Source organism: Xyrauchen texanus, chromosome 21 (genome assembly GCF_025860055.1).
Source record: "Xyrauchen texanus isolate HMW12.3.18 chromosome 21, RBS_HiC_50CHRs, whole genome shotgun sequence".
NCBI classification, from domain to species: domain Eukaryota; kingdom Metazoa; phylum Chordata; class Actinopteri; order Cypriniformes; family Catostomidae; genus Xyrauchen; species Xyrauchen texanus.
Window position 1 is genome coordinate 11,436,867 of NC_068296.1, and position 116,143 is coordinate 11,553,009.

The 116,143-nt window shown below is 37.3% G+C and overlaps 4 protein-coding genes across 6 annotated transcripts in view; 3 read left to right on the forward strand and 1 right to left on the reverse strand.

Annotated features, from left to right (window-relative positions):
- The first annotated feature begins 27,497 nt into the window (after window positions 1–27,497).
- On the forward strand, window positions 27,498–90,479 carry LOC127661657 (protein phosphatase 1 regulatory subunit 37-like). Its single transcript, XM_052152470.1, has 13 exons — window positions 27,498–29,237; window positions 62,999–63,096; window positions 69,637–69,682; window positions 70,711–70,811; window positions 76,765–76,884; window positions 77,014–77,164; window positions 77,757–77,912; window positions 78,074–78,186; window positions 79,457–79,598; window positions 79,862–80,028; window positions 82,441–84,097; window positions 86,758–86,859; window positions 86,991–90,479. Exons 1-12 carry the CDS (start codon window positions 28,511–28,513, stop codon window positions 86,844–86,846), a joined length of 3,567 nt encoding a protein of 1,188 aa, XP_052008430.1. The 5' UTR covers window positions 27,498–28,510; the 3' UTR covers window positions 86,847–86,859; window positions 86,991–90,479.
- A 5,131-nt stretch (window positions 90,480–95,610) lies between these two features.
- LOC127661293 (uncharacterized) lies at window positions 95,611–98,358 on the forward strand. The gene is made up of 5 exons (XM_052151924.1): window positions 95,611–95,629; window positions 95,786–95,971; window positions 96,093–96,422; window positions 97,081–97,317; window positions 97,598–98,358. The coding sequence occupies exons 1-5, from the start codon at window positions 95,611–95,613 to the stop codon at window positions 98,356–98,358; spliced, it is 1,533 nt and encodes a 510-aa protein (XP_052007884.1).
- A 2,445-nt stretch (window positions 98,359–100,803) lies between these two features.
- On the forward strand, window positions 100,804–111,762 carry shkbp1 (SH3KBP1 binding protein 1). The gene is made up of 18 exons (XM_052152554.1): window positions 100,804–100,994; window positions 101,360–101,413; window positions 101,730–101,775; window positions 101,900–101,973; window positions 102,076–102,134; window positions 102,454–102,534; window positions 102,669–102,836; window positions 103,047–103,137; window positions 103,234–103,424; window positions 103,570–103,685; window positions 104,719–104,806; window positions 104,919–105,035; window positions 105,158–105,328; window positions 107,193–107,348; window positions 107,477–107,573; window positions 107,777–107,961; window positions 108,077–108,203; window positions 108,555–111,762. Exons 1-18 carry the CDS (start codon window positions 100,948–100,950, stop codon window positions 109,171–109,173), a joined length of 2,487 nt encoding a protein of 828 aa, XP_052008514.1. The 5' UTR covers window positions 100,804–100,947; the 3' UTR covers window positions 109,174–111,762.
- Window positions 111,763–111,950: 188 nt separating this feature from the next.
- LOC127661719 (estrogen-related receptor gamma-like) overlaps window positions 111,951–116,143 on the reverse strand; it is a 6,108-nt gene continuing 1,915 nt past the window's right edge. Inside the window, exons 3-7 of one of the 3 annotated variants that reach the window (XM_052152555.1) lie at window positions 114,712–114,828; window positions 114,438–114,548; window positions 114,146–114,307; window positions 113,688–113,957; window positions 111,951–112,716 (exon numbers count right to left, since the gene is read on the reverse strand). In XM_052152555.1, coding sequence (XP_052008515.1) covers window positions 112,472–112,716; window positions 113,688–113,957; window positions 114,146–114,307; window positions 114,438–114,548; window positions 114,712–114,828 — 905 coding nt within the window. In that variant the 3' untranslated portion in view covers window positions 111,951–112,471. Of the gene's footprint in view, window positions 113,129–113,687; window positions 113,958–114,145; window positions 114,308–114,437; window positions 114,549–114,711; window positions 114,829–116,143 lie in introns of all 3 variants that reach the window. The other 2 variants (XM_052152556.1, XM_052152557.1) reach the window with 2 other exon arrangements.

The window sequence follows — 116,143 nt, forward strand, 5'->3', positions numbered from 1 at the left end:
CTCAGGTGTGTGTTTGATTACACTAAAACGTTGCATATAGTAAAGATTGTTCCCTGATCAAGCATTTTCTAATCTTGAATTTGAGAGAGCTGTCGCAATATTTCAATGTGGCTACTGTATAACACTGGCTTCTCATTTCCCGCCAATGAAAGTGAGGGGGAGAGAATGGGAAAAGGAAGAGCAGTAGGCCAGAGTAAGACAGGAGTCAGATTTTCCAGTAAACTCTAGATTCAGAATATGGCTCTGAATATATTTGTTTTTATGGCAGGTAGGCAACATGTTCCTCTTTGGTATTTTGTCACATCCATAACATGGAATTATGGTCATGAAAGACACCAAAATAGTGTTCAATGAATAAAATGACTACCTGAGAAAAAATGTTTAGTTCATCGAATATGATAAATGATCACCAGGGGTAATATTATCAAAAAAAATAAAAAACCCATCCTTCCCTTCTCCCTCACCTCCTCTGTGTTCCCTACTTGTTTGTAGTCAGCTTTGGGTTTTCTACAAACTTTTTTCCCTTTTCCCATCCTTTCCAAGAGAAAAATCCCTCATTACATTCGCACATGTCCCCCTCCTCAAAAACATGGCCGCTAACAGGCAGATGAATGACTGCAGCCTATTACCTTGCTCAGTACATGATGCTCCTGAGAAGCATTAAAGTGCATTACATCCTTTCCAGAAAAGCCAGGAGAAAGACGAAAAGACAGAAGGAGGAAGGAGTTAAGAAAAAGAAGGCCTGGCAGAGAGATTAGATTAGCACTTTGAAACATCTGTGAATTCATCCAGCTCCATGTACAGCTTCCCAACAGATTACCCCTCCATCTCAAAATTCTTCAACCTCTTTCCCGGCTTCTGCCTCCTTCTCCTCCCTGCATTTTGTCCCAGATTTTTTTTGTCTGATCTGTTTTCCTCTCATTGAGGCTGTTTATTTCCCAAGTCTCTCCATCCGTCGTCGACCACTCTGAATTGTAAAACACATTAAGAAATGTCTAACCTCTGTAACCACATTGTTTTCAAAGGAAGAAAGCGGTTTGGAAACACATCTGAAATACGACACAGTATAAAAACTTGATATTCACACAAGACTTGAATTCACACTTCTGAACTCACACCAAAATTCTACAATGTATAATCAGAAGGGGGACCACAGTTGCTTTTGACTTTTTGAACCACAAAGACAATTCTCAGGCCACATACACACTGCAAGGTTTCGGGAGGTACAGTAACATTTTAATGAGGAATTGAATCCATAAATTAGTTTTCTGTGCATGCACAGTACGGATTAAAGGAGTAACTCCTGAAATTTTGATGATTGACGGATTAAAGGAGTTACTCCTGAAATTTTGATGATTGACAGTAATAACTACCTTGCTGAATAGCTGGTCACCAACATAAGTTGTTTGTTTTCTGGTATGCTGTTTTCTCCACCATTTTTTTTAACTAGCTTAATCAGCTAGACTACCTTGGTCAACCAGCTTCATCAGAAAGACCATGCTCGGATGCATTTCCCAAAACCATTGTTAGCCAAATAGAATGGCAAGTTCCATTGTTACAACATAGTTCAACATTTTGGTGTTGCCTGAAACCATAGTTCCAACAAACATTCACAAACAGTATCGCCAAGTTGTGTGGTTAGAACTAAAGTTCTTTACCTGTGGTTGGAAGCATAGTTTCTTCTTAGTCTGCTGTGTGCACATCTTTCACTTTGCTGAGGCTTCTATTTATTTATTGCATATATACACAGTGGCCAAAATTTTGGAATAATGTACTGATTTTGCTCTTATGGAAATAAAATTCAACTGATCACAATGTATAGTCAGAACATTCATCATTTAAAAAATGACTATTACAATATGAAAAAAAAAACTAAACTTAAACTATTTCAAAGAGTTCTCATCAAAAACTTCTCCATGTGCAGCAATGACAGCTTTGCAGATCCTTGGCATTCCAGCTGTCAGTTTGTCCTGATACTCAGGTGACATTTCACCCCACGCTTCCTGTAGCTCTTGCCATAGATGTGGCTGTCGGGCATTTCTGATGCACCTTACAGTCTAGCTGATCCCACAAAAGATCAATGGGGTTAAGATCCATAACACTCTGTGGAGCGGAGGGGGGCGGGGCCGGTCGGAATATCGCGCGCCCGGTCCCCAATCAGCCTGATGAGGCGCGCGAGGGATAAAGGCGGCCGGTGACGATTGTTGGGGAGAGAGAGAGAATTACGGACATGTCCGTCATGTGTGTTTGTTTGTGTTTTTGAGTTTCTCATTAAAATATAATTTGTGTTGACAAGCCGGTTCTCGCCTCCTCCTTGCCCATCCTTCAACTGTGTTACACACTCTTTTCCAATTATCTGTTTTCCAATGTCTGTGTTTCTTTGCCCATTCTAATCTTTTCTTTTTGTTTTTCTATTTCAAAAGTTGCTTTTTCTTTGCAATACTTCCCATAAGTCCTGCACCCCTGAGTCTTCTCTTTATTGTTGTACATGAAACTGGTGTTGAGCAGGTAGAATTCAATGAAGCTGTCAGCTGAGGTCATGTGAGGCGACATGTGTTTCTCAAACTAAAGAATCTGATGTACTTATCCTCGTGTTTAGTTGTACATATGGCTTTCCACATTTCTTTCTGTCCTTGTTAGAGCCAGTTGTCCTTTGTCTTTGAAGACACCTTTGTCTGAAATCTTCAGTTTTTTGTCATTTTCAAATATTGTATAGCCTTCATTCCTGAAAACAATGATTGACTGACGAGTTTCTAGAGAAAGCTGTTTTTTTTTTATTTTTACCTAATATTGACCGTAAGACATGTCTATTTCATACTGTGGCAGCTCAGAATCAAACACAAAGACAACGTCAAGCTTCATTTAATGAACAGCTTTCAACTATGTTTGATATAATGGTAAGTGATTTTCTAGTACCAAATGAGCTATTTAGCATGATTACTCAAGGATAATGTGTTGGGGTGATGGCTGCTAGAAATGGGGTCTGTCTAGATTTGATTAAAAATAACTTTTTTTCAAAAAGTGATGGTGCTGTTTTTACATCAGTAATGTCCTGACTATACTTTGTGATCAGCTGAATGCCACTTTGGTGAATTAAAGTGCCAATTTCCTTCCGAAACAACAATATTGGTACATTGTTCCAAACTTTTGGCCACCAGTGTATATTTTATTAGGTCAAGACTTTGACAGCGTCAAAGCACTTAAGAAAACAGCTTACTCCAGGGTTTTTCAAAAAGCAGCATTCTGAAATGTAATGTAAACACGAATGCAACCGTTTAAGGTATTAAAAGGCTGTTAAGTACTTTAACACACACGGTTTCTGTTGGAGGACATTAATCATGTGTCCATGTTAATGCATAAGCAAAGTTCTTAAATATTATAAAGTTCTTAAAGAGTGCGCATGTGTGTATGTGCTCATGTGCGTCGGGGAACGCCGGATTATTATGTTGAGCAGTGGTTCCCAACCCTGTCCCTGGAGGCCCCCCAACACTACCCATTTTGTATCCCTTATCTGACACACCCAGTTCAGGTCTTGGAGTCTCTACTAATGAGCTGATGAGTTGAATCAGGTGTGTTTGATTAGGGAGATATCCAAAATGTGTAGTTTTGGGGGGCTTCCAAGAACAGAGTTGGGAACCACTGATGTACAGGGAAACCCCACTATTGGAGCACAATTTATCTGTCACATTTACATTTTGTGTTTTCAGCAGCTTTCACACATTAAACAGCTTTCTGGAGTACATGTAAATGAGCTATTATCATTTACAGTAAATAAGCAGAAGATATTACTCCACGCCCTGCGTAATGTCATTAATGACAGCTTTATACTGTTGAACCAACGTAGTCCAGAAAATGGATGTGAGACATAGTTTCGTTTCGTCTAGTTAATTTCTCCAATGATGCATCAAACTATGGTGGTTAAGCAGTTAGTTAAGTAGTTGTACGGGTAGCACACCCCTGGTCAACCAGTCTCACCAACTATGATTACAATGTTTTGGTCTTGAAGCTTCAAACAAGAAACACCAATAGACATGCCAATAGATTAACCCATCTGGTGTTTGATATTATTGACTCTGTGTCCTAACTAAAGGAGACATGCAATAAAAGGTATCACTTTTATGCTAATCAGAGTTCTTGTTCTAAACACCCATGACAGCAACAAGCAACAGGACATTCTCTTGATCGCTTGATTTATATTTCTGCGGTGACCAAAATCCTGCTTCTCATAACTGTACATTAAACATAAAATATGTTATGATTGGCTGTAATTAAGCTGCATCGTGCAATTATATCGCTTTCCGCGTGGACAGGCAAATTGCTTGTTGCTGTAACTTTGCTGTATTTTAACATGTTGTGTCTGGTTAGAACACAGTGCAAAGAAATATTAGTGAGCGGAAACATGTTATTGTTAGAAACATTTTATTAATTCATCATCGACAGTAGCTTTCAGCATGCTCCATCAGATATGGGAGAAACTACAGTGTAGGGACACATACTAGTGTTCAAATTAAAGAATGTGTCGATACTAGGGATGTTATGGTTTTAAGGCTTTACAGTATACCACAGTTTTACAAACAGACAATTATCATACTTTTTACATTTTCAAATCTGTATTGTATGAATATAAAGGTCAGGATTTTTTTCTGAAATTACAAGATTTGTATTGAGTAACTCATTATGTTTCTAGGTGGACTACCTTTATGTGTGTGCCACATTCACAGCCAACACAGCACTGTTACAAATGCAAATTGTTTAACACTTAATTTATTTGCTGCACAACAGTGGGCCTACAATGCATTTACTGTCAAAAATTTGTCCTGTCAGTCGATTACATTTTTCAGTGGCGATTAATTGCAAAATTTATCCCAGATTTAGAAAGTGCTTAAATTTGACTCTCTCTATATATATATATAATTATTTTCTTGTCAAAATAATTGTATTTCCTTTTTAGGAAATAAAGCAAAATATATGTAATAATATAATGCTTTATTAATATTTTCCAAACAAAGCCTTCCACAGTATAAAGATAGAAATACACTAAAATAGAACCAATTCAAGTAACATTAAACATTTCCCAAAGGCTAAGTGAGAGGCTGACTAACTGAAATAACTAGTCCACCATAGGTTGCATATTCATTGTAATGGGCATTAAATCTCTTAAACTCTCCACATGAAAAGAGCTTGCAGACAAAAATGTCTCATTCTATGTTTTCGTGATAGTTAAGACTTGACGTGCTTCTGTAGTAATTAAATTGCACCTTAGAGAAGCTCCAAAGTACTTGCTTTCTTTCACAAGTCCCATCTGGGCTTGTTTTGGACATACAAATAGTGTCCTTTCCCATCACTTTTGTGTGTGTGTTTTGGTGTGTGCGTCATTAGAATGACTCAGTGCGGACACATCGCAAAGTTTCTGCCCTAGTCCCAGCAGTGTTTTTGCTTTATTAATGGTACATGCGTTAATTGCGATTAAGAAACCTTAACGCGTTTTTTTTTATTATTTAATTGCATGTGTGAATGCGTTAATTTTGACAGCTCTGAAAAAAAAATTTGGTGACTGAATCATACAATGAAAATCTGTTACACCCCTAGTCGACAAGTTCCTCTGTCTCTGTGATTTACTTGTGCCACACCATTAAAAAAGACACACATCTCAGATCTCATTAACTCATTTTTCAGTCCGGTTCTATACACACTATGCAGATTTAATGTTTTCGGGATTGAATTTGGTTGTAGAATGCAATTGTTCCTCCTGTTATTAAACAAACTCACTGTGTACTACACAGAATAAGTACTTAGAAGAGGAGTGACAACACTATTTAGCTGCAGTATATATGTGGCCTCAGATACCACATCTCTCAGGCCCAGTTGCTATAATATCATCACACATTAAATCAAGAGGGCAAGCACATTTAGGCTTTTGAACCAGAAATTCTGTTCCCTCAACTCTGGGTCGAGTCAGCTGTTGTCAACAGTTCCATCCCCATCCCAAGAGTTGCTGGAAATCAGAGAGGGAGCTTAGAGAAGTGATAATGTGCAGTGCTGTGATGAACATCCAGGAAAATCGGCACAGGGATTTGGAAATGTGCATTAGTATTTAAATGCCTGTTCCTCCCACACACAGCTCAGAACACTTCCTGGAGTGTGAGTGTGAAAGACAACATTATCCCATGCCCAGACACACATATACACTCACATTTACACAAACACACGAGTCCATGGGGTATGTCAACTTGGACAGGGGTTAGGGAGTCTATTCTCATAATCTCTATTTTTCCTATGTGAAATAGACTAGTATCTTGCATGCAAGTAAAAATAAAAAGCAGCGTGAGGTTGATTTACATCCCCACTAGACTCCTGCCGGCCCACTAGGCTTCATTATTCTTTCCCAAAGAGAGGTGCTGATCTGTGAAGTCCACAACAACCCAAATCAGCCTCTCTGTTTATAGAATCTGACATTGGCTAATACTGCATAACATTTCACTTCAGAGTCTCTTTACCCACTGGTTATTTAACAGCTTGCTTGTTTTGTCTCAAAGACCAATTATTTGGAAATACAGTGATTAGGGAAATTAAAGCACTGATTTACCAAGATCCAAATACCAATTTGCCAGCGTAATCTAACAAATTGTGTTTTTTTTTTTCATTGGCGTATTACAGGTGATTAACTAAGATTAAAAGTTAGGCTAGTCACACCACTATTCAAAGGGGGATTTTGTGTGCGTGTTAATTAAATCAAATGTTACCCATGGCAAGTTTGGACTGAACAGGTTGTCACAATAAATGTAATATAAATGTAAACAATTATATTCAAATGAAATGTGATTATTCAAGGAGCTAGTTAAAGAGACAAATAATCACATTAGATAGAAGAAGAAAAAAAACACCACAAAATGTCAATCTACAAAATGTCAATGCTGTGGATAAAATGAAAACAACAACTGAGGAGGTTAAGAATAGGCAAGACATCAGCTGTGTTGAAATTCATGGTGCGTTCAAATCATGTCAAACTACCCTATTTAGGAGTCAATACAAACAGTGAAGCATCCTTGTGATGTTATACTAAATAACAGCATTTTTGGAATGCCGCTTATCCAATCAGATTAGAGGACCGGAAAGAATTGTCGATTTTTATTTTATAAATAGAGAAATCAGCTTCAATTACTTCCTTCCACAACATTTTACACTGTCTAACATAATTTTAATTTCTGACTCACAGCCCATTATAATTTGCACAGCACTTTAAAGAACTTCGCTTAGCTCTTTCCAAAAAAGTGGCTATGTTCAAAGTATTTGACATTTAAAATCATACTACTGTGATGAGAAAATTTCAGTCAGAATGCTTTGGGCACTAAATCAAGGCATCGATCATATGCATTGCCTGGGTTGTTTTTTAAAAAAAATATTTTAGTTGTTTTTTTCTTCCCTGATGTCAGCAAAAAATTATGTTGTCAGTGGAAAACATTTGTGGGATTTATCTTTTATTCTGCTCAATTTATGCTTGAACATGGAAACACAGCACTGAACTTGTATGTGAATGACTCAAAACAACCTGACAGCAGAGAGGAAAGAAACAAATGCAGCCACAAACACAGGCCTTATACTGTACACGCAAACCTCAACATCCATGTGTGGTCCAACCTTTCTCAAACTATCTCATTCTGTTTAATGATAAGTAATGAGAGTCAAGCTCAATAAAATATTTTATTTTTTTTGCACGGATCAATGAGAATTTTGAGAGCATGGAATAGTAGTTCTGTAACTCTGTGTTCATGGTCACTCAAGAAATACATTTTTATTTAAAAAAGATTTTTTCACCTTTTTTCTTTTACTTTAATTCTCCTTCCTGTCCAGTAGGTGGCAATATGCACAAAGAATATGGATCACCCAAAAAAATTTTAATAAAATGTAAAAGTGAAAGTTATAGTAAAAAAGGACTAAAATATCGATATGGATTTAACCACTGGAGTCTTATGGATTACTTTTATGCTGCATTTGTGTCCTTTATGGAACTTCAAAATTTTGCTACCCATTCAACTGCATTGTGAGAACCTACAGAGCTCATATATTATTCTAAAATTCATCATTTGTGTTCTGCAGAAGAAAGAAAGTCATATACATCTGGAATGGCATGAGAGTAAAAGATGAGAGAATTTTCATTTTTGGGTGAACTAATCCTTTAATAAGTAATTGATGAAGCCAAAGAGTTACATTAAATTAATGTTTTTCCTGTCAATACCCAGATTGGTTGCAGGTTGACAAAGGTGCACCCCAAGCTAATCAGTCACCACAGTAGATCACTTTGTAAGTGCAAGAATGCACATCAAGTCTAATGGATCTGAGTTTATGTGGGTCTGGTAGGCGTTCTCTGGATATATTTCAAATCAAAGATGTAAAAAAGTCACTCAGTGGAACTCTAGGACTATAATGGGTCAGCCATGCATCAAATGAACTTCATAAAGAGCCTCCCCAGGTTGCAATGTGGCATTGGTTCAAAATAAAAAGCAATAAGTGTCACATGCTATAACTGTGCTGACATTGGAGCAGGTCAGCGGTGTCTGTAATAAAAGGTTATTACAGAGTTTTAATTTTACTTGGTGGATTTGTTTTGTATCACAGGAGAGGGATCTGGTGCTGACATATTACGTTTAACAGCTGCATAAAAATAAAACACGTAAAAGAAAAAATATATCACTTAACGTGCTCGATCTGAAAGGAAGTGACATCACCTAGAATTTCCTAAAAGAGGTCAGTATGGCTTGTGCAGTATTTCAATTCAATTTATATGGGAAACAGACCAAAATGTAAATATGTATTCATTGTAAATCTAGTTCTCAAGTCAAATATTGCACATTTAGACATGTCATGTCAGGTTTGATGTCAATGACATCTAACGTCATTGGTTCTCACGTGTTGCCTAACCAAATATAGTTGGTGTTAAATCTGTGTGACGTGTTTAAAGGCACTCTTTTTGGTTTGATTTGATTCATTTTGGAGCTGGACAGTATCCTTTCCCATTAACTTTCATTGTATGAAAAAGGTGACCAGGATATTCTTCAAAACTTCTCTTTTTGTGTTCCATGGAATGGAAGAAAGAAAATATTATGGGGTTGGAATGACATGAGGGTAAGTAATTGATGCCAAAAGTTAAATTTAAGGTAGAACTATTCTTGTAACGCATTGAAAATCTGGTTATTTTAAGCAAACCAAACCACGTCATATCTTGAGGAAACAAACCGCCAGAGTTTGATATTCCAATGTATGATTCAGACAGTGTCCAGGCAGCCTGACAGATTTGCAATGGAAGGCCTAAAGTCTCATAAGGTCAAGAGTTAGAAATTAGTAACTTCCTTTCTGTTTTTGGCCATGGTTATGGTACAATAAGATAAATGGCACAGCGTTCATTGCCAGAATGAGAAAACCAAACGTGCTAACATGTACTGGCCCAGCCCATGTCCCCATCCCACACACAGACACACTCACAACAACACAAAACCTCTGTATCACTGACTAACCTACATTTGAATCTGAAGTCCTCACGCTAACAGTAGACTCAGGTTGTTCTAAATGTTATTGTAAAATACACAAAACCCACTGTGCAAAAATAGATTAAAAGAATAATTTATATATAAAAATAAATCTGTCATCATTTACTCATTTTCATCTCATTTTAAACCTGTATGACTTTCTTTTTTTTCTGTTGAACATAAAAATGAGAAACTGGTTTTACTGGTTGTTTATTCCATTTAATTATAAAGAATGGGTACTAGAGCTTTCAAGTACGAAAAAGGCTGTAAAAACCTAATTGAATTCGTAAACTTGTGTCTCATATAATATGTCACGTTTAAATATGTTTTGTTGTAATGTTGTTTTTGAAGTCAAGTCTAGTCATTTTAGTTTGTTTTGTACTCACCTTTAGATAAACTGCACTTCATAAATAAGCTGCTCTTGAGTTCTCACTTCATCATCGTCTTCGTCTGCTCCTGTGTTCTGCCCGTTACTGCTAGCAATGTTACACAATATATTCTTTTTTGTTTCAATTTATAAGACAGCATTGTGTGAGCAACAGCCTGAAATTTAAGTCATTATTCACTCATAATCTTCCCCAACAGTGAGGTGTTAACCATTGTAAACAGAACATGAAGTCAGTGAGATGAACTTGAGAAACAGGTCAGTCCAATTTATGAACAAATTATTCAAGACAAGTTTTGTAAACCGGACCAACTGATTCATTGAAAAGATCAGACTCAAAAAATTATATCAAAACTTCTTTCATAAAGGAGAGCTCGGACGACTCAAATTTGGGTCTGTTCCTCACACAAAGCTATTGTATGGTTTAAGAAGACTATGAATATAGTGTAAAAGGCGTATTGACTACAATTAAGAGTTTTACTTTTGTATCCTTTTTGATGCTTGAAAGCTCCAACACAAGCTCCAACAACCAGTACATTTTTTAGCATATCTAATTGTGGGTTCTGCAGCAGAAAGATAGCCCTATACAGTAGCTTAAGAACAACAAGAGGGTAAGTAAATAATGGCAGAATTTCATATTTGGGTGAACTATTCCTATAATTACTATGGTTAACAGGGGACATTTAGCAAATATCACCAAACAACTCAAAATCTTTATCCTCACCCTAAAATCTCAAATCGTGCCAGACCACCTCAGAGAAGATCCAAACAATTACGCTGCCATGTGCATTAAGTCTAAAATACAAATAAACAGAACCACTGGTTTGGTCCACTCTCATGTGCTCAATTATATTCAGACTATCCCACTGGTAGAGCTATGTATTGCAGGGTCCAAGTTGTGTTTTATTTGGACTGCAATGCCCTCAGATTCATAAACTGTAGCATTATAATTGCAGTCAAGATGTCCAGTAAGTCTGACTTTTGTTAACCAGCACATGTGTTGATCTAGAATGAAATGGGAAATGGCTGCTCTGTGTTTAAGCCTCAGACACAGTCAAACTTCTGTCTACATCGTGAACTATATCTGTTGCTACATGGTTGTAGAAACACAGTGTGATGTGCCCGGGATACAGTGGCCAGGTGAAGCTTACGAAACCTGTTAAGAACATTGCTCAGGTCATATTTCTCCCCAAATTAAGCGAAAGAAATACGTTATTTTTTTCTTATTCTTTGATTTTGCATAAATAAAATTAAGCTTTTTGGGAATGAAGTGTGTAACTTTTTCGGTGTTAAAATACTTTCTCCTATCCCAGATTAATATGAAGAGACAACTATAAGTAAACCATGAATGTTATTCTGAGATGCGGTTTGGCGCAGTTTTGGTGGCATGAGGGGGACCTACACAATATTAGGCAGGTGGTTTTAATGTTTTGGTTGATCTATATATATATATATATATATATATATATATATTTTTTTATTATTATTATTATTTATTTTTTTTTTTCAATTTTCTTCATTTTTGATGAGATGGTCCCAAGGTAATTTTAGCTGTTCTATAAAGTCAGTATTCCTCAAGTTTGAAAATGTGTAACACAGGTGTACTCTGGGTGTACTTCACCGCATAACTCTGGACATGATTCACATGATAACAACAACCAGAAATTGTCCAAAAGCTTTTTGTCTTAATTTTGAACTGTATATGTATTGTTTAACAATAAAATGTTTTGCTTGTGCTATCTTTGGTTTAAAATTTTGTTCTCTAATGCACTAAGGCTTAAGTGTCCAACTACCATTTGGGGCCATTGTGTACACAGAAAAATCAAAAAAGGCAGAGGGCACAGTCTGACTAAAGTGTTATAAACTCTTTATGTTTCACGAGTCAGCCTTTTACTAGAGCGAAATCTGCAAACAGTAATTCAGACTTATTACAGGTGTTGTTAGATGACACATCTGACATATTAGTCAGAAAAAGAGGTTTAAACGCAAAATGAACCTCCCTCCAGGACCCCTTATTCTCTTGCTGATGTCAAAGCAAACAACAGATGTCATTGATGGAGTCCTGAACAAGCACAACTACTACAGTCAAGATAAAAAGTAATGTCGGTAATGAGAGTATTCTGATGGTGAGGGGCAAACTAACAGAGTGATGCAGACACCCGCCCTGCTCTCTATGTTTAAACGACTCTCTGGATGCACTTGTGCGCCAGGACACACAGCAACTCCATCCACTCTGCTTCCTACAGACCTTTCCCAGGGAAACCAGTGAGACTGCTGCAGGAAGCGCTCCCAAACTAATCTAGGATGGCAATTAATATTTCAAAGAAGCGGACAGAGGAGACGAAGGGTGTGGTGGGGTGAGACAACAGTCAAGGGTGAAACCTTGGGAAACATGGGTGTCTAGATGAATGAGAGAAAATAAGAAAAAGGGAAAGTGATGGAAATACTTTACACCGGTACACAAATGCACATGTTAATGTTTGGCAAATGCTTTGCAAGTGTCTTGTCCAGTTTAACAATAAAGTACTGTATTTTAAATTAAGTCAAATGTATTTTCAATGGTCAAAATTGCACTGTTAATAGACAAAAAATCTTGTATCCATGTATAAGCTGCACTCATAGCCTGACAAAGGTTGCATGTGGCAGGCATTAGGACCCAAGAGTCGCCAACTTCCTTTCAGATGCTCAGCATGTCAAGTTGTGTTCTGTGAAGACTACCTCAAAATCTATACAGCATGTCACATTGTATTTGGGCTTGTTTTAATCGGGAGCATCGGCTTTAAGCAGGGGCATAACTACAGGGAGGGGAGGGTGAGAGGGGGCCCTCGCAGTCAACCAAAAGGAAACATAAAAACAACCAAGGAGGGGACCTGACAGGTTCATTGCCACTGGCTTTAATTCATAGTTTAAATAATCGTTTTTCATATTTTGTTTTGATAAAAAAATGTAATCATAAAAAAACTGAAAACAAATAATCCACATCTGTTTATAACATGTGTAACTCTCTGAACTTGGCTGCACATACAAATTATTATAATTTAGTCTTTGAAAAATTCAACTGCATTAAAGCTTATTTATCTGAGATTTAATTTGTTACAATTAACAAAAGTCTCTTATTGAATGAGTACATACAAAATGAATGTTAAAAACCCTGTACTTGCCTCATTCACTAGAGTTAGCTTACTATACAGATTTATATTTTGAGCTGTCGGACCAGATTTGGTATGATATCGCAGGCTTACGTCATTCGTCCTTGCGTGGTTACATCATGTCTGTGAGTTCAGAAAAAAAGAACCGGCTACTGTGTCACATATGTGTCGGCTGGGGAAGAAATGGTGGTTCAGGACATCAGCAGAGGTTTTCTCTGTTTGGGGAATTTGTTTACTTGCTGTAAAGCTTGGATATGTTTTCTGATAGGGTTGTGGAAGCTTATTATGGTTGTCATGCATTAAAGAATCGAACATTGCTCATGTGTTTTCCGTTTTATGATGTCTATACCATGTCCATACTTATTATAATAAGTACATTTATAACACGCAAGTTTAAATTTGCTCACTATTTGTCAAGGATTGCATTGAAAGTCACCCTTTTTATTCATGTTGTTATAACTGCAAATTACTTTTAATGCATTTGAGTTATTCTTTATTAATTAACCCCTTTATAAACCCTTTACAAAGGGAAAATGAATTTGTAACCGAAATGTTCAACCCTTTTTCCTATGCGCTAAATGTCCAGTTCACTGACTAAATGATTTTAGGCGTGTAATGGAACAATATTTTGTGGTGATTTGAGGAGTGTGCGTGTCTGTCAGCACAATAATTTTATGGTGGACCGAATATTTATACTGGTTGCATAACATACATTGTATAGGCAAAATACTTGGACTAGGCTGCTTACAAATGCTTCTACTGTCTCTATGACGAATGTTTTTCCTGAATCTTGAAAGCCTGAGCAAATTTGTGTATAAGCATATGTGTTTTGGTGTGCAGTGTGCTTGATCGGCTGACATCAGTTATGTATAAATGATATAAATCAGTCACTTTGGACAACAAGTGGCAAGATCTTTCAGCTTCTAAAAAAAAAAAAAAAAAACTCAGTTGCCATTTACCTCCCATTATACTTCCATTATGTCACAAATTTCCAGGTAATACATGACAAGAAAAAATGTAGGATGGCACTTAATCGTAAAAACAAATGGGTGTTTCACACCAGACTGAATTCGAGTTTTCTAAAAAAGAGCCTAAATTGCTATTTGGGTATTAGCGGGGCTGGAATGGGAAGAGAAATCGGATTTGACATGGCAACTGGCCCAACTGTTGATAGGGGGTTTCAGCCATTTTGTGGTTCATTTTGCATAACGCGGCAGCAAATTTTTGATTATCGTGGCCCATTTGGCCCATTTTGCGGCCTACCCACCGGCCAGCTCGGTTCTCCAAATGGCCAGTCCGCCCCTGATCGGCCCCAAATGAGTTGGCCCACCAGGAAAGTATGCCAGATTACCAGTCCAGACCTGGATATTAGTTGTATATTAGGTATATATTAGAAATATTATCCATTAGCCTGCGTGACCTAAAGCCCTAAGTATACTTACATTTTGATATGATCACTCAGAATCTGCATACAGTTGAACGCGAGCCTGTCAAAATATGCTCCATATAACAGTGCGTGCATGCACAGGTGGTAGCCGCATGCACACTAGGACTGCCATGAAGCAACAGACTTCCTCTTCAGGAGATTAGACCGGTAAAGATGTCTTTATGTGCCTTCAAACTTGAATAACTCCATGCGCATTCTGCGTGTTAAAGACTCCCGGTTAGAAAAATAGGACTGTGTGCATTCTGTGCTTGCGCATTCTGTTGATTACGTGATTTGGTCCTGTACATGGACGCTTGGTATTCACGTCTGACCGAAGTATACTTTGGGCTTTAGTCACATCAGTGAAAAGGAAACTTGTTTCAGAGGAACAGCAAGTTATTACATTTTTACAAAATATTTTTTTTTATTGGAATAACATGCACAGTTGAATCATTCACAATGAGACCAGGAACATGCATTAAAGGAATAGTTCACCCAAAAATGAAAATTCTCTCATTATTCACTTAACCTGATGCACTCCCAGATGTGTATGACTGCCTTTCTTCAGCAGAACACAAGTTAAGATTTTTAGAAGAAGACAGAGCTCTGTCAGGTCCTTGTAATGGATGTAAATGGGTGCCAGCACTTTGACGGTCCAAATGTCACATTTAGGCAGCAATAAAGTAGTCCATGTGACTCCATTCGATGAATGAGTGTCTTCTGAAGCAAATCGATATGTTTGTGTAAAAAATAAATAGATAATTAAAATCGTATTAACTTTTAAATTGGTTCCTGCCAGCAGCTGACGTGAAGTGTGAGGTAAGCGTCAAGTCAGAACTTGTGAGAACTGACTTGTACTCTGTGTGTGTTTTTTTTTAGTAACTAACATTAACCAAGATAAATGCTGTAAAATATTGTTAATTGTTAGTTCATGATTGCTAATGCATTCTCCAATGTTAATGAACCTTATAGCGAGAGTGCATTTTCGACTGCAGGGAACACAATAAGCCAGGAGAGATCCCGACTTCTGCCAGAGAAGGCAAATATGGTGATCTTTCTTCAGAAGAACTGCTAAGAATTGTTAGTCCTTTTGCAGCCTACCTGCATGCCCCACCCATGTTGCTCTATACAACTGTATTTTCTTTTGCTGGAAAATATTGTTTATTTCATTTGTTTTACATTTCAGAAAATAAAGCAAAGTTAATTCTGTTCTTAGTTTGTTTTGAGTTTTTTGCAAACAAATAACATAAATAACCAATAAGAAAACAGTTAAAGTACCGGATCTAGAAGCAGTATCAGTGAGAGTAGTAATACCGTTAAAATGTTAATGATACCCATCCCTACACGCAAGAATTCAGAAGCGTCGCTTATTTACAACAGAAGAATGAACTTCTGCCATTTCAAACTGCATCAGATCTCTGGATGGAAGCGGCAATTTAAAGTTAAAAACATTTAACTTTAAATGGGAGTGGTGGTAGTGTAGTGGGCTAAAGCACATATCTGTTAATCAGAAGGTCACTATTCGAGCCCCACGGCCAACACCATTGTGTCCTTGAGCAAGTCACTTAACTCCAGGTTGCTCTGGGGGATTATCCCTGTAATAAGTGCACTGTAAGTTGCTTTGGATAAAAGCGTCTGCCAAATGCATAAATGTAAATGTAAAATTTTAATTATTGACTTGTTTCTTACATAAACCTATCAATTCGCTTCAGAAGGCATTATTGATCAACTGGAGCCACATGGATTACTTAATTCCTGCCTAAATATGACTTTTGGACCGTCAAAGTCCTGGCACCTGTGTACTTCCATTATCAGGACCTGACAGAGCTCTATCTTTTCTAAAAGTCTTAATTTGTGTTCTGCTGAAGAAAGAGAGTCCGACACATCTGGGATGGCATCAGGTTAAGTGAATAATGAGCGAATTGTCATTTTTGGGTGAACTCTTCCTTTAAGAATGTAAATAAGGTCAATCTTGATTTCATGTTGATTTCAACATCTTACTGTGGCGGTAATAAACCTCAGTACTCAAGGGGGCGATACTTTTAAATGTCTCTGCCATGACAGTAAACTGGATGTGTTATTATTCATGCAGCTATAGCTAGTAGCTTGTATTCAACCAAAATGCCATTGTCATCAGCAGGCTAACTGAGTATGGTGTCAAAGTAAAAGGTTCCTCAAGAAATATGTATGAATGAACTTGGTGTCGTCGATATTTCCTGTTCTTTCCAACAACAAAGGATTTGAACATGATGTAGTCGTAATAATCACTTCATAAATTAGGATAATTCCAATAGCACATGAAGGAAGCATTAGTCAGTGGTTATAAATAGTTTTTTGTTATTGAATCTGCCGTGCACGCACAAAAACGTCTTTGTTTACAATAAGCACAGCGCAGTGAGGTCACCTGACAATGCCAGAGAGTCAATGAATGAGTGCAATCACCATTTGTAGTCTAAATGAAACATGGTATGATTAAATCAATGATTCCAGGAGAAACTTCAGCATTGTCATCAGACTGTAATGCACTTATGACAGATGTCACTGATTTCAGCTCATGATATGTTGGCACCCAGCATTTTCCACTTTTCATTTGCATAAAGACGAGCATTTCTGAGCATTTTATTTATTTATGTTTTTTATCGAGAGCTGCGCGTACAGGATGCTCTGCAGTGCCAGGTGAAAGTATAAACTAGGCTTAAGATAAAAAGACGAAAATAGGAAAGGATTTTGGCCACATTGGTTCTTGTATGTACTGTCACAAATGTTATTTGAATATGTGAAAGTTAAAGAAATTTGAGAATGGGGCCTGCCCCACACTTTGTGAACCACTGGTTTAAGTGTAGATTTTGTAGTTACTGCAATTGTAACTCTCTAAATTTAAGATTTTAAGCATAGTTTAGTCAAACCTGTCTGTCATGTCAGATCATCATTGTGACCAGATTTGGTCAGTTTTAATCCACAGAATGTGTATTACTGAGTTTTGCCTTTGTGAAGCAGTATAGCACCCATTGCGAGAATGCAACGTGTATTTGGACCAAGTGTGTCACACAAGCCCTCAAAAGTGAAGCCAAAACGTCTCGATCGCCCCCCGGTGACTGGTCCTCGTATAGGTCATAAACTCTGCCTTCCCATGTTATTCAACGGGACGTGAGACCAACTAAACAATTAAATTACACTTCACTTCATCTTTTTTCCAAAGATAGTTTCTGTCATTTACTGTAGTTTCTATCACGTTGATGTAATTTCAAGTGTTTGTTTTCAAAATAAGTTTGTTTTTAGTTAGTTATTTGATGCTATAAAAACGGTGCTGTGACATCATGATTGACAGCTGTGATTGACAGGTTCTCCGAGTGAAGTAGTCACTGAAGCACCAACTGACTTTTTTCGGGATCTTCGGAGGACTGAGGAGATAAGAGCTTTAAATTTAATATCTAAATTTCTATAATTAATTGTTTCACACCGTCATAAGTAAAAAGTGCAGGGGCGTGTGCTTGCGATTGATTCAGCGAGAGTGAGGGCGGGGCCTTGATTTCGCGGCTTTACTTCCTGCTCACTACTGCGCAGTTCTGGTCCCGAAATCGCAACTGCGCAGACTCAAGTCCCAAGATGTCAGCGCCATATCGGGACACTGACGGCTTCAGTTCTCACCAATGGAAAAGAGCGAAGGGGCGTCGTCCATCTTTTTTTACAATCTATGATTTGGACGTTTTGCAGTCGGACAGATTTCAGAATTCAATGACACGCAAAATGCTGGAAATATTCACAAACTTGCAAACAATATGTTGCTGGCCAGAGAGTTGAGGCGGAGGAAGAGATAAAGACAGTGCTGATCCTAGCCGTTTGGGGGCCCTAAGCAACTTGCTTAGTTTGCCTAAAGGGAGGACTGGCTCTGGATAAAGACCATTTAATCACATGTTGCAGAGGAAATAGGGTCATGCAGCACAGGTAGAGTTCAAATGAAAGGAAAAGGAGAAGAATTTGGTCTCTAATGACATGGCAAAGGAAGAGAAATTGCACTGGTCATCAGTCCCTGCTCGCAGGTGCTTGGTTGCAGATCAAATAGGTGTATGGCTTTTATATATCTCCTCTGCTGCTTTCTTCTGGGTTTAAAGAAGAGAAGATTATGATTCAAAAACCTTACAAACATGTGGAAGTTATCAGAGCTCAGCCTGAGGACTGGCCTGTCCCTTCTTCATTCAACCCCGTCCTGTCCTGCGGCACAAGAAATGCTTGAGGCCACATTTAATGCTTGAGGGAAAAGGGGAGAAAAACGAAGATAAACAGAGAAAGGTGAGAGCAGATTGTGGTTTAATGCCTGTCCGCCATCTGAGTCCTTTAGTTCATTAATAAATGGCAGCAGGCAGCAGGCCAGAAGGTGCAACTGATGGGATAAGTGACAGGAAGAATGTAGGACTGGTGTTTGTATTTCCCTGTGCATGTGTCGAAAGATTGATTTGATTAATGTCTGTGTTGACTGACCTTTGTAATTATACAAAATACATACTCATGGGTACCGTTTGACAAATATCCTCCTTTGTGTATATATATACTGTATATACCCAGAGGAAAACACTGTTGCTTAGGGGTTGCTCTTTCATAGCTCAGGAGACTTAATGGAGTCAGTTAACATTCATTTAAATATAAACATTGTCTCCTCAAATTCCTTTCAAAATTTAGATAATTGTTGACATACAGTAGAGAATAGAGCAAACACAATTATGTAGATAGCAAAGTTCAGATAATTTGGTCTTGGAGGAAATGTTTGAGCTCAAATTGAAATATGTGTGTTTGATTGCAGACAAGACTTAAAAAAAACTCAATTTGCTCTCCATTCTATCTCACTGCTTTCTAGATGGACCAATAGTGATATAAAAAAGCTCTCATTTGTGATTTTTCATTCCTTTGGGAAGGGATAATCTTTTTCAAATAACTGGAATTCTTGCTCAATGTAATTATTTATTGATAATTTGCATTCAGTTTATTTACATTTACATTTGGCAGACGCCTTTATCCAAAGCAACTTACAGTGCACTTATTACAGGGACAATCCCCCCGGAGCAACCTGGAGTTAAGTGCCTTGCTCAAGGACACAATGGTGGTGGCTGTGGGGATCGGACCAGCAACCTTCTGATTACCAGTTATGTGCTTTAGCCCACTACACCACCACCACTCCAACATATATGTGCATCAGTATAAATACAGTCAACTTCCAAAACTTTTGCTTGTTTGTAAGAGGTGTCCTTTAGGACTGGAAAATATGAAACTCTTATATTATCTCTTATACTCTTAACTTTATATTTCACTCTCTCTCTCTCCCTCTCCTACTCTCACTAAGCATGTGTTTCAGTATGCAATACTCAATTTTACAGTAACAGAAATAAACATGGTCATTCATCTCCTTAAAGACAGCATAGATGAGAGAAGATGAGACATTAAATCTTCCTCTACTGCCGTTCTTCCTCATTCATCAGGGTAATTTTAGAATATCATATCAGTTGCCAATCGCTTGGGGAAATTAATCATATTGAAAGTCATTGCTGACAACTGCAAACTTTTTTAGTTATTTTGCTAATTCTCAGCCCTGGTTTAGGTCTTACCTGTGAAACAAGCAAAAGTCCCTAGACAAATGTGTAAATATTTTGGTTGATATGTAGCAGACATTTGCAAAATGAATTAAGGTGTTTTCCCAGCTGACATCATTTTACTGTAATGCTAGAAGTCATCAAGTCAACTGCAGTATAGTTAAAATTACCGTAATATCACACAGTGCTTCCATGTTCTTTTGAGCAGCAGCTTTTAATGGTTGATATGGGCAGTACTGCAGTTTTAATGATCTTTTAAGCATTATATAACATTTACATTTATGCATTTGGCAGACGCTTTTATCCAAAGCGACTTACAGTGCAATTATTACAGGGACAATCCCCCCGGAACAACCTGGAGTTAAGTGCCTTGCTCAAGGACACAATGGTGGTGGCTGTGGGGTTAGAACCTGTGACCTTCTGATTAACAGCCCTGTGCTTTAGCCACTACGCCACCACCACTCACATATAATGTAATAATGTGTGTTAATGTTAGTTAAAGTTTTATAAAGGGATACCTATGGTTTACAGTGAATAAATATATGTACATATGTTCTGTTTGAACTGTTTTGACTTGGTTCAACATGCCTGTATGATTATGTCAGACATGTAACAGGTTAATGAATATGTTTAATCTTCTAAAGTTCTAAAGCCTGAGAAATGTATATATATATATATATATATATATATATATATATATATATATATATATATATATATATATATATATATATATATACCCAGGGCCTTTTTGTGTGGAGTTTGCATGTTCTCCCAATGCTCCGGTTTCCCCACAGTCCAAAGGCATGCTGGTCAATTGAATTGGAAACTCTTAATTGTTCAAGGTGAGAGTGTGAATGTATGTATATATATATATATATATATATACATACATTCACACTCTCACCAGTTAGGTGAGGTTAAGTGAATCTGCATCAGCTTGCGTTTACATAAAACAACTCTTCGTGATTGCTTGTATTACTACTACTACTAATGCTTGAAAATAGCTTTAAATGGCTTTAAACTAACAACTTCAGCATTATGGCTAATCACAGACAAAACAGACTGAATAATTACACAATGGGTGCTGTTTAAAATGGCAGAGGACATTGCGGTTTCTATAGTGATCGACTCCTGCACACCGGCTACCGCGAAATAGGGAGAAAACCCCCGCATGGACACTATTTTTCAACTGAGAAAGCTGACAACATCTCTGCTTGGGTGTGGCAACAGATGATCGCACACACTCCATATCTCTCTCTCTCTTTCTCACTCTCACACCCATCCTTGTTTATCCAATAACTTGTTTGAAACAGCACAAGCCGTGATACTATTTCTGATGTGACATTTTTAACTTTTGATTTTACTAACGGAGGTTTGGACGCATCATTTGTTTTGAACCAGCAACGGCAGATTCTGATCCGTCATGTAAAAAAGTAGTTCCATGCACAAATGCATTTTTCACGACTGTACTCAGTTTTTCCTACTTTTAAAAAATGTACTTGTTCATTGAACTGTTGTATATAAGCAATATCACACTTGCAATCGTGCTATATGGCCACAAACAGCACTGCCGAGTCCCATAGGTAATCACAGCGGTGCTGATTTAGGGCCATATAGCACAATTGCAAGTGTGATATTGCTATATATATATATATATATATATATATATATATATATGTATATATATATACAGGGTTGGGGAGTAACGGAATACATGTAACAGGATTACGTATTTAAAATACAAAATATAAGTAACTATTCCACTACAGTTACATTCAAAAAGTATTATGATTACTGTAGAGATTCCTTTGCATTATATTGTCATTTGTTTAATTTATTATTTAGTCCTTTCAGATGGAAAATATATATACATATAAATGATGCGATGTAAAGTGCATTTGAACAGCGGTGAAAAACTTTCTTATGATGTTACATTCATACAAGCAGACAGAGAAGTAAGTTTGAAGTAAGTTTAGAGCAGAATAAATAGAAACAAACCTTATGTAAATGGTCAGCTTTACGCTAAGCTAAAATGCTATTTCTAGCCATTTTACATGCGTTACCAGACACAATTATATTTTTTTATCAAGACAATTCACGTTGGATCATAATTTCTTTTTTCTAGTAAGACCTTTGATATTAGGGCAAAAATCATATTCTTATAATCATTTTTGTATTATTTTCTTGTAAAAAATATCTAAAATTCCTTGTTTTAGAAACAACACTGCATAAGATATTTACGTTTTTCAGAGAATGTATTTTTAATATGTGTATTTTGTCTTACTGGACTGTACAGAGTTTTTTATAGTCAAAACAAGTAATAAAATCTACCAGTGCTGAAGAATTAGAATACAGACTTTTAAAGTAAATATATAAGTATAAGTATTTAGAATATGTTACTGACCTTGAGTAATCAGCATGTATTCTGTAATCTGTATTGGAATACATTTCAAAAGTGACCCTCCTATCCCTGTATATATATATATATATATATATATATATATATATATATATATATATATATATATATATATATATATATGCATATACATTTAGCTGGGACATTTATGGTTATTCCAGGGTTGCTTGTGCAGGAAATATCCCGCCCCTTTCTGAAATGGAAAATATGATTGGGCATCCAATTGTGTCTGAAATGAACATTCTGATTGGTGGATCAGCTTAGTCAGACTCTATGTTTTGCCCGTGCCATCAGTTGTAATAACCCGCGTTATTAGATTGAAAAATGTTATTGTAGCCTACATATGTATCATCTCTTATTTTAGGTGGGCAAGACTACACTTTTTTTATACCTTTAATTTGCGAAAGATGTTGATTCTCAGCACTTCATTGACCGAGGCCCCATTCTCACTCCCAAAAATGTGTGAAAAACATTAGCGATTAACTCTTGGATTTGGCTTATTTAGAAGATGAATTCTTTCCCTGGGACACAATGGTTTCTCCCTCAGCTTCTGCCTGACTGCTACATAAAGCAAATCACAGAGGGAGAAAAAAACGACCTGATATAGAGTAACAGTAAAATCCTCCAACTCACCACATTTGGAGATTTACAACTGGCTGGAGGAGATGTGGGACCCCCTGACAGCAGTGTGAGGCGGACAACGTGTGCAGTAAAAACACTCCTGTTACTGTGCACCTGCCTCCCACACGCGCACACACACACCTGATATTTGGTGTGTGTAACAGGTGGAAGGAGTAGTTCTGACTAATATAATTTGAGGCCACACCCCGAAAACCACCACGCTCTTCAAAGAGAGTCAGCACAAATATTAAGATTGAATCATCTCCTATGGTATCCCGTTTTTAGTTAACAAAACGATGAATGGGATAAACACATCTCAGAATGTGCCCAATACTCCTAGCATATATCAATGCCTTTGATATTTGAACTGAGGACATTTTGCAGCTTTTGGTCTAAAACCTCTGCAAGACCTATGACTTTCTTAGACCCCGAAGCAGATAAATCCCAACAATCCTAAAACTTATGTCAGTTAAATGGATCTCTCGAGAAGTGTACATGAGTAATGTCCTGACAAAAAAGGCAACCTCCCATATGTCAAGGATCATTGTTGGATCCGTTTTCAATTTGCGCAATGTGCAGAATAAATCAGATGCTATGGGAGACCTAATGCAGGCTTTAAAGAGTGCAGTCATGGTAACTTTACAGGAAGTTAGGAACAGGAAGTTACAGGAAATAAGGCATGTCCACACCTGCCAGTGGAAGAGCCCCGTTGAAGTCATCTCAGTAGGGTCAGTACAGGAACCACATTGGCCATAGTCTAAGGCCTAGTATACGCTTCGTTTTTTTTTCCTGCCTGTACGTCTCACGCACAGTAGAGTGCCCTAACCTTTCAAAACATACTCCATTGATGCATTCAAAGCATGACCCCTATGATTGCTTTGTCACACTCTTTAGTGCAGTCGATTGCAGGCACATGTGTGGACTATGCACACCGGCGTGAACTAGTGCGCACGATTTCCAAAATGCACGAGATGTAACGGCAAATGGAAGCAAAGCATACTTTTTCCTTTAGGCTTAAAATCAGTCTTTAGTTTTTCCCATGTTTGGTCTCAGTTTTGTTTCATGGTTGGGTGATGAAAAGGTGGAGAGGATACAGTTGGTTTTCCTCAAACTGTGGCAATGATAAGATTGGCAGCGACACAACCAGCCGTTAATAATTGCAGAGGAAACAGAGAGAGCCCAGAAATGACTTCAAAAAACAAGCTAATCGAGTGCCTTCAATTTGATGTTAAAATATTTACTTTCAGCCACCTGTGGGAGGTCTCTGTTTCCTGACTTTGCTCACTCTCACAACCAGAGCACTAAATTAAACTACTGTTAACTTCATTACAGCTAGAATCTTAAAATGCAAAAGTGTTCTGGTAATTGTTTCTGTCTTCTGCACAGATGAAAGGTCAAGACACACATTAGACAGGCCTGAATAATGAGAGCCATTTTAAAAATAAGTGAATGTAATGGTTTTGTAAGTAATGTCAGAATTTTAATAGAGGAATATAATGGGCCAAGGGTGTCTAGTGTTGTGATGTATAATGGTCTAAACTTGATTTGCCAGTTGTTATAGTCTTGACTTAAATTTACAGTGGGACATTTCAATAAGATTGACCATATTAGTCTATTAGAATGAGTTTGTGAGTCATGCAGGGGATAATTCTGATTTACTAAAACAAGGAGCATTTGGATTTCTGAACTGAAATCACTAGCTTAAAATAAAAATGTAACCTGTCAATATTTCTTTAAGATTTGTTTTATATTTTATATAGGTATATTTTTGGGGGAAAAGACTATTTAAAACAAGGTGAATCTGAGGATCAGCACTGGCTTAAGATGACATGTCTAGATATCAGGTATTCATATATTTTTTATGTTAATTTGGTTAATAGATTGAAAAAAAATAGTAATATTACTGTTGTTTTAGAAGTTAAAAGCTGATGCCATTCATAAGGGATTCATAAATTTAACTTTAACACAGTGGACACACTAGGAAGGCTGAAATTTTCGTTTTTTCTCTCCCAATGAAATGCTATAAAGAGTATATACCATCTTTTGTGTGCAGACCATTGTATAAATCATTAACCAAAACGGACCAATTGGATAAAAAAAAAAAAATAAAAAAAAAAAAAATAAAAAAAATAATTAGAATAAAATAAGAAACAAGAACTATAAGAGGAGAGAATGAATTAGAAAAAAAAAACATTGTCATTTTTAACTAAATTAATACAACTTTAAATACTTAGCCTTTAATGTTTTTAAATATTACTCAATTCAACTGGATGGAGTTTTTTATTACATTGAAATGTATTTATTTATTCTTGATGTAACTATTTATGATCATCATGTTATTTAATTGAACAACATATCACTTATTAGTAAAATATAATTCATATTTTGTGGTTGGAGTATATTTGGTCTAATTAACATGTTTTATATGTATGTATGTAAATATTATTTTCATATATTTGTATATTGTATATATTTGTAAGTATACATTTTTTTTGCTATTGATACAATATTGTTTGATTATTTCGAGATGTTGATTAAAATTCTGATTAGAATTAAGGTAATGGTGACCTCTAGTGGTGAGCTGGATGAACTTGATGCACACATGTATGTTGCGGTGGAAACAAACTCACCCCAATAATTGAAATTCTGTCATATGTAGCTCCAGGTTTGTGTATGATGTTTTCCCTTGCAAGACTGTAATTGTTTGAGGTTGATGTTGGCGATGATGTGCTATAGAAAGCACCAGTCAATTGTGCATCACTATAATTGCTGAAACTACATCAAAACTAGTCTAATACAAAGGTTAAAACGAACTGAGAAGGCTGAGCTATTTTACATAGCTCCTTGTTATAACAATAATATGCATATGTTATCCAAAGTCCTTAATGTGGATCTGTCACAAACATATAGCCAATTATAGGACAGATGTAGAATAAAGGGCACATGGCAAAAACACCCCACTGAAAGTCACAAAAATAACATATTTGAAATATGAGGGCAAAACAAATGAGTGCTTATCTAACAATTATCCAATATGACAGAGAGATGCCATTGGTTTCAAATGTATTCTAGCAGAGACTTTTGTATTTTTTAATTTATTTAATTTAATTGATTTCATACGTAAATTGAATTTAAATGGATAGTTCACCCAAAAATGAAAATTCTCTCATACTCATTCTCATGCCATCCCATATGTATGACTTTCGTTTTCTGCTGAACACAAACTATGATTTTTAGGAATAGGCCTATAACATCTTTGTAGTCCATACAATTTGAATGGTGAATGGTGGCCAGAACTTTGATGGTACAAAAAGCACATAAAAGCAGCATAGAAATAATCCATATGACTTTAGTTGTTAAATCCATGTTTTCAGAAGCGGTACGATCGGTGTTGGTGTGAAACAGATCAATACTGTGTGTAAGTCCTTTTTTTAACTATAACTTCTCCTCCCTGCCCATTAGGTGGCGATATGCACAAAGAGTGTGAATCACCACAAATGAAGGATGAGAAAAATAAAGTGGAGATTTATAGTAAAAAAGGACTTAAATATTTATCTGTTTCTCACCCACACCTACCATATCACTTCTTAAGATATGGCTTTAACGGCTGGAGTCATGTGGATTACTATTATGCTGCCTGTATATGCTTTTTGGACCTTCAAAGTTCTGGCCACCATTCACCATTCGAATTGTATGGACCTACAGAGCTGAAATATTCTTCAGCCGAAGAAAGTCATACACATCTTGGATGGCATGAGGGTGAGTAATTAATGAGAGAATTAAAAACATTTTGTGAACTATCTTCTTAAGTATTTTAAATAAATGGGCGGTATTGTGTGTTTGAAACAAACGCCCTCATAAATGCATGCATAATCATTCTCAAAATCAACTCCGTGGGGCAAAAATTAGTAGTGGGTAGTTGAATATATGAGAAATTTGCCATAAAAAGTGCAGCTAGCTTTTCTGTTGTAAAATAAAAAAAAAATTATTTCCATCTTCTTCATAAAACAAAACCCTCTTAAAACTCGAATGTGTACGAGTTTTAAAAATTCAGGATTTATATTTAGTCATTTGTTTATTTTCTTCAGTACAGTATGAAACGCGTCATAAACCATACAGCGTGACAGCTGTTTGGAAGTTCAAACGTCATCGCCGATCTGATTCGTCAAATTATTGATGCTAATTTAATATAAACCGCGGAAATCCCTGATATTTACGTTGCGGAACAAAAAAAAAACATAATCTTTAACCACAAAAAAAAGACATAAACGACTTTCTAAGTATCACTCAGGAAAAAAAGAAAAAAATGCTACACAGTTCAAGCGTTGAAAGTGCTGCAGCTGAAATATCCTGTGTGTATCCAATACGAGTTGATGACGTATGTCTGAACAGTCAACAGACAGTCGGTCCGGACTGAAGCTGCACCGGGTCCAATTTTTCCATATTTATTTATTTTATTTCTTCACGGTCTGTTCAACAGCATTCAAACAAGGCGGTCTGAATTGAGTGTTTACGGGGTGCGAACGAGGCCGTTTGTGGCGAGTTTTGAGGATAAGAACGCGCTCCGGAGTGTGACGCCTGTTTTTATTTGTGTTCAGAGCTACGATGCGTATATGACACACCGAAAGTTAAATTAAAGTATTTTTGGTCTTGACAGTTTAAAGACACGACTATATATTTAAACATGCTTTTGCACTTTATATCTTTATATCTAAGCGTCGGCTTTTTTAGTACTTTATATGTAAACGCACATGTGTTTGCGCTCGAGAGCAGGCCAGTGGTAAAATACCGATTATAATTATCATCATCATTTCAACACACCCGTCTGATGTCTTTATTTTGTGTGCTTTAAATATTCCTGTCAATTCTTTAACTTGTTCTTGATCTTGATAAGAGTAACAGTACTATCGATGGTGGACAGGGACCCTAAAGACACATTGTTTGCTATAATGTCAACATGATGCCCAGGTCAGATATTCTCTTTTAATGTGGCTAACACTGATTCAGTTTAACTTTAACTTTGTGACCGATGTTGCAGGAACCTACACCCTAAACTGCAGGACAGGATTGGACATAGAAACTAGAGTAGAGATTTCAAACGTAGGTGAGAGCTCTGATATAGACCTTAAAATAATGAAATTAATATTAAGTGAAGTGCGAGGGCAGTCACCAAACATTTAGGAAATATATGTTGATGCCATACAAAAAGCAGTGATTTCTGCTGTCATGTGAACTTTGTGTGTGTGATTCACTTGGCAAGGAGATATTGAACTGTTTCTCCCTGAGTTTCAAAGGATTAAACCGCAGTCTTGGTGGTTGAAGGAACTTACATTGAATTAAGTGTGTGACAGACAGTGGTGTGACAGACAGTGGTGTGCTCCAGCTCTCTGGAAATGAGAAAATGAATTGCGAGGAGCAAGCTGTAGATTTGTGCAATGCTATGACAAAACCCAATGTCGATGACAACACTACATCACACCCTGTGGATGAAATCTTTCCCCATGACAGTCTCATGCTGATGGATGGAGACCAGGGGGAAAGGGATGCTACTACAGAAGCTGCTGTCCTTGCGAGGTTAAAAGATGTCCATGCTAAGGATGAGGATATTCAGGTTTCCTCAGACATCATAGCACTGCATATTAAAAACAATGGATCCATTGCATCAGCTGCAGAGTCAGCAGTCCCTTTAAATGGTTCTAGCGCAGACCAGAAACAAAGTAAAAGCAATGTGAAGGTTGAGGAACCACCAGTGACCAAATGCACGGTTCGAGATGGGGGTGATGATGATGGTGAAATGGATATCGGTGTGGATTTAAGTCTGGATGAAAATGGCGTTTTGGAAATGGAGCCAGCGGTCCAGACGGCCACTGTAAGTGATGACAGTGCCTCAAGTTGCGATAAATCCCTAATCTTAGAAACGTTCACAGAACTGCATTCACGGAAACGGAAACCTTCAGAAGAAAGTAGCGATGACGTGCCTATGAGTACTCCTGGCATGGAGGATGGTTCTCCTGCTTCCACCCCAGGGGAGGGAGCTGGGATTAAGCACGGCTCAAAGAGGGTGACCTTTCCTTCGGACAAGGACATCGTCTCAGGTGCGGTTGAGCCAAAGGACCCTTGGAGACACGGTAAGTGGACCTTTACAGTTTTTCAGAGCTATTTTGTCAGCACCTTGAACCATCAAATATTAAGTTGCATACCGAATGCAGAGCTCATCTCCTGTGGCTTGTTTTGTGTCTTCACTTTAAAAGATTTGTGTAATTATACTCTGTGGTAAGACTATTTACTCCTGGCTGAGCTGAAGGCAAGGCTTTGAACAGGGGTTCTGTTACCTGTTACATTTGGAGAGCAGAGAGAAAGAGAGAGCATGAACAGCAGCAGGTTACTGAAAGACTCCCGTGATCCAGATGACATTTGATCCCCAAGTCCTGCAGGGTCATTCAATGCCTCCATAACAACACATTTCTACAGATATCTCTTACTATCCATCTGAGCCTGTGGCAACTGGATAGATAAAGGGAAACCTCTGTAACCCAGACAGTGTTGTGTAAACAGAAATTCTTAAAAATCAGCATCTCATAGACTGCTCATCTCATGCAAAATCAGTGACCCAACAAGCAACCAAGTATGTTATTCTGCTTGTTAGGCTGCAGTGTGTTCAGTCAAGATCAGATGTTTGTGAGCCAGTAGAAATATAACATCACATTCTTTGCGTTCTTCTAGGCCAAAGGTTTTGGCGTGTCTCAATATAGCCTGCAGGGAATGTCCATGCACACAGGTCGAGATGTTTCAAACAGTTAAAAAACAAAAGCGGCAAGGCACAATAAAAGCAACATTTTTCTGACAGTTTTGGTCTCACACTAATAGTGGTGTTTTAAAAGTTTCAACGTACAAATTTACCTCTTTGAAGTTGGCACCCCATATAATTAAATAATCACCAAAACTATTTCATTCGTCTTTGCTGATTTGTGCCGCAACAATTAATGTTTGTGCTGGTTTGGTGTTTGAGATATTAAGCATTCTTTTTTTGGGCTGTGTGATGTCACTCTCCACCCTATCTCGCTCAAATCGACCCAAACCGGAGCTGATCATTTGTGCTCTGTTTGTGTCATTAAAACAAATGTTGTAACTATATTTCCCTTCCTTATATATAGCAAAAATGTTTTCGGGAGTGGTGACGTCATTCTCCACCCCATGTTGTCTAAATCGCTCCAAACCAGTGTCAATCGTTTGTGCCGTTAAAATTAACACTATCTATTTCCATTCCTTAGAAATAACAAATATGTATTGGGGCATTCCCCACCCCTGCTCTAGGTCAAACGGTCATTGAGTTTAATAGATTTATAGGGATAATTGAATCTGTAAAAAAAGGACTGAATGTGTACTCCCAAAAACAAGTCTTGTGCTATATAAAGAATAACATTCTGAATGTTTTACAGTTTTTTTCATGTCTCGAGCTCAAATGGTCATTGAGTTTAATGGAATTAGAATATTACTAACATTTACACTTCTATATTTATTTGAAGACACATAGAATGTAAATTCCACAAACAGAGCCTTGTCACGAAAGGGATATTTTTAAGAAAATATATATCGTGTTTTTTTGTGATGTCATAATATCAAATGTTTAAATTGTTTAAATGATTTATAGGGCTAATAAAATTCATTTGGCTTTGTGCTAGGCAACGAAAACCTATTCATGCATGTCCAGTTTGGTTTGGCTTGAAAATCCACCACTCCACTATATGTGATTTGGATTTGAAGCTTGAAGTAAAAAAAAAAAACACAAAGTTCTGTAACCAAGCTTGAAGTTACTGCAATGATGAAACTGTCAATATTAAAAAATAAAAAACAATGACAGCAATGATAAGAAACATGCAAGCACAAATGAACGAGTCAGAAAATGAGTGCATTGGACGAGATGAGTTAAACGCATGACTGACCTCACAGATCAGGGAGATCATTTTGTTATTTCTTTGTAATGGAATTAGTTATATTGTTTCTTTCAAAAAGCACAAATCGAGCACAAACGAATTTCACTGGTTTGGATCGATTTGGACGACATGGGGTGGAAAGTGACGTCACAGTCCCGAATCATATTTGTTATTGCTAAGGAATGGAAATAGATAAAGTGCTCATTTTAACGGCACAAATCGAGCACAAACGAATGCCACCGGTTTGGAACGATTTGGACGACATGGGGTGGAGAGTGACGTCACTGTTCTGTAAAAAACGTTTTTTGTTATATTTAAAAAACGATCACAGTTACAGGGTTTTTTTCAACAGCACAAACGAATGACACTGGTTTGGAGCCATTTAGACAACATGGGGTGGAGAATGACGTCACTACTCCCGAAAATATTTTTGCTATATCTAAGGAAGGGAAATAGTTACAACGTTTGTTTTAACGGCACAAACCGAGCTCAAATGATCAGCACTGGTTTGGGTCAATTTGAGCGAGATGGGGTGGAGAGTGACGTCACACAGCCCAAAAAAGAATGTTTAATATCGGAAACACCAAACCAGCACAAATGTTAATTTTTGCAGCACAAACACAGCACAAATGAATTAAATAGTTTTGGTGATTATTAAATTATATGGGGTTCCAACTTCACGGATGTTTTTAGTCTGTGACCTCAAACACAAAGTTCTTCTGTGAATTTATTGACCTAAAGTTAGTTTTAAAGGATAGTTTTAATGTCCTGGGTTCAATACAAGTTCAGTATTTAATAGAGTCAGTCAATAAACAATAAAATAGACATAGTTTCAAAGTATCGCTACAAGATGTACACATTATTTACATCTGTCTGTATTGTAACATTTATGGACTGGCCCCATTCACTTCCATTGTAAGTACTTTACTGTAACCAAGTTTTTTTGTTTTTTTTTTAAATGAGGGACAAGTCAATCATTTGTATTAGCCTAATAATGCAATAAACACTGTCAATTGAGCTTAACTACCATTGAACAAAGAAAAGAAAAAAATTCACCACATTAGGGCCTTAAAACATTTCCATGTTTTTATCTCCCTAAAATATTGCTATTTCTTTTTATTATTGCTTTTAGAAATCATGTACATAACATTGAAAATATAGGAGTGTTTGCTTCAAGGTCAGCTGCCTTCTCAAAAAATGCCACCCTTTTTACCTTTAGATAAAGATTGTGAGTTGATGCCAGACTTAATACAAAGTCGGATGTCTTCAGTATTTGCAGGGACCCCCTTTTCAATGTTTTCTTATTTATTTTTTTTAACAAAAACTCGATCGACTCAGTCATTGCTCCTTTCCAAAGCCTCTTAAATGTATAAAAAAAAAAACGTGTTAGGGTTAATAAACTAAAATTGGGATAGTAGAAAACAGTCATTTGCCAGTCCTATATAGACCCCTGTTTTGTCTTTTGTCTGGCAGTCAAATGGACCTACTTCTGGAATATTTTGGGTGTAACACTTTATATTACTTTCAATAATAGTCATAGCATTATATGGTGCTTAACAGATCAGTAATTAATGTAACATTCAAATATGTGTAACTGTATAAATGTACGTTTATACAGACATTAAAGTAATAATGTTTATTAATTTTGTTAAAATTATTCTAAAGTATTGCCAATTTCGGTATAACCAATCTTCTTAGTATTCATTAAATAGCCTAATACGTTTTCTTGCAAAAGAGTGTTTGGAATTGCATTGGTTATACAGTTAGTTCAACTAGGATTAGTTAAACCAAAAAATGAAAATTGTTATTGTATCATTGTTATTCACCCTCATGCCATCCCAGGTGTGCATGACTTTCTTTCTTCAGCAGAACACAAATTAAGATTTTTAGGAGGATTTCTCAGCTTTATTTAGTCCATTCAATACAAGTGAATGGGTGCCAAAAATGGAACATGGTCAGCATAAAAGTAATCCATACGACCCCAGTGGTTGAATCAATGTCTTCAGAAGCGATTTGATCGGTTTGTAAATATTTTACAAAAAATTATCTTCCCTGCTCAGTCAGTCTCCACTTTCAATTTATTCTTGTGTTTTTGGTGTTTCACATTCTTCATGCATATGCCCCCTATTGGGCAGGGAGAACAATTTCTTGCAAAAATTGACTTAAATATTGATCTGTTTCTCATCCACACCTATCATATACATTTTGAAACTATGGATTTAACCAATGGAGTCTATTGATTACGTTTATGCTGCCTTTATGTGCTTTTTGGAGTGTAAAAAGTTGGCACCCTTTCACTTGATGTACAGACCTACAGAGTTTAAATATTCTTCTAAAAATCTTAATTTATGTTCTGCAGAAGAAAGTAATTCACATCTGGGATGGCATGGGTGTGAGTAAATGATGAGTGAATTTTCATTTTTGGGTGAAATAAAGGGGATCCCCCTTTAAGGGATCCAGGTCCAGCTATCACAGGTTATTTGTGGTAATAGCTTAATGTTTAAACATCTTATGAGCTAGAACGAAGGTTGCTGGTTAATTTCCAAGTATTAGTGAACCTGGAGAGTTCCAGTGAAATAAGCCAAGACATCAGAAAAAAATTGTGGACCTCCACAAGTCTGGTTCATCCTTGGGAGCAATTTCTAAATGCCTGAATGTGGTACGTTCATCTGACCAAACCATAGTATGCAAGTTGATACACCATGGGACCACGCAGCCATCATAATTCTTAGGAAGGAGGTGAATTCTGTCTCCCTGAGATTAATGTAGTTTTGTGTGAAAGGTGCAGATCAATCCCAGAACAACAGCAAAGGACATTATGAAGATACTGGAGGAAACAGGTAGACGTGTATCTATATCCACGAGTCCTATATTGACATAACCTGAAAGACTGCTCAGCAAGGAAGAAGCCACTGCTCCAAAACTTCCATAAAAAAGCCAGACTGCAAAGTGCACATGGGGACAAATATCTTTTTGGAGAAATGTCTTTGGTCTGATGAAACAAAAATGGAAATGACCTCAATCCGATAGAAAATTTGTGGGCAGAACTGAAAAAACGTGTGTGAACAAGGAGGCCTACAAACCTGACTCCGTTTCAGGAAGTAGGCTAGTTTAAATAACCTGCCTGTACTGTATGTTCTATAATTTCCTTATATTCTGAAGCTGAGCTTCCCACTTTTGTAGCTTGGTTTCCTACACCATTTCCTCTCACTTAGGGTTTTTGTATTAGGGAAACACTTCAGTGTGTGTGTGTTTATCTACTTCTATTCATGTGACTTCATGGGAGACCCAGGGGCAATGTTTTGAAACCAATTCAAGGTCCTAGTTCTAAGCCTGTTTTAGTTTATTTTACATGCACTTATAACACATTGTCAATGATTAGATTAGATTCAACTTTATTTTCATTGCGCAAAATACAAGTACAGAGCCAATGAAATGCAGTTAGCATCTAACCAGAAGTGCAAATAGCAATATGTATGTATGTATGTATGTATGTATGTATGTATGTATACAATGCTGATGGTATAAAGAATATATGAGCATATATTAAGAATAAATAAAAAATCATAATTTTATTTCTCAAGAAAATGTGGTTGATGCTGGCATATATTGTGTTGCTTTGCAGTTTGTAGGGTGTTGCTTGGTGATTTCAATTTTTTCTAGGTTGTTGGTTGCTTGTTTAATACTTGGGGTTAGGGTATTCTTTAAAAGTATAAAAATTAGCATTTGCAAGCACCACTTATGACATTGGCCTTATTTTAAGTTTGTGTATATACAGTACTGTTTGAAAGTTCATTTATGAAAATGTATTTTAATGTGGTTTTTCATCAACAGTTTGAGTTTCAATTTAAATGTAAACTTTAAATTTCTAAGTATTTGTATGTCACCCTTTTTCTTTAACTTCAGCATACACTCAACTTGTTGATACAGTTGAAGTCAGAAGTTTACATACACCTTAGCCAAATACATTTAAACTTGACTTTTTTCACATTTCTTGACATTTAATCGTAGAAAACATTTCCTTTCTTAGGTTTAAGAATGTGAAATGTCAGAATAATAGTTGAGAGAATTATTTATTTCAGCTTTTATTTATTTCATCACATTATCAGTGGGTCAGAAGTTTACATAATGTTTGTTAGTGTTTGGTATCATTGCCTTTAAATTGTTTATCTTTTGTCAAACATTTTGGGTAGCCTTCCACATGCTTCTCACAATATGTTGCTGGAATTTTGGCCCATTCCTCCAGACAGAACTTTTATAACCGAGTCAGATTTGTAGGCCTCCTTGCTCGCACATGCTTTTTATGTTCTGCATATTTTCTATTGGATTGAGGTCAGGGCTTTGTGATGGCCACTACAATAACTTTGGAGTTATGCTTGGGGTCATTGTCCATTTGGAAGACCCATTTGTAACCAAGCTTTTAAATTCCTGGCTGATGTGTTGAGATGTTGCTTCAATATATCCACATAATTTTCCTTCCTCATGATGCTATCTGTTTTGTGAAGTGCACCAGTCCCTCATGCAGCAAAGCACCCCAACAACAGATGCTGCCACCCCCATACTTCACGATTGGTATAATGTTCTTCGACTTGCAAGCCTCACCCTTTTTCCTCCAATAACGACCACATAATGATGGTCATTATGGCCAAACAGTTACATTTTTGTTTCATTGGACCAGTGGACATTCCTCCAAAAAGTAAGGTCTTTGTCCCATGTGTGCTTTCAAACTGTAGTCTGGCTTTTTTATGGTGGTTTTGGAGCTGTGGCTTCCTTAATGAGCAGCCTTTCAGGTTATGTTGATATAGGGTTCATTTTACTGTGGTTATAGATACTTATCTACCTGTTTCCTCCAGCATCTTAAGAAGGACCTTTGCTGTTGTTCTGGGATTGATTTGTACTTTTCGCACCAAACTATGTTCATCTCTAGGAGACAGAATGTGTCACCTTCCTGAGTGCTATGGTGGCTGCGTGGTCCCATGGTATTTATACTTGCATACTATTGTTGAACGTGGTACCTTCAGGCATTTAAAAATTGCTCCCAAGGATGTACCAGACTTGCAGAGGTCCTACATTTTTTTTTTTGTTCTGTGGGCTGATTTCTTTTGATTTTTTTCCATGATGTCAAGCAAAGGGGCACTGTGTTTGAAGGTAGGCCTTAAATTACATCCACAGGTACACCACCAATTCCAATTCAAAATCCTCGGTCTCTGGAGTCATTAAAAGACACTTACGTGCTCAAGCTGATCTCAATCTGAACCGAAAAAGCATGTGCGAGCAAGGAGGCCTACAAAGTTGACTCGGTTACAATAGTTCTGTCTGGAGGAATCGGCCAAAATTCCAGCAACTTATTGTGAGAAGCCTTTGGAAGGCTACCTAAAACGTTTGACCCAAGTTAAACAATTTAAAGGCAATGCTAACAAATACTAACAAATTGTATGTAAACTTCTGACCCACTGGGAATGAAATGAAATGAAATAAAAGCTGAAATAAATCATTCTCTCTACTATTATTCTGACATTTCACATTCATAAAATAGTGATCCTAACTGACCTAAGACAGGGAATGTCTTCTGTGATTAAATGTCAGGAATTGTGAAAAATGTATTTGGCTAAGGTGTATGTGAACTTCTGACTTCAACTGTGTGTGTGTGTGTGTGTGTGTGTGTGTGTGTGTGTGTGTGTGTTTCTTGCCTTAGCAAGAAACTGGAGATTTCCATTCATTGAACAGTTGGGCAGCATTGCACACATCTAATTTATTTGAAGCAGACAATATTTAAAATTCATCAGACATCAGCTGCTGTGACCAATACATTTTATCCCTGGTTTTGGATATTTCTAGACATTGCCCGTGGCTTCGGTAGAGTATATATATCTCTCACAGTTCTTTTCTAGCAGGTGATTAATCATTAACCAGGATCCCTGTCTAAATCATTAAGAAATCATCTGCCACATGACATGCTCTCCACAATCGTGATAGCCACTGTGCACATTTTAAGATTCCACTGAGATCACAATTTAGGAACTAAATGCAGTAGCGATGATTGTTTGTGGAAAAGGATAAACAGACTGAATTGGCTTTTACTTTTAAAATATTTTTTTTCTTTAAAAATTTGGTTTTGGTCTGCCACTGTGAAAACCTATTGTTTCCTAACCACATGCAATTAATCCTTTGAATTTAATCTGGTCTCCGTAAGAAAAACTTGGGTATTTGGTTAGTCTATTTGCTTTTCATAGTGATAGTTTCATCCAGGTCCTCTTTGCTGTGCTTTTATTTACACAGAAAGTTTATGGCAGGATTGTGGGTGTGTTAGTCTCGTAACACAAACACACACTGTCCCCCATGACCATGGCACTGCTGCGTGAATGACTTTGAGGTCAGCTGGCATGAGGTTGTGTAAAGACCTATTTTTTGAAAGTATCACTCAGATGTTATGGCCCCATGTTGTCTCTGAGGTTATAGCAAAGCTCTCCATTGTGTTTGCTGTTGACCCCCAAGGCCTCGTACGCAAATTCCTACAGTGGACTCTTTGAAATGTTCAATTTCTATACCCCGGGGGGCTTGATTCTGTCTGCTGTTGGGTTGCCACAGTGTACAGTGTTACCGGTTTTACTCCGTACGAGGGAAAACACCGGTGTGAAATTTTATAGCGGGTAAAAGGGGGAAACATTATGAATGGAACTTCCAATGTCAATACAATAGCCTAACAAATAGAGCAGCCTTAAATAAAGAATAGTTGCCTAATGAAGAGTTTGCAGCCCATGATAAATGAACCTACATAACGCATTGAAAGTAGGGCTGGGCGATAAAACGATATCGATATATCACGATAATGAAAATCCACGATAAGCTTTTGAGGAATTTTGAGGGTCAGACTGGATGAACTTGCTAACAATTAGGTTACATCGGACACCGGATTGATTCCATCCGCACCGCAAGACTTCATGACAACGGTTGCGCCCTCTCATCGTCTCTAGTGAAGAGCGTGACAGAACAACAGTGATGTGGACAACAGCTCTGATCGTTCTGCGCTGTAATTTTGAATATTGTTCTCTAGCAACATGCATCATATCTGCACTGTCCCGCTCCGCACTCGTTGCCTCTTTTCCCTGCATGTGTGTAGACCTGAAGCGCCACATGAGTTAACGTGGTTTCAAAGCACCTTTTAGACCATTAAGTTTTTTCCCTTCTAAATGTATCTTTATTAATCAGCATGTTACGGGCCTTTAATAATAATCAAATCGAATAAAGCGATTTCTGTTCTAATTTTTTGAATGGATAAGGAAAGACTAAAATTACTAGTTGGTAGACTAGTCTCTCACTTTAATGAAAATATACGAAAGTTTTGTAAATTCTCTCGAGACACCCCTGAATCCACATTCAGCATCATTCCACAGTCACAAGGACTTCTATGCCATACCCATACAAAAATATTTAATTTTAATGTAAAAATAATCCAACAAATACTGGACTACTGTCACTATGCTTCAGAACAAACAGATGATCTTTTAACATTCATTTTCAATTGATAAACGGTAAAATTGGTGAAAGATCCCGCAGACCCCACTGCTTTGGCCGTCTTCCTGACAGGAGAGACAGTCAGAAAGTTTAGCAACTTTTGTTCTTGAAGAGAAACCTGTCACTTGTACTTAAATAGAAAGCGGTCCAATTTGATGTGTATAGCAATTACATTACACTTGTTCTTCACTTGAGGATACATCTGTCGTTTACAGTTGAGGTTGGATTTAGTTCAATTACTGCTGTTTTGCACTGTTGTTTTGCACAATAATTTTCACTTAAAGTGTACATACGTTTACATAAACAGAATAGAGCACTGCTCTATATAATTATATATTATAGTTATATATAGATAAGTGGAATAGAGGCCCTCTGCCATTCTGTGTTCTGCCTGTTGTTTTAATTAAAGTTACTGTTGCATATTTAAACTTTTTGAAAGATGCTAGCTAAGTTCATTACTTGACTTTTGTTTTGCATATAATAGTTTTCTAAAACTTTACATTATTTGGATAATTGCTAATCAAATCTGTAAAATTTGATTTTTACAGAACTGAATGAAGAATAATATTTAATATAGTTTTAATATATTTTTTGTCCAATTTTGGTGTGTAAAGTACTTTCAATAAAAGTGTGATTTATTTTATTGGTTTTTAGTTTTTCAATTCAGATTCATTAAATTCATGAAATTAATGAAAAAGTATAATATTAATACAATTATAAACAAAAAAATAGGTTAAAAAAAAAAAAAAAAGTAGGCTTCGGTTTTCGGCCAAGTGCATCCTGGAGTTTCGGTTTCGGCCCATAATTTTAATTTCGGTGCATCCCTAGTTTTTACTCTTTCTTTGTTTCAGTCTTCTGATTTTGTTTTTTGCAAAAATAGTATCTATAAGAATGCTGCACATGACCTCAGACCATCTCCGCTCAGGAGGTGCTCTGAGTTCAGTTTGCTGTATTTTCTCTGAGCAGTTCGTTGTCAGCGCAACTCTGCAGGGTCAATGTTTATATATATATATATATATATACACTCACCTAAAGGATTATTAGGAACACCTGTTCAATTTCTCATTAATGCAATTATCTAATCAACCAATCACATGGCAGTTGCTTCAATGCATGTAGGGGTGTGGTCCTGGTCAAGACAATCTCCTGAACTCCAAACTGAATGTCAGAATGGGAAAGAAAGGTGATTTAAGCAATTTTGAGCGTGGCATGGTTGTTGGTGCCAGACGGGCCGGTCTGAGTATTTCACAATCTGCTCAGTTACTGGGATTTTCACGCACAATCATTTCTAGGGTTTACAAAGAATGGTGTGAAAAGGGAAAAACATCCAGTATGCGGAAGTCCTGTGGGCGAAAATGCCTTGTTGATGCTAGAGGTCAGAGGAGAATGGGCCGACTGATTCAAGCTGATAGAAGAGCAACTTTGCCTGAAATAACCACTCGTTACAACCGAGGTATGCCGCAAAGCATTTGTGAAGCCACAACACGCACAACCTTGAGGCCGATGGGCTACAACAGCAGAAGACCCCACCGGGTACCACTCATCTCCACTACAAATAGGAAAAAGAGGCTACAATTTGCAAGAGCTCACCAAAATTGGACAGTTGAAGACTGGAAAAATGTTGCCTGGTCTGATGAATCTCGATTTCTGTTGAGACATTCAGATGGTAGAGTCAGAATTTGGCGTAAACAGAATGAGAACATGGATCCATCATGCCTTGTTACCACTGTGCAGGCTGGTGGTGGTGGTGTAATGGTGTGGGGGATGTTTTCTTGGCACACTTTAGGCCCCTTAGTGCCAATTGGGCATCGTTTAAATGCCACTGCCTACCTGAGCATTGTTTCTGACCATGTCCATCCCTTTATGGCCACCATGTACCCGTCCTCTGATGGCTACTTCCAGCAGGATAATGCACCATGTCACAAAGCTTGAATCATTTCAAATTGGTTTCTTGAACATGACAATGAGTTCACTGTACTAAAATGACCCCCACAGTCACCAGATCTCAACCCAATAGAGCATCTTTGGGATGTGGTGGAACGGGAGCTTCGTGCCCTGGATGTGCATCCCACAAATCTCCATCAACTGCAAGATGCTATTCTATCAATATGGGCCAACATTTCTAAAGAATGCTTTCAGCACCTTGTTGAATCAATGCCATATGTTGAATCAATGCCTATATATATATATATATATATATATATAGCCTATACATCTGTGATTAAATCATAAAATACAAAAACACGTTGTGTTGCATCCAACGGTGATCTATATTTCAATGATTATTATCATCATTATAATTATTATGTTTACATTTATTTGTTTTAGATCTTAATTTGTATTTGTGATTTCCTGCCTGTTGTCATAGATACTTGCTGATGGTAAATGGAAAGGTGTTTATATATTATTATTTTTTTACCACTTTATTTTAATAACTTTTTCATTTTGTTTGAAGTGCAGTTTGTATTTAGAAATGTATTTGATTACATTTTGTTCTTTTTTTGGGTGTTAATTGGATATTGTGATTGTGTATACACTTTTCTTTCTTTTATAGTTTTGTGCAGTTAGATGTTGTAGTTATTTATCCTATTTATTTGATAATTATCCATTTGTTACCATGTTCAAGTGAAGGCATCAATATATCCATCTAAAAGGCATCTGATCTAGTTCATGTGAACATAATGTAACCTAATTATACATTATTGTCCTTAACTCTAGGCCTGTCGCTATTATGAAATAATTGTCTGATTGCGTTTATTTGAGATAACCGTGATTTATTGTGCATTTAGAACAACTCGAGATGGCGCTGAGTATGGCTGCTGCGTTGCGAGCTCCGTTACAACACTGCGGTTTATTGTTTCTTTTGTTTACAGTTCTTTGTTTTTTTGTCTTTGATGTTGTCTGCCTTATTGTTTACGACAGACAAACGCTTTTGGACATTGGTTCTACAATTACACATCGAAAACCGGACTTCAAATTCCTTAATGCCGACCCGCTGTTTACAAACACGCCAGCGGAGCCCTTTGTCTGGGCTGCTCGGCCGTGGAAACGCAGAAGGAAAAGAGGAAAACGAGTCGGCATTCTCATCAGAGTAAGACGTCGTGCAAATCGACCCCCGCTACCCAGTATACTACTGGCAAATGTTCAGTCTCTGGACAACAAGCTCTGCGAGCTGAGAGCGCGGATCTCTTTCCAACGAGAGACGAGAGATTGCTGTGTTATCTGCCTTACAGAAACCTGGCTGGCTGCGGAGATTCCAGACTCGGCCATCGAAATCACGGGCTTCTCCGTGCACCGAGCGGACAGAGCGAAAGACCTCTCCGGTAAAAGCAGAGGTGGTGGTGTATGTTTTATGATCAACAAATCATGGTGTGATCAGAGGAACGTACATTTCATCAAGTCTTTCTGCTCTCCTGATCTGGAATTTCTCATGCTTCTGTGTCGACCATTCTGGCTGCCGAGGGAATTCACAGCGGTCATCATCACAGCTGTGTACATCCCCCCACAAGCCGACACAGACCGGGCACTCATGGAACTGTATGGGAGTATAAGTGAGCAGGAAACCGCACACCCTGAGGCTGTGTTCATTGTTGCCAGGGACTTTAACAAAGCCAACTTCAAAACAATCGCTCCAAAATACCACCAACACAAAGTTCAACACACGGGGGACCGGGTTTTAGATCATTGTTACTCTCCTTTCCGGGAAGGCTACAAATCCCTCCCCCGCCCCCCATTTGGCAAATCGGACCATTCTTCCGTTCTACTTCTACCTGCTTACAGGCAGAAACTGAAACGGGACGCACCCACCCTCAGAACGATCCAGTGCTGGTCGGACCAATCAGACTCTGCGCTACAAGACTGTTTTGATCACGCGGACTGGGAGATGTTCCGGTCTGCCTCTGATGACGACATCGAGGTTTACGCTGACAGCGTAAAGTGTTTCATCAGGAAGTGTGTAGAGGACGTTGTTCCGACCAAAACTATACGGATATACCCCAACCAGAAACCATGGGTTAACGGCGATGTTCGTGCGGCACTCACTGCGCGGACCTCCGCTTTTAATTGTTCTAACACAGAGGAGCGTAAACAAGCCAGTTATGCCCTCCGTAACACTATCAGTGAAGCCAAACTCCAGTACAGGCACAAGCTTGAAGGTCAGTTCAACACCACTGACTCTAGAAGTATGTGGCAGGGAATTAACACAATCACGGACTACAAACGGAATAAAGTTTCCGCCATGAACACCGCTGCATCTCTCCCGGACGAACTTAATACATTTTATGCTCGTTTTGAGGACAATAACACCGCCCTCGCGGAGAGAGTATTCGCGGCTGACGCTACAGAGGTTGGTTCACGCTCCGTCTCTGTTGTGGATGTAACCCGATCCTTCCGGCGGGTGAACATCCGTAAAGCCGCGGGTCCAGACGGCATTCCGGGCCGCGTCATCAGAGCGTCGCGCGAATCAACTGGCTGGTGTTTTTACGGACATTTTCAATCTGTCCCTCTCCCTGTCTGTAGTCCCCACATGCTTCAAAACATCAACCATTGTGCCTGTTCCGAAGCAAGCCACAATCACTTGCTTAAATGACTGGCGTCCTGTTGCTCTGACCCCCATTATCAGCAAATGCTTCGAGAGGTTAATCAGAGATTACATCTGCTCTGTTCTGCCCCCCTCTTTGGACCCATTGCAGTTTGCCTACCGCAACAACCGCTCCACCGATGATGCCATTGCATCTACAATACACACTGCTCTCTCCCATCTGGAAAAAAAGGAACACATATGTGAGAATGCTGTTTGTAGACTACAGCTCAGCATTCAACACCATAGTATCCTCCAAGCTTGATGAGAAACTCCGGGCTCTGGGCTTAAACAGCTCGCTGTGCAGCTGGATCCTGGATTTCCTGTCAGGCAGACGTCAGGTGGTTAGAATGGGCAGCAACACCTCCTCATCACTGACCCTCAACACTGGAGCCCCGCAGGGCTGTGTTCTCAGCCCACTCCTGTATTCCCTGTACACACAACATGACTGTGTGGCAACACATATCTCCAATGCCATCATTAAGTTTGCTGACGATACGACGGTGGTAGGTCTGATCACTGACAATGATGAAAGAGCCTACAGAGAGGAGGTGCACACTCTGACACGCTGGTGTCAAGAGCACAACCTCTCCCTCAACGTCAGTAAAACCAAGGAGATTGTTGTGGACTTCAGGAAGAAAGACAGAGAACACAGCCCCATCACCATCAATGGAGCACTGGTGGAGAGAGTCAGCAGCTTCAAGTTCCTCGGTGTCCACATTACTGAGGAACTCACATGGTCCGTCCACACTGAGGCCGTTGTGAAGAAGGCTCACCAGTGCCTCTTCTTCCTGAGACAGCTGAGGAAGTTTGGAATGAACCACCACATCCTCACACGGTTCTACACCAGCACTGTAGAGAGCATCCTGACTGGCTGCATCACCGCCTGGTACGGCAATAGCACCGCGCACAACTGCAAAGCCCTGCAAAGGGTGGTGCGAACTGCCAGGAACATCATCGGAGGTGAGCTTCCCTCCCTCCAGGACATATGTAACTGGTGGTGTGTGAAAAAAGCTCGGAGGATCATCAGAGACTCCAGCCACCCGAGTCATGGTCTGTTCTCACTGCTACCATCAGGCAGGCGGTATCGCAGCATCAGGACCCGCACCAGCCGACTACATGATAGCTTTTTCCCCCAAGCAATCAGACTGTTGAACACTTGATCTATCAGGATCAATAATCAGCACTGCACTTTATTAATCTATAATCTCACACTGGACTGTCAACATATTCTCCTCAATATACTACTTCATATATATATATATATATTTCATATACTCCTTACTTATTGTATTGTATATTATGTATTCTATATTGTGTATTGTATATAATTATCGTGTTGTGTAAGTATGTGTACATTTGATATGTAAATTGTGCTGTGTAAGTATGTTGTTTACTGTAATTGGTATATGTCTCGTCACTGTCATGACTGCTATGTTGCTCAGAACTGCACACAAGATTTTCACCTACTGTTGCACTTGTGTACATGGTAGTGTGACAATAAAGTGATTTGATTTGATTTAAAGTTCCAATAATATTTTCATTTGAGCAAGTATTATATATATATATATATTTAAACGCCGTAAACGGCACATTTATGTCATTTAGTTTAACTCGGAGCCGCAACGCGGATGTCAACTAAAGCAGCACCTATCTGGAAGATGGTGTGAAGTGCTTCTCGAACTCTCTGATGCGTGCACCTGGTGTGTGAAGCACATATGCACCTTACAAAATCACAATTTAAATGACAAATAAACGTGACAGCCCTAAAACATCATCATAGACCTTAAAAAGACAGTCAATCATCATAATCGCAATTATTAGTTTGACAATTAATCATCAGCCAATCATCAAACATTTATTTATTTTTTTTAAAGAGATGTTGTTTGTGATGTCTTTCATCCATAATGTCTATAAAAGTGATTTTTTATTTTATTTTTATATTTGTGTAGTTAAAAGGTTAGAAATACACTCCTATATATTTGTATTTCTTTATTTGATTTCTTTCATAATAACACTGCACATTTGAATATCTACAGCGAAAATGCACAACAGCGTCATGTTGTTGATTAATACGAGCTGAGTTTTAATATGCAACCTCGTAATCGTATCAAAGTCATAAGTGTCAGTAGATGAACACCCTTGAATAGAAAAACTGATAAGTTAATAGCAAAACTTCAGCACTGGACCAGCCTGAAAAGCTTTGTTGCAGAAAATGAAATGCATATTGAACTGTTTGGCCATAATGACCATCGTTATGTTTGGAGGAAAAAGGGTGAGGCTTGGAAGCCAAAGAACACCATCCCAACCATGAAGCATGGGGGTGGCAGCATCATGTTGTGGGGGTGCTTTGCTGCAGGAGGGACTTGTGCATTTCACAAAAGATATGGCATCATGAGGAATGAAAATTATGTGGATTTATTGAAGCAACATCTCAAGACACCTGCCAGGAAGTTAAAGCTCAGTTGCAAATGGGTTTTCCAAATGGACAATGACCCCATGCATACCTCCAAAGTTGTGGAAAAATGGCTGAAGGACAACAAAGACAAGGTATTGGAGTGGCCATCACAAAGCCCTGACCTAAATCCGATAGAACGTTTTTGGGCAGAACTGAAAAAGTGTGTGCGAGCAAGGAGACCGACAAACCTGATTCAATTACACCAGTCTTGAGGAATGGACCAAAATTCCAGCAACTTATTGTGAGAATCGTGTGGAAGGCTTTCCAAAATATTTGACCAGAGTTAAACAATTTAAAGGCAATGCTACCAAATACTAACAAAGTGTGTGTGAAACGTCTGACTCACTGGCAATGTGATGAAATAAATAAAAGCATAATAAATAAATCATACTCTCTACTATTATTCTGGCATTTAACATTCTTAAATAAAGTAGTGATCCTAGCTGACCTAAGACAGGGAATGTATTCTACGATTAAATGTAGAATGTCAGCAATTTTGAAAAACTGAGTTTAAATGTATTTGACTAAGGTGTATGTAAACTTCTGACTTCAACTGTATGCACTAATTAATACCTTCAAAGGCATTCAGTTGTGTGTAAACAGACCTGCTTTTTTTGAACAATGATGTCTGGTCATTCAAGTTTCAACGAGATTTACAAACCTGCCCAAAAATGCCACAGTGTATTCACAATGCCTTTACAATTTACAAGCTCTTCCAGTTAACTGATGTTTTCTGCTCCGGCATTAAATGCATCAACTGTGTGCTTACAAGTATATGCAAGAATGCATTTCTATGAATTGTATAGTGTGTGTGATTCGATAAAGGATATGCAGAGTAAGTTTGATTCACTTTTTGTACAGTGTGCTAGTTCACCAAGTAAATCTAATAATGATACCTCATTGAAATGCTGTTTTTGAGCATTGATTTCATGTGGTGAGAATGAAAGATTCAGCATATCAAAAAATAGGCTACACACCTGTGAATGTGCAAGATGATTGAGCATTGTCAATTTTTTTTTTTCTGTTTAAAAGTCTAAGGCTGTCACAGAGACTAGTGTGATAGTTCAGGACACCTAATTCAGTCATATTTGTTAGGAAAAGCTAGGGACATTTTCTGTGTGCCATTCCATAAAGAATTGCTCCCAGCACCTTTTAAATAATGCTATTGTGATATGCTTGTTAAATTATCTCTGTAGCGACCGCGAAGTTAAAATGTGACCAATGCTGAAAAACTAATGATATTAGAAATAATTAATAATTGATTTTTTTTTTAATATATACTGTATATATATATTATTATTAAAAAAATAATAATTAATAGTATTAGCTGAGACTGTGTTTCCCATTAATTACGTAGCCCGCCGCAGTCTAATTTGTCCCACCACAATTTCATAATGAAAGAAAATATTTTTACACTTATAATAACATAAATAGTCTCTAACGTCGTGTTTTGCGCTGTTGCATTGGAATAGCATTTCTCACACCCAGTCAGCACCCCCACAAGCAAGACTGATTAAAATATCAATAACAAAAAAATAACCAACTAATATGAAAGTAATTCAAAGCATGTCATTTTATAAAATGCTAACTGTGCACTGTTTGATTGACAGATGGCATATTTGTGTGTGCTGAACATGGGCGTGTTTTCCGAAATTGAACAGTCAAATACATTTATAATTCTGCCAAAATGCCCTTCTTGGTGAAGTATTTATGTAAGCACAGATTGTGATGTCTAAAGTGAACTTAAACAGCAGAGAAAAAAGTGGATTTGTATTAAAATGTCAGACTTGTAAGTATAAATATAAGCTAATTGACTTGCTGCCGTCTAGTGTAGTGTGTCATTATAATAACCATGACACGAGAACAAGAAAATAACTCACTGCTCTTGACTGAGTAACTTTAGTAGCTTTAAAAAGGTATTATACCATGGGTCTGTTGAATGCTTGATTCAGATTGGTTAATGGACGTTCTGAGTTGTGTAATTATTTTTCAAGGAAACGCACAGCTATAAAGTAGTTCCAGGTCTTGACCGCATAACGGTTCCATATCACTTCACCAAATTATTTCAAGAGCACTACATGCTTCCACAACAAAATAACCAGTTAAAACAAATACATTGGTTAAAGTAAATCGGTTAAGAATGCCAAACAATATCTAAAATGTCCTACATTTATTTCAGTTAAAAAGAGCCCTCGCGCTCCCTTGTCTCCCCCGCAGTTACACACGCTGACACGCGCATACACACACACTGAGACTCGAGCCGTGACCAAATAGAGCGGCACCCCCCCGTGACTTGATCAGTACAACAATTTATATTATCCGAAATAACTTTTAATGTTTATATGTATTTTGCCCTAATCAGTCTCACATAGCTATAGTAGAAAGAACTCCCCCACCCCCGTTTTGTTTTCGCCCACACACAGAAAAGCAGCACATCCTTCGTTGCTAGTTATAAAGTGAAGTTTTCGAAATAGCAACAAAGGCTTGAGATGCATCAAAGCTAGATGCACTTGATCAATACAACAGTTTCTATATTATTTTAAATACCTCTGGGAAAAACCCTCACGTGCCCCCTTACACACACTCCCACAGTCGTGGACGCACATTGCTTAACACTCACACATTTAATGGCCAAACATACTTGTTAGAGAAATTGGAGTCGTCGTGTCAGCACACTCCATCTCAGTGGGGATTAAAAAAAATAGTTACGGTTTATAACGGGAATATGACAACAAACATCTTGCCGATTTTGAAGCAATTTCTGATGAGATCTTTGACAAAAAAGGTAATCCCAGAAGTGATCACTCTCATTTTCTGAGTTTCTCTCTTTCGTTTCCTCAAATACAAACTCGCACACACATGCACAAACGCTCTACCTTATTACTAAGTCCTCGAGTAAAACAGCACAAGCCTCCCTTGCTAGCAATGAAGGCTTGAGCTGTATTAAAGTAAAATGCTGAATCCGTGGCGAAAGAAAGTAGTTCCACTCACAAGCATTTTAGGGACGGAAAGTAGAAAATGTGTTGTGATAAAAACCTGACCAATATTTTAAAGTGTAGTAACCATGGTTTAAGCAGAATAGTTGACTCCAGCACATTGAATTGTTGAAAAGTAATGCCCACCCGAGGTGCAACGGTCACTCCGCTGTGCATCGTGACTACATTACCACCTAGGGTGTGCATTATTTTTCAACAATTCAATGGTCCGTAGTCAATTATTCCTTGCATAATGTATTATAATCATAGAGTGAAGGCCAGTAGTAGTTTTATGTTGCATTTCGTTCTGAATGTTTATTTGAATACTTGATAGCCTACTGCTGTTAACTTTTAAATCTGTTAAAAAAGCTTAATATGTATTTTTTTTTCTATTGTTTGTCAGACTGTTTACTAGTCTTGAGTAGTTACTTAAGAACTTGAAACCATTCTTCCATAATTAACATATTAGGTAGTGATATTATTTGTTGTGGTTTTGAAGCTGGTATTGAGAATCGTCAAATTTTACTACTGACATTTTGGTATTGTGATGATGTATAGACTTTATTGAACATGGTAGATTTAGCTGCTATAACATGATAAAAAAGTAGATCTCATCCCATAGAACTATGAGCACCCCTGCTGTTAATGGTGGCAATGGAGGCTTTTCTTTATTTGACTACCATACGTAAGTCAAGTAATTTTTTCGCCTTTCGCAACACAAATTGTTTCAAAGCAGCAAAGCAGAAAATCATGCATTAACAGAAAATTAAAACGTAATATCAATAATGTCTTAGTCATCATTGTGTAGTTTGATCAAATATGGTTTTGAATTGTGTTTAAAAATTAGTAATTAAATAATAATTGTATTTAGAACCCCAGTGAGCAAACCTAAGGCAACTGTGGCAAGAAACACAAAACTCCATAAGCTGTTGGTTAATGGAGAAAAATAAGCTTAGGAGAAACTTGGGGCCAGTTCCCCTCTGGCTAACATCTTGAATATAATGGCAATATTAATTATGTATAGTGCAAGTCATGGTTTAAAATTATTAAATTAAGTGTTAAGGGTCAGTGTTTAAACAAAGATTTTGCATGAACTGTAAGATTAATGACTAATGTCTTTTGAAGTCCATCCTGGATTAACTGCACAACTTCACATAGATGCATTGTCCTTGTTAGTTGGCTGATGAAGCGTACTGTTGGCAATTAATTGATAGTCTATGTATTCCATTTTAAGAGTGTAATCCATCATTAGACCGAGGTGATGCATCACAGTTCAACCGGCCGGTAATTTCGGTGAGGTCTATCCTAAGTCTAAAGTTCAGGCAATAAGGCATATGATGTATCCCATGTCTTATGTGAGGATTTAGCATAAATTCATCCTCTGAAGTCCATCATAATAGACTGAAGTGATGTTTGGCTGGCACCGGCAGCTATTAGTCATCATCACTAAGAGACACGTAGCAGTCGAGTCCAACAGGAAGCAGGAATGGAGCTGTGTCCAGCCAGTTCCGGTGACCTCAGTATAGGAGTCCCGAGGTTGAGACAGGAAACTACTAGAATAATATGATCATAGATGCCATTCAAATTATTGCAGAGTTATAAATCATGATCAGTGTTTCTGGTTGTGGCAGACCTAACTAAAGCAGCCTAACTGTGAGTTGCAGGATAAATTAGGTGTATGAAATGTCTTTCAAAATAAAAGGTTCAGCCAAAATAAAAGCTCTGTTTAACTGGATGTGTGAAATTGAAGACACTATGATAGAAACATATTATAATATAATATTCAAAGTATTTGCAAAAAATTTATAATAAATGGAATGGAGCATCCCTATTTGGTGGTCTACTTTTTGACCTAACTGACACTGTCGACTGGAGTTGTATTATCCAGAATTTGTTAGCAAACAACTGTCAAGATCTGTACAAAGTTTCTTTATTGTCATTAAGATACTGCTTTAAATAGATACACACTCTAGATTAGAATGTATGAGTTTGTTCTGTTCATGCCATGTGGATTTATTGCAGATTTGCTTGTCACTACATGGATTATTTGAAAAGTGAATTTTATTTGAAATTAGAATGTGGTTGTTACTCCAATAAATTACAGAATTTACAGCTGCTAAATATGGTTGTCACAAACTCCTGAGTGCTTAATCAAATTATGTTGCTTTATATCTTTCACTCATCAAAGTACAGTCTTTTAAATTCTGTCCTAACTTATCTACATGTTTATAAAGGATTTTGTACTGCAATAATATGACTGTGTATTGATGTAATGAGTTTCAATCTGTTGAAGTAGCAGTCTTTAATTTAAAAATCCAGCCAGCTCAGCAGGACACTTTATGTAAGTGTTCTCCAGCAGTCCGCTTGGTACGCCGCCAATTAGAGTTCAAACCACTGCCTTTCTCTAAAGCCTGCATGCTGATAGACAGTTCATTATTGATTATCGTCACTCTTGTGATGCCATAATTTAGAGTAGTTGCTGACATGCTACTGTAAATAGAAAGAACTACTGAGAATTGTGTTCCAGTAACCTGTGTCTTTTCAAATGTATCAAAAAGCAGGTTGTGGTCATTGTGCCGATCCATTAAAGTAGATCTAGAACTTAACTGGAGATTTGGAACCAAATATTTTCCTCTTTTCTAGGATATCAGCACTGCTCTTCATTGTAAAACTATAGTGTCAGCTGCCATGTAGTTAACATGTTAAAACAGAATTTAGTTGTGTGTGTTTGGAAATATTAAGGAGTGATTGGTATTTTTTCAACATGATCACATGGGAGGTCAGAATGTTGTTTTTAATACTTCCAGTACTGTAGGATTGGCCACGTTATGCTGACTCACTGACAAGCTAACAGACATATTTGCATCGCCTCCAGTTTGTTACCCTTCCCCTGTGGCACGACCGGAAGCCCGTTGTGTCCACCTTGTGGGAGAACGAGGTTGGGATACCACGTTGAAACCAGTAAGTATTCAGTGATGAGCACGATTAGGTTGTTGCATTTTACTCTCTAATATTACATTTTTTATCCACTGATTGTCAGTTTTAGGTTTGGGCTTTGGGTTAGGTTTGTTTATAAATATGCGTTCCTCTTCACTGTAATACTGCCTGTACAAATGAAAACAACTTCAACAACTTCATATCTTGCTCTTGGTGCCCCTCTGCTCACAGGTCCCCATATGCCCAACAGCACTTACCGCTTTGGCAACTGGGGGAGTGTTTTGAATTTCAGTAAGCGCAGACCGATTTTAGCTAAAGAAAATTCAACCTACTGTTTCATATTTCACTGTGAGATCAGTCTGATTGTTTGGCCATTTTGTGAAGTCTCTCTCTTTGTGAGAATGTCTACCCATAGACTTTGTAAGCAATCTACAATCTAATGCTTTTTCCAAGGACATGCTGTACACACTGTACGTGAAGCACATTCAGTGCCCTGCTTAGCTTCTGCCCATTCTGACCAGACCCAAATGTTCATAAATGCACACACAGAGTGGAAATATTTTATCAGCATCTTTTAAATCTTTTTGAAATGGTTTTAATTCTTAACACTTTTAATCAAAAGCAGACTTGATATCACTTATGTGTGTGGAATTCTTTTAAAAAAGTAAACCGAATAAAGAAAGATGTAATTGCTCAGATTTATTTCCTGCATTCTATGTGAGTTTGGTTCATTCATTAATAGATTGTTCATCTGGTTAATGATATTATGTATTGAGCAATACTGCAGGTTAATTAAGAACTCTCCCCTGCAGAATGTTTATTGTTTGAGGCAAGAGAACTGATTCCTTGTCAAATTAAAATGGTATCTCCGTTTTACCGGCAGTACATCTCATCTGGAATCAGAGTTTCAAAAGCTATTGCCAATTGTGTAGTCAACCAATAACGTTAGAGTGACAGCAGTAGAAACGCCCTGTAGTGACATACATAATGTACATATCGACTAGCAATATTAAGCAACAATGTCACTGATTGTGTAAACATGGCTTTAGATCTTGTCCTCTAATTTGATTAGACAAGGTGCATTCCAAGACCCCTGTAATCACCGTTCTCCTGCTCATGTCTAAAAGTAGTTCTGGATTTGTTTAACACGCACAAGCAACCACTTGGTTTCCAGCATTTGTCCTTGTTCACTAAAAACTGTTTTCATTGGTAGGGAAAAAAAAAAACATTTCTGTTTTGTTTCTGAATTGCCATTTACTCAAAATGAACTTTTTGGTGTAAAACAGGGTTGTGTCAAATTCAGAATATCTGAATTGGCTGCCTTTCAGTTCATGAGCTGGAATTTGAATTTTTAGACCAAGTATGCCTATTTATTCCCAAATAGGTAGATTTTTTTTTAAGCTTAGACATAACATTTCTCTCTAAAATAATTAAATACTATTAACATAGAAATCAAAATATTTTTTTTTTTTGCTGTACAGCACCAGAAATAGTTCACCACATTGTTTTCAGAAAACGTCATAAAAATAGATTTTAAATGGTGAAATAAAAATGTCTTTATTATTCATTATTAATACTATAAAAAGTGATGTTTGTAGAACATAAATTAAGTTTGCATTGCTTTTTTATTACGTTGAATTAATCTACTTTAAGTAAATTAACTGAACTTAAAATTTCAACCTGCCACGACTTGCATATTATCTGTACATATAATAAATGTATATATATATTTAATAAATACATATTTAAATTAAGGAACTTTAAGAAGATTTCTTAAACTGTCAACTTACTGATGAAAATTGCTTTTATTTACATTGTTTTCAACTTCAATATTCTGAGCATCTCATGTACATTTCTATAAACATTTACTTCATGGAAAGTATTGTGCTTGCTGTCTTAATGTAATTTTATCACAGTTTTACTCATCACATTAACACTTATAAGAAAAACAAACAAACATATTAAGTATTTTAAAATGGCATGCAATGACATCGACACTTGGTACATTATACACAACAAGGGAAACAATCAACAATTGATAATTTTATTAGAGAAACAAATTCATCCTGACATCACAAAAAAGCAAGATACCTACCGTGGCAGAGTCAACTACAATGTAAATAAAACCATGCAAAATGCAATAATTTTATTCATGCTGAATAAAGCAAATATGAGCATGCTGGGAAATGTGTGGTACCAATTTAAACTCAAATAAATAAATGTGTCCAACTCCCTGCTATGCGTTCCTGAAAGATGCCCAAGGGAAAAACAAGCCTACAATATTCAAGTAAATCTTTCTGTTTTATCTGCATTATTGACTTGATATAAGAATACATTTTTACAGTTTTATGTTTTTGGAAACAACCCATTTGTTGTTCATATGATAATAACATTTTTCATGTTATATGATCAAATATAATGTGCTATTAATAAATAAACAAAAACTATAAGAATTTGTATGTAATTCTACATCCTTTTCAGTCAAATTCAGGAATTTAACTGAAATTGAATTGGCATTCTTCATTTAATTATGAATGGTGCACAACCCTGTTATAAAATTAATTTTACACTTGCAGTGTGGTTGTACTAAATATCAGCATAGCTGTAATTACCTACAGCCTTTGACAGCGCCATCATCACATTCAGTTGTTTTCATGAACTTTACAGAAGAAAGGTTTCAAAATAAGCTAAAAATGAAGGGTAAAAAACAAAACATTTTCACTCACCCAGAGCTTACATCGAAACCAATACTGACAGCATTAGAGTAATGCACATATTTAAAATCCGAGTCTTCTTTAAGTCTTTCATATTTATTTGGTTTCACATGTTCAGAAAAGCAAGGTTGAAAGTTGACTTTTTTTAGAAAATGTGCTTTGCTGGTGTTAAGAGATTTAACGCACATACACACATAGTGGTCTGATAAGGTTCAGAGTTTCCTTTACAACATAGATGTGGATCCTTGTCCATTGGTATGGATGAATCTAAAAAGAACCAAATACCAACTGAGTAGAATTCAATAAGAATCAAAGTATTGCCATTATTATCGCTAAACTCAATGACAAATATCAACAGCGTGCTCAATCGTAACTGCAAGATTTAGTGAGAGGTTCAGAGGGAAAGTACAGTATAAATCATTGTTGCCTAGGGCAGGTAAATGTGCAAAGGAAAATCAATTTGCAATGTATGAGTAGTGTTTTTAATCGTCAACTGACTCGAATACTGGGTGCAGAATGAGTACTCAATTAATCAATTGCTCGTGCACATCCATTGACGGGCAGCCACGCCTTGTCTTCTGAAGTTGATTAGCCCTGTACTAACATTAAATTGTTGAAAAATAGAGCATAATCTAACTGTAAGGCTAAATATTAACCACTTTAACCCAGGGCAACATTAATTTGCTAATGACTATTTCCTGGGACAATCTATGAATATAGTAGTGTACTCAAAAGGTCAGAACTTACATTTTCATCTTGAGTTGGTAAGGGATATTTTATCTTTGTCACCCAGCTTCTGTGACTGGTTGACAGTGCCAGATCTGTGCACCCTTCAATGATCTGATAGCTGGTGAGCAATCATGGGGCTGGTTCAAGAAGCCGTAGACTCATTCTGTGCTTGCAATACATGGTCTATCTCCCCCATAGAGTAATCGTTACCTGATAATAACAGAGATAACTAAGGGACTGCATTGGGGGGCACATTTTGTTATATTTATGTTCTTGGCAAATGTTGTGGCTATGTTCAGAATGGAATTCTAGCTTACTAACTTGAAAATAGAATGTGAAACTGTATTCATTATTCCACAATAAATGTTTCAAACACTTTTTTAATAATAGGTTCTAATTGTCATTTATAATCTTGGAAATAAAAGCAGTTATTTTTAAAGGAGAAATCATCCTTGTGATTCAGTTCACTTTGAAATTGCTATAGGGAAAGGTACTTTCCTCCCAGGACCTGTTTGAAACCGTTGTACAATAACACAAATCTTCCGATTGGCCATGTTGTTTGAGCCCCACCACTTCAGGCGTGAACTTAGCCTATATAAGAGGGTGCTCAATCACCATTACTTCAAATTTTCTTCCTTCACAACAGAACTATTTGACATGGTTTAGGAAACCCTTCTCTGCTTCATTGGCGAAGGTACACATTCAGCGGCCTTCTCATCTCTGCGGGATGCAATCAGGACAACTTATCGCCTGTGCTTTAACACTTTAACATGCATGGAGGAGATTCTTGTTCCGCTTGTGTTCCGGTGAAATTATAGATAGACTGCCCTCACTGTGAGGGCATGAGTCTCAAGATACTGTGCTCCAGGATTGCCCACGTTCTGAGGGACTGACGAGCCCGATCTGATACAAATCTGATACTGTGTGTTAGTCATGTTCGTTACTGTCAAGCTACAAAAATGACACAAAAACACCATTAAAGCAGTTCATATGACTTGTGCATTTCATTCAAAGCCACTTGAAGAGGTGCGATAGCTCTGTGAATCACAAACATCCGGAAAGTATTCACAGAGCTTCACATTTTCCAAATTTTTTTATGTTACAGCCTTATTCCAAAATGGATTAAATTCATTATTTTCCTCAAAATTCTACAAAGAATACCCCGTAATAACAACGTGAAATAAGTTTGTTTGAAATCTTTGCAAATTTATTAAAAAAAAAATCAATCTCTGCACTCCCATTGGTAGTCGATGCATTGTCACTGCTTATTTGAAAAGTTTAACTCTGCTCAGGTTTTTTTTCATGCCAATTATATTGGCCAACTGTTTTCAAAATTGAATAACTTTGGTCACTTTTTCAATGCAAATTTTTGTCTATGGGAATGGTGCTTTGAGACCATTGAAACTAGCATAACATTTAGGAAAGTCATGTAATGTAAATAATTTGAGTGAATTGAATATGTAAATTTTTCAGAAGGGTTCGTTGTTTGAGAAATGCAAGATGCAAGTCCCTGATATTACATCTGTTTGAAATGCTTCTTACAGGATATAGGCTATAACAAGTTATATATCACTAAGTCTGCCTTCAAATAAATGTATTTGTCTCGTCTTTCAGACACTAGTTTCTGTTCTAATGTGTGGCTATTAGTGTTGTCAAAAATATCGATATTTCGATAAATATCGATACTGAAATATCTGAACGGTACCAATACTAATTTCCCTAAGTATCGATACTAGCCGAGCTGTCACTTTCACTTCTCTCCAAAGGCGCGTTGACAAACACCACACACACTCGCACTCCTCTCATTCGCTCTGGTTAAATAGCAAAAGTGAAGTGAATGTAAAGATGGCGAGTGCATGCGGCGCTCAGCGACCAGTTTTGTTTGATAAAGAACACAGCAGGAGTGCTATCTGGAAATATTTTTGATATGAAGCCAGACATCCCAAGTCTCCCGGAAGTTCCGGGAGTCTCCCGCATATTGATAGCTTCTCCCTGATGCCCGCAATTTAGTTCAAATCTCCCGGAATATATAGAGACAGAACATACTGCACGCATAACATAGATAGCGCGCGCACGGCAGAGAGGGAGAGAGCGAGAGACCTTATGAAAGCTAGTCAAACCCCCTTGACGTTTAAGTATCTTTTGTTGACATTGAGATTGGATTTGATTTGACTTGGAAATACAAAAGATTGCACTTTTTATTTACTTGCACTTTATTGGTTTTTGAATGTATGGCAATCTGAGAGGCTTTTGAACAAGTGCAATACCTCAGGACATTTTGTTCATGTAAAATATACCTCATTGTCATGTTCTAGACAGTTCTACCCTCTTAATATTGTGGCAGTTTTTTTCTCTGTGGTATCGAAAATGGTATCGAATATCGATATTTTTCAAGGTATCGTATCGAAGTTAGAAATTCTAGTATCGTGACAACACTAGTGGCTATATGTTCCTTCAGATGTAGAAGTATTACTGAAACACCACAAGCTGTTCCAGAGCTCTTGGAGATTGAATTACTGGAAATCTTTTAGAGCGATCTAAGGAGTTTAATTAGACTCTGCCTGAGGAGAAGACAAAAGACACATGAGTCACTCTAAGCAAAATTGTCACATTTATTTATTTATTTGTTTTTATTTATAGCCCATTTTAGTGATGGTGGTCATGATTTGTCTGCATTTTATTAGAAGATGGCAAGTGTGGAAGAACTGCATCCAATCAGTTAATTATATTTAGAGGCATCGCTCCAGCACATTGTCACTGGGCACGGGTTGTCTTCTGCTGTATGGACCGTATATACATGTGTTTTCAGAGAAAAGGTGACATTATCCACAATTTCCTCTGTGTGTAGTGAACGAGGAAGCCTCTGTATTAGGTTCTGCTTTTTAGTTTTCAGTTCATATATTTTTAAGTAGAATGACAAAACACTATTTCACTGCCAAAGCAGTTAAAGAAGGTACAGAGAATATTATTCTTTATTGTGTGGCATATTATTAATCTCCTGAGAACAGAGCATGACTGCTGTGTGGATTTTCCATTTCCCTTTTTGATTTGTAACTAGTAGCACCTAATAAACATGCAAAAAAAATAAAAATATGTGGGACTAAGTTGTGAAATTGTATATATATTATATATTATATTTGTTTATGTCTCCAGGAGTGTTGGTTATTCATGTTTTTGAGATTTTACAGACATTACATCAGAAATTAGCATAATTCTGATTCAAAGTAATGGCTGGCATCATTCTATCACTGCCGACCTATACATTCTAATCTAAGTATTGATTACCATTATCCCATGTCTTCCAAACATCATCTGTAGCCTGAAACTGAACTTTCGATAGAAAATTTGGATTGAATGCACTTAGCTGAATAGAGAGCATTAGGATGTTCCCTTGTAGGGCTGTCAATTGGCCAGAGAAACTAAATTCTAATTTTTACCTTAAAAACGTTCTAAATACAAATTAAATTTGAATTTGAAGTCACCTGATTTTTTTTAATTGTCGTTATTTCCTTAGTCCACATGAAGGTGCATTGCAAAGTACATTCCTGGCTGTTAAAAAAACATTCAATTTTAAACTAAAGTGCAAAAATTTTAGTTTTATTCTGTTTTGTCAAAATCAAAAGTAAAACAACAGGGGAATAGGCAGTTCTGTGTTAACATGGTGTTGCAATTGCACTGGTGCCACTGTATATACTACCACAGACTCAAACTTCATAATAACAGTAATATACCACAGAGTTTTTCATAAATTTCAGCTTTATGTAGGGTAGAATTATTCCCAGAAAGCAGTTGCCTGAACTCTGCGGTAAAGTGGCTCATGATTTCTGGTCAGGGGCTGTACAAACAGACGGAACACAACAGAAAGGAACAAAATGCGAGGATCTCGAGACACACATTTCCAACTTGAACTCCTTTACAGACAAACCCATTGCTTAATCTGAGAAATGCTGATAAGAGAGCAAGACGCAATACGTCCCCTTGGAATTATAAGGTTCTAGGTGACATTTTTGTCAAAATTGAGTTATTCACATATTCTTATTCTGTGACAACTTATTTACATTATGTGATGTTTTGTTTTAAGTTGTGTACATTCTGGGACTTTTTATTGAAAAAACAAAAAGGTTCTATCTACAAAGTCGAACTCTAACTTGGCTGTATAAGGTTCTATCTGCGTTAGCCAATCAGCACTTCGAATGAACAGAAGAGGACCAATCAGGATCAACTTTATATGTCGTGTCGCCGGCTTTTTCCTTGAATACAGAAAAGATCGCAGAAACAAAATATCTGAGAGGATAATGGCACGCAACGCAAAATTTTTAAGAAACCTCAAGATCGACAATGAAATACTCTACTCCAGGCCACTCCGCGAGTGCAGGAGGTAGACAATATGCACAGCCATATTGAAAAGGCAATGGCAGTGTCTGAATTCTATTCACCACTGTCTTTCTTGCGCATTTTACTGAAGGTGAACAGGAACAACCCATATGAAATCATACAGATGAAGAGAATAGATTTCTATGACTTTCAGGCATGTTCCAAGCTGTTTCAGTACAAACAGGTTCCATTTTTTGAAGTGTCACAGCTTGTGTTTGATCAGTGTCCATATACTCTTCATTACACAAAATCACATGCAGAGCCAAGAGTTAAAGTAGACATTTACATCCATTTTACCCAAACCAAGGGTACTCCCCAAACAGAGCATCATGTCAGAGGCGAAGATGAGTGACATTAAGTCCATGTTTAAATTCATGGCACTAGCAGATAGAGAGTATTATAAGTCTGTGTTTTAAAAAAAATGAGTCACAGGGAGTATTATAGTTCTGTGTTTTAAAAAATGAGTTTGTGATTTTTTTATATAGTCAGTGTATAATTTTTCAATGTATATTAAACTTAATGAATTAATTTGCTGAAGCATGTCTGTTTTCTAGCAGTTTTTAAAGTCTTAAAATGTCTTAATTTTTACAATATTAAGCCTTAAAGGTCAAATAGTCAACAATTGAATTCATGGGGTCTTAATTACAACAATAAACGTTACCATGTTATTTCAGCCATACTGATGTCTAGAGAGAAAGCCATTTTACCTGGCCCACTTTAGGTGGAATAAAGTCCTGCTCAGACGTATTACAGTAGCTGCTTTCTGTCTAAACAAAAGAAAAATTAAAGTAACAATTTCTGCAATAATGTGTTTAATTACCCACCAAATTGGTACCAAAAATTAACTGCTCTGGACAAAATATTTAGACCTACCTTGCTTAATTTGAAATGTCCTAAATGCATGAAAGTGCTAAAAATATGAAATAAATGTCATTATAAAGGATAACATTTTACTTTCTAACACATATTGAGACATTGTTACAACATTAATTTTATATTTAATGTTCAAATAATGTTTTGGCAGACAGAACCTTATAATTCTAAGCGAAAAGTGTTTTTTTTTAGAATTATAAGGTTCTATCTGCATTTCACCCATTCCAAAAATCCCCATTTACAAATTTGAGAGGATTTTGATATTGTATATTTAGAATACATATAGGGTCCCTGTTATTTTCATGTTTGAAAGAAACTTGTTCCCCATATAAATTTTCCTATATGTAATGCAAAATCTTTAAAGCTCAATATCTCAAAACTGCTCAGAACGCAGATAGAACCTTATAATTCCAAGGGGACGAATAGCCAAAAACCTCCACCTACTGTTAGGGGCTGTTCACACTGAATGCTTTTGCAACCATCCAGTTTACCATTTGTTTTTCTATGTAAACACATTTGACGAACGTCTTTGTTTCGCTTTTGTTTTTGTTTATTCAGCATCTCGTGCAGGAACACTGTTTTTTTTTAGATGCCATGTCAAGTAAAAAGAACTTTAAAACGTGTCTCGAGACACCTGGTTTCTGTATTTTGTTGCACTTCATCTAGCCTTTTTTAGCACAAGAATGCTATCAGTCTTAAGTCATCGATGTTATGATCAAATGATGTTTAATTAATATATATATATATATATATATATATATATATATATATATATATATATATATATATAACATTTAATATGTAACATGGACTCCATAAAATGTAACATGGAATCCATAAAAAACTTAAAACGCATAATTTGTATCTGTGAGACTTTGTATAGTTATTTTAATAAAGCCATTTTCTGTGTAATTTCCTCATAGCTCTGATGCTTTTTATTTGTTGAGTATAGTATCAAGAGCCAGGGCTGGTATCGTATCGAAGCCAAAATTTTGGTATCTTGGTATCAGAGCAACCCTAATATAAATCCTCTGAAAGCAACATTTTTCAACTTTTGGATGAACTCATTGATTCTCTATGTGACAATGCACCGTAAACATAGGTTTTCTAAGGAAGAAATGCGCTAAGGTACACAAAAGTGTATGTTGTGTTTAGCAGTGTGGCGTTTCACGATAAATAGCTCTCGTTTAAAAAAAAGTATATCGTATAAAACTAAAGACTAATATCACTGCTGTGTTTGGCGTCATGTTGTTTGGTCACATGACTCGCAAGTATAACCCTTTACTGACAGCAGAGAATCACCTGAACTGAGATCAGTCTGCTTAAATGGATTTAAAGAGCCCATATTATGCTCATTTACAAGTTAATTTTATTTTTGGGGGTCTACTAAAATAGGTATAAATGCTTTTCTGTTCAAAAAACACATACTGTACATTGCTGCAGTACCTATTTTCACCCTCTGTCTGAAATGCTCTGTTTTAGCACCTGTCTCTTTAAAGCCCCCCTTTCCAAAAACCCCAGCCTGGAGCGTGTTTAGGAAATGTAATGCCCCTTACCATAGATACCGAAGTAGCCCTTAGGTGGGCATTATGCAAATATTTTACATAGTGACATAGCTGAAGTCACAGAAGTAATGGTTGGACTGCAAACCAGGCATTTCAGGCAGTTCAGGAGCAGCTTTTCTGTGGGAGAGAGTAACTCCCTTTGGCATGGACTTTGTGCTTTGTAACTTTGCAGACCTTTTACATGCAGAAACAGCTATTTTACACACTAAAGGAAAGATACAATTCCAAAAAGCATTATAGGGCCTCTTTTTTCTCACCAATTTGGCATGCCCAATTCTCAATGCACTCTGGGTCTGAGACAATCAATCCGCACATCTTATCACGTGGCTTGTTGTGTGCGTTAACGCAGAGATGTAGCGCGTGTGGAGGCTCATGCCATTCTCTGTGGCATCCACGCACAACTCACCACGTGCCCCACATTATAGCGACCACAAGGAGGTTAACCCTACGTGACACTGGAGCTAGCAACCGGGCCAATTGGTTGCTTAGGAAAAATTACTGGAGTCATTCAGCACGCCATGGATTCGAAATTGTTACTCCAGGTGTGGTAGTCAGCATCTTTACTTGCTAAGCTACCCAGGCCCCCCATAATTTAAATAATTTTTTATTTAAATAATGTGTTGCGTATTACAAAGCCAAATACAATGAAAAATCTGTTAGGGATGGACATTTTGAGTACTAACACACACACACACACACACACAAAGTAATCAATTACTTGAAATTTAGATTTCTAGACTGGCCTTCCAAAAAATAAGCACTGCAAGTCAAATACTTGAAGCTGAACGAGTACTTCAGTTATACTGTTTGTATGTACATACTGTGTGTGTGTGTGTGTGTGTGTGTGTGTGTCCTGAGCTCCATGCATGAACAATAAGTTTTAATGTGTGAAGAGTCATCTGACTGGGGACATTGCTTAGAAGGTCTGGACCAGTTAGTCCATTGTGTGTGTGTTCATGTGTCTCACAAAGACTCTACTGAAAGAGCTTAAGGGTTGTGGTGTACATGTACTTTTATCGGGACACGGATCTCCTGCCAGACTCCATGAGATTAGTTTCTCTCTCTTTAACGCTTTTCATTGTTCTTATTCTCTCTCGCTCCCTCTCTCTCTCTCTCACATAAAGTGACTAAAGTGTAATTAGGAAGATGTGATAATTAAAACACTTGAAAAGCTGCATATGCTATGTCTTTGCATGACCTTTGACCTTGTCCTTGTTTGTGGTTTTGTCTCTGCAGCCCAAAATGTGACAGTGGAGGACATTCTGAATGCCTATAGACAAGCATGCCAGAAACTCAACTGCAAACCAATTCCCAAAGTGCTCAAACAAATACAGGTAAGAAACACAAACACACACACACACACACACGCGCACGCGCGTTGGTGCGGCTATACTTATGAGGACTCTCCATAGATATAATCATTTTTATACCTTACGAACTATAGATTCTTTCCCCTAACCCTAAACCTATCCCTCACAAAAAAAACGTTCTACTTTTTGTACATTTTCATAGTCTAGTATTTTTTTTTTAAATTGATTTGAATTATGGGGACACTAGAAATGTCCTCATAAAACACATTTATAGCAGAATACCTTTGTAATTACCAGTTTGTAACATAAAGAGTCCTCGTAAACCACCCAAACACACACACCTGAGAAGTCTTGTCGCAATCTAAAAATGTGTTAAAGCACAATTCATAATGCAATGCAAGTACTTACTAATTTCTCAGAATTGGTGTAAAGATGCCTCCAATGTATACTTCTGTCACCTCTTGCATTCTGTTATACTAGATTAAATTTGGACTCTGATCACCAAACAGCCCCAGTCTACAGTCAATCAAACCAATAACTTATCTCTTGTATCCGCCTGCACTCCCTTCGGCTACAGCACACTTAAGTGAAAACTTATTATAGGCACAGGATTGTGTCCAAGTTTAAAAAAGCTATTTGTTTAAGTTTGTGTGTATTGTGGCAGACTACATAAAGAAATATATTCTGATGCAGACTTAACAACAGCATGGATATTGAGTCAGCAAGAAAGATCATGGGTTGTGCACACACTCAATTACATACACACACACACTTCAGAGTCAATTTCCCAGACACCAGTTATTTGCATATAGCGATAGATTGGAACTCTACGTGAACTTGACTGTTTCCTATTAGTTGATATTTAAAGAAATTGTTTACCCAAAAATGTAAATTCTCTCATCATTTACTAACTCTCATGCAATCCTAGATGTGTACGACTGCCTTTCTTCTGCTGAACACAAACAAAAATGTTTAGAAGAATTTCTCAGCTCTGTTGGTCCATACAATGTAAGTGAATGGGTGCTAAAAATTTGAAGCTCCAAAAGCACAAAAAGGCTGCATAAAAATGTAATCCATAAGACTCCAGTGGTTTAATCCATATCTTCAGAAGTGATATGATATGTGTGGGTGAGAAACAGATCAACATTAAATCTCCACTTTCACTTTCACATTCCTTTTCTTTTGTTTTTGGCTTTTGCATGCTTTGTGCATTCTGCCACCTGCTGGGCAGGGAGGGGGATTTGTAGTAATAAAGGACTTGAATTTTGCCAGAAAATAATTTATATTTTAGGGTGAACTATCTCTTTATGTATAAGGTATTATATAACAAATATTGTGTTTATATTTTGTAATTATCGACATTACAATTTTGAAATGGTTCATACTATGAGAAATCAGTTTTATTGATCTTTTAAATAGTTAAATATACTGAGGAAATGTACTGTATCTTTAAGAAATCAAAACGTCCGCACAAGTTCAGTAAGACCATTTATTGACACTAAGCTTCAAAAATGGCTCATTCGAAATCATTGGTTAAAATTTTGTTAAAACTACTGGACCCAACAGCAAACATTTCACATGTGAAGAAAGCATTTACATCAGCCCGTTCATCTTTAAGGGAAGAATTATTATTATTATTTAATAACCATGGTGAAAAATGGTAAAACCAACAACAACAAAACATTATTATGAAAACCTTGATTAACATTATAACTTGATAATGAAGGGGTGATAAATAAAATGGCAATAATTGTATGTTGTGTCCCTTTTCAAAAATGTCTAAGAGTTCAGGTGAGACTTGGCAGCGTGTTATAATAAAACAGGTGGATTCACTCACGCCTGCTGGCCAGAAATGGACTGACGGATCGATAGAGACAGAGAGAGAGGACCGTTTCCCTCGCTCCTCCTAGCTGAGTCAAAGAAAGCACACCAACAGAAAGAGTGCAATCATGTTATCATGGCCAAATGTTTGCACAAAGATGCCAGCTAACACCCACCATCATTCACCAACCAGCACATGCTCCTGTTCTCCTCCCTTCTCTCTCGCTTTTATTCATTCAGTAGTCTTGTTATTTTCTGTTACCCATCCCTTACTTTCCATTCCTTTACCTTTCACTTTGTGTGTGTGTGTGTGTTTGAGAAATACTGTATAACTCTATTAAAAATGGAATTAAGTAATTTAATCATTTTAAGTCATTTTCACTGTAATAAAAAGCAATATAAATTTTTGTTTTTTAATAAAACATTTTAAATACATAAAAAATGCCACACGAAGACTTTTGTGAACATATTTGAGTGATGACGCAAATGAATCACTGAATCAGCGTTTGGAATAGATTCATTAATACAGAATATTTGAATCAAACTTACCACCTCTATTGCCATGTTTGCTACAGAAAATCTGATATTAAAACATATGTCTTAAAACACTCATACTCGGGATTTATAAGACAAAGAAGAATTTGGAAATTAATGACATGACCAAAGAAAGAAAACCTAAAGGCCAAATAAAAAGCACATTTAAATCCGTATTCATGATGTTGCCTAATTCTATATCAGCTGTGAAATTACAAATATATTGTAAATATTCAATATATTGCCCAGCCCTAGTAACACGTAGTTGTGTCGACAGGCATCAGTCTGTTAAATCCTCCAGTGCATCTTAGTAATTTTCCACTGGGAGTCCTCAGGGCAGAAAATAGCCAGTCATTACTGTGTGCACGTATATGGATGTGTTTTTCCACCACCTCAGTCTGTTCTTGTGTTCTTCACTGTTAACTGCTTGGAAAAAATGACCTTTTAAACAAACCTATAAAATAAATGCATTGAAAATAGAGAGAAACAGAAAAGAGTAATGCTCCCATTGTTTAATCTGCACAGATGGCAAGTTGCCAGTTTTCTTTATATATTTTGCACATTAAGGGTGTGTACAATCATAGTGTAGTTCACACCTTTAACAGATACACAGCAGAACTGAGAGAAGCTATTGTACTGCATCTGATCGGTTCACGGAACATTTCATTATTTTGTATGTGTTTGTTTTTTTCTCATATTTCTGAAGTTACGCTAGATTGCAGCTCAATCTTATGCTATGGATTTTACTGTAACTAGTCTTGCATCAGCAGACTTTTGACTTTTCTCAAAAGCTGGTCCTCTTCCTCCTTTTTCTTGCCAAGAACTGCTTACTTGGACAGAAGGAGACCATCTTACTTGCATGTATAAAGCAAGCAACCACAGTTTTTTGTTTTTTTTTTAAACATGATTTTTAAGAGACTGTTAATCTAAAATCAAATGATGCCACAATACTAGACCAGCAAAATATATACATATACTCTTTAAACATTCATACAGAATACACCAATGAAATCAACAGAAAATATGGGTAGACTTTTATATCTGCCTGTCTTAATATAATTTAATTTCACAGACATAACCCACACATTTTTACCTGGTATAAGAGTGAGTAAATTATGAGAGAGGTATTAGTTTTCGCTGAGCTATTCCTTTAAACACCTGATGTATTCAGTTTTTCATTTTGTATGTGCATTAGGAAACCTTGTGTCTACGTGACTTGGCCTTGTGGGTAGTGGCATGCTCTGACATGGTGACACTTGTGTGCCAACGACTTGAGTTTGTAATCTGTTCCATTGCATTTCTCGATCCCAACCCCCTATCTTCTCTTTATTGCTACCTCTCCTTTACTACCTTTCAATAAAACTAACAAAAATGTGCAAAATGTTCTGTTTAGTGTGTGTGTGCGCAGATGTGTGTTTTTGAATTTGTTAGCCTTTTCTACTTATCCACAATACAACCAAATAATTTAACATATGTAAAACAATGATTTTCTTTTAAATATATTATGTTATTAAATATTTATTAAACCGTTTAATTGATGTAAAACTAAATATATAACGCTATTAAATATTTAGTTAAAATTTAAATGATTTAAATCTAAGGCTTAGTCCACACTAATACGTTTTTGTTTGAAAATGCATCTCTTTTTTTCTCCGTTTTGGCCTTCCGTTCACACTTTGACGTTTTTGTCCACGAAAACTGAGCATTTTGAAAACGCAGTTTTCTTATTTTATCTATTTTTTTCAAAAGGGAGACTTTTTTTTTTTTACACATACTTTTATAAAAAAAATTGTTTCATGTTTCAATTATAATAGTGTTATTTTTTTCTACATAAATAAAATTACCCTTCTGTTTTCACTGATAATAGTAATTGTGTAATACCTTATACCGTGAAACCATGATATTTATCATGACTGTTATCATACTGTTGCAACCCTACTGAGGTCCTGAGTGCTCTGGACCAGGTTTTCATTAAGGATATCTCTGTATTTTACTGTGTTCAGCTTTCCTTCAACCCTGAACAGTCCCCGCCGCTGAGCATGATGCTACCTACCTGGGATGGTATTGTGCAGGTGATGAGCGGTGAATGGTTTCCTCCAGACACGATGCTTGGAATTGAGGCCAAACAGTTCAATCTTCACTTAATCAGACCAGAGAATCTTGTTTCTCACAATATGAGAGTCCTTTAAGTGCTTTTATGTTTTTTCCACTGAGGAGTGGCTTCCATCTGGCCACTCTGCCATAAAGGCCAGATCGGTGGAGTGTTGCAGTGATGGTTGTCCTTTTGCAAGTTTCTCACATCTCCACACATGATCTCTGGAGCTTAACCAGAGTGGCCATCTGGTTCTTTGTCATCTCTCTTACCAAGGCACTTCCCTCCCGATTTCTCAGTTTGGCCAGGCAGCCAACTCTAGGAAGGGTCCTGGTTGTTCCAAACGTTTTCCATTTAATTATTATGGAGGCCACTGCACTCTTGGGAATCTTGAATGCAGCCCCAAAAAAGGTTTTGTGGTGGCAGTGGCTTGTGTAACAGCAGAAACACAAGACTCATTGAAGTCATAATAGAAAGCTCAGGGTCAGATGCTGTTTGCATGGCAGTGCTAAATGTCATGCCGTGACTCATTACCGTTGCTGATTGAAGAGCACAGACGTCACAGTGTTTGCAGAGCTTTAAGCTGGCTTTACACTAGCTGATTTTTCCAATGATTTTCAGGTGTTAGCTTCATTAACATAATCACCTGCCTGGCAGAGAGACAGACCGCTCAATAGGAGGTGTTAATCACTTGACCGTCGGGACTTCCTGCTGAATTAATAGCTTTAAGTACTGAAAAAAAATTTTTTTTGGTTGAAAAAATCATTCCATCACTGAGAAGAACTAACAAGATGACAAGCTGATCGGAACTCTTTTTTTATCACACTCCTCTGTATCACAAATGCTGATTATACTCTATAGTGATTATGCCATTCTGCAGAAATAATACAAAATCAACTGATGACCGATATAAATCGGTGCATTTTAAAATATAACCTTGTGAAAGCCAACCGAACCATGAAGAAAATGCCACATTAACTATTCCAGCCTATGTTTAGGAACAATCAAGCAAGCTACAGGTCTGAAAATGGCTCAAATCATTGCAATTGCAATTTTACTCATTTTGTTATTTTGTCAGACCGAGATAGTTGCGGTGAGTCATTATGTGTGTCACCCCTCCACCATTTTTAAATGGCAGGATTAAATGGCAAGTGTGTCATACCTCACCCTCTTCCAAAACTAGTTGTTTTGAGTCTGCTAGTGTAGAGCCAGCTTTAGAAACATATGAAGTAAGGTGGACACTAGCATAGTCCATAGTGTTCAGCAGGTTGATCCTGAGATGTATTACTGCCCCTGATGTTTCGTTCTTGTCTCAGGCATATAAATTATATAATCCTAATACACACACCATGTAATTCTTCCTGTTGGCACAAACACACACACAGTGTATTTACTGACTCTGTTTATTCATCTGGTCACAATTTTCGTGTGCACAGCAGCATCTCGGAGCGTACTGCTGAGTCTCTTTTAATCAGAAACATGCAAACAGACAACCTAAACAAGTGTCCATTTTTATGATATTGGCAGGTTTGGTAATTATCCAACTATATTTGCTTTTCCTGAAGAAAATACCTGTGCTTGCAAGGCAACAAAATAATATAATTAAATCTAGGTATGTTTATAGATTTTAGACTTTGGTTCTTCATAAATGAAATGCCGCCTCAGAGCCACTTTGCTGTTGTCATGACATTCATCATGCATCTTGTTTTCTGTCACCTGTAGATGAGAATCAGCAGTGTCACTGTGCAGGTTAAAGGCTATAAATTGATAAATATCTGCAAAGAAGATGAGACCAATCACAATTCAGTATCTGCTTAGTGTCATGCCTAACAACGTCCTAGTGCCTCGTAATTTCATTTAAATTTTGAATGCTGAACATTCTATCAATATAAGTTAGTGATAGATATTCAAACTTTGATCTGTTAAAATCAAAATAGATAGCACACCTAAGATTGAAACTAGCTACCAAACAATAAATAAAATGAAGTCTGTATGTTGGTTTTAGAATAAACCTTTACCAGAATGTTTGAAGAATGGCAATACAGTGCTGCCCGGCAAGCATCTATGCCCTGACGTTAAGCTCTCTCACTCTCTCTCTCACTCTGTGTTTTCTACAGGACTTAAAAGACCTGACGCAGCGAAACGAGTGCCTAGACCTCAAAGGTGAGCTGAAAATGGTCTCAATTTTGTATTTTTTTTTTAAATAAATGTTTATTCTCCTCACTTGCCCATTGCACATATACCCAAACCCATATACATGTCATGTGGGAAGTTCAACCTGTTGGGGTGTGTTGCCGTGGTTTGATGTGATGTCTCCAATGTCTTCCTAGTGATCTCATTATCAGATGACTCACATTTACTATAAATAAGAAAGTAACTGAAAAGTAATCTCTGTAAGAGTATCCATGTGTTTGACTTTTAAATGCTTTGATGTATTACACATATGTACAGTGGGACCCAAACGTCTTAGACAACTAGTTAAAATGCTTCTATTTGCATTTTTAAATTATAATAATCTCCCATTTTCAGTGTGGTCTCAGACTTTTTTACTCTGTTAAAATATAAATTGAGAATACACTCAATGAGCACTTTATTAAGAACACCTGCACACCTACTTAATGTGATTTTCTAATCAGCCAATCATGTGGCAGCAGTGAATTGCATACAATCATCCAGATATGGGTCAGGAGCTTCAGTTAATGTTCACATCAACCATCAGAATGGGAAAGAAAATGTGATCTCAATTATTTTGACCGTGGCATTATTGTTGGTGCCAGACGGGCTGGTTTGAGTATTTCTGAAACTGCTGTTCTCCTGGGATTTTCACGCACAACAGTCTCTAGAGTTTAATTAGAATGGTGCCAAAATCAAAACTCATCCAGTGAGTGGAAGTTCTGCGGATGGAAATGCCATGTGGATGAGATAGGTCAACGGAGAATTGCCAGACTGGTTCGAGTTGACAAAGTCTATGGTAACTCCGATAACCACTCTGTATAACTGTAGTCAGCAGAATAGAACCTCCGAATGCACAACACGTTGAACCTTGAGGCAGATGGGCTACAACAGTAGTAGACCACGCCGGCACTTTATTAGGACCATAGCGATCGTAATAAAGTTCTCAGTGAGTGTATGTTAACAATTATATCATTTCACTTTTGTAGTGTATAACCTATCTATCTGTCTTTCTGTAGGAGAGAAACTGGACTATAAATCATGTGAATCTTTGGAGGAGATCTTGAAAAGGGTGCAGTTTAAAGTGGTAGATCTGGAACAGACCAACATGGACGAGGACGTGAGTTCTGCTCCGTTTCTGTCACACCCTGTTTACCCCCTTTGAGTTCATTATCAAACTCATTCCTGCTTTGTCCTGGACTCCCGCAAGGTCACTGATAGCGTGCAGTGTTCTGAGCAGCAACAGTTCTGGGATCGCTTGAGGCATGCTTCTTTTCTGTGATTTATTACTTGAAGGCATTACGCTTGTGCTCTTTTGATATGGTTTGTTTTGGTCCAATATAAACACGGATATTAGGAGCTCTGGAAACACAAATTGAGCCTTTTTCTAATAGGTTACTAAAGGCTATTCTTAAACGCTGCTTATTTTGCTATGAATTAATGCATAGGGGCTCATTCAGTTACAGCCCATACACACATATTCATGATTAAATCCTGTGTGTGAACATTTCCATGCAGAAATAAGGATTGTCCATCAAGTTCATGCTTTTTTGTCTAAATGTAGAATACAATTTAGAACCAACTCAATTCACATATGCATATAATCACAGACTTAGTGACCCTATGATAATTCTGACTTAAGCCAGAGTAACAAAAAAATATGAATTACAGCTTGATCTTGGATTGGTTCTGTATAAAAATCTAGCTGATTATGCGCAGTCTATGCCAGTGTAAAAGGTGTTTACATAGACGGAAAATTCCAAATGGTGTCTGTCATTCATTTAAAAAAGGAACAATAATACCTTTTTAACCTAGTGCATCTGTTTTGACTTCACACTCTCACACTCCCGCTGTGTGTGTGTGTGTGTGTGTGTGTGTGTGTGTGTGTGTGTGTGTGTGTGTGTGTGTGTGTGTGTGTGTGTGTGTGTGTGTGTGTGTCCTGTTTATTGCTTTGTATTAAATGCGTTTTGAGCAATCCAAACACAAGTGGACCAGTGTCATAGACATACCTGACAATTTGTGTCTTGACCAATTGTTTGTGGGGATTTTAAATGGAATGTCTCTGATTTTAAGGCTGCATACACCAATGTTCAGTGTGTTACTGAATAATAATAAAGCGCCAAAAAAGTATTAGAACAAAAAGAAAGTGTGAAAATAGATGTGCATCCAACTACAGTTCTAGTTTAATTTAATCCAAGCGCAAACATGATTTTTAAAGAAGAATTCTGAGTTATTTTAGTGGATTAAATGTATTAACTGAGCCATAGATGTGTGTGCTTCTCATCCATGTCCCTTTAGGTTAATATCAGGAACACAGAAAAAGTTCTGCGAACTTGTGCATGCACATATGTATGCACTTTTTAACATTTTCCCACCAGACAGTTATTTCTTTTTAAAGCCACACATTACTGGCAACGTTTAAAATTTGTGTTTTAGCGCAGCTAATCTTGCTTGGGTAGTCAAAAATCTATTATACACTCACCACCCAATTTGTTAGGAACACCTGTATGACTACTTATTTATGCGATTATATAATCAGTCAATCTTGTGGCAGCAATGCATAAAATCACGCAGATACCGGTCTGGAGCTTCAGTTAATGTTCACATCATCTTCAAAATGGGGGAAATTTTTTTATCTCAGTGATTTGGACAGTGGCATGATTGTTGGTGCCGGGGCTGGTTTGAGTGTTCCTGTAACTGCTGATCCCCTGGGATTTTCACGCATAACAGTCTCTAGAGGTTACTCAGAATGGTTCCCAAAAAAACCAACAACCAGTGTGCGGCAGACGGAAAAATCTCATTGATGAGAGAGGTCAAAAGAGAATTGCCAGACTGGTTCGAGCTAACAGAAAGGCTACGGTAACTCCGATAACCACTCCGTACAATTGTAGCGAGCAGAATAGCATCTCAGAATGCACAACACATCAGACCTTGAAGCGGATGGGCTACAACAGCAGAAGGCCACATCTGGCACTTTATTAAGAGACCATACTGTTCCTAATAAAGTGCTTAGTGAGTGTATATCCACTGTCATATAATAAATGGATGCTAAACCCCTAAATGCACCACTAATACTTATGTAATGAAACCAAGTATGAAGGATAAAAATTGACCCCGACGGAAATTTTTCTACACAGACCGTCAGTGTAAAATATATTTTTCAACCCAACCTCTGGTGATGAATAACGGATGGTTTATATGGATATGGTTTGGGTTTTTATTATGCTAATTACTAACTAAGGACATGATTTCCCTTATTTAGAAAAGTCCAGTTTCAGCAACAATAGAAAGAATGCAAGATAAAACAAATTGCATATGCAAATCTCCATTTCCAGTCCATCTACTCCATAATGGAAAAAAACTCATTTAGAGATCTGTATGGCTGTTATATCAGAATCAGAATGACATTTGTTGCCAAATGTTCTCACGTACACAATGAATTTTTTTTGGTGATAGGAGAAACAAGTGCACACAAAACATTACAGTGAGACAGAATATAAAACAAGGTAAGAATATAACATACAAATAATAGGACAGATAACAGAATGGCAAATGTACATGTGCAAGTGGTAATGTATGTGCTATGTAGGGGTATGCGCAGTTATTGAATTAAATATATGAATTTTCATATGTACATGAAATATGTATTTACGTTATTGCACTATGGGGGAGTCCTGAGGCAGATTATTGTTCATGTGGAAAATGGCCTGAGGGTAAAACCTGTTCTTTTGCCTGGATGTCCTGGCTTTCAGTGCGCTGTAGCGCCAGCCAGAGGGCAACAGTTCAAAGAGGGAGTGGGCGCAGGGTGTGTGGGGTCCAGAGTGATTCTACCTGCACGTTTCCTCACTCTGGAGATGTACAGGTCTTGGAGGGTGGGCAGAGGGGCAACAATAATCCTCTCAGCAGTCCTGACTGTCCGTTGTAGTTTCATTCTGTATCAAATCAGACAGCAATATCAACTATCAGCACATTAACTTGTTTTTATTGGCCCACATTTATTATTGTGTGTGCATTTTGATTTTAAGTGTTATTGGACCTCTGTCTGGCCCTGGCAAATTTTTGGTCAAGTTTTTGTCTCCCTGGATGCACCTCTTTAAATACTCTGCACTGTAATCGGCATGTTTGCTGCTTTTTTGTCCTTGTAAGTACATGACCATACTCCTTTATCTCTTCTAATCTTCTTTACCAATAAACCCTCTATTTGATTGTATTTGTGCTGTTCTTTAGATTTCTAACAACATTAAGCCATGTTCCGTTTGCCTTTGAGAAACATTGAATGCAGACTTTGTGTTTACAGGGTGTGTTCAGGGTGGAGCTATAAGTTGGCTCCATACGCACCATAAGTTGCTCTTCAGTTGATCTCTGACTAATTAAACTCTGCAGAGCTAACCATCTGTCATCACTCAATGTGCCAGTGAAGTATATGTGTTTGTGCAAGTGTTGTAAATCATGTCATGTCAACTTCACATTTCATAAATAAACATAAATTACACAATTATAAAATGATGGTGATACCTTTAATTTCTTATTCTGAGATGAGGCAATACAAAGTATAAATAAATAAATTACAATTTTATTGGACAAAAATCTTTTCAGTTTCGTAAATTAATTGTTTGAGATGTAACACAATTGATCATGTCTCTTGACAATAATCAACTTTTGAACCTTTTTTACTTGAAATAGGTTATACAAATTGGCATGGAACATAAAAGTACCTGGTAGTTTTTATATATATATATATATATATATATATATATATATATATATATATATATATATATATATATACTAGATTTATAGTAATTTTCAGGAAAATTGTTTCTACAGCAGAGTTTGCTAAAATAACCATGAATGAATGAATGAACGATACATTTACAGTGCATCCGTAAAGTATTCTAAGTGCTTCACTTTTTCCACATTTTGTTATGTGACTGCCTTATTAAAAAATTTATTAAATTATTATTATTATTTTTTTTTTAATCTTTGCAAATTTATTACAAATAAAAAACAAAATAAATCACATATACATAAGTATTCACAGCCTTTGCCCAATACTTTGTTGAAGCACCTTTGGCACCAATTACAGCCTCAAGTCTTTTTGTGTATGATGCTACAATCTTGGCACACCAATTTTTTGGCAGTTTCTCCCATTGTTCTTTGCAGAACCTCTCAAGCTCCATCAGGTTGGATGGGGAGCATTGGTGCATAGCCATTTTCAGATCTCTCCAGAGATGTTCAATCAGGTTCAAGTCTGGGCTCTGGCTGGGCCACTCAAGGACATTCACAGTGTTGTCCCGTAGCCACCTCTTTTGTTATCTTGGCTGTGTGCTTAGGGTCGTTGTCCTGTTGGAAGATGAACCTTCACCACATTCTGAGGTCCATAGCGCTCTGGAGCAAGTTTTTATCAAGGATGTCTCTGTATATTGCTGCATTCATCTTTCCCTCAATCCTGACTAGTCTCCCAGTTCCTTCCACTGAAAAACATCCCCACAGCATAATGCTGCCACCAATAGGGATGGTATTGGCCAGATGATGAGCAGTGCCTGGTTTCCTCCAGACATGACGCTTGCCATTTAGGCCAAAGAGTTCAATATTTGTTTCATCAGACCAGATAATTTGGTTTCTCATGGTCTGAGAGTCCTTCTGGTGCCTTTTGGCAAACTCCATGCGGGCTGTCATGTGCCTTTTACTGAGGAGTGTCTTCCGTCTGGCCACTCTACCATACAGGCCTGATTAGTGGAGTGCTGCAGAGGTGGTTGTTCTTCTGGAAGGTTTTCGTCTCTCCACAGAGAAACGCTGGAGCTCTGTCAGAGTGAACATCAGGTTCTTGACTCCCTGACTAAGGCCCTTCTCCCCCAATCGCTCAGTTTGGCCAGACGGCCAGCTCCAGAAGAGTCCTGATGGTTCCAAACTTCCATTTCAAGTTGTAGAAACATCTCAAGGATGATCAGTGGAAACAGGATGCACCTGAGCTCAATTTTGTGTGTCATGTTAAAGGCTGTGAATACTTATGTTCATGTGATTTATTATTTCTTTTTTTTTTTTTTGTGGTTTTTATTTTTAATAAATTTGCAAAGATTTCAAACAAACTTCTTTTACGTTGTTATTATGGGGTATTGTTTGTAGAATTTTGTGGAAAATGAATTTAATCCATTTTGGAATAAGGCTGTAACAACAAAATGTGGAAAAAGTGAAGCACTGTGAATACTTTCCGGATGCACTGTATATAGCGATTTTCTGACACTACACTCAAAATGCTTTACAACGTGAACCGGGGACGCTCCACCACCACCAGCTATGGGGTCTTTGTTATATCACCTGTTACAGTAGCACCACAGAATGGTCTGTTCCATTACTAATCCAATACATTAATAATTTACAAATTGTTTTATTAAAAAATACTCAAAAAATGTGTTTTTTTTACCTTGTGTCTATCTATTTTTTTTTTTAGTTTCTTTCACTACCATATAAAGGTTCCATGACATTACCATGTTTTTTGGACATTGAATCATGACAATAACATGTTTTTAAACATGTACTATGACAATAACATGGTCTTTGGACACACCATGGTTATATCAAGGTATTGTTTGAAATTCCATGTCAATTTCAGGCTTAATGAACATTAAAATCGTTTAGTATCTTGGTATGTCACATTGCCATGGTATTCCCATGGTTCTACCACAGTACTTTTTGTATGGGGAATAGGTTCGTATATATGTCGTTTCACCACAAAGCAGCAGAGTGACAACTTGAGCACCTCAAGAAGATCTAGAAGAATATGAAGTGTGTGTGTGTGTGTGTGTGTGTGTGTGTGTGTGTGTGTGCGTGCGCGCGCACGGGAGGGGAGTTTTTCCCTCTGCAGTCTTTAAACAGGTGCAGCAGGTTGTTGTCATGGTAACTCAAGTTGCTGGTGTGCGTGTCGTGTTTTGCTGGCATCCATTTTGTAATCTAATCAGGAAACGAGACTGCTATTAATTTACTTTTTATTGTGAAATGCATAAACAATTTATAAATTACTTCGAAATTACAACATGTCTTTTTCTCTCTCTCTCTCTCCCCTTGTCTCTTAGGGAGCATCGGCTCTGTTTGATATGGTAGAGTACTATGAATCTGCCACTCATCTCAATATCTCCTTCAACAAGCACATCGGCACCCGGGGCTGGCAGGCTGCCGCCCACATGATGAGGAAGGTGAGGATTCGGCTTTTGTTTAGCTGTCACCAGTACATTTGTTTTACACTTTTTGTTCAGTCGGGTGGTCACATGCAAAACATACCATTGTCTTAACTGCTCTCCATGCATCTGCATGTGGATGTCCAGACAAGTTCTCTGCAGTACTTGGACGCCCGCAACACCCCACTGTTGGACCATTCGGCTCCGTTTGTGGCCAGAGCTCTGCGGATCACTGGCAGTCTAACTGTCCTACACCTGGAGAACGCCAGCCTCTCAGGACGACCACTCATGCTTCTGGGTAAGAGTGCACTTGTGACTCAACCTACTGAGCTGCCCATTAAGGGTCTGTTCACACAGAACTAGTTCATTTTTACATAATTTCTTCAAAAGTGACTTATATTTAGTCAATATTTTGTAACGTCATATTCTTTCATTTTAGTCTGTATAGAAGACTGCATAGAATCTTTCTAAAAAAAGCATTTTAGGGGCAACAATTTCGCAATTATGCAGCCTTTTAAGGGCTCTCATTTTGGCCAAAATCTTAGTCCGAATCGCATGTATCCTTCATGTAAATTGCAAAATTTCTATCCAAGATGGCTGATTTCTACATATTTGATGCAGTAGTAAAATATTGATTGATTTGTATTTATTTTTTTATTTTTTCAGCAAATGGGAAATACAAAAAATGGTTGATTATTATGGGGTGGAAGCACATTTAGGTTTTGTAGCTTGAGACATGTCCTTGTGATCTGATGTGATACATATGCAAAGTCGCTTTTTATTACACGAGTGAAATACACTGAAACTCCTTCAGCAAACATCAGTGGTTCAAGACCTTTTTCCCACAATGGAATGTGAATTAATCAAATAAACTTGTCTTATGTGTGCAGCCACGGCACTGAAGATGAACATGAACCTCAAAGAGCTGTATTTGGCTGATAATAAGCTTAATGGTCTGCAGGATTCAGCTCAGCTGGGGAACCTGCTGAAGTTCAACTACAACATCCACATTCTGGACCTGAGAAACAATCACATACTAGACTCAGGTCTAATCGCAACTCTGTATTTCTTTCAACCAGTAGTACCACTATCTCTTTCTCTTTGGTAAATTCTGTCTGTTTGATTTTCCTCATTGTTTCCTTTTTACTTTGCTTTTGTTACCTTGAATAACGTGTTTGTGTGTGTGATGTGTGTGTGTATTTCACAGGGTTGGCGTATATTTGTGAGGGTCTCAAGGAACAGAGGAAGGGTCTGGTCACTCTGGTGCTCTGGAACAACCAGCTCACACACATTGGCATGGGATACCTAGCTGCCTCTTTGGTAAAAACACAGATCTAGATCACATATCCAAGGTTTCACTCACTTCATCACGAATGCAACCAATCTGACAAAACAGATTCATTAGTTTAAACCTATAACAGTGCCGAGTTCTCATGCCCTGATGCACAATAAAACTATCACTAAGATGATGTCACCCTCCTGGAATGATAAAATGGAAGTAAGATAGAGTGATATAAAGTGTGATATAATGTCAACAGCTTCACGTGTATTGTAAAATTCTGGTTGTGGACATGGCCAGAAAAGCTTCTAATTGTTCTGAGAGTTTTTTTTAACAAAGGAAAAAATCGACCTACAGGATGGAACAAAAAAAAAACCTGTGTTTTCATTGGGCAAATTTTTGCAATCAATGTGAAGAGCTCATTAAAATATATTTCATGAATGGTGTGAATAGGCCACAAATGTAACATGTACTCATTTACATGCTTGCAATCCATGAGACCTCTTATAAACAAAAACAAATGCATATAATCATAAGCCTCTCATGCATCTTTGTAAAATGACCCAGAATACAACACATACACACAAAACAGACGAGTATGAGATGAACAGGAGCGCTCGTCCTCATTCAGTCAGATGGTCATTATGAAGATTGAGAGGCAGCCAGAGATGGGATGCTGTGCTAATCTTCATGTCTGCCAGCTGCTGACTATGCAATGCACTTGTTTGCTTGTCCTAGAGTCTGTTTGTTAATCAAGGGCAGTGCGTGATTGTGACATACACACAAACACACACAGCTGTGTGTGTAATGCCCTGCAGTCTTTGTACACCGTTTTATAGTGAAACTGAATTTCCTGTTACTTGTCTTACAAGAATAGTCAGAATTGAAAGTGTAGATTAAAGATTTTCAAGAGCAAATATTTATACACAAAACAGCACGTTAAGTTTCAGATTCGTTCACTTCTCACTGTTTTCCACCCTTATTCTGATCCAAACATGTATGACTAACTTTATTCTGTGGAACACAAAAGTAGATGTTATGCAGAAAGACATCTTCAGTCACCATTCATTTTCATTAGTAGAATAAAGATTCAATGACAGTGAATGGTGACTGAGACTAAAAGCTGCTTTTGTGTTCCATGGAAGAAAGCAAGTCATTCTGGATTGGAACAACTGCATGAACTATTAACTTCTAAGATGGTGTGAACCAACTTTTTTCTTCCTCTGTTCCACTTTCAATTCTTCTTTAAGTTTTTCCTTATCCACCTTCCTCCATTTTTACTGGTCTGTCTCTGTCTCTCTATTGATGTAGCCATTTACTCAGAGCCTGGAGACACTGAACCTGGGACATAACGCAGTGGGAAATGAGGGAGTGCACAAACTAAAAGATGGACTGATAGGGAACCGCTCCATCCTCAGGCTGGGTCTGGCTTCCACCAAAATTTCCTGTGAAGGTGAGGTCTGGAAGAAACATTTGTGTCTGCAAAGCCACTAATTTAGACACAATATTAGCAGTGTTTTTAGAAGGTGCCTTCATATACAAAATGCTGAGTATGAAGTCATTTTCAGCGAGACTTAGCTTTCGGATACAGCCATTGTAGATCAGAAGATATTCTTGTGAATTTGGGTGTATTCTTATAACGTGTGACCTTGAATTTGAGTGCTTTTAGTGTGTATTAGCATGTAGATGATATTTGTGTATGTGTGTGTATAATAGGAGCGGTCGCTATAGCGGAGTTCATCGCTGAGAGTCCAAGGCTTCTCCGGCTAGACCTGCGGGAGAATGAAATCAAGACTGGGGGCCTCATGGCTCTCTCGCTTGCCTTTAAGATGAACACATCTCTGCTCCGACTCGACCTGGACCGAGAACCCAAAAAAGAGACGGTGAGAGTTGGTTAAAGTAGCGGAGATGAGTAGAGATTTCTATACCTTTAGTAATTTATTGAAATTTAACTTGAAATCAAATAATAAAATAGGGCTATATGATTACTTTTAAGGCTTTAAAGAATATTGAATTTTTCATTAAAAGTTATTGCACAGGGATGGAATAACATAAGTAATATTTTAAATTGTATATAATTTATGAAACCCAGTCAACACTGCTAATTATATTACATTATACAATAGTAATAATGTAATCTGTATTTCTGTCCTAAATTTCAATCTCACTTTATGTTAAGGCTCTCCGATAAAACCACAAGCCCTTATTTTACATGAAAGAAAACATTTTAAATTCTATGTGCATTTGAAAATATGTTTCTTTATCAGTAATGGAGCAAGCGTCTCCTCCTGCGTGTCATTTACATTGCATATATGAGCCAAGAACATTTGCCACTGGACAAATAAAATTAAAGTGAAACTATAAAAATCCTTGCTTGTATATTTGTGGGAGTTTGGTGCAATTCTCCATAGACAGTACGCCCATCAGAGCACTTTAAAGCGGTTCTTCTTAACGCACTGCCCTGAATGCTGCTGGTCCGTTCATTTTATGTGCTCAAATAATAAAAGAACAGAATATGAGACACAAAAACATGTCATGGAAATCTTGGGATATCTATATTCGCTTAAAATTCCCATATGTGGACAGTAAATTGTGACTGGAATATGAAGTATGTAATGCAGGCATGTATGGCAAGCCATGAGGTACTTATGTCATAAAATGCAAAGCGGACTGGTACCTCTTTGCTTTTACATCGCACAAATCAATCGAACCACAAAAGGACCCACAAACAAACCATCTGTGTACGTTGTCTGAGTACGGTTCACTTTTAGGTCCATTTAGGGGGGTCTGAGACAACTTGGGTTGTTCACAAATACACGTTATACCATTCTGAGAGCGCTCGGAGTGCTCAAAAAAACTAGGTATGAAAACGCCCTTAAATGCATAGAAATTTAACCAAACACTCTTTCATATTTTGGTCTTTAGAGACCTGGCACAAAAATGCATTGAAAAAATTCCCAGATTTTTAAATAGTTTCACAATATTTTTTAAGACAATAAAATTTTTATATAATTACATATAATTTGATTGTTTATTATTCATATATCAAAGAGAAAATGCAACGAATCAGGACAAATCTAGAACATACGGAAGAGGATTAGGGCCAAGCAATAATAAAAAAATAAAACCATCTCGAGATTAAAGTCATTATAATGCGAGATTAAAGTCGTTAAATTTCGAGAAAAAAGTCGAAATACAATCTTGAGAATAAACTCATTAAATATCGAGAATAAAGTCATTATAATGCGAGATTAAACTTAATGAGTTTTTTCTCGAAACACAACGACTTTATTCTCGATATTTAATGAGTTTATTCTCAAGATTGTATTTCGACTTTTTTCTCGAAATTTAACGACTTTAACCTCGCATTATAATGACTTTAATCTCGAGATGGCTTTATTTTTTTTTATTATTGCTTGGCCCTAATCCTCTTCCGTAAGAACAGGATTCAGTACTTTTACACTACTGCTTTTTTTTTTTTTTACACACTATACAGTATATGAGATAGATTGAGGAATACTAAAGAGGTGTGGGCACAACTCAAAGAATGAATGAGGTACAGGGGTTGAAATGAGGTCCTAGGTCACTAAAGACCTGAGGTATGGATTTAAGGGTTGAAGGCAGAAATTTGAAGATTATAATTTTATAAAAGCACGTACATTCATTCTTCTGTTAAAACCTGTGTATTATTTGAGCTGTAAAGTTGTTTATTATGGTTATTTTAGGGTTTAAGTTGTGACATCATCATGTTAACTCTCATATTATTTATGCGTTGTGGCTATACTTTTGAAACGGTGAGTCTTAAATAGTGAGTTTTTGCAGATTAGCCCCATTACGTCCATTGTAAGTGCCTCACTGTACTTTTTTTAATTTTTTTTATCGTAATCAACATTATGCCACAAATGCTGTCAATTGAGCTTAATTTATACAAAGGAATCTAGAATATTCCTTTAAGTTGTTTTAGTAAAAATATATGTACATAGGTAAATATTGCTGTTAATAACTATATGTTGTTATATTGGTGAGTATAAATAAAAATTATTAAATGTTATTCTTCCTTGTGTTCATTTAGTGATAAGTATTAACTATTTCAAACCTAATGTGCTACAATTGGCTGTATTTGGTTGAAATCACCCTTTAAAGCAATTTCAGAGCAAATACATAAATGTCGAGAAATTGAATATGTCTTTATAGCCCAGCCCAGATATAAAGTTACTTACTCTAATAGCTTTGGCCCTGCATCTGTGGCCTTTCACAGTAAATAATTGCTGTGTCTTTCTCTCCCCTTCTCTCAGGTGAAGATATTTATTGAGACACAGCGTGCCCTGCTGACAGACATTCAGAATGGCTGCAAGAGGAACTTCATCTTGGCCAAAGAGAAGGAAGAGATTGAGCAAAAGATGAGGCATTCAGCCTCTATGGCAGAAATCATCATAGAGGATCAAGCTCAGGATGATGAAGATGAGGACCACTCTGCATCTGCTGACAAGGGAGAGGATGAACCCACTTCCAGTCAGAAAGACACATCAGAGGAGGGAGATGAGGAGGAATCATTTGAGAACCAAGAGATCAAAGATCAAAAAACGATAGTGCAAGACGACTCTGACTCGGACACTGACGATGAGGATATAGCTGAAGCGGTAAATGCTTCTGCAAAGACCATGTCACCAATATTGATTCCATCATCAGCTTCTGCAGTAAATGCATCTCCAATTGCCTGTAAGCCCACATCCCCTACACCTCCTCCCCTTGCATCTCCAGCTATTTCAGGGATTACGGTGACTGATGCCATCGTTGCTCCTGGAACACCACCATCCACTGGCTGGTGCTTCTCTGTGTCCAGCCCTGGCAGAGGACACAAGATATTTATGGTGACACGAGTGGAGAGCCCTCCAGAACAGCAACAGCTGACTGAATTGCCTAGAAGCATCCAGGAGAAGGCAGCAGAGAGCCAAACTAATATAGCTGCACCTAAAGATCCTTCAAACGCACCTTCACAGCTGCCTGAGCAGAAATCAAGCAATCCTTCTATTGGCCTTAATGGAACGGAGACACCAACGATGGTCCAGCAGTTCTCTGAAAAACAGCCGTCGCCAGTGCAGTCAAACATGGGCAAACCTGAGTCACTACAGCCAGCACGGACACAACCAGCAGAGTCTGATCTCACTACATTAACCACACATGAACTACATGCAGCAACAACACCAGGGCAGGCCCCCACTGAGCGACTCAACTACAACGACAAGACATTGACGCCTTTATTTTCTGTGGATAAGCAGGAAAATGTGCAAGAACACACTCATTCAGAAAAGGTTTTATCTGAGCATCAAGCTTCAATATCAGAAAGCACACAAGAGTCTAAGATTGTGAGCTCAGAGCAACAGGCTACAGCAGAAACATCAACACCAAAGCAGTCTTTAGAAATCCAGAGAGACTCTGTCCTTGCAAATCAGTCTCACGTAGGGCAACAATTAACGAACATGCAAAGATTGCATGAGCAGGACCAAACAGCGTCCTCTTGTGCTGAACAGAAATGGGAAACATGTAGTGATCACAATGGCCAAGAATCTGGTCCCTCCCAAACAGAGCCATTGGTTTCAGGACAATCATGGGAGGAGATGCCAAACCTAGAGACTGAATCCACATCTATTGCAGATGTGCAGCAGGGCAGTAATGAGGAGGAACAAGTGCAATACAAAAAGCAGCAACAGACTGCTCATGTTCAGCCTTCACTAGAGGTCACTGAAACTCATGGCTTTCTAGAGGCAGAAGGCTGTATTATTCCAGCAAACGTGGAAAAGCGTTTTCTCGAGGAAAGCTTCACAGAAGATGCAGATGGACTTCTCACTGTGACCACAGGGGCAGCACTGCCCAATGGGCTAAAGCCAGATTTTGCCTTTCACCTGCTCGAATCAGATGGGCCCATACCAGCTAGCTGCATTATGGAGCATGGTGAGTTATCGTCTGTGCCAACAGTTTCACTGTTGGATGAGTACTACATATTCCCTTTCACCTATAAAATGCGTATTTGGAATTAGTCGACCAATATATTGCAGAATATACATTTTCCCCTTTGGCCATTTAGTTTTAAAAGCCGTGACATGTCTGAGACATATAAATAACAAATCAGTTTGTTTTGTTGTTACGAGCCATTGTTTTTTTTATAAACGGTACAGTGGCTCACCAGACACACATGAGCTCATGTTTAAAGTGCTTGCACGTTTAATTCTCCCACTCTCCCCTCAACAATTCCCTGTAATTTATGACTGTTTAATCTAATTATTAAAAGGTAGATAGTATTCAAACGTCTAACATATACCGTCTGAAAATATGCAGATATCTCATTTTAAACGAAATGAGAAAATTTCAAAGATTTAATTCACAAACCACACAAACATTCCTGTGACGCCACTGATCTATAATATACAACTGGATTGCTGACTCAGTGGTAAACTGGCAACAAGAGGTGAAGCCACCGGAAGTGTTTGAGCGACCATATTGGTATGCCCCAACTGCCATAGAGCCACAATGACTGATAGCCAAAACAGCCACCATTTCACCATCTCCAACCTCCAGATACGGCAGTTGCATTTCATCCCCTAGTGACAATCGTGATTAACTTTTAATTTGCTTTGTTATGGATAGTATTTGTTGCAAGGTAGAATACATTTCAGTGCTTATCAGTGCAGCACAACATAAATCATAAATACAATTTTGATTTTTATCAAACTTATGGACGATTCACAATTTTAGATTTTTGTACTTTTGAATGTACTCCAACATGATTCAAACTGTATGTCCTTTATTAGAATGCAAGGCAACCTGGTTAGAGAAATCAAAGTTCTTTTCATTATAGGAAACAAAGGTATGCAAGAAAAATGTACAAATGCACCTCAGGGGGAAGTTGTCGACAGAGTGTAAATGTAAAATGAATTAAAATTGAATAATCCCAGATGTATAAAAAATAATTAAATAAGAAAACTGCAAAATAATTCTTAGCCAGTGTAGGTATTAATTTGATCTAAACCAAGTCTATCTAGAAATGATCAAGTTTATCTAGTAAGTACTCATTGTAAATCAAACAATTTGTGTTTATATTCATTAACCCTTGCCGATAGAGATGCGCCCTTTAGTGTTTTACCCTGAGCAGTGCAGCAATTTGAAATTATTTATCATTACAATTCAACTAGCAAAATTTGTCAAAACGATCGCTTGTCAAATGTAGGCTATAGATGCAGTACACTTGAAACACATCACAGAACAAAGCAATATCTGTTATAACTATAACTATCTGAATCATCATGATTTATCATGATGAGCAAAGTATCAAATTTGCGTCACGCATACTGTGCAGGTTCCAATCAGCAACGTAGAACCCCGAATTATACTTTAGCCTAAAGTAGCAAAAGTTGCTATTTCTGATGACAACGTGTCCCTTGCCCTGGACATCCTCTTTTTCTAACCTTAAAAAAGTCCAACCAGGATTTCTTTGTTGGAAAAAATTCCCCGCAATTATATATGGAAGATGTTTTTGGGCTGTACAGGCAGATATCAGTAACAGTAAAATCAGTAACTAAATATCTGATGTTAACACAATAAAATTAGAAGATTTCCTATTAAGGCAGTAAGCAGACTCGAATGTTTGGACATAAAAATACAGTGGCTTAGTGGCTTCAGTGTTATGATGTTGTCAGCAATCCAGTTCTATATAATAGATCAGTGTGTGAAGCATATATTTCTGTGTAGTTTTCAAAGATCTTTCTCTGAAGCATGTGTTACATCAGTCTGTGTCCCTCTGAATCAGAAATGGTGCATGATGGTCAGTCCATGACACTCAAAGCAGGCTAGTAAAGCTGGATGTGGTCAGGAGATTACTGATCTCACTGGATCCGCACAAGAAAATGAGAGAGAAACTTTGTTCAAAGTGCTTAAAGCTGCTATATGTAAGATTGACAACAAGTGTTTGAAATGGTACTGCAGTCCAAAATCAAAATATTGGAGAGTCGTCTGCCCCGCCCCAGACTCGAAGCTCATGCGGGTTGCTAGACTGTTTAGCCAACTGCAAATTAGCCAACTCAGCATCCGTTTTAAAGGATTTCTGGGCTTTATGCTGTCTCCATCTTCCAAAGGCATCTCCAATATTTATCCTTGTTTTACTACACCTCTGGTCATGTAGCATTGTGGCAGCCATACTGGCTGTAGCATTGTTATCGGGGAAGCCATTATTTCAACTTAGCATGTTTCCTAATTCTCCAATGACATATTATGGTCATTTTATGATTTAGTACAGTAAAAATATTACATATAGCACCTTTAAAGTGGCAAAAATATTCAGTCTTATTCTGGGTTTTCATCATACTCTACAGAAATTGGATACCTGATTGATTTGTTTAAAAAACAGACATATAATAAAATATCATAGGTCATCACAATATTATATTTCAGACTTGATTTTGAGTTCAAATAGATGCATTGTTTTGGTTGATAATTCAGATTTATAAGTTTGCGCTATCTTGCCGTCTTGGACACGAAAATTGCCTGTGAACATTTTAACATGCAGAGTATGATGCTCTGTGATAAAAGGTGTGTTAATTATCATGTGTACATGTTAGTGAGCGTGACCGCAGAGCTGAGGTGTGGGCAGAATTTAGAGGAGCTACTTCTTGATGCCAGTCTGGACACCAGCAGAGATGCACATTAATGCTGGAACCAAGGTAATGTGCCTTTTTTTTAAAAGCCAATGATATTTTAAATTATAAAGTTGTGAAGGATTTTTTGGAACAATGATAAAACCAAATAATTCTTTATAAGTGAACCCTTCTCTGTTTTTTTTTTTCTTTCTCAGGGTACACACGTGCAGTTAAAACAAGGACCGGTTTGTTCTGACCACTTGGAATTTGCTCAAAGTCCTTGGGTCCTGTTTTCTTTCTGTCTGTCTTTCTCGTATCATTTCCCAAAATGTTTCAATACTTTGCATCGACTCACATCACACTTCCATCACAGAAAACGTGCCCTCCCTCAAATATCCACCCCTAACATGATCGAAAAGATATTGTCATTCTCCTGAAATTAGGGTTATCTCATTTGTGCATTGTGGTCAAAAAACAAGTTGAAACAATCAACATTTATGTAATAATGAGACATTAAAGCTTTCCTCTCCCCTGTCACCATGTTTATTCAGTGATGTTCTTTCAAAACATGCAGTTACCAAAGACACACATGCAGAGACACTCGCTAACCGGCGACCTCTTCTTGTCCACCCGATTAAGCTGTCTACTTGGGCACATCACTCACTGCTGCCCCAAATAGACTGGATGTCATAATGCAGTAGAAAGACTGACCTGCTCAGACTACTGCAACAACTTGAACTTTGTGTGGGAAAATTTCATCGGTTTAGGTTTTCAGACCTCACTGATCAGGCAGGACTTGTTTAGTTTGAGTGTGTGCCATTGCATGTGAATGTGTGTTCATCAAAGATTATTGGTGGCTCATTAACAAAAAAGACTTCTACCAAAGTGACACGCATCCACTTTTCATTTTGTCCTGCTGCTTGTGTCCTGCTCAGGAATTGTTGTTTCTGTTTTCAGCAATGGGCGAGACTCTGATCTGTCAAAACACATTGGTATCCACTCCCACTCTGATCTCAACAGGTTCCCTCCATGACCCAGCACTTTTGAAGCCTCTAAAGCATTTTGAAACCTGCTTGAATATCTGGAAGTGGAACAATTGACATCTGCCTAGGCTGAAAAATTGTTTATCTTGAGTGAGTCATCTGAAGGATCCAGATGATTCAGACTACTTCATCCTTCGCTGAAGAAACACAACATGAAAGTTTAAAATGAATAAAATGTAAAATGTTTCACTCTCTCTTGCTTTCTCTCTTGCACAGATACAGTCTTCCATCGGTATTACCCTCTTTGTCAACATACCTGAAGACTCATGATACGTTTGCCTTTAAACCTCTGCTCTTTATTCTGGCTGATTTGCTGAATCAGTTTGTATTTATTTTAAAATCCTCTATTGTTTTTTTTGTTTTTTTTCTCCCCACTTCCTTGTATTCCCCATCTTTTTGAAGCTGTTTTTGTGGGATTCCCCATTTGGTGTATATTTTCAGATTCTATAATGAGCAAATATTAAGATTAAAGTTTTTCCTATTTTGATTGTTGCGGGTTGGGGGAAAGGGCTGGGCCCTGTTGATTTATATTCAAGGGGATGGAGCTCTGGGGAAAAACTAATGTAAATCAAGAGTGTGTTTTGAGGGTGAAGGCAGTAGGAATGCTGGACCTCAAGACTTTATGAAGACAACACTACAGTTGTGAAGCTACTGATGCTGGGGACACTAGAGACTAACTTAACCTCGAGTGAAAGACCAGTTCACCGACCTAAGATGGGATTTTTGGGACAAATTGAAAGGTTGTGATATCAAAGGAAAGTGATAATTGTAGTACTTGCGACATTCCAGGGTCTATGGTTGGTGTTTTTTGGTCTCTCTCTCTCTCTCTCTCTCTCTCTCTTTTCAATGTCTGGTTGATGTTGACTTTGAAAAGAAACATATATCTACCAGGTTTCATCAAGTTCCAGATAATCTTTGCCTCTACATTCAGATTGTCTTTAACCTTGAAATCAACAATTACGTGCAGCCCCCAACCCAATGTTTGTTACGCTTGATTTTTAGTAATTTTTATAATTACCTGTTAAATTAATCAAATTGTTCTGGTAAACAAAAAGAGATGTGTATGGCTTTTTCCCTCTCAAATAAATGCATGTAATGACAAAAATAGGATGTCTGGCAATTATTTCTATAAAATTGTTTGCCTATTAAGTATTTAGCATTCATACTTAACATTGATTTGTTATACCAATTAAGATCAAGAAATTATTTAAAAAGTATCATATCATCTATCTATCTGTCATGTAACGTGTCTGTGAGAGAGAGAGCGCGAGAGGACTAAATAAGGAGAATTGAACTGTGTTTTGGGGTTTATATAAAAGAAATCCACACTTCAGGTGGTCTGGTATGCTTACACACCCTGAGATGCATGCTAAAACATTTCTGCCCCAGGAGTGCAATATGCTCAAGATTATCAAGCTTCTGGTGGATGCCAAGCCCCCAGGATATTATATAGCCTTCAGAGACAACAGCATGACTGCTGTGTGCATTTTTTTTTTATTTCCCTTTTTGATTTGTAACCAGTTATTCTAGTTAATGAAAACTGAAACTAATCCTAAATAAAAAAAAAAAATTGTTAGAAAAAACAAACTAAGCTGAAATAATTTTTCAAACTCTAAAACTAAAATAAAATTTTTATCAAATTAATTTTAGTTTTTGATATTCTAGAGTGAATATGGGCAAAGTGCGACACTTCTGAAATATTTTCCATTTGTTGATAATTCTGATCCAAACATGTAACCTAACATTACCCTTGAAGAAAGTTTAGGATGTCTTCTATTTTAGTCAAAAGTAAAAATGAAATAATGCTTAATACTGGGGAAGTGGTAACTTTGAAAAGTGGTCCAAACATCAACTGCAGCCTGAAACTGAACCTTTTTTTGATAGGAAGTTTAGATTGAATGCATTTAGCTGCATAGAGAGCGATAGGTTGCTCCCTATTTAGTGAATGACTTAACCTTTAGTGTGACGTCTGTCTGCACTGGTCTCAGAAAAGTTTGAAATGCACCTTATTGCTCATATAAAGCATCTGGAAGCAACATTTGTCAGCTTTTGGATGAACCCACTGATTCTGAATGTGATAATACACAGTAAATAAAAGATTTCTGAAGACAAAATGTGCTAAAGTACACATCAGTGTACATTGTGTTTCACGATAAATAGCTCCAAAAAAAAAAAAAAAAAGTACATAAGATGAAACTAGGGACTAAGTCTTTTTTTACTCAAACAGGTAAATAAGAAATTAAGTTTCTTTTATCAGATGTTGTTTTGTTGCAGTTTCTCCCAAAGATAAACTCAGATGTGGTCAGCACTATATTGTTTTGAGACATGACGCCGTGTGTTGAAAGTTTAATTCTTTACTGACAGCCCAGACTCTCCTGAACTAAGACCAGTCAATTTAAATTAATTTAAATTATGCGTACCATACAGCAAAGTAAAAATACAACATCCACACATGTGTACACGGGGTTGCACATGGATACAGTAAAAGAGGGTTCGAGAATAAAATAATACATATACTGCTGCTGTAGATGTCTTGAGGTATATTGAGTTTTTTACTAACGTGAGAGGTCGCCTGAGTTTAGATATTTGAATAAAAACAGTGAAATTCAGCTTAATTTAAAATAATCTTGATGTATATTTTTAGGTAATGTACAAACACATTTATTTTATTTGAATTAGATGTAAATTGTCCTTTAAGGCTATTTGATCACTTGAAATATGTGAATTCGATTGCAGTAGCAAATACATATTTAAATCATTTTTAATAAAATGTACTTTTAACCAACTGGTCCCGCAGTAATTTAGTGGATGTATGAAGTCATTTCCCCTCAAGTTCACACAGGTGTCCCATATGTAGTTAATCACATTAACTATGGACAATGTTCCACGTTTTGACAGTCAGAAAGTTTGTCTTATGAACAGTATATCTATTGCTTTATAATTTAAAACCTTAAACTTTTTTTTGTGAAATGTTGTGTTTGAAAAGTGTGCTTGTGCTATCTAAAATAAAAAAATTAATCAAAACAACGCTCCGATATTATTTATTTCCACACAAATGATGTTGCTCCATCAGGATTCAATAAAAATAAATGTATTTTTTTCAATCTTGATACACTTTGTGACCATAAAAAAGCATGTTTTCCTTAAGCTGTGCCTTTAGCCTGGTTTATAGGGTACTGTAAGTGTCCAAAAATCATTTTGGGGCTACTGTAAATTCCTACTCTATAATGCAAGTGTTTTTTGTTTGATAGAATTGATTTTAATTTCCCCACCTAAAAGCTATTTGGCCACTGTACTTCGGGGAGTCCTATACTTTATAGAAGGGATTTTTGTGGTATTTGATTCTTGGTTCTTAACATTATAAGTCTACTTTAAAAGAAGTCCCCTTATAATCCGCACTCTCTCTTACATAACCACAGGAAGACCTCATATGAGAAGGACTGACAGCCCCCCAGTCAGTATATGTAATAACTATTTCACAAACTGATTTTACAGCGGAATGAGATGGGTACTTCCACTGTGCACCAACATACATGTATATAATGGATGGATGTGCAAAAGATTTTACGTTAATCCCTTTTAGCCTTAAAAATCTGCTGACAGATCAGCCAGAGTATTACAGTTGTTCTTCACAGTTAGGCTACTGATCAACATAAAAACTAGGTAGGCCTAATTAACACAGTGGTCTGACCATTAGTAAGATCTGGAGTTTGTGGACTATATGGCATGTTAATCCTTTTTATAGACATTTTCCTTTTCTTTCTAAACAGTTGCAGTTTTAAATGCAAGTCATAAAATGACGTGAAATGGTGTGGAGTAAGAAAGTGTAAGACACCGCTGTTACACTTGAAGTCTGCTTCTGCTCACACAGAGATACACAAGCTCCGCCTGTGTGAATGAGACAGGACAGATAGTTATCTCACATGATGGTGCTTAGAGGCAGCTCTTTTTGGTAGTCTTTGTAGGGTAAGTTGTGGGCTGTCTGTAGACTTACTCTATTGCTCTTTGAATTTGAAAAAGCATCCCATGCAGGCTGGAGTGAAGACCGAGTTTCTATAAATCTCTGGACATTCCACTTCAAGTTGGTAAATATTTTGCATCACACACACACACATATATACATTTCAGTCTATTTTTAAAATGAATACATTTCAATTGCATGTCATATTAGTAATCCTTACCAAAAAGTATACAGTATTAATTAAGCATAATATTAATGCTTAATTTATAAGGAAAATTTGTCATAAGCTACAATTGAAATGGGTAAGTGTTAAAAATAGACTGACACTTTTGTGTTAAATAAACAAATAAAATAGCAAATCAAATAAATTCAAATAAGGGAACTTTTTTATTTATTTATTTATTTATTTTTATGAACTTTAAATGTATTATTACATTATGTGATTTTTGCATCTTGCAAAAATTGTACTGTATGGGTGAATATCATTATTAAAAAAATAGCCTCATATTTTGCATAAAGAAAGTATGGGTGAATATCATTATTAAAAAAATAGCCTCATATTTTGCATAAAGAAAGTATGGGTGAATATCATTATAAAAAAATAGCCTCATATTTTGCATAAAGAAAGTGAAGCCTAGTTTATGTACTGTATGGGTGAATATCATTATTAAAAAAAATAGCCTCATATTTTGCATAAAGAAAGTATGGGTGAATATCATTATAAAAAAAATAGACTCATATTTTGCATAAAGAAAGTGAAGCCTAGTTTATGTTCTGTATGGGTGAATATCATTATAAAAAAAAATAGACTCATATTTTGCATAAAGAAAGTATGGGTGAATATCATTATTAAAAAAATAGCCTCATATTTTGCATAAAGAAAGTATGGGTGAATATCATTATTAAAAAAATAGCCTCATATTTTGCATAAAGAAAGTGAAGCCTAGTTTATGTACTGTATGGGTGAATATCATTATTAAAAAAAATAGTCTCATATTTTGCATAAAGAAAGTATGGGTGAATATCATTATTAAAAAAAATAGTCTCATATTTTGCATAAAGAAAGTGAAGCCTAGTTTATGTTCTGTATGGGTGAATATCATTATAAAAAAAAATAGAATCATATTTTGCATAAAGAAAGTATGGGTGAATATCATTATTAAAAAAATAGACTCATATTTTGCATAAAGAAAGTGAAGCCTAGTTTATGTTCTGTATGGGTGAATATCATTATAAAAAAAAATAGACTCATATTTTGCATAAAGAAAGTATGGGTGAATATCATTATTAAAAAAAATAGTCTCATATTTTGCATAAAGAAAGTGAAGCCTAGTTTATGTTCTGTATGGGTGAATATCATTATAAAAAAAAATAGAATCATATTTTGCATAAAGAAAGTACTGTATGGGTGAATATCATTATTAAAAAAATAGACTCATATTTTGCATAACGAAAGTACTGTGTGGGTGAATATCATTATAAAAAAAATAGCCTCATATTTTGCATAAAGAAAGTACTGTATGGGTGAATATCATTATAAAAAAAAAAATAGACTCATATTTTGCATAAAGAAAGTACTGTATGGGTGAATATCATTATAAAAAAAAAATAGCCTCATATTTTGCATAAAGAAAGTATGGGTGAATATCATTATTAAAAAAAATAGTCTCATATTTTGCATAAAGAAAGTGAAGCCTAGTTTATGTTCTGTATGGGTGAATATCATTATAAAAAAAAATATAGACTCATATTTTGCATAAAGAAAGTACTGTATGGGTGAATATCATTATAAAAAAAAATAGCCTCATATTTTGCATAACGAAAGTACTGTGTGGGTGAATATCATTATAAAAAAAATAGCCTCATATTTTGCATAAAGAAAGTACTGTATGGGTGAATATCATTATAAAAAAAAATAGACTCATATTTTGCATAAAGAAAGTACTGTATGGGTGAATATCATTATAAAAAAAAATAGACTCATATTTTGCATAAAGAAAGTGAAGCCTAGTTTAAGGACTTAAGGGATAGTTCACCCAAAAATGAAAATTCTCTCATCGTTTACTCACCCTCATGCCATTTAAGATGTGTATGACTTTTTGTCTTCTGCAGAACACAAACAACGATTTTAGAGGAATATCTCAGCTATTTAGGTCAATACAATACAAGTAAATGGTGATCAGGCCTTTGGAGCTCCAAAAAGCAGATAAAGTCATTGTAAACATAATCCATCAGACTCTAGTTGTAATTCAATATCTTCTCAAGTGATCCAGTTGGTTTTGGATGAGAACAGACTAAAACATAACTCCTTTTTCAGTGTACATTTTGCCATTGCAGTCTCTAGACACAATCGTGATTTCAAGGTTGATTACACATCCTAGTGCTTGACGCATGCGCAGAGCGTATGTAGTGTAATCGAGCTTACTAATGGAGCTCATAATCCCTAAGGAGACTGCTGTAAATATGTGTATAAGGAGTTACATTTTGGTCTGTTCTCAACAAAAAAACAACCGGATAATGTATCATCTAAAATATTGCCCAATGTTTATAGAAAATCAGATAATCTGAAAATTGGCTGGAAAAGACAATAGACTTTTGCAGACCGTATCTGTCAGTTTACATTCATGTTTTAACCTTTGACTCTTGACCTCTCCAAAATTGTGGACACGCTGACGTATCGAGGTCCATAGAAACAGCTGCTAATAATGTATCTACCTATAGATGTATATAATGTATCTACCTATGGAAATAACCCTTTAAAATAACTTTTTCTGTGTTAAAATACATTCTCCTGTCCAGGGCTGGACTGGTAATCTGGCATACCGGGCATTTTCCCGAAATGTGCCGAATGGGCTGCGATAAGCAACAATGAGCTGCCGCGTTATGCAGAACGGACCACAAAACAGCGCTGCGATATGCAGAAAAGGACAGCAAACATGTTCACCCCCCACCCCCCTACACCCAGTTGTCATGTAAAATCCTGGTCCGATTTCTTTTCCCAGTCCAGCCCTGCTCCTGTCCCATCTTAATATGCAGCGACAAAATAATAAGCAATTCAAAGGTACATTTTCTCGAAAACTGTAGGCACTGTGTTTCTGTGGTGCTATGAAAATTGCTGTGTTGGTTTCGAGCGACCTGCTTAGACCCGTCTTAACAACATTTCAAGGGGTGGGACTATCTTTTTATGGGGGGGCGTACTCAGAAAGCTGTTTTGAAAACAATGTTTATTTTTTGCAATTCCATTGGTGGTGCTAGTGGCACAGAAATCACATAAACTTTCATATTAAAGGACTATTTAGAATTTTGACATTATTGTCATAACATTTAAGCACACTTTAACTGTTTTACTGTTTTAATTCCAATGAGGTTCTTTCTGAAAAATCTACCATTATAGCATGTCAACAGCTTATTATTGAAAGTTATTATAAAGTGTTTCCAAAAAAAATCTTTTTTATTATATAGAGATGTTTGAGCTGGGGTAAATGCATTATCTCTCCATCCAAGCTATAAGCACATTAAAGTTCAAGCTAAACCAATTCCCTACTTTACCTTCACTTTGTGCTCTAGTTATTTTCCCAGAGTTTTTTGTGGTGTAGTTATTCAAGGTCACTTTGGAACATATCCAGAAAGAACATTCCATTGAGTCAGTTACATTTTACAGTCTGAATGCATTGAAGTCCTGACAGAGCTCATGGCAACAGAGTAACATCTTCAAAACTTAGTATTCAAGTCAACTCTGTGTTTTTGTTTACTGCTACTCTTACAACAAACCACTTTGAACAATATTGTACACAATGGAAGCAAGTTTCTCTACATGGATCTCTATGAAGGATGGAAAAGCAGGACATCAGTAAAACATATTTAAAATATAATATATAAAATATTTTACAATTTGTTTTTAGGAAGTTTTAACCAAGACATTTTCTTTTAAATGTGTTAAATGTGTCTAAGAATGGTTCACTTCAAATCGTTGAAAGACTCAATGTAGTGTATGTGTGTTGTGCAGGTGCAATGGCAAGGATATCTGCCTTCCTGGGCGGCTCTACACACACATTTATACTGGTCTTGACCTTTGCCTTCCTGGTCTGTGAGATTGTGGTTGGACAAATCTGCAGATCCATTCTCATCGTAGTGGACAGCTTCCACACACTCTACGTTTGCATACATATGGCTCTATCAGCCAAAAGCCTCTGTCACTAACCCCGACCTCTCCTCTCCCTGCTTCTCAGAGTCACTCAGATATGTTCCCCATTCTCCCACTTCCACAGCCCCTTGCCCATGCCTTCCAAACATCCCCCTGCCAGCTGACCCAGCTTCAAACCCAACTGGAGGGCCTAGTTTTCTGCCTGATGGGCAACAGTACTGCAGGATGCGTCTCAAGCCTTTTGGTATCCTGATCTCCTCTCTGCTGTTGGCCTCACAGTGTGTCTCCATTAGTCTGGAGATTCTCACCCACCTTGTGCAGCCAGAACCCATTCAACACCCATTCTTATCCATTGTTGTTGGGGTAGCAAGTCTGTTATTCAATATATTAATATTAGCCTGGAGAAGCAGAGCTAGAGGGCTGGATAAAGCCACTGAGGATTTCAACAATTGTCCAGAACTGACACAAACTAGCCCTAATTATACATCTGAAGATAAAGGTATTTTCGAATATACATAACCAAGTAATGCTTATACCCTTTAATGGAGATTTGATATTCAATATGATGTTATTGAGATGCAAGATAATCTAGAAGATGAGAAGGAAGGCTAGGATTGAATTTTTACCAGGTCTTTATCCTCCATCGATCTTCTCTAGTCTAATCTCTTTCTAGAGCCCTATCATTTTTTGCACATGGTCTACTCCCCAAAACAAAAACTGCTCAACTGGTGTTAAAAGTGCCTATTCTAGTTAGCTACAAAATAATTTTAAAAGATTGCACTCGTTAAACTCGTTAAAACGTTTTTATTTACAAATATTTATTTCTCAAATGTTGTCATTGTTAATGGAACAGAATCAAAATCATTAAGATGAATAAGAACTGGAATAAGATCCAGAATGCCTACCCATAATCCCACTGGAGAATCCAATCTTTACCAATGAAAGATTAAGTGGGAGGTGTTCCAAACCTTGATCAAGTTGGTTGTTTAGTTTTGATCATTTAAAGGTGAACTGGGAATCAATACTGTACCTGAAATGTAAACAAACATTTGTTCTCTTTATTTTATCATGATAATGACAAGGTGAAGGGTCTGCTACATACTGGCTGTGCTACAGCATATGATCTGGAAAATCTTTATCTGATCATTCTGTTGTAGAGGGAGCTCTCCAGGATGATGCACTGATGTTCTGCAACCCTGAAGCACCTTGTGTTCTGGATTCAGATCAAAGATTTAAGGACTGGTCTTCTTTAAGCTCTGAGTTGCCAAACCCCAACATTACTAAACTAGTTATTGAGTCAATTCCAGCTCAATACTCCACTTCCTGTTTTAGTTCTCAGGAAGTTTTTCAACATCCAGAGGAATCATTGCACTCTACCTTCCTGGGTCCCACTGGTAAGAATAATCTTTTTTTAACTGTTGATCACATATTTTGACACTCTATTATAAATTATATACACAATACTCTACAATACAATATATACAATATAACTCTTAAATCCCAGTATTATTTTCTTATTACCTAAGAATGAATTGTTCATAAAATTGTTAGATTCACATGATGTTGACGTGATGGACAAATGTTCAGAAATTTTACATGCAATACCATACAAATAATTTTTTGTCTCTTTTTGTCTGTCTGTCTTAATTTTTATTTAATTTTTTGGTCAAAAAGTGCCTCTACATGAGAGATACAGCTTTAAGAGACTGATGACTAAATATATCAGACACCTTATCGGTGTGACCAAGGAGCTTCTGGGTTCAACCCTCATTTTGATTAATTGTCTTGTTCTCCTGCTCTTCGAACCACATTGCCATTGTCCTCACTCACACTGTCACCTCCTGGTCTATTTGGATGCAATTTTATCCATAGTTGTTTTGTTAGTTCTGTTGGCTACAGCCCTGCCCAAGCTCTATCGCTATGGCTTGCTGGTTCTCCAGGCAACCCCACTGCATCTTTGTGTCAATCAGGTGAGACTTTCCCTCACTCGTGTACAAGGTGTGTTGTCGGTCCATGAGCTGCACGTGTGGCAGCTCTCAGATGTATGTATAGTGGCATCCGTGCATGTCCACTGCCAAGAAGGGATGAAAATGGCAGAATGCTCAGATCTAATGGTGAAGATCACAGGGGTGCTGAGCACTTTTGGCATAAACCACTGCACCGTGCAGCCTGAGTTCCTCACCTCAGACAGGAGTGATGCTGTGACCAGTGAACAGGTACCTGTGAAGCCAGTTTGCAGCTTGCGCTGTGGGCAGGAGTGTGTTGAGAAGCTCTGCTGCTCTCCTCAGGTGGACAAATCCTGCATTCTCCAAGAGGATGGTTCCACCACTCCCAAGAAGGAAAGTTCAGATTGTCCCCAAGAGGAAATCTCATCTCCGGCGTCCTCTAGCATTGGCGAGATTAGAGATGTGGTTACTGAGAACACATACTTATGATGGAATCAAGGTGTCAAGGTTTGGGTGATTAGCATAGGCCGGTTAGCTGGGAGATGCTGTAACTAGACCATCTGGTTCCAAAGAGCATCTTTCTCCATTGACGGCCATTCAAAATTAGCCACATATTCTGACTATGTATATGTATATATATATATATATATATATATATATATATATATATATATATATATACATACATTGCAAGCAACATGTACTGTGTATCACTTATATTTCATTAAAGATTAATAGATGGTTTCCCCATTTTTTGTTTAATTTAGTTTTTTGTTTTTTATTAGGCTCACAGCTTAATGTCACAGCTCAGGAGATTTGCTAAGGATTTGTGATTGTGTGTGTTCTTGCATTGTCATGACATCACTTTCCAAACTAATTTAACACAGGGCTTGACGATTGGCTTACAAACTTTGGTTGTTCTGTGGTAAAAATGGTTTCCTTCCAGGGGGCAACTTCCACCGAGATAACTGGAAATGCCAACAGATTGTTTTCTCTAGGTATTATAGACTTGAATTAAACAGTAAACTTTGTGGAGATTTAAAAAAATAATAATTGCCAGCCTTTGAGAACTGACAGCTCCATCAGTCTCATTGTTCTGTAAATACATGTTGGATTTAATTTATGCAAAAAACAATAACAATTGTCTGTCTATTACTATTGTGGCCAAACATTGATCAAGAGCTAAAGCTTTAAACAAAGATGGCAAACATAAATAAGAGAGCAAAAACCAGGGGAGATTGTAACAACTGCTATATCAGTCATTATGGGGTGAAAAAACACTGACCACTAAAAATGTAATGAACCGCAAAGTCATCCATATGGTTTTTGAAAGATTACTAGTAAACTGGATTTTCTGGAGACTCAAATGCATCCATTTCATAACCATATATCTTTATCATACTATATCTTATATACAGGTTTGGGAGGGTCACTTTTGAAATGTATTCCACAACAGATTACAGAATACATGCTGTATAATTTTATTTGTAACGTATTTCATTAGATTACTCAAGGTCAGTAACGTTTTGTATTACTAGATTTAGATTTTATCACTTGTTTTGACTATAAAAACTCTGCCAGTAACGTAAGACAAAATACACATATTAAAAATATATTCTTATGCAGTGTTGTTTCTAAAACAAGATGAATCAAATTGATCTTGTTTTAAGGATTTTTAGATATTTTTACAAGAAAACAATACAAAAATGATTATCAAAAATAAAATGTTTGGCCTACTATCAAAGGTCTTACTAGAAAAAAAAATTTATTATGATCTAACGTGAATTTTCTTGATTAAAAAAAAATATTATCGTGCCTGGTAACTTGCATGTAAAATGGCTAGAAATAGCATTTAGTTTAGCATTTTTAGGTTTATTTCTATTTCTTCTGCTCCAAACGCTTCAAACGTACTTCTCCGTCTGCTCATATGAATGAAACACATCATAAGAAAGTGTTTTGCCGCTGTTCAAATGCACTTTATATTGCATCATATATATGTAGCCTATAAATGTTTTCCATCTGAAAGGACTAAATATTAAATTAAACAATAACATGCAAAGTAATCTCTACAGTAATGAAAATATTTTTTAAATGTAGCTGTATTCTAATTACCAATTATTTAAATTGTAGCTGTAGTAGAACACGGTTACTAATATTTGGTATTTTAAATACGTAATCCTGGTATGTATTCCGTTACTCCCCAACCCTGCTTATATCTTATATATATCTTTATCATACATAAACAAAACTGAACAAATCCACTAAAGTAAAAATTGACAATAAATTGCTTTTAGTGGGAAAATCCAAACAATGTACCCAAATAGCTGCCACTTGAAGATTTATGCATCAGGAAAATGAGCCCATCTTTTTTTTCAGGCTGTTACATCCTGTTGCTGTATGCAATAAGGGATGTATTTGCCACAGTCCCTGATACACAGACTTCAAACTTCAGCATTGCTCTTCATCCTTACTCATACGTCTACTTTGGTACCAGCAGACCATGTAGAATAGATGAAGAAAAGTTGATTTCTATTTATTTTTCAATTATGAACATTTTGTCTTTAACAAGGATTTCAAGATTAGTGATATGTCAATATAATAATAATTATAATATCCAAGTGCATTGTAATGACCACGAATGATTGATAAAGTTTACATAGGCTACAGTAATGCGAGGTAATATGCAGAGCAAGATGGAGTCCAAAAGAAACATGTCACCTAACAGACAGCAAACTTAATATATTATATTTCCACAGATATACTTTAAAAACGGGATTTGTATTGACATTTGTTGTTTTCACTTTGAACACAATTTAACTGAACCGAGAATTAAAAAAGAAGATGACAAGTTTCAGGCCTTTAAGCGGTTTATTTTTAATAGTAGAGACTTTTATATTGAAATGTTCTCTTCTTCTCCACTTCCGCATGAAACATTTCTGTAAAGCATCCGTTCTTCCGCAGTTTGAAGATGGTAACGGTGATAAAGTAGCTTTTTTTTATTTTTTATTATGGAGTCAATATTAATGATTCCTGAAATATCCGATAAGATATGAGTGTTTGCCCATAAAAAGGATTATAATGGCGAGGATTGGAGAAATCGTTCATTTAAACGTCGGGGGCAAAAGGTTGTGTATTTCAGCTGCTGTATTTAAAATCATGCTCGATACAAACTGCATACTTTACTAAGATACTCACTTACTGTTACTGTACATTAGAAACGCTTTTAACGTATTTATTACAAGCCTCCTTGTTGTAAATAATAACAGCAGGTATGTTTATAAACATTTGCATTCAGCAGCTGTAAGGCCTGATCTCACGTCAGTTCACATAGCAGACCATTAGTTAATATTGATGATTATAAATGTATTATTAACTCTGATGATCTGCAGTTTTTTTTAATGCAAGTTGCAATGACACCTGAAGTACTGTAAATGGAATACCAATTATTCCTTTGTCTATTTTAATTTTATTTTTAAATGTAATAAAACAGGTTCAGTACCTCCAGACAGACTCTGACATGGGTTCCTGATTCATTCTTCTCAAGGTTTGTGTCTTATATCACCTAAACTTGATCAGATATTTGTTTACTTTTCAGTATATATTCAAAATGTTCGAGCATATAACATAAAATGTAATGTTTGTATTAAAATTATATTTACTTCATTATAATAGTGCACATAACATATGTAGGTTTATAGTAGCAGATACATGAAAGATAAAAGTTTTTTTAAGTCAATAAATCATGTTTTGATAGACTAAATGGTGAGATTATTGGTTATAGCTTAAAAATTATATTGTGTCTGTCAAAATTTCTATATTGTTGCAAATATATTAAAAAGGACTGTTTATTCCTTGTTTAGTTTATTAAGTGGACGGATATCAACTCTAAAAGATGAGACGGGAGCGGTAAAGATTCTTTTACCATAAATATTGCACCACAGTCTGCCTATACAAACATTCTCTCATGCTATGCATCTCTCATTTTGAAATGTAGATGTTCTTGATGTGTTGTGATTTTTCTCACTTCCAGATATTTATAGACAGAGATCCATCTCTCTTTGCTCCCATTCTTAATTTCTTGCGCACAAAAGAGCTATACCCAAGGTAAAACCTACAGCCACATATATATATGACAATTTAATTATGTTAACAGAATTGATTAAGCAGGAATAATTTTGTATGAAATGGCAACTGTTTCTATTACAGGTCCATAGATGTTCACCTATTAATGCACGAGGCAGAGTTCTATGGGATCACACCGCTGGGTAAGGTCGGCACGGGATGGGGTTGTTCTAATGGATCTAAACAAGATCATCTTTGATGTAGACCTTTTGAAATCTTTTTCCCCCTTTTTCACATAAATTATCCTTAACCATCCCGATACTCATGCCAAGACACAAAATAAATAATACTAATTAAAACAGGACACAAATGAAACAATAAAATCATTAGATTAAATTAAAAGAACTCTATATGTGTGTCTTATGTGAAGAGTTATGTGCAGAGATACAATGCAGACTATATATTCTTTATGTATGGTACATGTGGCTCATGTTGCGTCTGATCAGGCCTTTATATCCCCAGTGCGAAAGCTGCAGTTGTGTGATGAGTTGGATCGCTCCTCCTGTGGGAACGTCTTATTCAATGGCTACCTGCCACCACCAGGTGGGATCTACAGAGTACACAATAATTCAAAACCCTGCACACACTGACATGGTTTTGCACAATACAGGCATATAATGAGAGAGCATCTTTTAGAAAGACTCGTAGTTATAATGCTGTGTTTGTGTGTGTTACAGTGTACCCAGTGAAGCGGAGAAACAGGCACAGTGTGGCAGGACCCCAGTTCATGGGTGGGCGTGCAGAGCCAGTGGAGAGAGCCCCCGTCAGGAGGAGTAACACCATGCCACCTAACCTGGGCAATGCTGGCATACTGGGAAAAGCTGCCATGGAAGAAAGAGTGCCAGGTCTGCTCTGTTTTTCTCTACTTTATTCAGTTTCTTCTATTCTATTATGTATTATAAACTCCATTCTGTGCTGTTCTATTCTAATATACTCTATGTATTTGCAGCCTGCAATAAACAATTCTCTTTGGCTCACCTTTATTTTAATGAGTTGATTATTATTAAACATTTTATTTAAATGTTTTTTTGAAGCATGTGATCTCTGTTTTTTAGGTCAGGTCTCTGATTCTGGCATGGTCAGAATCATATGTGGTCATCATAACTGGATTGCTGTGGCCTATGCCCAGTTTGTGGTGTGTTACAGGTATGGTTCCTCTTGAACTTGCAAATAACCAATATTAATGTGTTGGATTTTCATACAGGGTATGTTAACGTTGTGATATTATTGTCCCATGTTCAGGGTTAAGGAGTCTACTGGATGGCAACAGGTCTTTACAAGCCCACGTCTAGACTGGGTCATTGACAGAGTGGCTCTCAATGCTAAAGTAATGGCTGGTTCACTTGGGGACAATGATAAGATGGTTGCTGTGGCATCAGGCACTGAGATAATATTATGGGCTATCTGTCCTGATGGAAATGGCAATGAAATTGGTAAGATCCCAATTCATAATGTTGTTGCTTTTGGATTCTTATCATACACCTTCGTAGTAGATCTGTTTACATAGCACTTCAGATAAGACAATCAGCTCTGTTAATAATGTTTGATTTGTGAGGGTTTGTTTTTACTGATCTGCAGGTGTGTTCAGTCTGAATGTGCCGGTGGAGGCTTTGTTCTTTGTAGGAAATCAGCTCATTGCGACCAGTCACACGGGCAAAGTTGGAGTATGGAACGCTGTCACCAAACACTGGCAGGTAAAGTCAGGCTTGCTGGGCTCTGAGCTGCAAAAATGACAAATTATTGTGGTGCCAGCTAATTGGTTCTTTGAACTTGTTATCTGTTAGCCAATCAGCTCACTCACATGTGATATGTTGAGCCAATCAGCTTACATGGTGTACTCTTTCTTTGCTTTAAATTTGAATTTAAATAAATTTAACTGGTAAGCCGGTTTCATTGCATCACGCTGCAAGAGTTTTTTTCTGAAACCCTCCAATCCCAAGTTCAACTTGTCTAGATCTGCTACATGGGAATTGTATTAATGTCTAATTGTGCAGCGCATGCCATACATGCTTGATGCGGCATGTCTTGTGTTTTTCTAATTATGCAGCAGCAGTGTGCCCACATGCTTAACTCAGTATATCTGTGTATTTCCTAGCAGTAGCAAGTCTCAGTACTTACACTGCAGCAGCAGCAGTGTAGCAGATCTATATCCTGTAAATATGAACCCACATTAAAATACTAAATCCTTCCAAGAGTTTTCATGTCTGAACTCTGAACTGAAATTAATGCAAAAACATGCCCTGTGTGAATGGCCCATTATCTTCTCTCTCTCTCTCTCTCTCTCTCTCTCTCTCTCTCTCTCTCTCTCTCTCTCTTTTTTGTTGTTGTTAACAAGTTATTTTTTTATGCAGCTAGGAAAGACATACCTGTGTTTATATTGCAGCTTTGTTGTTTGTGGCTTTTGAAATCATAATCAGTTCCCCTAAAATCATTAAAGCTTGACCCCCAGGTTGAGAAACACTGCTCAGTTGTCATTGCTATGCACTTAGAATTGAGGTCACTCCTTGGTCAAGGTGTTGCACCTGAATTTTTTTTTAAATAACCAAAAGGTCAAAATGTCTGCTTTTGTCTTAAATTATGTACTGCACTTGTTCTTGTGTGGATATAGCATCTATACATTTCCCATTACATTTGAAATTAAACCAATTTCAATGTGTTGTATTGAAACATGTATTGAATAAGTGAAGTAGAAGTCACTTCATGATGCCTCCACCTCTTTTTCTACAGAATCAGGATGTGGTTCCCATCAACAGTTATGACACAGCCGGCTCTTTCCTCATTCTGGGCTGCAATAATGGATCTATTTACTACATAGGTAAAGTGAAATTCATTCCTGCACTCAGTTGAATGCATACATGCATCTGTGAGTTCATGATTGGTTGTTGCTTTTGCTGATCACTAGATAAATGTATGCCTGTATCATTCAGATGTCCAAAAGTTTCCATTGCGGATGAAGGACAATGATTTGTTAGTGACAGAGCTGTATCGAGACCCCAGTGAAGACGCTATTACTGCTCTAAGTGTTTACTTGACGCCCAAAACAAGTAACGCCTGCTCATATTCTCCTAACAATATTCTGTACAATTTGTACTAAGTTATTAATATGACTCCATGATTGTAAAATTAATCTCATTAATTCAGTATGTGTGTACTGTTGTGTTTGTAGGTGACAGTGGGAACTGGATTGAAATAGCTTATGGCACTAGTTCAGGCACAGTGCGTGTGATAGTGCAGCATCCAGAGACTGTGGGCTCTGGTCCACAACTCTTCCAGACCTTCTCTGTACACCGCAGCCCTGTTACCAAGATTATGCTGTCTGAGAAGCATCTTATATCTGGTAAGGACCATCATCTGTCAATGTCTCTAACAGCTATTTGTCATCGCAGTAAGAGTTTGAGATGGATTTAAGGGCAAGCCAGATGCCAGTGAGAGAGAGAAAGAGCTACCCACACACATCCAGAGACTGTGTCGAATTGTTGCTGCTGAAAAGCGTGGTTTTGAGTTGAAAAATAAAAATACCTTTTGAGTTGGATTCGCCATCTCACGCTTCCTCCTTTCACCTCTTTGCGAACTTCTTACACTAGTGACGAAATCCGCGATTTAGGCAGAAGAATGCTGCCATAGATGCCTCACCTCTGGAGGATGTTGTTTAAGACCCTCGCCAGCATCCACCAGTCACAGCATCAGTCACAGCATCAGGCCCTCCTCGAGCTGCGTGCAGAACAGGAACAGCGGTTCATCGCACTCTTCCAGGCACTTGGGGTGGACTGGCAGGTGCTCCGGAGCTTGCTGCCCCAGGAGGGGGGTGCGGCTGTTCCCGGACCCCGTGACTGCCCCACCCCATGTTCCGCTCGTCAAAATGGGTCAGGAGGCCTTTCTGTAGCTGTTTGAGTGATTCTTGAGCGAGGTCCTGTGGATGGCCGAGCACCCAGTGAGCACCCAACCAAGAACCTCCTTGTATATGCGGACTTGAAGAAAGCCATCCTGCAATGGGTAGGCCGGACACCCGAGCATCCGCTGGACATCCACTTGCTGACTATTGGCAAGCATGGCCGCCCAATTGCCTTCGCCCATTAGCGAAGAGAGGGGTGGCAGAGATGGAAATGCTATTCCAGACGGCTCATCATAATCTGATGGCGGGTAATTTAGGGTGAGAAAAAACACTAAACCATCTAATGGCTCGTTTCTATTGGCTAGGCATTCACGTAGATGTTCGCAGGTGGTGTGCGGCATGACGTGAATGTCAGCCAGTGAATCTGCCGGCCACCCCAAGAGTGCCTTTGCTCCCGCTTCCTTTGATTGAGGTCCCCTTCAAAAGAATTGGTAAGGACCTTGTCAGGCCATTAGAGTGGACGGCACGCGGACATCACTTTGTGTTGGTTTTGGTGGAAACGTGATATCCGGAAGTAGTGTCATTTGAGCAACATTTCAGCACGTGATGTTGCAGATGCACTCTTCAGAATCATCTCACGAATGGGGATTCCCTTTACAAATCCTTAATGATCAAGGCACTTTTTTCATGTCACATACACTACACGAGCTGTATGAATGATTGGGTTTTAAATCGATTCGGACACGTGTGTACCACCTGCAAACAGACGGCTTGGTCGAACAATTTAATCAAACCCTAAAAAACATGATTTGTAAGTTTGTGCATGAAGATGCTCGGAATTGGGATAAGTGGCTTGAACCCCTGTTATTCGCAGTTTAAGAAGTCCCACAAGCTTCTCGAGAGAAAAAACTCGTTGTCAGTAAACTTAAGATGCTGTACATTAGATGTCACTCTTGGATATCACTTTTGTCTTTATGGGATTGTCCCGGGATGTGTGTGAATGCAAACACAGATTATGGAAAGCTCTTACAGTGTAAATGAACAAATTTTGCAGTCCCAGAACAGTTGCCAGAACGACTTTTCCCAGGATTAATCCTAGGATCTGTGTGTGAAAGAGGCTACTGATACCTCTGAGACTATTAAAAGTAATTTCAATGTCAACTCATCTGTTATTCAGCTATACAACATTCGAAAAATGTTTTGTTTGCAAAGCATTAAAAGCACATTTCCATGATCAACAGCACTAGACTTATAAGGCAAAGTACAGTTCAACTAGACCGAAACACTAACACTGGCCTTGGGTCATTGGGCCACCCTAATTGTTGAGTCCTTTGTACCCTCAAAGATGTAGTTTGAGTTCTTTGTGCAGTGTGTGCAGACAACAATCATGTTCGTACTTGGACGGTGACACGTTTCCGAGGCATGATCTCCACCCAGCCTGGCTCCACCCCCCTAACTTCCTTTAAGATCCTCTCATTGGATGATACTGATGGTCATGGAGGCTGTTCTGCCGGCACAGATATAGGTAGGTTGGAAAGAGAAGTCATGATGCAACAGAACTGCTAGTTTTAATGGATACATGAGGTTACGGTTGCAATCTCAAAATCAAAACAACAGGAATTCACTGGTCCTTGGGCCAAAATGTGTTGACAGGTCCATATGGGGAGAGAGATGAGCAACAGGTGTTTATCCAGCGTGTGGTCCCTGACACTGACAAACTTTACGTAAGACTTTCCTCCAATGGCAAAAGGTCAGTTTAATTTAACCGTGTGCTACCTATAAAGACTCCACTTATTAAAGGACCTACCCAACACATTTTAACAGAAAAACACCTGAATAGTTAAATTAATGTTTGGAGAACATTATTGTACATTTGATCAACACAAATAGCACAAATTACCGTTTTATTCAGTGTAGTTGGAATGCTTAATGCAATCTGTCTTCCTTCTAAAGGGTATGCGAGGTGAGATCAGTGGATGGGACCCCCATCACATCATTTGTGGTGCATGAATGTGAGGGATCCAGTCGTATTGGCTCTAGGCCCCGGCGGTACCTCTTCAGTGGTCATAGCAATGGCAGCATCCAAATGTGGGACCTTACAACTGCAATGGAAATTGCAGGGAAAGTGGATATCAAAGGTAGAACACATTAGATAGACAAATAAGTTAATATGAAAGTCAAAATATTGTTGGAATAATTCCACTTTTCTGCCTCAATGTGATCTTCAAACGTATTTGTGTTTGTTTCGGAAAGCTCTCGGTGGCCCCACTGAAGAGGAGCTTCTGGAGCTGTTGGACCAGTGTGATCTGGCTCTGACCAGAACGCCAGACATGAGTCCTGCTGTCTCGCTCACACATTCCTCTCGCAACTCTACCTGCAGGTACACACATACAAACATACACACAGACAAACACTTCTTTTCTGCCTCTAGACCTTCATCCTCATCCTCAAATTTAATTTGATATTCACTCTCAAATCAAATCAAACCATTGATCAACCCCTGTATACAGCGCCCCAAATCAAATATGTCGACTACATCAATAACATGAAGACTCATTGGTTTTTGAGGTTTGGAACAACATGAGGGCAAGAAAATAATGACAGAATTTGTATTTATGGGTAAACTATTCCTTTAAAAGATATGTTTATGGTTGCAGTTCTCTTCATGACCTATAGATAGTGCTGTCTGCTTATTTAAATTATGTCTTATTTTTGATCTCCTTCTCCACAGTCTGCAGTCCCAGTTGAATGAGAGCAATCGTGCTGGTGGTGGTTTCCGGGGTCCAATTCCTCTTAACGGTAGTCTTCCTCGCCAGGCCCCTTTATTACCTCTCAGCAAACATCGCGAGCTTCCGTCCCACCTCTGCCTTAGCCAGTCCTCTCTAGCCAATATTACCAGTGGCAACAACAGCCCGCACCCCAGCCGGGCCCTTCTTGACCGTGAGAAGGATCGGGATGGCCTTGGAGCCATCCGAAGAGGCAGCTTTGTGGAGCGCTGTCAGGAGAGAGCCAAGTGCTCAGACGCAGGTGTCCTGGATGCGGGGAGGAGGAGTTTAGCTGTGTGCACTGAGCTTGAAGCCCGACTCGGCCTCAGAATGCAACCATCATTCTCTGCCCTGCCAGCAGGCTGCTTATCAACACCGTCATCATCATCATCATCACTAAGAAGACCAAGCCCTGTTCCTTCACCCTTAAGTCCAGCGAGATCACAAACGGCGGTCTCTCCAAGACGGCCCCTCACTTCTCCGACCAGCGAGAGCCCGTCCAATGAAAATGTGTCTGGCCATGAAAGCCCCGCCTCTCCACCTTCCACCAGCCCCAAACCTCATATGAATGAAACCAGCTTCTGATGGGCTCTTTTTAGAAATTCAGCAAGAACACAATTTGTTTTGTTCTAGACAGCCAATGCTGATTTATTCATTTTTGTGAATAAGAGACCTGAAGGCTGCATTTTGTGCAGCTGATTTTTAAGTCAGAACCGCTTGTATGGCCTATTCTTGCATTTGAGGAATGTCTTCCACTGGTCAAAAGGACTAATTTCTTCTTTTACTACAGTACTCTCAGTATTGCAGAGTGCCTTACTAATTGTGAATTTTGAAAATGTAGTCATTATCAGAATATGATTTACTGCATGTAAATGACAAATGAATTCACATTGTATGACATAAGACACTTTATTGTCATTGTATACAATACAACACAATTTAAAAAAACAATAGAAGACATATTACACTTAAAGAATAAAGATAAATAGAATAATTAATACATTTAGAATACTAAACTATATATTGGCAGATAAAAAAATATATATAACATGCTATCTGGACCTAATTTTTAAGCAAATGAGACTGGGAAAAAAAGATATGGTGTTGAAAAAGAGAATATGTTTTGTAATATGAACATTGCCTGCTTACACTCTCTTATTGTATTAAATAGAATACAGACTTGTTAAATTACACCAAACAGAAATATGGTATGGCTTTAACTGTGTGAGGTTTTGTTATTGTTGCTCAAGTTGTCACTGGTTAGTTGTGCACTGGCTGATGTTAATGAATGAACTTTTAGATTCAAATGTATCTGAACATTGTTCAAACTAATAGGGATATTTAACTACTTAGTGCTTGCCCAATACGTTTTTCTTTTTTAATGGCCCATACGTATGCCTATATATATATATATATAATACAGTTGAATGTTAGCTAATGCGATGTACACAAACATTCATCATCATTTTCCATAAATAGAATGCAGACTATCAGTTGATAGATTACATTACACATAAAAACTGGTTGTTGTGTGAAAATGCAAACTGTTTAAAATTTTACTGCTGTAGGAGGATTGGTGTGCCTTTGAAATATTAAAAAGGGGCTGATAGTTACTATACTAAAAAAAGAAATTGCATCTAAATGTCAGCTTGAGTTAGATGTGTTTGTATTTGAAGAATAATATACCATGCAGATAGATGCAATCTTACTTTGAAGGAGGCTTAATGCAAACATTGTTTCTTTTCGTATACAGTTGTGGCCAAAAATATTGCCTCCCTTGTGGCATATGAGCAAAGAAGGCTGAAAAATGTGTCTTTATTGTTTATCCTTTTGATCTTTCATTCAAAATATTGACAAAAATATATCATCTAAAAGATATCAAACAATTACCAACACAACACAAATTTTATCAAAAAACAAATACTCATACATGTCTATAATGCCTAAAAAGGTTGGAGAAGACATGGCAAGGGATCTAAGACCATTCCTCCATACAGAATTTCTCCAGATCCTTCAAATGCCAAGGTCCACGCTGGTGGACTCTCCTCTTCAGTTCACCCCACAGGTTTTCTTTGGGGTTCAGGACAGGGGACTGGCATGGCCATGGCAGAACTGTGATTTTGTGGTCCGTGAACCATTTTTGTGTTGATTTTGATGTGTGTTTTGGATTATTGTCTTGTTGGAAGATCCAACCAGGGCTCATTTTTAACTTTCTGGCAGAAGCAGTCACGTATAGATTTTTTATCTGTTGGTATTCGATATAGTCCATGATGCCATGTATCTGAACAAGAAGTCCAGGACCTCTGGCATAAACACAGCCACAAAACTTTAAAAATCCACCACCACATTTAACAGTTGGCATGGGGTACTTTTCCATATGGCTACCTGTCTGTGTGAGCCAAACCCATCCCTGGTGTTTGCTGCCAAAAAGCTCTATTTTAGTTTTATCTGACCATAGAACCCCGTCCCATTTCCAGTAGTGTCTGGAAAAATGAAGATGCTTGAGTTTGTTGTTGGATGAGACCAAATGCTTTTTTCTTGAAACTCCCATATAACTTGTGGTGATGTCTGATTGTGGTTTTGGAGACTGTCAGACCCCAAGACCCAACTAATATCTGCAATTCTCCAACTGTGATCCTTGGGGAATCCTCACTGTGCGTGGAGACAATATAGACACACGTCCTCTTCCAGGCCGATTCTTAACATCTCCAGTTGATTGGAACTTCTTAATTATTTCACTGATGGTGGAAATGGGAATTTTTTATTCTTTAGCTATTTTATTATAGCCACTTCCCATTTTGTGAAGCTCAACAACCTTTTGCCACACATCATGACTTAATTTTTTGGTCTTACCCATTGTGACAGATGACTAAGGGAATTTGGTGTGTTACCTCCTATTTATAGTACCCCTATAAAACAGGAAGTCATGGCTGAACAATTTCATGTTCCTAGTCACCTATGTGTACAATTTGTTTTTTTAAAATGTGTATGGGAATATACTACAGATATATTTTACTCATAAGAATTCATCTAATATTTATGATCCTGTTTATGACACTTGCAAATTTGGTTTATATGCAGTTGTGACATGAAAGACACCATCCCAGAATGTGAAATGTTGTTTTGGCAGTGATTGTAATGGCACTCAGACTTGTAGTTTTTTATTTATTAAATTTTTTACTTTTTGTTCAACCTAGGACACAGAATAAAACTTTTCTGTGCATGGGTTGGAAATATTTTCAGTTAAATGTAAATCTTAAAAAAAAAAAAAAAAAAAAGCACTTCAAAATTCCAAAAATAGTTTATTTTCATATAAATAAGTACAGATGGAATGTATTTGTAGTAAATTAGACAATAATTAGAAAGGCGTATTGCTCCATAGCTTGACATACAGTAGTATTGCAGACTATATGTATTATTGTGAGAGCTTTTGATTGCTGTTGCTATTTTGCAAAAATAAAGCCATTAAATTTTTTTTAATGAAATCCCCAAATCTAAATTGACATCTTGTGTACAAATGAAAAATGTTGATATATCATGTAAAACCCTAAAAAATTCAATAATTAAAAATACATCTAAACTATTGCTAACACCATACCAAATGATAATCTCCTTGAATTTCATATAAATCAAATAAATGGTAAAAAAGACAAATTGTGCTTCAGTGAGACAGAGAGTGATAGTAAGCTCTCGTCTTCAAGTGCAGTTTAGCTGCCTTACTCCAAAGAGCTGTTCCAGATTCTTTATTTATTGATGAATTTGTGAAAGGACTTTGCCCTTAAACAAGTCACCAAATAATATCCTTTCAAGTTCAGCTGCCCTATTATGACATTAGTGGGGATCCACCATCCCAGTCTTTTCCTTCATTCTACACCATCCTAGTCTAGATCTTGGCATCCAGCATTTCCAGAAAGAGTTTGTGCATTGGGATTCGTCCCTCTGTGTGCAGCCAGCAGAAGCAACGAACAGCTCTGTGGGCCGTCTGCCGTAACAGGGGCAGCGTCATGAGCAGTCTGCCAGCGCGATGAGGCTCGGAGGGCCGCTGATTGCTCTCGTAGTCCTGCAGGGCCTCATGGAGCGTGTCCTGAAAGCACTGCACGGCATCTGCACCCTCTACATTTTCTGCATCTGAAAGGAAACGATCGTCAAGGTCAAACCGGGCTCTTGGGTGTTTGGGTTTGTGTCCAATTGGGTGCTAAACTCTCTCTTGAGTTTACTTTAAATGCATCAGCTCCCATTGTCCACCCTTTTGTTTAGCCACTGATGCTTAATGGACTAGTCAAGGACATCTATTTGGTTGCACTCCTTTCAGTTAACCGGAAGGACCCCTGTGGATTGTTCTGTGTCAAGAGTAAAAACAATAGTTTCCTCAGTGTTGTCTGTCTCCACAGTGCCCTGCGGTCAAATGCAAGCTGAGAGACAATGCTAATGGTTTTGTAGCTTAGAGAGCCAGCCTTGTTCATTGGATGGATTTATTGATCTGTGCTCTGGACTGCTCCTCTATCCATATTGATCTTTTTTTTTCTCTTGGCCAATGTGTCTAGGAATAAAAATGGGAACTAAAAATGTATTAAACAGTTAAGAATCCCTGAACACGTTGGCAAGATAAATAGTACCATATAGATTTGGTTCTTAAATCCACTAGAACTATTATTCAACAGTACTTTTATTGGGGTAAAACCGAACCAGTTTGCAAACATATATAATGTGAGAACCAAAAGTCTAAGACAGACCACTAGTGAACATTTAGATAAAAATTGTATTTAATAAAATACATATATTTTTTAAATACAATTTTAAATTAACAATTTAAAACATAAATTATGCAATGTTTCTTGGTTTGATTTTTTTCATAATTCTAAAACTTTATTTCCAGGTTTTGAATCCCAGATTTTCAATGTGATTTTAGACTTTTGGATCCCACTCTAGTTCCACACTAAAATGTTTTCACATCTCATCCACACAAGAAAGGTGTTTTCCTTCACTGAAAATGGCACTTTTCGAAAACGCTCTTCATTACTGCATACTTTGGACAGCGATGATGTCATGAAACTGAAAACAGATTCATGTGACTGTGGCCTAAGTGGGTATAAATATACCTGAGTTAGCCAGTGTCATGGCTTTGAGAGTGACCACTTCCTCCTGGTTTAAGCCCATCTGTTGGTATTTGGAGGTCAGATGTCGCAATGCCACGTAGAGATCATGCAGACCTGCGGTTTTGCTCTGGCTCTCATTCAGTCGCAGGTTCTCTGCAAACTGCAGCTCATCGGACAAGCCCTGAGAACGCCAAACAACATTCATAACCAGGTTCTCCATCCAGCCACCCTGGAGTAAGGCCATCTGATCCACCAACGAGAGGGCAGTGAATCCTGTAAAACATAATGCTGGATCAGTATAAGGATAGTTCACTTGAAATACTTTTGGAAAGTTGTACTGTGGTGTTACATGTTATATTCCATCGAAAAACTATTTTAACCATTTTGATTTTAAAATTGATGGGTTCATTTACATTAATAGTGTACAGTATAAACAATATTTAAAATCTATGACTGTTTACCTGGTATGTGTTTTGCCCAGTCAATCATTACCAGGAGCTCCCTGTTTAAAAGGTCACATAAGGACAGTAGCGTTTTATGGTCACTATCAGGGGTCGAGGGGTCAGGGGAAGCTCGCAGAGGAGCTGGTTCAGAAACGAGGAGCTGAGAAATCACTTTGTTTCCTGGAAAGAAACAGGAAAGAAAACTGTGCTCATTAAGGAATGTCATTGGGTTTTTAATATTAGACTATAGATTTAAAAAAAAATAAAAAATGAGTACCCAAAAACTACTGTAATGTTTGATGAGACTCACTGATTGATTTGCCTGGATGTGTGTAAGGTGTTTTGGTGAAGAAAGAGAGGCCTGAATCCACTCTACGCTTGTACTTCTGTCTGCCACCTCTCACACGATCCATGCGCACACCTGAAATGGTAACAGTGTTCTTTTGAGAAATACAATGGCTCCATGCACATACATGGAACTATTTAAATATTTAAAGGTAAAATAATACTTTTGTTTCCGTTTTATAAAAAGAAAGATAGTCCCCAGTAAGGGACCTCTTATCTCACGTTTCACAGGAACTCACCCTCTCTCATCATGCCAGCACGCAGGCACTTCTGAAATCGGCATGCTTGACATGACTTCCGCCGTCTTTTGGTGATCTCACAGTCATTCACCACAGGACAACTGTACTCAATGTTTCCTGAAACATCAACAATCAAGAGCTATTTACAATGTACAGAGCATACTAAAACGCATTTGGTAACACTTTACAATAAGGTTGTGTACATTCATTTGAATGTATCCAATAGTTAACATGAACTAACAATGAACAATACAGCATGTATTAATGTTGGTTAAAATTAATATCTACATTTTAAATTCAGGACATAAGAAAAGGGAACGAATTCGAACTCATGTCGGTACAAGCACCACAAAGCTGATGCACTTATCACAAGGCCACAGATCTTATATTTTTCCTGGAATGCCACTAATTCTAAAAATCAATGTTAATAACATATAAAGACCTGCCATTTTTGTTTAACCATACATTGAGTCTATCTGTTGTTGCTTCACATGCTGAGCTTTCACACAGAAATCCATAGAAGCCAGACAGAGTTCATGTATTGATGTACACCATCTGATAATTTAATTATCAGAGTTAGAAAGTCTGTGGCTTTCCCAAAGGCTAGAATATTGACGACTGTTCAACATCCATTCATGTGTAGAGAAGCAAATCCCGGATTCTTGGTTTTGTCCATTTCAACAGTTCGATAGATTTCTCTAAAACACAATACTCAACAAGATGCTGTGGAATTAGGGCATCCATTATGTGATTGCACACTTCATCAATGTGTTGATATTTTAACACACAAACACACACACACACACACACACAACACACACACCCAGGAACTTAATTATTTGTGTTTTGGAGTTTGGCGTTTTCATAAAGACCATACAGTTTTCAGAGTTTTCCTTCACTGCTGACCCTCAAAACAGTCTAAAAATGCAAGTTATCTTGAATATCACAGCCAGATTCTATCTAAAGCAAATTCACATTGTATTTCTATACAATGATTTTTAAATAAAAATGCTATCATTGATTGATAGATTAATGCTATTATGAAAATAGCTTTCAAATAACCTTAGATGAAAGAAGACAAATGCATTAACAAAGCCATATATGCCTGAAAATGAGGTAATTCGATTAAAACAGCACACTGAGTCTTCACACAGAAATCAATCTCAGACAGATGGTTAGCTCATATGATATTGATCATTTTATTCATTAAAAACAGTCTTGCTTTGGAATGAACACAATATATATATATATATATATATATATATATATATATATATATATATATATATACACACACAAGATGAGCCACAACATTAAAACCACCTGCATAATATTGTGTAGGTTCACCTATTGCTGCCAACATAATTATCTAATCAGCCAATCGTGTGGTAGCAGTGCTGCTCATAAAATCATGCAGATATGGGGCAGTAGC

Excerpts from the sequence above, each read along its gene's own strand:
- LOC127661657 (XM_052152470.1), top strand. The coding sequence starts at position 28,511 with ATGAATTGCGAGGAGCAAGCTGTAGATTTGTGCAATGCTATGACAAAA. Across the intron at positions 29,238-62,998 it reads AAAGGACCCTTGGAGACACG|CCCAAAATGTGACAGTGGAG; the intron begins GTAAGTGGACCT and ends TTGTCTCTGCAG. Across the intron at positions 76,885-77,013 it reads CCGCCCACATGATGAGGAAG|ACAAGTTCTCTGCAGTACTT; the intron begins GTGAGGATTCGG and ends GTGGATGTCCAG.
- LOC127661293 (XM_052151924.1), top strand. Across the intron at positions 95,972-96,092 it reads TCTATCAGCCAAAAGCCTCT|CTTCAAACCCAACTGGAGGG; the intron begins GTCACTAACCCC and ends CAGCTGACCCAG. Across the intron at positions 97,318-97,597 it reads TACCTTCCTGGGTCCCACTG|TGCCTCTACATGAGAGATAC; the intron begins GTAAGAATAATC and ends TTGGTCAAAAAG.
- shkbp1 (XM_052152554.1), top strand. The coding sequence starts at position 100,948 with ATGGCGAGGATTGGAGAAATCGTTCATTTAAACGTCGGGGGCAAAAG. Across the intron at positions 101,414-101,729 it reads CCTGATTCATTCTTCTCAAG|TTTATTAAGTGGACGGATAT; the intron begins GTTTGTGTCTTA and ends TTCCTTGTTTAG. Across the intron at positions 102,135-102,453 it reads CTATGGGATCACACCGCTGG|TGCGAAAGCTGCAGTTGTGT; the intron begins GTAAGGTCGGCA and ends TTATATCCCCAG.